Source organism: Simochromis diagramma, unplaced genomic scaffold, assembly GCF_900408965.1.
Source record: "Simochromis diagramma unplaced genomic scaffold, fSimDia1.1 OVJJ01000451.1, whole genome shotgun sequence".
Lineage (NCBI taxonomy): Eukaryota > Metazoa > Chordata > Actinopteri > Cichliformes > Cichlidae > Simochromis > Simochromis diagramma.
Genome location: NW_024387276.1, coordinates 156505 through 300683, shown reverse-complemented (window position 1 = coordinate 300683; position 144179 = coordinate 156505). Strand labels below are relative to the sequence as shown.

The 144179-nt window shown below is 41.9% G+C and overlaps 2 protein-coding genes, 1 long non-coding RNA gene, 1 other non-coding gene and 1 pseudogene across 5 annotated transcripts; 3 read left to right on the top strand and 2 right to left on the bottom strand.

The window, feature by feature from the left end:
- Positions 1-32705: 32705 nt before the first annotated feature.
- Positions 32706-54826, top strand: LOC120715674. Of its 2 annotated transcripts, XR_005691709.1 has the most exons (4): positions 32725-33492; positions 33665-34470; positions 48387-48392; positions 54817-54826. It is a non-coding gene; the product is annotated as an uncharacterized LOC120715674 (long non-coding RNA). The 2 variants fall into 2 exon arrangements; XR_005691708.1 differs by lacking the exons at positions 48387-48392; positions 54817-54826 and having other exon boundaries at positions 32706-33492; positions 33665-35156.
- On the bottom strand, positions 54096-55580 carry LOC120715673 (40S ribosomal protein S20). The gene is made up of 4 exons (XM_040002760.1): positions 55445-55580; positions 54703-54802; positions 54448-54521; positions 54096-54319 (listed from the first exon to the last, which is right to left on the bottom strand). Exons 1-4 carry the CDS (start codon positions 55445-55447, stop codon positions 54137-54139), a joined length of 360 nt encoding a protein of 119 aa, XP_039858694.1. The 5' UTR covers positions 55448-55580; the 3' UTR covers positions 54096-54136.
- Positions 54592-54657, bottom strand: LOC120715683. The gene has a single exon (XR_005691718.1). It is a non-coding gene; the product is annotated as a small nucleolar RNA U54 (small nucleolar RNA).
- A 1691-nt stretch (positions 55581-57271) lies between the features above and the next one.
- Positions 57272-66297, top strand: LOC120715659 (annotated as a pseudogene).
- An 11650-nt stretch (positions 66298-77947) lies between these two features.
- On the top strand, positions 77948-139082 carry LOC120715658. The gene is made up of 9 exons (XM_040002745.1): positions 77948-78403; positions 78885-78977; positions 80891-81072; positions 124037-124155; positions 128993-129082; positions 132060-132204; positions 133104-133237; positions 134510-134718; positions 136916-139082. The coding sequence occupies exons 2-9, from the start codon at positions 78916-78918 to the stop codon at positions 138057-138059; spliced, it is 2085 nt and encodes a 694-aa protein (XP_039858679.1). The 5' UTR covers positions 77948-78403; positions 78885-78915; the 3' UTR covers positions 138060-139082.
- Positions 139083-144179: the final 5097 nt, after the last annotated feature.

Sequence of the window (144179 nt, the reverse complement as noted above, 5' to 3'; positions counted from 1 at the left end):
CAACAAATTTGAAACTGCAACATTGACTTAATTGAGGTCTCTGGGGAAAACCTGATCAAAAAACTTGATCATCTGAATGCTTTGGCAATAATTTTGCACCAGATGACCTTTTTGATGAAAAACCTCTTTATATATCCAGGCTCCAGTAATACATTACAATGGTGCCAAGGACAGCAGAGTTGTGGCTGGTTCTTTCTTTCATCTGACCAATAGTGCTAAAATTGAAAACATTTTCTCTCAGAGTGATGTTGAAAAAATGGTTTGAGCATTTGTTACTTTGAAGTTGACTTTGACTGTAGTCATTATTTTCTAAATGCTCCCACAGAAGTTTTCAATTGCTCCAAATTACTGTGGTGAGATTACAGAGACAGAGGCAATGAAAGAGAGATCATATTCTCCTATAATATCTTCTATTAAGTGGTTTCCTTTTAAATTCAGAGTTTAATTAAAATAATTTTCTCACAAAATCCTGAATGATCAGACCATAAAGAAAGCATAATAACATATTCACTTTTAGAGTGCAAGGTTACTTGTGGTTCTTAGTGTTCCCAAGAAGAGATTTAGGTAATTAAACTTGAAACAATAGTTCTATTAAGTCAAATGGATGTCCCTGAATTTGGAAATAAGAAAAACAATAAAACAATCCTTGTATGCAGTATTCACAGATGGATTTTTTTTTTTGCCTGTCTACAGTCTATCAGGCTGTCTGATCACAGAGGAAGGCTGTAGGTCGCTGGCCTCAGCTCTGAGCTCAAACCCCTCCCATCTGAGAGAGCTGGACCTGAGCTACAACCATCCAGGGGGCTGGACTGAAAGATCCACGCTGGAGACTGGACACTCTCAGGTAGGGGAATCATGTCTGATAGAGGAGGAAGAGCTGTAAACTTTAAATAATTTAATTCTTTAATCTGTGTTTGTTTCATGCAGATGTTACATTAACACACACACACACACACACACACACACACACACAGAGGAAACCTATATCTATTACACCAAGTGTTTCTTCTTCTTTCACCTCTTTTCACTCTCTGCAGCTAATCATGAGGTGTTATTAAGCTCTTGGTTTCTTCCAATGTGTTTCTTTTCATCCATCTTCCTCTCCTCACCCTAACTGGTTGTGGCAACCCTTTTTTTGGATCTGCCAGAGGTTTCTTCAAAGCAAGTTTTTTTTTTTCGTTTTTTTTTTTTTTTTTTGGCTGTACCGTTTGGTAATTTAGCAATCAGAATTATTGTCTGATGGCCAAAAGGATGCTATTTTTTCAAGTGGATCATTATGGTTTGCCATATTGGTCCACTTGATTGGTCTTTATTATAAATTAAATTAAATTAAATTTCATTACAAACTGGACATATATGACTGAGGGATAGGAGAGGGAGAAAGAAAGGGAGAGAAAGAAAAACAGAGGTAAAGATGGACAGTGAGAAAAGACAAGAAATCCAGTGGATATCCTGTTGAAAGTGGAAAAAAAGAAAACAAGTAAAAAGAGAATACCACAGTAGGGGTAGGAATACCACACCAACAACCTCAATAAGTCTAAGTAACTGTAAATAATAAATATCGAATGTTAGTGTGCAGCACACAAGACTGACAGTGCACAATATGCTTTGAGGTAGCAGCCAAGGTAGATAGTTTGTGTCTGTGAACATCCATGTGTACACCTGTGTGCATGAGCGCACTTGTATTCAAAAGGTTTCTCAATGTAACAATCTACTAGAGAGTGTGGGGAGCCATAGCCCTGCCCTGCATGCCTGTTTCAGGGTATGAAGCAGGCATGCAGGAGATCCAGTTCCCTGACATCCAGAGGCCCCCCAGAGCACGAGAGCCCAAGAAGGACCATTGGAGGGGCAACCATGCCACCAAAAGAGCTGAGGAGCACCGGACACTAAGTACCACAAACACACCAATGGCTAAGTAAATCAGCCACCAGCAGGTGGCTGCCAGAAAGCAGAAGGTGTCAGCGCAGCCCCTACCGAAAACCCTCAATATGTTAGGAGGTGGGCACCAGCGCCAAAGGTGGAGTGGAGTACAAAGACCATCCTCTGGATGCCCTATAGCATGCTCACTCCCAAGGCCCTATATGTATATGTTATGAGGCCCCAAATGGGGGCCCAGCCCTTTAGTAAACTTTTCAAATGCAGGTTTGACAGCAGAAATGAGAGAGATCTGTGATGTCTGGGGCATTCCTCAACTCTCCTAACGGCCTGCAAGCAAAAAAGTCATATAAATGCTGATAATTTATTTCTGAGTAATTTTTCATGTACATAAACATGTATGTTAATAAAAGTGCCTGTGTGAGATTTGGGACACAGCTTTGACTAAGAACTTTCTTTTTGTTCATACTTTATGGCTTTAAAAAAATATCGAGATATATATCGTATATCGCCATCCAGCTAAAGAATATCGAGATATGAATTTTAGGCCATATCGCCCAGCCCTACTCTGAGCCCTTCTTGAATGACTCTTCACCATGACAGACTGGAACAGCGGCCGCTGCAGCCTTCCGTCTATCTATCGTTTCCCTCTTTGCTAACTTGCGAACAAAACCCTCCTCAACATGGGGCAGCAACTCATCCCTGATTCAGAGTGGGCTCTCCACCATTTTCTGGCTGAGGACTAGGGATGGGTATCGTTTAGGTTTTATCCGATACCGGTGCCAAACCGGTACTTTTGAAACGGTGCCGGTGCTTAAACGGTGCTCAAACCGGTGCTTAAAGAATGGAGAACATAAACTTTGTCCACAAACCTCTCATGTTCAGCTGTTTTTTTGTAAAAAGATAACAATGTTAGCCTTTTCTGCAGCTATGGGGCATATATGGTATCACTCTTGGCTGGAAGCAGTGCTTAAACAATGGAAAAAACACAAACTTTGTCCAAAAACCTCTCATGTTTAACTGTTTTCTACTTTTTCTTTGGTCATTTTAGCCTTTTTGGCCAGGGTGAAGGGAGCATCTGCCATCAAACAAGAAGACAGCCGCATGCAGCTATGATGATGTTTGCTAGTTCACCTTACATGCATTAATGTAATAACGTCGTTAGCCTACTCAACGTAAATTATACACGAACAACATTAAGCTACTCGCCCAGAGAAGAACGGCTGCTGCTGCATCATCATCCGTCATCATTTCTGCTACACTGGCAGGGCTAGGGGCCAGGACTCTACTCTTCGGGTTTTTGGGGGATGTTGCTAACTCCGGGTCCGATAACAGGCACCACACCCGCAGTAGATGTGCACGGCTCTTGCAGCAAGCTATCAAATACGGCGCATTTCTCGGCTTTTAAAAAAAAAAAACGCTATGCGTCGCCAGCTGTTTCATCGGATTTGAGGTGTTACTTCCTTTGACAGTATCACAGTATCACCTTAAAGCACTTGTTGCAGGCTGCTGAGTTTGCATATTTTGCTGTGAAGTACAGCCAGACTTTTGACCGCTTCGCCTTGGGCATTTTTAATCTGTAGCTCTGCTCTAAAAGAATATACGTACCTGGACCCACCTACTATCCTCCGAAACGTAAAATGATTGGCTAGCATTCAAAGTGTATGACATCTCAGGAAAAAAAAGCACCGAAATAAAGCACCGAAATGTGCGCTGCTTTTCGGTCTGGTTACTACCGTTTATGTCAGAACCGGTGCCATCATGGCACCGGATACTGGTACCCATCCCTACTGAGGACCATGGCTAAAGATTTAGAAGTGGTGATTCTTATTTCTGCCACTCCACTCAGCTGTGATTTACTCCAGTGAGAGCTGGTGGCTCCACTATCTAATGGCTGTCCAAGCCCGACAGCTTCATGGTGATCACAGAGAGGGACATGCAATGTCCCGCTTGAGAGGCCCCAACCACGACCCGACACACAATAATGTCATGAAAGGATATTTTTAAAAGGGCTATGCAACATGCCCAATAACTTTTCATTCTGATGATCTACAGAGTCATTTGAGAACAAAACAAATTTCACCGCTCAAAAACTTCACTATCTATAGTGCAGATAGTGTGGATCCTCTAAACTAAGTTTGTGGGATACGATCTTTAAAGAAATGAAGATCAAACTGTCGTTGTTTGTATTTGCTTACACAGCATGTCTTGAAGAATTAGCTGGAGTCATCAGCAACAGCAGAGAGCAGTCATATCTCAAGTCTAATAACAACAGACAGGAAAAGATTAATAAAGAAACAACTTCCCCAAACCAAAACACAAATGAAACAATAAGAAAAACAGGTTGAGCTAAAGTATATTTAAAGTTCATCCTGATTAATATAAATGTCACTGATAGTTAATATATTGGAAATCCAAAATACATACTACTCAGCTGATGTCTTTCTGTCCAACAGTTCCTTTTCTAGACTTGCAGGAGTTTGATGTAATCTGGGGAGTGATGGTCCAAGCCCCAAAGACAGTAAGAAGCAAGCAGAGGAACAAAGCATTAAAATAAATACAGGGGTTACAGTTTATGTTATAAAAATTCATATGGATTGAAAACAAGCCCTGCTCCTAATGGCTGCACCTTCCAAAAACGCTTAGTCTGGGCTTTTATCTAGTAGTTGTTGACTTTTCTTTTTCAAACAATCAACAGAAAATTTCACTGAGAGATATTTGTGTATAAGGTTTTTAAAGCTGTGGTGTTAATTTTTAAGTAACATGAGCCGAGGGGCAGCTGCAACGCTAGGCTAACACTTGCTAACTAGCAAGTTAATAAACCTGGTGCTAAACTTAGAGAAGGCACAAAAACAATTTGAATGAGTGTAAACATTTACTCACCAAATCAGTGTAAAGAATTGCAACAATGACAACAATAATCCCTTGAGCTGAAGCTTCTCCAGCTGAACCCAGGTTTGCTCAACATATTCTTGGAAAAAAAAAACCTAAGTGCCATGAATATGTGGACTGACAGGAAGAAAGTGACATGTCATTTTCAAACCATATCATTTTGTCCTTCTGCGCTGAGAAGCAAAATTTCCAGCTTACTATATTTTTCCTAAGTTAAGACAACTTAAATAAACTGGGTTGATCTGCTTTTTGAATTTAAAGTACTGGCAACATACTGAAATGCGGTCAGCTACTTAGCGCTTAGTGCTGTTTGCGTTAATCTCATTAAAATGACGTTAACGCCATAACCACATTAACTCTCTGTTGGCTCATTAATGCGCCAGCGCCGTGCAGCCCCAAGCACGGGCGATCTTCATTAACTCGCTAACAGAGATTTGCTGCGTTAATACGGTTATGGCATTACTTTAATTTTAATGAGATTAACGCTGACAGCACTACTTCATAGTGATTCTAATATAAAAAAAATGAACAGGTAGAAAAGTTTTTTTGAGTCTAACAGAGCTAAAGTTCTGTTAGCAGAACTTGTCCTGGATGTAGTGTGTATTTCATCATCACACTTGTGTCCTTTTGTGCGATTAAAAATAAAAGTAATATTTATACCTTGACTATAAACCATTGCAACAAGAAAAACTGATTGTAGCACAGTTTGGTTGAAGACAAATGCATTTTTTTTAAATAATCACCCTGCGTCAAAACAACAAGCATTCAGTACAGTGACATATTACACAGTAAATTACAGATTCCCAATGTGTGCCTTTTCTTGTTTTGTATATATTTCTCCAGTTTGGTGTTTATGCCTGCTGTCTACTATTAATAGTACTTGGAGGACTTGAAGCGAGCTCACCCATGATTTTGTTTTACATGTACAATCTCAATAAAGACACCAAAGACAGGGAGGTGTCCTTTTCAGCTAAACAATAATGAAGGTCACTGTTTGAATCAGTCATATTTCTTTCAATACATTGATGTGCTGACAGGTCCAGGATCAGTCCAAATCATCGGCAGTTTGATCCACCTATGGACTGAAGTGCATTTGTGAAAATGCTGAACTGTTCTTTTATCAGTGTCTAACAGTATGTGTATGAAAGCGATGTAATGTCCATGTGTGCATGCTGAAAGAGACTGTGCTGGTCTGACCCCCCTCCTCCTTTCAGGGTGGAGCCTGCTGGAGTCCAGTGGTTGAGACCAGGTCTGAGGAAGTGTAAGTGTGTTTTTAATGTGATTCATGAAAACAAAACAGCACACATTCATCTTCAAACTGTCACATCACTCATTCACATCTCTGATGTCAGGAGGCATCAAAGTGTCAATCAGTGAACAGATGATGGATCAATAACTGCAGCTGGATTGTGTTTGTTCTCTCCACCAGATTCCTGTCAACCCACAATTGACACAAACACAGTACACGGAAACCTCAAACTGTCTGACAACAACAGGAAGGTGACATGTGTGATGGAGGTTCAGTCGTATCCTGATCATCCACACAGATTTGATGTTCATCAGCTGCTGTGTAGAGATGGTCTGACTGATCGCGGTTACTGGGAGGTGGAGTGGAAAGGAGAGGTTTGGATGACAGTGAGTTACAGAAGAATAAGAAGGAAAGGAGTCAGCAATGACTGTTTGTTTGGAGAGAATGATCATTCCTGGAGGTTGTACTGCACTAATGATGGTCCTATTTATGTTTGTCACGATACCAAATTCGTATCCACCACCACCACCTCCTCCTCCTCCGTCTCTAACAGAATTGCAGTGTACGTGGACTTTCCTGCTGGCACTCTGTCCTTCTACAGAGTCTCCTCTGACACTCTGATCCATCTCCACACCTTCAACACCACATTCACTGAACCTCTTTATCCTGGATTAAAAGTCTTTATGGGTGCCTCAGTGTGTCTGTGCTGAGTTGAGTGTAAAGAGTGTCCTCCTGTTAGAGAAACACTGACTGTTGAACAGATAGTTCAGTCTGTACATGTCTGTCTCTTTCACTCAGAAACATGTTTTCAGATTCATGGATTCAGTTGATGTTTTAAACTGTTCTAAATGATTTCTTGTAAATTTCTTCCTCTTCAGTCATTTAAAGATGGAAGATACTCCTTTCCACGCCCCGGGAGGGGCTCAGAGTAGAGCAGCTGCTGCTCCACATCGAAAGGAGCCAGCTGAGGTGGTTCGGGCATCTGGCAAGGATGCCCCCTGGGCGCCTCCTGGGCGAGGTGTTCCAGGCATGTCCCACCGGGAGGAGGCCTCGGGGCAGACCCAGGACACGCTGGAGAGATTATATCTCTCGGCTGGCCTGGGAACGCCTTGGTATTCCCCCGGACAAGCTGGAGGAGGTGGCTGGGGAGAGGGAGGTCTGGACCTCTTTGCTTAGGCTGCTACCCCCGCGACCCGACCTCGGATAAGCGGATGAAGATGGATGGATGGATGGAAGATACTATTATTCCAGGATCCATATGTTTTTTTTCTGCCTTGGTTTTTGGTTAGTTGTGTTTTTCTGAAGCTCAGTTCACAACCAGCTCCTCTGCATTTTCATTAAAATGAATCCAAATGTTTGATTTCTCTTTCTTAATGGGGTTTTTCCAAAGTCTCCACATGCTCTTACTGTTTCGCTCATTGTTGGAATCTCATAATTTGAAAATGTTTTGTATAAGCTGAAAATATTGGCTCAATAATTTTAAATGCAGTTATAACCAGAATATCATTGTTTTGAGGGATCATAATGCATATGGCTTATCTAATAAACAGCAAAGGCTTCAATCCTGATTTGAAAGTAGTCTTGTGTTTTTCCAATGTTGAACAAGAACATGGTCCAGGATGTTGGTACCAGCTTGGTTATCAAACACATGAAATATGTAAATATGTGTGTATCGCACTGCATATGTTGTGTATCACTTTAGTTTGTATGAAATATGAAAACTATCACAAAGTGTCCTGGTGAAGAATATGCTAGAATTTGAGGATGGATATTTTTTTTTTTTAGAAGCTGTTTCATTCATATGATTTTAAAAAGTGCTGCATCAAAAACAGAGAAAGTGAAGACAGATGTGTTTGTGTGCTCAAAGGAAAATCACAGCAAAAAGCCTTGTGATGGAATTAGGCATTTTCTGTTCTGAAGCCGTCTAGTGGTTGTTTTGTGTATATTATTATTCCAGATCTAGCCAGGGGCCGTTTCACCTGTGTTAATCTGTTGCCATCACAAGTTGTAAGTAATATTGTTTGTTATCATTGAAACAGGTTCGAATCAAATTTGAATGGGTATATAACCTAAGCTAATTAAAGTTGATTTATGCAGGAAATATGGCTGAATATGAAACTTGATCCTGTTATTCATGGGTACGCGTCACTGTGACATGATAGGCTTCATGCTTCTGCTGGTGGCTGTGCAGCACTCATTTAACAAAGTAGAACACACAAAGATTTAGCTAAAGATGCTGAGCTGGAATATGTGGCTGTAGAAATACAGATCACTGAGGAAGTTTGCACCAGAATAAACTAATATAGTTCTTGTAAAAGGTCCCAACTTCAATCTTTGGAAAGTCTGGAAGATAAAGGAAATGAGAAAACAAGAAGATGTGGAGACTTTATTGCTCACAGCTCACTCCCGGGAGGAAAAAAATGTGTTTCAGAAAATACTATTTCTACCTTATGATTACAGACATGAAACTGTTTCAGCTTCTCAAAAATTCATTTTGGCATAGTTTTCTTCCAGCCTTGGAAAAAACCCCTCAGAGATTGGATGTGTTTGGTTGACTTGAAGCTTTCTGTGAGTTGGTGTCATCAGGTTTGTTCGACACACTGTCAAACAAAACTGGAAGCTTCTGTGACTTTGTCTTTACCAGTGATGGGAATAACGGCGTTACAAGTAACAGCGTTACTAACACTTTTTTCAGTAACAACGTAATCTAACTAATTACTATTTCTATCGTTACAACAGCGTTACTGTTACTAACAAGAAAATGCGGTCCCAGATAGCAGGTATGGCCCAGATCTGGCCCACACAATGTGCTTACACATGGCCAACATACCGCAGAGAATGATGGTCCTCTGGTGGCCCAGACCTGGTTTGCCAGAGGTGGCCCACACATGGGCCAGCACAAGGCCAGTTGCAGACACACTGGTGGTCCTGTGCTGGCCTATGTGTGGATTACCTCTGGCAAACCTGATCTGGGCCAGCAAAGGGCCGTCATTCTTTGTGGTATGTGTAAGTGGTGTGTAGCCACGGGCCAGTTGCAGACACACTGCTGGCCCTGTGCTGACCCAGAACAGTTTCAGCTCTGGCCCCAGATGTCAGTCTAATATGTACCTTAATCAAGCCATATAATAACAACATGTGCCGGAACATAATATTGCAAAAGTAAGATGACAAAACTCTGTGGAGACAGTGAATGGAGTGATTGTTGTGTAGCACTTTTCTACTCTCCCAGATTACTCAAAGTGCTCTGTACAACATGTCCAGTGTTGGGGAGTAACGGAATACATGTACCGCCGTTACGTATTTAAAATACAAAATATGAGTAACTGTATTCCGTTACAGTTACAGTTTAAAAAGGTGGTAATTAGAATACAGTTACTTTGTTGAAATAAATGAGTTATGTAACCCCTGGTCAGCTTCTCTTTCCAGCGCTGTGTGAATAAAACTCTCTGGACTCGAAGTGGGTAGAGCTCAGGCGTGATTTATTCCCCTGCAATAACATGGGACATGAATAACCATGGGTTTCAGCAACAGGATTCCGCCCAAACACAGCGAAAGCTTCATTGCTACTAACGATAGGCTTAGGGGGTAGCCCGTTTACCAGTAGCAGACTTCCGCTGCGGATTTTCAAAATAAAAGTTCCAAAATAAACCCATGGTTGCGATCCCAAGTTTAACAGGAATTTAACAACAACAAAACCATATCCATTCTTTTACATCGTTACATACACCCCCCTTAAATTCTGTTAAACTCCAAGCCAGTTCAAGGGAGTATCAAGGGCCAGAAACAAAAGAAACTATGAACAGCAGGTGCTTCGGGGTGAAATCGATACACTAATATTAATCGTCGTCGATACAGAATCCTTTCATATAAAAGTGTCGAGACATTGGGTGGTACCAAACCCAATACCTTCAACAGACTAGAGAAGATGCCATCTACACCTCCTTAACATCACATATAAGAGCACCCGAAATAATACTCCAAATCACATCCTGGACCACACAAAAAAAATAAGTCGAAAGATACATGAAACCAAGTCAATTCCCTCAGAGCTAAAACATACTAGTCAGAAATGCAAAAACTGACCCTGAAACAGAAGAACTTTCCTCAACTTTCTGCGCTGCCATCTCACAAATCAGTCTCTTGGGAGGCCTAACACTTCTCCCATACCTAGTGATAGCTAGCCCATCCATGCCTGCCTGAATACTCTGAGGCTGTGTGCAAATAGCAAGATCTAAGTCAACGTCAGCCATGGGAACTACAGGAGCCACGGTAACAGGTTCAGAGCCTTGACGGAGAGCAGCATCACTGATCACGGGAGCAGGCAAGGGGAATTCACTAATGGAGTTTTCAAACACTTCAGCATTAACTTCAGGGGGTGGGTCCTCCATTGCGATAGAGCCACTGCTGGGGTCCACAACGCAGAGAGAATGGTGTCCCACGTCGAGGGAACCTTCAACTTCCACCGGCTCATCATCAGCGAGACCCTGTATCTCTGGCGTTTTCAGCAGCCAGTCCAGTGTCCTGTCATGATGATCCATCTGTGTTGACCTCACAGATCCTTGGTCATCTCCACTGTTCGGGTTCCCTCCATCCAAGTCAGCAAGGGAGGCCAGACTCCCTTCCACACCTAAGCCCAGGAAGTTAACAGGGAGAAGGAGGTTCCTGTGTACAACTCTTTCCTTGCCTGTGTGGCTCTCTCTTATCCTGTACACATTGATCCCAGACCTAACTGACACAACATCATAAGGCGTGGGATCCCACTTGTCGGCTAACTTTCTTTTTCCCCTTTCACCACGATTGGCCAACAACACTATCACCTACAGCCAGAGGTGAGCCTTTGACTTTGCGGTTGTAGAGTCTGGCATGGCGTGCTTGCTCGTGAAAAGCGTGGTTCTGGGCAATCTGTGAGGCATCAAACAGGTCTTTCCGCAACCGTGAGACAAACTCATGGTGGCTGATCACATCATCATTTTGCAGCACATGTTGGAACATCATGTCAACAGGGAGAGTCCTCAGCATATTCCCAAGTGTCCTGTTGAACCGTTCAGTGACCCCATTGCCCATAGGATGATATGGCGTAGTATGCGATTTCTGCACACCTGCCATCTCTAAGAGGTCCTTCAACAGTCTGCTCTCAAAGTTTGATCCCTGATCCGAATGAATCCTCTTGGGAAAGCCATAAACACAAAAGAAATCATCCCACAACCTGCGTGCGACATGTTTTGCAGACTGGTTTCGGCAGGGGAAGGCATGTGCCATCTTGGAGAAATGATCGGTTACGACCAGGACATCCACTTTCTTATTATCGCTGAGCTCAGCAGTCCAAAAGTCTATGCACACTAGCTCCATCGGCTCTGACGTCTGGATGTTCTCTAGTGGTGCACAGGCATGAGGTTCAGGTGTTTTTCCAACCACACATCTCTCACACTGTCGAACATGGTTGGTTATGTCTCTCTCCATCCCGACCCAGAAAAACCTCTCACGGGCAAGGGAAAGTGTCCGTGCCTGGCCCTGATGGCCTGCATTATCATGAAGGCTGAGGATGACTTGAACCTTCAGGCTATCAGGAACAACAAACTGAAAAATCTTCTTACTCAAGCGGTGATGCCTTATCACCCTGTACAGGATGCCGTTCTGTACTTTAAGCTTCTTCCACTGCCTGAGAAGTCCACCAACACCACCTGGTTCTGAAGCTGCTTCTCGCCTCGTAGCCTTCCTTTTTCTTCGCACATAGAAAAGGACTCTGTTTATTGCCTGATCTTGCTGCTGAAGGCTCGAGAGCTGGCTTTGGGGAAGAGGAACGACCGGGTCCACCTCAGGGAGCTGTGATAAAGGTGGGTTGACATTGGTCAAACCATGGTCACACTGCGCACTCAGCACAGCTGACACCTCATCAGCATCGATCGAACCCCTCTCGCTCTGAAGGTCGCACTCAGAAACAGAGTCTGGTGAGTCTGGCTCTGTGTCTTGAACAATGTGGCAATTGTTAGTCAGCCGAAAAGCATCCTGCACAGTACCTCTCACAACCCCGTTGACCTCATCTAGCAGGGCAACATAAGGTTCTTTCAGCAAACGATGACCAATACATGACTCGACAAATGGTTCACGGCTCAAAGCATCAGCAACTGTATTTCTAACCCCTGGCACATACTTTAGATCAAAATCATATGCCGCGAGCTTCGCCACCCATCTCTGCTCACAAGCATCTAAACATGGCTTTGTCAAGATGTAGGACAAGGGGTTATTGTCTGTCCAAGCCGTGAAGTGCCTTCCTTTCAGCCAGTGGCTGAACTTGTCACACACGGCCCATTTAAGCGCCAAGAACTCTAGTCTGTGCGCTGGGTAGTTCATCTGAGACCGTGACAATGTCTTGCTGGCAAAGGCAACAGGTCGAGCCACTGTCTCGCCAGGAGAAACCTGTGAGAGTACTGCCCCGATGCCATCAAAGGAGGCATCAACCGCCAGGATGAAAGGCTCACTAAAGTTGGGATGAGCCAGGGTGACAACATTAGCTAGTTCCATCTTGAGCGTTTGAAATGATGTGCGACATGCTGATGTCCAGTCACTTGGTGTCAGAGATGGTTTGGCAGAGGGTTGCTTCCTGAGCTTCTTTCCTTTCCTCTCATGGGGAATTGCCCGTCGTCCCGAAAGTAACCTGAACAAGGGCTTGGCCTTCGCAGAATAATCAGGGATTAAATGTTGGTAATAGAGGATCATTCCTAAGAAGGACCGGATCTTCTTCTGGGAGGGAGTCACACCATCGCTCTCCATAAGCTGTTCTTCCCTGATGTTGGTAATGGTGTTAACCTTGTCCGGATCAGTTCTCACACCATCCGCACAAATGACATGTCCAAGAAATCTAACTGACCTCTTAAGAAGATGGCATTTCTTAGGGGCCAGCTTAAGGTTGTGACTCCTCAACCGAGAGAAGACCATCTCAAGACGCTGAAGGGCAGTTGCCTCGTCAGGCGCAAACACCATCAAGTCGTCCAAGTAACAAAGCAAGCTGCTGAAATTCTCGTCACCAAAGATCGACATCATCATTCTCATGAATGTCGCCGGACTGTTCGACAGGCCCTGAGGCATCCGGTTGTACTCATGGAGACCAAAGGGCGAGGAGAATGCTGTGTATTTCTTATGAGGCTCGTAGAGAGGCACATTGTAAAATCCAGAGGTCAAATCCATTGTTGAAAAGAGAACATTTCCACTGAGAGCAGCCAGGGCGTCGGCTTGGTGTGGCAGCGGGTGCGCGTCTTTAACAGTCTTTGCATTGAGCCATCTGAAATCAGTGCAAATGCGCAGGCTGCCATCCTTCTTCCACACCAAGACCAGCGGCGATGCATACTCACTGTTCGACTTCCGGATTATGTCCCTTTCTTCCATCTCATTCAGAGCAGTTCTTAGCTTCTCATACTGACTCGGCGGTACTCTGCGATAAGGCAAACGAAAAGGCTTCTCATCCACAAGGTGTATTTTGTGGACAAAATCGGTAGCTTCTCCACAGTCCATTTTATCCTTAGAAAAGATAGACTCATACTTTTCCACAAGCTGCAGAAGCTGATCTTTCCATCTGTCAGACACCTCACAACTGTCTAAGTCCAAGTCTTGTAGTCCTAGTCTGTGCAAGAGTTCCTTCCTTTGTTCAACAGACCTTATGGGAACAGAACCCTGTTCAAAAGAGTGGCTGTTAGACATGATCTTTTCAGGGGGAGACAGCTCTTCAACTGCGACACAGGGGTAGACATCAGCGATTTTACAGTTCTTCCTCAGAATCACACGCTTGTTGCTGGGGTTAATCACCTTGAGAGGAACCCATTTGTCACCCCACAATGATGAGACGGAGCGGCCAATCAGGATATCTCTGGGTCTACACCGTGACTGTGTAGGCTCAACAATAACAGTGCAGCCTGCTGATAGAGGTGAAGAGGGAGGTAATTTACCCCACACAAGGTGTTCCTGAAGGGGTTCCAGCGTAACACGCTGTCTCAACTTCACTGTGCCAATCTTATCAGGCACCGCCCCTCCTCACCAACGCTCAACATTGGAAAGCATGGATAAAAACTGTCTACAGTCATCATTGGTGACATCACCTGAAATAGATACAAGCCTCCAATACTCATCCGTATTCTTCATTACATGAATCAACGACTTAATAGCGTTACTGCCAATAATCATGTCGTCACTTTGGCCTGGAATAACCAGCGTGGGGATGAGCAGCTTGAAACCATAAAGAGTCACTTCCAAATCACAAACTGCTTTAGGTTGGAACTGGTGGCCCCCAGCACCAACAACAACAATGTCATTAGCTGGTTCGAGCTTCAGATCAGGGCAGGACTGTAAAAGCCGCGTAGCAGTAGCCTCACTAATAGAGCACGACATAGAGCCACTGTCGATCATGGCTCTCAGTGAAACTCCGCCCACAGTCCCCACAGTCGTATAAAACAAACTGTCAGATTTCTTAATTCTTTGCGTCATTTGGAAGACAACTGTCGTACCAGGTGGCGAAGTGGAGCACAGAGATTCATACATGGATCCCAGGTCATCGCTGTCGCAAGCGGGAGAGTCACTCAGATGATCCACACTTTCCTCCCTCAAATGTGGATCAACTAGTTTTCCGACCGTCGAGGGGCAGAAGACGACGAGGATCCAGGACAGGCACGCCTGGTGTGGTCAGGTGAGTGGCACAGAAAACAGAGTTTGTGATCTCGGCAGTGCATGAAAGCTGTGTGAGACATATCATGACAGACGGAGCAGGGCTTATCATGTAGGCCCTCAATCCTGGAACGTCTGGAGTTAGGCCGCGTGGTCAAACCAGGCTGAAAGGATCTTTGCAGAAGAACCTTCTCAAGCATGCCTATGAGCCGCTCCAAAGTAGCTGAATCTGTCGACTGTGGCTGAATGTGCTTCTCTGTTGGCTGGACAGGCAACGCTGTTGATATCTGCTGCGCATTCACTGCAACTCTCTCGGCCGTCGTGCTGCTTGAGTTCAACGTTCCTCCAGAGTGGGACTCACACAGGATTTCCTGGACCTCATTGGCTGTCCATTTATCAATTGTCTTTGATCTAAAGATCATGGCAAGCTCAGGGGAGGGACAGTTTTTGATGAACATTCGGGTGACCTCAGTGCTGGGGCTACCCAATGCCTGTCCTCGTTCCTTCAGGCGCTCAACAGCAAGATCAACAGCACGGTGCAGCCTAAGCCAATAATCGAATGCACTTTCGCCTTTCTCTGGGAGAGTGGTGTAGAAGTCTGCCAGTGGAAGAGGTGAGCACTGAGCAGAGTCAAAGTGTCTCCTCAGGATTCCAAAAATAGCCTCAGGATCACGTGTGACATCTACGACACTGTTTCTAATGCCAACCTGGACCACATCCTTAGCCTTGCCTCTCAAATGAACAAGAATCTCCTCAGCCTGTTCTTCGGGTCTCAGACTCCCCAGCTTTATAAAGGCTCTCATCAGATCCTCCCACTCTCTCACAGAAATGAGATCAGAACCATCCCCTCTGAAGCATGGTGGGTCCTTAAGCTTCCTGTGGGACACAAACTGCACCGGCGCAGCATCAACAGCAGATGTAGATGACACAGCATGGAAAGGTGTGGCCGTAGGTGCAGGTAAGGGGGTACTAGCAGACGGGCTGAGCTGGGTTAAGATACTCTGCGCTACTCTCTGACCAACCAGTTGGATCACATCCCCCATCTGACTCACAATCTCCGTGGCAATAGTATCTGGGTTAGGAGAAGGTGAACTGTTGTTCTGAGACGTGTGTGACACATGGCTAGGGGGAGGGACAACAACCCCTTCACTGGACTGGGGCCCTGGGATCCCCTGACTATCCCCCCTAACAAAACCACGCCCACTAACAGGAGTGTCATAACGCAAACGCAAAGGGGAACATAACAACCCCCTACCCCTACCAACAACATTAGGAGTACTCGATCCCTCCTCTGTGATGTCCATCACAACAACTAGAATAAAACAAAAATGCTATATATGCTCCTTTTTAAAAAAAAATGTGTCAGAAAGAACAACAATGAATCACAAACATGCAGCGCTGAAACTGGCCCACGTTGCTGAGAGGAGTCCACTGTCCAAACACTCGATTGACGGCTCACGGCACCAATGTAACCCCTGGTCAGCTTCTCTTTCCAGCGCTGTGTGAATAAAACTCTCTGGACTCGAAGTGGGTAGAGCTCAGGCGTGATTTATTCCCCTGCAATAACATGGGACATGAATAACCATGGGTTTCAGCAACAGGATTCCGCCCAAACACAGCGAAAGCTTCATTGCTACTAACGATAGGCTTAGGGGGTAGCCCGTTTACCAGTAGCAGACTTCCGCTGCGGATTTTCAAAATAAAAGTTCCAAAATAAACCCATGGTTGCGATCCCAAGTTTAACAGGAATTTAACAACAACAAAACCATATCCATTCTTTTACATCGTTACAGTTACACTGCGGTATTTTCCTGTTTCATATTGTCACAGGTCAGGACTGTTTGGGTTTTGTTTGTCCTGTTGTTCCAGGCGGCAGCGTTACGGTTGCCATGGTTACAGGCGACGCGCTCTCTCTGCGACTGTGTTTCCTGCATGAGAGAGCGCCTTTTTGTTGTTGCTGTTGTGCTAAGCTAATAGGCAGAATGCTACAGGCATAGCCCCAAAGAATGTAGCCTCATGGGCAGTGTAGTCCGTGCTGCAGGGAGAATGGACTGCTATACCAGTTATGTTTCTGTGGGCGAGGGAGGGAGAAAAAGGAGAGTGGAAAAGTACGAGTTGTCACCGAGCAGAAACGGGAGCTGGAAGCATGTAAATATCAAATCAAATCAAATCAAATCACTTTTATTGTCACATCACATGAGCAGGCACACTGGCACAGCACATGCGAGTGAAATTCTTGTGTGCGAGCCCCACAAGCAACAGAGATGTGCAAACACAACAACACAAACGAGCAAAATACAAGAATGGCCGACCTGAAACTAATAAATATATGTACAATATATAATAGTGTATGCATTTCTGGATGTGTATACTAAATATTTTCCTACGTGTGTGTGTGTGTGTGTGTGTGTATACACATTTTAACAAATTAAATAGTAAAAAAAATAATAATAATAATAATAATAATAAAATATATAAAATATACAGAGTTGAATATGTGCAAAACAAGTGGCATTTATATACAGTGTGGAGTGCATAATGTTAAAGTTCCAGTAGTGAAGCTGAGGTGTCTATGACGTGTTCAGCAGTCTGATGGCCTGATGGAAGAAGCTGTCTCTCAGTCTGCTGGTACGGGACCGGATGCTGCAGAACCTCCTTCCTGATGGAAGTAGTCTGAACAGTTTATAGCTGGGGTGACTGGAGTCCTTGATGATCCTCCCCGCTTTCCTCAGGCAGCGCTTCCTGTAGATGTCTTGGAGGGAGGGAAGCTCACCTCCAATTATCCGTTCAGAGCACCGCACTACTCGCTGGAGAGCTTTGCAGTTGTAGGCGGTGCTGTTGCCATACCAGGTGGTGATGCATCCAGTGAGGATGCTCTCAATGGCACAGTGATAGAAGGTCCTGAGGATGCGGGGGCTCATGCGGAATCTTTTCAGTCTCCTGAGAAAGAAGAGGCGCTGCTGCGCCTTCTTCACTGTTTTGTTTGTGTGTACTGACCACGTAAGATCCTCAGCCAGATGTACTCCAAGGAACCGGAAGCTGCTCACTCTCTCCACAGCAGCGCCGTTGATGGTGATGGGGGTGTGTACTTCTCTGCACCTCCGGAAGTCCACTATCAACTCCTTTGTCTTTGCGACGTTGAGGGTGAGATGGTTGTCTTGACACCAGTGGGTCAGGGCGCTGACCTCCTCCCTGTAAGCCGTCTCATCACCGTTGGTGATAAGACCTACCACTGTAGTGTCGTCCGCAAACTTCACAATGATGTTGGAGCTGTTAGTGGCTGTGCAGTCGTAGGTGTAGAGTGAGTACAGGAGAGGGCTCAGTACACACCCCTGTGGAGCACCAGTGTTCAGTGTGATGGGGGATGAGGTGATGCTGCCCAGTCTGACCACCTGGCGTCTGTCAGACAGGAAGCTAAGGATCCAGCTGCAGAGGGAGCTGCTCAGTCCTAGATCCTGCAGTTTCCTGTCCAGCTTCGAGGGAACGATGGTATTGAATGCTGAGCTGTAATCTACAAACAGCATCCTCACATACGTGTCTCTCTTCTCCAGGTGTGACAGGGCAGTGTGTAGTGTCAGGGCTATGGCATCATCAGTGGACCTGTTGTGGCGGTATGCAAACTGTAGAGGGTCCAGTAAGTCGGGTAGTGCAGAGCAGATGAAGTCCCTGACCAGCTTCTCGAAGCATTTGCTTACGATGGGGGTCAGGGCTACAGGTCGCCAGTCGTTCAATGAGGAGATGGTGGAGGATTTGGGTACAGGGACGATGGTGGCCATTTTGAAGCAGGCTGGGACTACAGACAGAGAGAGGGAAAGGTTGAAGATGTGCGTGAACACTCCAGCCAGCTGAGCCGCGCATGACCTGAGGACGCGGCCGGGAATCCCGTCCGGACCAGTAGCTTTGCGTGCGTTCACCTTCCTGAAGCACTTCCTCCTCAGACACAGTGTGCGCACTGACGTCATCCGCGGTGCGCACACTGTCCGGTCTCATGGTGTTCGCTGCGTCGAATCTAGCGTAGAATACGTTTAGATCCTCGCACAGAGAGGCCGTGGTCTGCGGTGTGCTGGTTTTCCCTCTAAAGTCTGTGATCGTGTTTAGTCCCTGCCACATACTCCGAGGGTTGTCAAACTGTTGCTCCACCCTGTCCCTGTACTCACGTTTGGCTGCTTTGATCGTCTTCCGGAGTTGGTAATGTGCGTGTTTGTAGTCCGATGTGTTCGCGTAGGCAAAGGCGGTGTTCCGTGCCGCGCGAACATCTCCGTTAATCCAGGGTTTTTGATTTGGGAAGGATTTAACTGTTCTGGATGGGACGACATCTTCCACGCATTTCCTGATAAATCCACAGACTGAGTCTGTGTATTCATCAATGTCTCTGGCGGCCACGTGAAACATTTCCCAGTCCGCATGATCAAAACAGTCCCGCAGCGCAGACTCCGATTGGTCCGTCCAACAGTGCACCGCCCTCCGGGTTGGAGCTTCCTGTTTCAGCTTCTGCCTGTAGGTGGGCAGGAGCAGGATGGAGCGGTGATCTGATTGGCCGAATGGGGCGCGGGGGAGGGCTTTGTACGCATCCCGGAAAGAGGTGTAACAGTGGTCGAGTAGCCGGTTTCCACGTGTGTTGAAAAGGATGTGTTGATGGAGTTTTGGTGAGACTTTCTTCAGGTTTCCCTTATTAAAGTCTCCGGCTGTGATAAACACCGCCTCTGGGTGTGCGGTTTCCTCGCTGCTGATCGCGCTGTACAGTTCCCTGAGTGCACGGTCAGTGTCGGCTTGTGGGGGAATGTAAACAGCCGTAATAATCACTGCTGTAAATTCCCTCGGTAGCCAGAATGGCCGGCACTTAATCATCAGGTACTCCAGGTCCGGTGAGCAGAAGGATTTGACCGGGTGCACGTTCGCATAATCACACCAGCTGTTGTTGATCATGAAACACACACCACCGCCTCTGCTTTTCCCAGTAAGATCCTGTGACCTGTCCGCGCGGTGCACAGAGAACCCCGGCAGTTGTATTGCGGAGTCCGGTACTTTGTCCGATAGCCAGGTTTCTGTGAGGCAGATCACGCAGCAGTCCCGCATCTCTCGCTGGAATGAGATCCGTGCCCGAAGCTCGCACAGCTTGTTCTCCAGAGACTGCATATTAGCCAGTAATAAACTGGGTAACGGTGGTCTGTAAGTGTGCCGTCTCAGTCGAACCAGAACGCCAGATCTTCTCCCTCTGCGTCGGCGTTTGCGGCCTCCAGGGCCAGAGAACAAAGGCGTCTCAGGTGAGATGAATGAAATATAATAATAACCACTGCAGTCAAGAAGAGTGCCTGACGAGCCCAGTTGTAGGTAAGCTATTAAGACTCGACTGTACACCATGTTCAGCCACACACCCATAATTTGCTTCATTGCGGTTAATTTCACACCTCAAACATTTAGTAAACAACTCTTTTACGCTACGTCCACACCTGCACTGTCATGAGGTGGCCCTGGACATTCTTCAAGGAGAAGACAACACTTTTTATGGGATACTCCTACCCACACTGGAGACATTGATATTTAAGACCCTGGAGTTGAGCAGTGGCCTGCAAATTCTTGAAAATCTTCCAGAGGCAGTTGTCACAGTAAGAACTTGTGTTTTTAACCAATTACCCAACAATTACATTTTATACCTATGGGTGGACACAGGAAAGGAAGGACAAGGCCAAGGCAAGTCTGCTGGGAGAGTGCCAGAAAATTGTCCTTAACAAAGACCAGCGAGCAGGTACCAGGACGCCAACATGCCAGTTTAGCACGGACTCAGCCACAGAGGATGACTTTTTTTCCTTTGAAGATTAATTCAAGTCATAGATTATTTCAAATCAGGATCACGTGGAATGGACTCTCTGAATAGATTCACACTGATAAAGAATATTTCACTCAGATACAATGCAGCTACTCCATCCAGTGCCCCAGTAGAAAGACTGTTTAGCCTTGGAAAGCTAATCTTTTCTCCAAAGAGGAACAGACTCTGATGAGAAATTTGAGAAGCTCCTTGTTTTGAGATACAACCACTGGTTTAATGGCTAGGTTGAATGGATGTGAGAGGTTTGTGGATGTTGCGAATAAGAATTCTTCATGTGTTTAAAAAAAGCTGAAAATGGTTTTATTTGTGTACGTTTAATGTGTTAGACTTGTACACAGTTAAACATATATGGATCAAATAATATTGAATTCTGGATATGGATTGGTAAGCAATAAAAATTTGAAATAAGGGGGTAGGAACAGGAAAAGTATAAACTTCATCCTGCTCCTTTTCGAGCACACACATTCTGGAGACATAGATATATACATGAAAACTTGATGATTTTTAAGTATTGTGTTTTTTCCTCATCATTTCAATTATATTAGCATGTTCGAAAAAAAAATTCTATCTACCTACTAGGGGTGCAACAATACTCGTATCGGTATTGAACCGTTGAATACAGTGCTTTCGGTTCGGTACGCACATGTATCGAACAATACAAAATTTTTAATTTATTTTATCAACTTTTCTTTTGACGATGCTGTCTGTGTTGAGAGCTCAGTGGATCTGCGTTCGACTACTCCGCCTAGGCCGCACTGTCGAGCGCAGATCCACTGAGCACAGAGCAAGCTAGTCACAGAAGTTAAGCTCGTTGCAACATGGCAGCTGCCTCAACGCTAGCCGAAATTGAACCTCCCCCACCCTCATTCAGATCTGGCGTTTGGTACTATTTTGGTTTTCATGTGAAGCATGACCCTGATGGTAAGCGCGCCATGGACAAAAGTAAAACAGTATGTCGGATGTGCCACGCAATGCTCAATTACATTGGTGGGAACTAGTGCGTTAGTGCAGTTAGCTCATTAACGTGTTGACGCCCAAGCCTTCCAAACTAGCAAACACACGGAAAGAAGAAATATGAAAACTGTTTCTGCTAGAAGTGGACGGGATGAGCACCCTTGGCCTCATATACAAAGAATGTTTCACTTAAAAGCAACCGATATAGAAAGATATATATAAATCTTATAAAGTTTGTATCTGTCTTGTGTGAAACAAGACTAGAAACAGATATAAGATCTCTAGAATTATATAAATGAAACTTTAACTGTTTTGGATACTTACTAAAACAATATATGAAAGTGGCCACTTTCATGAGTAAATCATATAAGCCTTATATGATTCACTATATGAAGCAGGCCACATCTGATGCAAGTCTTTTATAAGTTTTTTTTTCTATTTCTTTTCCATATGGGAATACAAAAGAACAGCTAAATAACGCAGTGTCTTCAGTGTGAGCCAAAACAAACCAACATTTCAGCGTGAAGAAAACTCAACTCATCTAACCTGAGGAAACACGTTGCTGTAAGTTCACTCTAAATTCCTTTTTAGCTGTGGTTTGGTCGATGTCAGTCTTATGTTACAGCAGCTGTGTTGAGCTCGATTCCTCGAGGGTCAACTTTTTGATTCCCTAGTCCAACACACATGAATTAAATGGCTGAATTGCTACATCAGCATCCAGTCAAGTACTGTAGTATTGCTAATGACCTAATAATTTTATTCTGGAGTGTTGGGGTGAGGACATGTCTTGGGCCTTGTCCACCTCTCCATGTCCGTCACATGACTGCAGGGATATGGAGGCGGGTTTCCTCATGCCCTGAGTTTGATCAAACTAGAATCACATCATATTTTGTCAAGTGTCCGCCAAAGCACTGAAGAGAAGGATGGTATAATCCAAAAAAAAAAAAAAAAATTAAAATAGATAAGATGAAAACATTATAGAAAACATTGTGACACATCAATATATGTTTGTAAAAATATATGTGTAGATGCAAATATGCACATACATATACAAAAGTGTACACAATCACACACACTAGCACAAATATGTGACCATAAAATAAGTGTATACGTGTACATCATCCAATGAGACAAAAAACTAGAATAGCTAAAACAGAATAAAAGTGGTGTCAGAGAGATCCGAAAGCCTTGGAAAATAGGTAGGGAATCAGATTTGATTTTAAGATTTCCAAGGAGGAAGAAGATTTTATAAAAGATGAAAGACTGTTCCAGAGTCTCATGGCAGCAATGGAGAAAGCCCTGTCACCTCTAGATTTGCAATGGTAGGCATATTGTAGCAGATAGTTAAAAGGGGAATCACAGTTTCTTCATTTATTCACACAACAGGTTAAACCATGTTAGCCAGCATGCCACAGGGCCACAAATTACAGCCCAGTGCCAGAAAAGTAGCTGTGATTACCTGCCTGGCACTGTGCACACCGTTGGCATCTTGAGAAGGCAGATACTTGAATGCAGTGACCAGCCAAACAGTAGTACATGCAGAGGGCAGCAAAGGCTCGCGTTAGGCTGGTGAGTCAGGCGTGGAGTGGACTCTATGTTTAGACTATAATGACACTCCTGGAACATCAGCATCTGTTCTCTGGGAAGCAGGGAAAGCTGTGATGAGAGGTCAAATAATTTCTTTCTCATCACAGAAAAAGAAAGAGGAAAACAATTCAGGAACTAGAAAAAAACCCCCACATCAAATCCTTAGAAGAAGCCTACGCAAAACAAAACAAGAATTAAATGAAATTATTGATAAACCTCTGATGGAGATGAGACGGAACCAGCAGGTGCAGACACCTCTGGCGGGGACGAGACAGAACCGGCAGGCACGGAGACCTCTGGCACAGACTAAGCTGGTTGTCCTTACCTTGGAGCTGCAAGCTGAGCCGATAAATGAACTGCAGGCTGCGCTAAGGGCTGCTGAGCAGGGGGCCGAGCTGAGCAGGGGGCCGGGCTGAGCAGGGGGCCGAGCTGAGGGCGGCTGAGCAGGGGGCCGAGCTGATAACTGGGCAGCTGACTGAGCTATAAGATGAGTGAGAGCAGTCTCAGGAAAAGCAATCTTAATGACAGCCGCTGTCCTCACTTGCTGCACAAAAAAAATAGGCCCAGAATAAATAGTCACAAAGTCTGAAGAAACAGAAAAAGTATACTTTTCACTCACTACAGCTGGCTGTTTTAACACTCCAAAGGATGCTGGGCAGTGCATCCTTTGCCGAGCTGGATAGGTAAGCGGTAGCAGCGGGGGTGAAGATGAAGCTCATTTAGAAAGAAAGCCTGTGTGAGTGGGTAAAGCGAGTCCAGTCTACCGCTAGTGATGGCCCTCTTGAAGCTGAAGCTCCTGTGTGTGTGTCAAAAAAAAATCAACACACTGCTTCAGAAGCACTGTGTCGAAGCTTGATTCATTTGGCCAGAGTCACGTGATCAGTGACGTCCGAAGCTTCATTTAGAACCTAACTGCTTCGGTATCTGATTCAATGGTTTATAAGGAAATGAATCATTTGCGGGATTGGTGGAGCGTTTTGATGGTGACAGATAGCAAACCACTGATCATTCCACTGAGAGATTTGGAGCCAGCGAGGAATAGAGGGGGTTCTGTTTTGTGGGAGAATTTTGAGTAGATTTTTGTCAATCGGGTGGGTTTTGCAGCTTTGTGTTCTGGCCGTTTGCTTTTGTTTTGTGCGTGTTTATTATATCTGAAAATGGGAAAAAAGTAAAATGTCAAAAATCTGCTTCCATAATATAAATATCATTAAATAACTTTAGAAAAACTTCCACTTGACTCTTTACATGTGATGTTGTAAAAATATATATTTTATTGTTTAATTAATCTGAAAATGTTAGTCTGCCAAATGTGCAGCAATTGAATTTATTTATTCTCTTTATCTGATAGTTTGTGGGGCCCAGGTAGACTGTATAACTGCATCTCTACCAGTTTCTCTGCACTCCAGCCTCTTCTGTGCCATGTGAAGGGATTTTCCTTAAGGCAAGAGAAATTATCTCCACGAAGAGGAACAGGTTCGGCCAACGCACACTAGAACAAATTTTCTTCTTAAATAAAAATGAAAAAGGGCAACTTTAAATGCATCATGTTTTTAATTTGCAAGTTCATAAGCATTTTCCCTTTCCATTTCACAATCAATTCTACCCACAGGTCAAAAATGTGTCTGGGAAAATTTCCCTAATGTATTATTTATAAATATACCCGTCTAGCGGTTAATTGCATAAGTGCATGGAGGCAGGACCTCACAGCAGAAGCATACTCCATAATGTGTTGTACATTATTATATGTAATGTGGTATTTTTCAATTATTGTATTTACCAACATCAAGAAGTCACAAGCAAAGAAAGACCAAACCATGGTGCATGTTTAAACAAGGAGAGTTTACTGGTCAAAATTTATTAAACAAATAAACCACATTTTTTTTAACCACCAAAAAAAAAAAAAAAAAGAAAATACATGTTCAAAGCAACACAACTGCAGCCCAATATCAGACAGAATTCCACTCTGTAGAGTGCGCAATCTTAATGAAGCAGTTGGTTTTATTTTGTGGATTCAAGCTGCTCTTCATATTTTTGGCCACCAGATGTCACCAGAGAGGACTGTGTTGAAAAGCTTCGAGTAATGAACAGTTTTTCAATACAAGCTTTAGTGCTTCCGAAAGCTTCATTTGGCCATCACTAGCTTTTACCAGTTTATCCCCTAGCCATACCACACAGTAGCCCTATCCTTCAGGCCAGGTAAAAAAACGAAGAAGCAAAAAACAGAAACAAAAAACAAAAAAAATCATTGCAAATACAACAGGACAAAACAATATAAAACAAACACACAAATAACTTAAAAAAAAAAAAGACAAAAAAAAAAGGGGGGGGGGGGGGGGAGATTTACTGAGTAATGCTGGAAGTCAGGTTCTCAACCTGAAGGCTGAAAAAGTATTTCAGGAATTGCCCCCACGCCTTGTAAAAGAGATTAATGAGGTAGACCACAGAGAAGAGAATTACAGTAATCTAAAACAGATGTGACAAGATCATTGACAAGTATGGTGGTACTGTTTGGAGTGAGTTAAGGACGAAGGCGGTTAATATTACGGAGATGAAAATAGGAAGAGCGAGTGATATTATTTATATGTGCTGTGAAGGAAAGTGCTATCGAGGATGTCACCAAGACTCTTAACCTGGGGGGAGGTTTTGACAACAGAGTTATCAATGGATAATGAAAGACTTCTGGTTGGGACTTTGGTCAGTTTTGATTTGGTACCTATCAGAATGAATTCTGTTACTTACTGCCATTAAGTTAAAGAAAGTTGTGAGAAAACCAGACCTTAATTTCACCTGAACAGTCAGAAATTGAAGTGGGTGGGAGAGTCGCCGTGGGTTTGGAGGCTATGTAGAGCTGGGTGTTATCTGCGTAGCAGTGAAACTGGATGTTGGCTTCCTGAAAATATTACCTAGGGGTAGGAGATAAATGATAAAAAGCAAAGGACTCGGGACAGAGCCTTGGGGTACATTGGAATTAATCTCCGTTACATTACTTATATAATTAGAATAAATTGAGTTTTGGCTTCGGTTCCTCCCAAAGAACAAACTACCAACCACAAATTTAACAACGTAGTGTACGCTTTACAGTGTAGTAAGGAATGCTCAGACCTCTACATTAGAGAGACCAAACAGCCACTTCACAAGCGCATGGCACAACATAGGAGAGCCACCTCCATGGGACAAGACTCTGTGGTCCATCTGCATCTAAAGGACAAAGGTCACTCTTTCGAGAATGCCAATGTCCACATTTTGGACAGTGAGGACAGATAGTTTGAAAGAGGAGTCAAAGAAGCCATCTGTGTCTACTGTGAATGACCATTTTTGAACAGAGGCAGTGGTTTACGACACCAACTGTCTACCATCCAGAATCCAGTTTTGAGATCCTTCACAGACGCCTTAACACCCACTCACATCCTGGGCTATTCGACCTCAGGAAATCACATGATGGGGTGGGGCTAGGTTTCACAATGCGTTCACTCAAAACGTTGGCTGATTGTGACCCACACCCATTTTCACACCTTGGCCTGATTAGATAGAGGATCAATAGGGGGTCCATAACCCTCATGACCCCATAGGGCTAAAAAATCTGGGACTCTCCACCAATTGCTCTTAGAACTGAAGAAGTGTCTTGAAGAAACTTAAAGAAGTCCAGATGCTTTTCTTTCCAAGCTCCTTAGACTAAGAACTTTCACAGACAATCATATTCTTTAGAACACCAACTTATATTTGCTTTCTTAAAACAATTTTTCCTGCATTTGCACTGTAACAGACCTCAAGTTAGACAATCTAGCTGCATTATTACAATATCTTTTTAAACTTCCGGTTGCGCCGTAAGATGGCTGCATCAACGAGAGCTCTGAGTCATCTCAGCAACACTTTTATTATTTATTTCGTACTACTTGCTATTTCTGTGTGCACAGCGCAATCATATTCTCTGTATGACAGACAAACACTTTGGAGTTATGTTCGTCAGCCAGTTTGGACTTTACACCAGGTTTCAACATCGTGGATGCTCTGCTGCCTGGGATCTTTTGTCTACCTTTGTCTATTCGACACCGAGGGAAGACAAAGAGGTGGAAAAGTCCCGGAGTTTTGAGCTGAACCTGACAGAAACAACAAACCAGCTCTGCCCAACATCCTACTTGCGAATGTTCAGTCTCTCGATGAGCTGCGTGTACATTTAAACATCTAAAAGACATCAGGAACTGCTGTGTTTTGGCATTCACAGAGACATGGCTGAGGTCCAGCATCCCCGACTGCGCCGTCATGTTGAATGGGTTCACTGTTTACTGGGGAGACTGAACACAGGACTCAGGCAAGAAAAGGGGAGGAGGTCTGTGCTTTGTGGCTAACTCTTTGTGGGCTAGAGATGTGAATATCTTAAAAACATACTGCTCTCAGACCCTCGAGCTGCTGACCATCAAAGTTAGACCTTTTTAGCTCCCGAGTGAGTTCAGTAAAGCTACGGCTATGGACGAACTGTATGATGTCATTATTGAACTTGAGAACAAAAATCCTGAAGCTGCCTTTATTGTGCTGGGAGACTTCAACAGAGCCAACATGAAGAAAGTTCTCCCTAAATACTACCAACACATCTTCTTCCCTACAAGAGGTGATCAAACAATGGATCATTGCTACACTCCATTCAAGGACTGCTACAAACCCCTCCCTTGCCCAGCTTTTGGCAAGGCAGAACATTGTTCCATACTGCTGCTGCCTGCATACACAAAGGCTTAAACAGGAAAAAAAAAAAACTGTCTCTAGAGACATCTACAAATGGGACAATGAGGCTGAGGAGGTTTTACAGGACTGCTTTGAGACATCTGACTGGCAGATATATGAGGATGCAGCAAATGGCAACATCAATGAACTCACAGACTCTGTCATTGGATATATTGGAAAATACATTGGGAAATGACGATATCATCACTAAAACCCCCGTCTGCAAATATCCAAATCAGAAACTCTGGGTAAATAAAGACATTCATGCTAAGTTCAAGGTGTGAACCTACGAAAGTTAAAAAAAAAGGGCCAGAAAGGACTACAGGGACAAAGTAAAGTCTAGTTACCACAGCTTTGAAGCCAGGCGATTGTGGAATGGACTGCGCTGCATTGCTGACTACAAGAAGGAAAACACAGGCAGCGTTCACCCCACTGCATCTCGTGTAGACGAGATTTTATGCTCGTTTTGATGCAGACAACAAAGATCAGATCCTCTACCCTCAAGAAGACAGTGAGGCTGTAACTCAAAAGATATGAGATGGTCTTTCAAAAAGGTCAGTCCTCACAAAGCTCCTGGACCAGATGGCATCCCAGGCCGGGTTCTCAGAGCGTGCGATGACCAGTTTGCAGGGGTGTTCACCGATATCTTCAACCTCTCCCTGAGGCAGTCAGTGGTCCCCACATCTCTCAAAACATCCACCATCATTTCTGTACCAAAGAAATCAGTGGTCTCCTGTCTGAATAACTACCGTACTGTTGCACTCACATCCGTCATCATGAAGTGTCTTGAGCGGCTGGTCAAAGGTCACATCTGCTCCTCGCTTGACCTTGAGCTAGAAACACCCATCTGCAGATGGATTCTGAACTTCTGGAGACAGTAATGTGGAAAGTGATGAAGGGTCTGATGCAGAGCCTCAAATTGGGAGAAAGCATGTCACCTCGCACTGTAACACAATCTCATCAAGTGCAAATATGATGACAATTATATTTTGCTTGGGTTCACATGTATAAACTGGTGGATTTTCCCTGCCACAATGTGATAATTGTGCAAAGTTATCGTCTCACATCTCAATGAAACCTTAACTATTGGGCAGACATTTTTCCCCATTTGAAAAATAAACCAAGAGAAGCAGCTACTTCAGCACGTACGCCACATTGAATTTTACGCAATACAACTGTATTAGCTCACGGATGTGTCTGGCCTGGCGCATTTCCTCGTATATGTGGAGATGTATATGAGCGCCACATTCATGAAGGAACTATCAAGGACATACTTTTCTGTAAACCACTGGAAGAAAGGACAACTGCAGTAGATATTTTTCAAAAGCTGGACACATTCATGAACACACATGGACTCATGTGGGACAGATGTGTTGGCATCTGCACTGATGGCACACGGACCATGACTGGGAGACATGGAGGTGTGGTTTTGTGTGGGCAAGCAATTGCACCAGATGGCTCTTGGGTACACTGCAGCATCTACCGAGAGGATCTTCCTGCAAAGGGAATACCTGTCAGCCTGAAACATGTTTATGTGCCTGACTTATCTGTGTGATATATTTTCTCTTTCATGTTCAAGATAAAATTGAGGCCATGATAAAGAAGTTAAACCTCTGGAAGAACTGCATAGACACACCCATTTACCACCGTGCCTACTTTGTTATCAGCATCTGACCAGGAGAGCCTGACTGAGATCACCACAGACAGAGCTCTAAAAGTTGAATATGCTCAAAAAACCCTGGTGGATTTCTGGATAGGACTGCACACTGAACAGTCTGCATTGGCTAAGCACTCTGTCAAGACTCTGATGCCTTTCACCACCACTGATGGTTTTCTGCTTTACCAAACAGGAAAACAAGATACACAGCAAGACTTTGTATGGAAAACAAATTAGGACTAAGCCTTTCCTAAAATGAGCCAAACATTGAAGAGCTGTGTGCCTCTGCCCAAGCACATCCATCACATTAAATAAAGTTTTGTTTAATGAAAGTTCACATCTGGTCTTTATGTTCTCAAGAAAATGGTTCATTCTAATAGATCTTTTGATACACTTCTAGTATTAAGTAGTAGCATTTGTGATTAAAATTGTGTCATTACTAAAATATAGTAATACATTTATTTGGTTGTGAGAAATAATCGACTGTGCAGTATTTCTTTTTATGCATCCACTCCTTGTGACATGTCTCAGGGGCTACGTGGCTGGAAAAGGTTTAGGAACCACTGCTCTAAACTAAGTTTGTGGGATAAGATCTTTCAAAAATGCAGACCAAACTGCAGTTGTTTGTATTCACTTACACAGCATGTCTGTACAATTTACTGGAGTCATCAAAAACAGCAGACAGCAGTCATATCTCAAGTCTAATAACAGAAGACGGGAAGCTGTTTTGATCCTTAATGACTGTGTCAGTCGTTATAACTTACAACACACAAGGTCAATGTAGACCTCATACTAGCAAATTAGACTAGCACCTACAGGGAGTGCAGAATTATTAGGCAAGTTGTATTTTTGAAGAATAATTTTATTATTGAACAACAACCATGTTCTCAATGAACCCAAAAAACTCATTAATATCAAAGCTGAATGTTTTTGGAAGTAGTTTTTAGTTTGTTTTTAGTTTTAGCTATTTTAGGGGGATATCTGTGTGTGCAGGTGACTATTACTGTGCAGAATTATTAGGCAACTTAACAAGAAACAAATATATACCCATTTCAATTATTTATTTTTACCAGTGAAACCAATATAACATCTCCACATTCACAAATATACATTTCTGACATTCAAAAACAAAACAAAAACAAATCAGCGACCAATATAGCCACCTTTCTTTGCAAGGACACTCAAAAGCATGCCATCCATGGATTCTGTCAGTGTTTTGATCTGTTCACCATCAACATTGTGTGCAGCAGCAACCACAGCCTCCCAGACACTGTTCAGAGAGGTGTACTGTTTTCCCTCCTTGTAAATCTCACATTTGATGATGGACCACAGGTTCTCAATGGGGTTCAGATCAGGTGAACAAGGAGGCCATGTCATTAGTTTTTCTTCTTTTATACCCTTTCTTGCCAGCCACGCTGTGGAGTACTTGGACGCGTGTGATGGAGCATTGTCCTGCATGAAAATCATGTTTTTCTTGAAGGATGCAGACTTCTTCCTGTACCACTGCTTGAAGAAGGTGTCTTCCAGAAACTGGCAGTAGGACTGGGAGTTGAGCTTGACTCCATCCTCAACCCGAAAAGGCCCCACAAGCTCATCTTTGATGATACCAGCCCAAACCAGTACTCCACCTCCACCTTGCTGGCGTCTGAGTCGGACTGGAGCTCTCTGCCCTTTACCAATCCAGCCACGGGCCCATCCATCTGGCCCATCAAGACTCACTCTCATTTCATCAGTCCATAAAACCTTAGAAAAACCAGTCTTGAGATATTTCTTGGCCCAGTCTTGACGTTTCAGCTTGTGTGTCTTGTTCAGTGGTGGTCGTCTTTCAGCCTTTCTTACCTTGGCCATGTCTCTGAGTATTGCACACCTTGTGCTTTTGGGCACTCCAGTGATGTTGCAGCTCTGAAATATGGCCAAACTGGTGGCAAGTGGCATCTTGGCAGCTGCACGCTTGACTTTTCTCAGTTCATGGGCAGTTATTTTGCGCCTTGGTTTTTCCACACGCTTCTTGCGACCCTGTTGACTATTTTGAATGAAACGCTTGATTGTTCGATGATCACGCTTCAGAGGCTTTGCAATTTTGAGACTGCTGCATCCCTCTGCAAGATATCTCACTATTTTTGACTTTTCTGAGCCTGTCAAGTCCGTCTTTTGACCCATTTTGCCAAAGGAAAGGAAGTTGCCTAATAATTATGCACACCTGATATAGGGTGTTGATGTTATTAGACCACACCCCTTCTCATTACAGAGATGCACATCACCTAATATGCTTAATTGGTAGTAGGCTTTCGAGCCTATACAGCTTGGAGTAAGACAACATGCATGAAGAGGATGATGTGGACAAAATACTCATTTGCCTAATAATTCTGCACTCCCTGTATAGTACAAATAACACCATCTATTACTGTGTCTGAATGTGTGGTATTGGCACTGCCAGTTTAGGCCTAAAGAGATATGAGTTTTAAAAAAAGACCACCTAATTTAAATGTATACATTACATGCTTGTTAAAAGCTAACTTCCATAAGCACAATAACCAGATGAAACATATGGCAGTGTTTATATGTAACATAGGCAACCTTAAAATCTTTCTTATGATTCAACTGTGGGATTTAACTTAATTCTTTAGAAGGACAGGCTAAATTACTTTATTTTCAACTTTAAGGCCAACCTAGATTTTAACTATTTAACAGGCCACTAATCTAGTTTATGGCTTTGCGCTTTCACAACCAAACATGTATCTAAACACATTGTTTTAATAAAAAAAATACTATTGATATTATTATTATTACTGTTATTTAACATGTAATTAAACAGAAATGTTCATTAAATATAAAAGCAGTTTGCTTATGTTGTTAAAGAAAGGCTAGATTTGACATTAAGAAATGCTACAGATGTTCAAAAGCAACAAAAAAAAGCCTTAAAAGAAATACGGGGTTTAAGAATATGTAACATTATAAAGGTTCATAAGGGTGAAGCTTTTCCAGGTTTGCTCATCATATTTCAGAAACAAAAACCCTGTGCACCATGAATATGCGGACTGATCTATGCCAGAGAGGAGGAAAGCAGTGACATGGAATTTTCAAACCATATTCAAACCGAGAAGCAAAATTTCCATCTTACTTAGTTTTTCTAATTTAAGACAACTCAAATAAACTGGATTGATCGACTTTTTGGATGAAAAGTACTGGTAACCTACTTAAACTGAGTTCTAATAACAAGTTGATAAAAACTGAGTTCAGTCTACTTAACAGAAAATTTAAAGATGCTGACACACACAGACGCAGCGGCTCACTGCTCCTCACATTCGGTGCTTTGCTTTTTTACTTTTTCCATGTGTATATGTGTGGGTGTATGCGTTTTCTATTACTATACATCAAGTGGAGTCCACTTACAGTCGACCTTTTGAGTTTACACTGTGCAAGGAACATTATGTCGGACTATCACCACTTCCATGGCATTCCAGAGGACATACTAAGAACTCCAGGGTCTCCATGGTTGGTTCTTCCCAGCGGTAAGCCAAAGAGGAAACATAAACAAAGGAGGCAAAAGCGTGGCTGCACTAGCAAAGCTAAAGAAACAACCATTTAAGCCACAGCTTCCGAGTATCTTCCTCTTCAACGTCAGGTCCATAACCAACAAAAATGACAAACTGAGATTACAAACTGCAGTCAACAAGTATGTACAGGACAGCAGCATTGTACTACTCACAGAGACTTGGCTGCTGCCATCAATTCCGGTATTTACCAATACCTTATCCGTAGATTAATTCCAAACAGCTCTCATGTTTCCTCATTTTTCCAATCTCCTAACATGGGGACGTGTTGGGTGCCCAGAAACCTAACATATTGACAATTTTTCACCTAGAATAAAATGTTATGCTTCGGGAGGGAGAACCTGTTGGGACTGAAGTGTATTTGTGAAACTGTTGGACTGTTCCATTATCAGTGTCTAACATTATGTGTATGACAGCGATGTAATGTCCATGTGTGCATGCTGAAAGAGACTGTGCTGGTCTGACTCCCCTCCTCCTTTCAGGGTGGAGCCTGCTGGAGTCCAGTGGTTGAGACCAGGTCTGAGGAAGTGTAAGTGTGTTTTTAATGTGATCCATGAAAACAAAGCAGCACACATTCAACCATCTTCAAACTGTCACATCACTCATTCACATCTCTGATGTCAGGAGGCATCAAAGTGTCAATCAGTGAACAGATGATGGATCAATAACTGCAGCTGGATTGTGTTTGTTCTCTCCACCAGATTCCTGTCAACCCACAATTGACACAAACACAGTACACAGAAACCTCAAACTGTCTGACAACAACAGGAAGGTGACATGTGTGCATGAGGTTCAGTCGTATCCTGATCATGAAGACAGATTTGATGTTCATCAGCTGCTGTGTAGAGATGGTCTGACTGGTCGTTGTTACTGGGAGGTCGAGTGGAAAGGAGAGGTTTGGATGACAGTGAGTTACAGAAGAATAAAAAGGAAAGGAGTCAGCAATGACTGTTTGTTTGGAGAGAATGATCATTCCTGGAGGTTGTATTGCTCTGATGCTGGTCCTATTTATGTTTGTCACGATACCAAATTCATATCCACCACCACCTCCTCCGTCTCTAACAGAGTAGCAGTGTACGTGGACTTTCCTGCTGGCACTCTGTCCTTCTACAGAGTCTCCTCTGACACTCTGATCCACCTCCACACCTTCAACACCACATTCACTGAACCTCTTTATCCTGGATTAAAAGTCTTTATGGGTGCCTCAGTGTGTCTGTGCTGAGTTGAGTGTAAAGAGTGTCCTCCTGTTAGAGAAACACTGACTGTTGAACAGATAGTTCAGTCTGTACATGTCTGTCTCTTTCACTCAGAAACACGTTTTCAGATTCATGGATTCAGTTGATGTTTTAAACTGTTGATTGATGATGTGACTGATTCCTTGTAAATTTCTTCATCTTCAGGCCTGAAGCTCAGTTCACAACCAGCTCCTCTGCATTTTCATCAAGCCTGAGCTCATTAAAATGCATCCAAATGTTTGATTTCTCTTTCTTAATGGGATTTTTCCAAAGTCTCCACATGCTCTTACTGTTTCACTCATTGTTGGAAGCTAATAATTTGAAAATGTTTCAGCCATATAAGCTGAAAATATTGGCTCAATAGTTTTAAATGCAGTTATAACCAGAATATCATTGTTTTGAGGGATCATAATGCATATGGCTTATCTAATAAACAGCAAAGGCTTCAATCCTGATTTGAAAGTAGTCTTGTGTTTTTCCAATGTTGAACAAGAACATGGTGCAGGATGTTGGTACCAGCTTGGTTATCAAACACATGAAATATGTAAATATGTGTGTATCGCACTGCATATGTTGTGTATCACTTTAGTTTGTATGAAATATGAAAACTATCACAAAGAGTCCTGGTGAAATATCTGCTGAAATTTCTGACAGACATTCGATTTATTGCTTTTTTGTTTTTAACTTTGATAAAATGCTGCATGAAAAACAAAGAGGAAGTGATGACAGATGTGTTTATGTCCACAAAGCAGAATGAGCTCTGTTGCTGACAATAAGTGATGTACAAACAGCGTGAGCATTTCTGAGGCCTTGGAAAGAAAAGAGAAGCACAATCACTGATTGTGAGCTCACCAACACACAAATTTACACTTCGTTTGTCTTCACAGAGAAAAACACACTTCTTGCTGCTGATGTTTCACAATAAAAGCCACGATAAGAAACAGAAAAGCTGTAAAAACATTTGATTGAATTGGGGGAAATGTCTGAATCTATCTAGTATTAAACTAAGAGTGTATAACTTGTATAAAGAGTATTTAGTGAATGTGAGGTTTCCATGGTAATGAAGCACCTTCATCACAGTGAAAACACACAGTTATAGCTGAAGTTACGTGGCTGAGCGTCCAATCCTGCTTCACTGACAGGCTTCTGGACTGTTTCAGAGAAACTATCAGGATCACTGCCCTCCAGTGGTCACTGTCAGTGACCACTACTCTTCACATACAATAATACTGGCATTAGGACACATTCACTGCAGTGTTTCAGCACTAATGTTCATTAGTGTGATAATGATGCTTTATATGTGAACACAGATATTATTAAACTGATAGAATCACTGACACGGTCAGCAGAAATTTACTGACTGATGACATGTTACTGCCCTCAGGTGGTCACAGTGAGGAACTGCATGATATTAAACCAGTGGCAGGTGGTGTCCTTAATGAAGAGCATTTCTAACCAATATATATATTACAACAAAGAGCAATAAAAATCATTAATAACACTGGCTTCAATGAAGCTTCTGACTCACTCTTAATCAAATTAAAAACCTTCAATTTTATGAGCTGCTCGAGCTTCAAACAGTCCAAATTATGTAGAGAGCAAGATGATATCCACGAGGCCAAATATTCCGAATGAGTTTCAGGTCTAATAAAAACATGACACACTGAGAGGAAACTCCATGTTCAATAACGCAGCTGTAAGAACCAATAGTAAAATCACAGCATTACACTGCTGCTTGTGCGTGGACTTCTCTCAGGCCCTCCCCATGCTGTCTCCTTCCAGTCCATCCCTGAACCTGCAGGACCCACTCAGGGGAACCTTTGGATGACGGAGCCAGGTCACATGACTGAGAAGATGAATCAGGTGTTGTAGAAGATGAAGAAACAGGTTGGAAAAACTATGCTGCTCATTCTTTGAGCCTGAGATCACACATGTTGTGTTATTCACGTTGTGTAGTAGACTCAGAAACACAAGACCAACATCACCACAGATTACGTTTTTCCAATGTGCCTCTTCCACAGTGTTCCCTGAAGACACTATTGTGGGGACTCTACAATAGAACAAGGCAGACATCCTTCCTCTGATGAAGGCTTCTGAGTCCTGCGAGGTTTACAGCACAGAGTTTGGATTCAATGGCAGCCTTACCATAGTCAGCTATGTCAACAAGAAAGGAGTGGCTGCTGTAGAGGTGGCCCATGGTGCTGTGGTACAAGTTTACATTGCCACACTACACCTTTTCAACTGCTCAGCACCTTGAATTCAAGAATGGCCATTTTTACATCAGCAGTGCATGATGGCTCTTTCTTACTGAGCTCTCAAAGGAGCTCGTAGCAACACATTTGAGAAATCGGCTGGAAGGTCATCCCCAACTGTAAACCCCGATCGCTGAAGCAATGGGAAGGTGTGCGGTGACAAAAGACACAACTCAGCCAGAGGAAAAAAGCAGCCTGGACAAAGCACAAAGAAGAAGATTGATTTCAGTTTGAAGTAATGAAGATGGTAAAGTCAGCAGTGGGTGTGCAAAATGCAATGTAGCTATGTGGAGGGATTAAAGCCAGAAACAGGAAGTCTGTCACAACTCTATATGGTGAGGAGACAAGGCAAGAAAACACACACACACACACACACACACACACACACACACACACACACACACACACACACACACACACACACACACACACACAATGGATGTTGATATTGTTTTACTGCCATTGTGTATTTTTGAAAATTGGAAAGGGAAAAAAATGTTTTAAAAATGTGAGAAAAAATGACAAATATTTGACAGCTGAAATCGTTCTTGGACCAAATTATATGGCTGTTTGGTTTCTCCCATGTATAGGTCTGAGCACTCCTCGCTGTACTGCACACCAAACACTATATTGTTTAGTTTGTGTTTGGGAGTTTTGTTGTTGGGATCAAGTAGTTTGTGTCCGAGTGTGTGGCTGGGTCTGAAGTGGACCGGGAGGTCGTGTTTGAAGAAAATTCTGATTAATACCTGGGACTCTCCACCATTGGGTTTTAAAACTGAAGAAGCTTCTCAGAAGGGGGTTTGAAACATCTTCAAGGAACTTAAAGAAGTCCAGTCTCTTTTCTTTCCAAGCTCCTTAGCCTACCATGACCTGGATGACTGAGAACCTCCACAGACAAAGACTTATGGGGTAACAGGTTCAACAGTTTCTATGTGGCCCCTGAAATCCTGCCTCTCTGTCACCTGAAACCGTTTCATTCTCACCTGTGTCTCCGAAGCCTTTTTCAAACAGTTCTCGCAATCACCTTTACCTTCCATTGCTGGCTAATCCCTAACCTCTCATTTCTTTGTGTTTCCATATGTTGTCCAGCTGTTCTCCCTGTTAAGCCTCTCAGGCTCAAATTAAGTTTTTGTTGCTAATGCACAAAAGAATAAGTGCAGTGGTACTTCTGAGTAAAAAAAAACTCATAAAATATGTATGTGGGGTAATCAGGTTGTTAGCTTTTAACTGTTGCAAATCTGCAACGCCTGCCTTGAGAGGGTTAAAACTTTCAATCAGATTTTTCTTCTTTTGGACCAAGGAAACTTTCAGCCTGTCAGATCACATGTCTTCAAGAAGGAAACCTGTGAATGCTGCAGCATTTCTGCTCAAATATTTACAGGACGTTACAGCTCACCTTGCTCAGCAGCTCACCTGAAGGATAGTGCACCCTCTGCTGGTTGCTGCTCATGTTATTACTCCATGTTTTCTTCCCCTGATGCTCTTTGTTAGTCTGTAAGTAGTTGATGGTACAAATAAACCCTTTTCAAACCTTTTTCTTTCCATTCAGATAATTTAGACAGTTCTGATGACAGTCTTCAGTGGACTCAGCCTCTCGTGTCGTCCAGCAGAGGATCAGATAGCAAATGAATGATGTCCAAACTGTCTTGCAAGTAAGAGCCAACTGAATGATCTGTATGTGTTTTCTTAGCACACAACTTGGATGCACAATCTGTCAATTTTTTAACAGAGTGAGGGATTTTCAACACACGAAAGACACTGGATTTCTTTGGAGTTTTTAATGTTGAAATGCCGCCCCTACTGTCTGCCACGGGAGTTCTCAGCTACGAGCTATTTTTTATTTTATTTATTTTTTTGCCGATGCCCGTGATGCCGCCCCCCACCACTATGCCGCCCCGGGCAACCGCCCGTGTCGCCCGTATCAAAAAACGCTACTGCATATACAAATACAAAAGTGACAAATGGAAACATATTTACAATCCAAAGTCAGACTAACGGTTTTCAGTAGCACAGTCTTTTATTTACAGTCTGCTTCTCCTGGTGGTAAACCTCTATCACATGTTTGGAATATACATTAGGCCTATATAGCTGCTGGTTCCAGCTTAAGCAATATTTTAAAAATACTATATTCTTCATTGATTTGAGCTGTGGGGTTTGCTATACACTGGCAGAAAATTGTAGAGTAAATGGTGAAAACAAAGAAACCAAATCACAAGATCCTTGAATTCCATCTTTTCTATTAACAGAAACTCCAACAAATTTGTGGCCAATTGATGATGTTTAGGATATGAAAAGTCCAGTCCAGCAGGTGGCGGTAATGCGCCTTAAAGCTTTAACCGCCAAAAAATACAAGAGCAGAAGAAGAAGAAGCCGAGTTCCCGCTTTATGGCGTTTTTCTCTCAGATTATTATCAAGACTGATTTAAAGGTAAGCACCGAGCTAATGTTAATCCGAGTTTAGTTAATCTTGAGTTTAGCTCCTGAATGAGTCTTTCTGTTGCTCTCCTCGGTGTCTGTTCTCAAGTTTTTGTGAACCAGTTGAAAAAAAATCTGACTAAATTAAATCAAGCTGCTATAAACTAGTTCACAGAAAGATATCAGCAAAAAATTTGTGAAACAGAGAAGAAAATAATTTTATTAGAAGAAAGCTTTTATATGAGCTCATTGTAATCAGAGTTTCTGTTATTTTATTAGTCTGTTATTAAGGCTACTTAGCATCTCTGTGGCACCTGCACAGTTTATGAATGCAGCTTGCTAACCAAGCTAGCTAGCGCCACCGTTCATCCATATAAGGTCACTTCCGGCTCCAAAAGTCCCAACATGTTGTCAAAGGAGCTTGCAAAGAAAAGCGTCTGGACTTCTTTAAGTTGCTTGAAGTTTTTCTGATACACCGGCTACATAGGGGATGACAATGTTATTGCGTCTGTCTTTCTTATCCTCCCTCGCTGGTGTCTGATCTTCTTTTCTGTGCCTCTTTGCTGACCAGATAGGATAATCTTCCACGGCACACCTGATCATTTCTCACGGCACACGTATATGCCGCGGCACAGTGGTTGGGAAACACTGTACCCATTGATTGTTCTGTTTTCGTTCTTTGCCAGGGCCTTTTTCAAAGAGAAATTGACTATGTGCACGAGACAATGCTAACTTCCTGGTTTGAGACCGGATGTGGGGTTGTGCATTTCCGGTAGCTTTACTTTGCTGTCAATCGCTACTGCGAAGATATACTCCAAAATCATGTCCAAAACTCGAAAACGGAAAGATTGCGTTAAGTTACAAAGAGCAGAAGGTGGGAACACTCACCGCTGTTGTGTCATAAAAAAATCTAATGATCAATTTTGACGTTTAAAGCGTTTAGATCGATCAGTTGTTTACATCACTCAACACAAGCAGAACTGCATTGCTGCAGCAGAAGACACATCGTCCACATTCAGAAGCACATCTCTGTATAGTGACTGGTCTTATGATTTAAACAGGCAAATGTTCAGCATTCAAACTACAGGTGAAGAATAGTCAAACCAGATGTTTCCCCCGTTATGTCGATATCAGCTAGTCAAGTACACACCTACACAGCATGTTAACAAACCGTGAAAAAAGCCACACAAAAAATGAATGATTGCTGGTAAGGGTTTCTATACATTAGTATTTACGAAGGGTATGTTGTGACTTACCTTAAAAATTACAGCGGTCCCTCGCTATAACGCGGTTCACCTTTCACCTCGCTGTTTCACGGATTTTTTAGTGCAAGTTTGCATGCTTTTTTTTTTACGTCACATTGTGTCCTGCGTCCTGATCGCTGCAGACGATCTCCTCCGTGACGTCTCTCCTGTACAGTACAGAATCGCTGCATCGATCGCTAGCAGTGTGACTCTGAAGTGCAGTACTGTATGTCCACGATGTCCACCAAACGTTTTGCACCGTCAAAAAATAAAATTGGCTACTTGATTTCACCTATTGCTGGTTATTTTTAGAACATAACACCCGCAATAAACGAGGGACAGCTGAGAAATATAACATTTGAATCCCTTTTCTCTTTTGCTCTGAGGCGCAGGGGAAAAATATCGACAAGTCGATGAACATCATTTACAGATATATTGGGTAAATGCCCAAGACATCTATAGAAATGTAAATCGCCACTTGATTCATTCATTTGTTTAACTTGTTTTGGACCGTAAACAAGGCGCGAATAGGACACCGGAAACAAAGCTCCCCACAGGAGTTTCCGCACCGGAAGTAGCGTATGCTAACGTGCACATAGTCAATTGCTCTCCTGGTACTGGTGTGCCATACTGCTTGGTATCGGTGCTCAAAACTTTTGTGTTTGTTTCAAACAAGTTGTCCACCCAAGGAAGCTAAAATTTGTTCTGTGTGTTCTCAGATGAACATATGAGACACTTTGACTCTTCAGTGCAGTGTGGAGCCTAAAAAAGTTCTGTTTTCTGTCCCAGCTGATCAGCAGGAGGAGAAAAGTCTGACGGAGCAGCAGAGGAAATTTCAGCTACTTGGACTCAGCTCAGCAATTGCAGAGAAAACAATGAGCTCAACACAGAAGGTGACAGATACTAGTGTTAAGAAATACTCCGTTAAAAGCTGAAGTACTGATACATATTTTATGCTAAACTAAGAGAACCTTGTGCAATATTAATGTAATGTAGAAATAATGTATACAATGCCTACATCTTATACGGTGACGTTGCCTCTAAACATCAAAATGAGCAGGAAGATGTTAAAGTGGGATTCAGCAGGATTCAACCCTAAAATCAGCTGTAGTGGCTCAGTGTGGGGAAAAGGGTCACAGCTCACAATCATTTCTATTGAGAGCTCCAGTAGATTTTTTTAATGTACAGGCTGTGATCAGCTGACCTGCTGCTCTCTGTGAATTCAACCAGATGTCAGCAGATGTTTCACGAGTTGTCCTGGCTGATTTCCTTTCTCTACACTGACAGTACACTGTCTTTATATTATACACTAAACTGTTGGTATGTGGGTGGAGCTCAGTGAATGAATGTCAGCATCATGAGCTTAAGTTTAAGTTAATCTCTGCTACACTTGATGTAATCTAACTCTGCCATGAGCACCACAGTCACTGTGCACCAGTCACACACTGTTCTTTACTTTAAATCCATCACATCACAGTAAACTTGCCTGCTTATCCTGCACTAACCTGCAGAGGATTTTACTGCAGTCTTTAAATCACATTGTGAGACAAACTACACACAAACAGTTTGTGTGTTTACTGATGTTTGTTGGGCTGATAGAATCGCTGCATTTGAAATTACCTGCCACAACATTTATTACTATTCTGAGTGTTAGCATTAATATTTGTGTACAAGTAGGAGGGATGGGCATGATTTTAGAGTGTTTGAACAATGATTAATTATCTTTAACACCAGGTTGGATGTAATGTGTACTACTACCAGTAGGTGGGGATAGGGGACCTTTAAGGTGTTTGGTGCCACACTCCACCTTCAGGTTTAAAACTAGCAGGGCTCGCAAAATCGCTAGCCCGACGTCCCGGGGCTAGCGATTTTTCCAGTCGGGCTACCAAAATCTCTCTCTGCCCTGCCCGTCGGGCTATCATAGGAAGGAAAAATATATGTCAATGCTTTTACATTCTTTTGGAAATGTAGCTGGGTAATTATGTCTTTGGCATCGGTGAGCCACTGTCAATATGTGACATATTGAAATCGCATTTGAATGAATGGAAATCGCGTTTGAATGAATGGAAATTTGCGCTTGTTTTTTGCTTTTACTTTGCAATCGCGCGAACTGTGTATAGAGAGCGACAGTACTGATTGGTGAGTGATGATAATTTGCGCACCAATTCCTCTGACATCGTCTTATCAATCGTTAGCTTACTATGCAAACATGACAAGTGAAATCTCCCGCAGCAAGTTTAACCATGTCAGAGGTTGATCGCGCAGAGAATCGCTGAGCTTATGTGAGTGCGTGTGTAAAAGCAGCAGGATATATGTTTTAGTCCTGCTGAGCCAAATAAGACAGGTCAGGGTGAAGAAGTGACAGCAAAAGAAAAGCTTACCACAAAACGGAAAAGTTATGACAAATCAGACTATAAGGCAAAAAGAAAGTGCAGCTTTATGGTTTCATGGACAAAATAATTTCTGTGGCTGCAATATGACAAGCGAAATAACCAGGGCTGCACATAAGTGGTCCGCAGGTGCACATTCGCTGTCAAAATAAAAAGCGCACACAAGATAAGAAGTTGCAACGCGTGTTTGCGTACATACGATTTTCTGGAGGAGGACAGACATTTGTTTAGAACTCTTAAAGATGTTGAAGAAGCTCCTTTAAGCAATTACTTTGGTGTTCCTCCACCTCCAAAGAAATGTCAGAAGGAGTCCAAACCACAAAAGAAGCACGTATTCTCGGAAAAATGGTTGCAGGAGGTGAGCTGGCTTCAAACAAATGATGAACGCACAGAGATTTGGTGCGGAATGTGCCGTGAAAATCCCACTCTAGCGGACAAAAACAGTGCTTTTTATATGGACGCAAACGCGCTGTAAACATACACGGCAGACCCAGTGGCATTTTGATGCTTTTTATTAAAGCTTTGACGGTTGCTGTCCACAATACTCACAGAGCTGCAGCTCTGCCGCTGCCCGCTCAACACTATCACAACAATACAACCACAGGACCCAGTACAATATTTAATTCGGCGGGGCGTGATTGCGGATGCCGTGCAGGTGCGTCCGCCTCCTCTGCACGGCACCGCAGGCCACGCCCCGCCACACGCGCGTTGCAACTTCATATCTGGTGCGCGTCTTTTATTTTGACAGCGAATGCGCACATGCGGACCACTTATGTGCACCTGTATAAATAACATAATGTTCTGCCGGGTGTGTTGTTGGTTTTCCCTCGATTTCTGAGTCGACAAGCGCCTTTGTTACTGGGACCAGTAATTTTAAGAAAGGCCCCCATTAGAACCCATGAGAAATGCAAGAAATGCATTATTGCTCAGTCTGCCATATCTTTCCCAGAAAAAACACCAATTGCAAATAACATACTAAAAATAAACCTGAAAAATCTGTTTAGAACAGCGTACTATGTTGCAAAGAGTGAACTACCACTGGCAAAATTTAGCAGTCTTTGCAAACTTCAAAAAGCAAATGTCCCAGATCTTGGTTCCACTTGCCTCTTACCTGTGACTTCAGTGGAAATTTTGAATTCAGGATCTGACACAGACTGATTCATGTTCTACACAGTTCTTACAATTTCATAGAAATTTCTGTTCAATTAGAACCAAGTATTTGAGTTGATGATTGTAATTTTTATACAATGTTGTAATTTGTGTTTCATGTTTTGTTTGTTTTGAGTCCCTGCCCAAAGGGCTACCAGGGATTTTGAAATTTTGTGAGCCCTGACTAGTGTTAATGGAGGGAGTTTGAAGCTTCAGTTTGTTCAATGACTGCATTTCACTCACTGCCTCTGTTTGTATCTCTGTCACTGCAGGACCAACATGGACCGAGAAGTCAGCGCTCTCAGGAGGCCGACAAACCTCACAGAAGAAAGAGAGAGAAAAAAAACACCTGTGACGAGTGTGGGAAGGATTTTACCTGGAAGTTTAAACTAAAACAACATCAGCTCATCCACACTGGAGAGAGACCGTTCAGCTGTGACTTGTGTGGAAAGTCGTTTTCCTGGAAGAAAGCCCTGAAAACACACCAAGTCGTCCACAGTGGAGTTAAAGCTTACAGCTGTGATCAGTGTGGCAGAGCTTTTGCTCACAGTAGCAACTTACAGAGACATCTAGTTACCCACTCTGGAATTAAGGCATACAGCTGTGACATCTGTGGAAAAACTTTCAGCCAGCTAGGGTACCGAAATATACACCTACGCATTCACTCCGGAGAAGATGTGTACTGGTGTGATCAGTGTGGCAAATACTTTACAAGAGACGCACAGTTACAGCGCCACATGTTTACCCACACTGAGGAGAGACCTTATCAATGTGACCTGTGTGAGAAGACTTTTAAAACTCCACAGTACCTGAGACAACACCAACAGATCCACACCAGAAAGAGACTCTACAAGTGCAGTTACTGTGAGGTTTGTATTTTTATTTTTATCTTGTAAGTTCAGTCTGACTGTTTGGAACAAGTCTGCTCATTAAATTGTGTTAGCATGTTAGCACTTCTACTGCACCGAAGAGTAGCTCTGAGCCATTATTCAGGTTTTCATTTCATTTAAGTGTAAGTCAGGTGTTACTGTAATATTAAATAAGTATTGCTGTAGTATTATGGTGGTAGTATTGTAGTTATTGTAGCCCAGTAAACTGAGTGTGTTAATCGAAACAGTAAAATGTAATTGGACGTCTGCAGAGATGCGAGTCAGGCGACTTTCAGGATAAAAGTGTTGAAGGACTGACTTACACTGTCTTTGTGTCTTTGTTTAGAAGCAGAGCGACACAGATGGATCCACTTCTCAACCCTGTCATCGCTGTGGTGGTGGGAAAGACTTTCGTTGTGACATCTGTGGAAAAACTTTCAGTCTGCAAGCCGGCCTAAAAATACATCAACGTAAACACACTGGAGACAAACTGAAATACTGCAAAGAATGTGGGAGAAGCTTCCCCACATCAAGTGACTTAAAACGACATGAACTCTTTCACAGTGGGGTCAAAAAGCACCTCTGTGATCAGTGTGGGTCATCCTTCACCACTGCAGGTGACCTTAAAACACACAAACGAGTCCACACAGGAGAGAAACCATACAAGTGCAGACACTGTGACAAAAGCTTCTCACGTTCAAGTAATCTTAACGAGCATGAACGTACACACATGGAAGGAAACTACAGCTGTGAGCAGTGTGACAAGAGCTTCAGTAATCTCAGTTCATACTCTGCACACAAACGATCCCACGTTACTAATAAACTGTTTCACTGTTACCAATGTGCCAAAACATTCACTTCATTATCTGCTCTGTGCAAACATCAGCGCGATCACGCAGGGCTGAAATCGTTCCCATCACAGGACGACAGCGAATCTGAAGAGAGAGAAACATCCTCTTCTGGTTTCAGAGTCCAACTTAAAACCCTGGAGATCAGGCTCCACAGAGTTGAGGTCGGCTCTCCTTAAAGTTCTAATGAGGCTATTAATCAAAATGTTCCTATAGTTCCATTTTAATCTTTATAAATTGTTCTTCTGTTTGTGTTCAGTTTTTACCTTTTTTTTCAGTGGTTGGAGTTAAAATCAGTTTCCTGTTCTCAAGTTTTTATTGAATGTATTTTTATTAAAGTTCTTAAATGAAGTTAAAAAATGTTAAATAAAGAATTGTTTGAACGACAAAGATTTTGAGCCATGATGTCATTTCCTGTATTTCAGAGTAAAGACTGAAGTGACAAATGGAAACATGTTTACAGTCATGGAATAAACACTGATGGGTCGTCTGTAGGAAGTACTATTGCTGACCTGACAGACTCGACCTTGTTTACAAAGAAAGAAAGGAACTGATGACATGTGTCAGCAGAGGCTTTCAGGGTTGTTTAGAGTAGAGCTGATAGTCTTAAAGAACACGGCGATTATGACAATTTAACACAATGACCTGAGAAACATTCTTTTAACATTTCAAAAGAAACCTGCAATTTGTCTTTCTTCCACTTTCACTCTGCTCTCCTACACTGACGCCTGACTGCTCGGGTGGATTCATTTAACCAGGGCTGTGGAATATGTTTCGGGCGCCTTGTTTTTAATGGGTTCACAGTGTTCATGGTCTGAGTACAGGTTTCCTGGAACTGCAAAAGCAGCTCATCTGGGGTGGGCCTAATAAGTAATCTCAGGGTCGGTAAAGATGTGGAGGAGAAGAGAGCAGCGGCGGGGTGGAGCGCGAGCTTTAAACTCATGCACAAGAGAAACAGGTTTGTGATGAGAGAACACTGAATCCCACATTTCCAAATATAAAACAGATAAACCATATGACATATATAACACCAGGTCAAGAGTGACTGATGAACACTGAGAAAACCTCCAACCATCAAATCAATTTGAGCTTAAACAGAAACACATGAAAGGTAATCTTGTTTTTTTATATTAATCACCAGAGGTTGTTGCATAACAGGAGAGAATGGAGCCAGCTAAGAAGAGGAGGATGTCCTCCCCTGTGTGGGAACATTTTGATCTTATATCTCCCAACAAGGTATGTAAATTTCTACAGAAGATGTATTTTCATAATACTGATGGTGCAATACAATTTATGTTAAGCGGCTTTACTTTTGTACAAGGTGAAGTGTTTAGGCAAGGCAAGGCAAATTTATTTGTATAGCACAATTCAACAACAAGGTGATTCAAAGTGCTTTACAGAGACATTAGAAACAAAAACAAATAAAAAGCATGATTTAAAATTGATTAAAACAAGCAAACAAACAAACTAACTAAACACACACATTTCACACCTGTTCGCGCGATCTGAACCCTTATCGTAAGGGGAGCTACCAGTCCTTCTGTGGACGAGCTACTTTCTATTTTAAAATCCCTGAATTTAAAATACTCTCTAGACCCAGTCTAGACCCAGCTGGGGAGCTACCCAGAGCTCTAAACCCACTTAACAAACAAACAAACAAACAAACAAACAAAACAGTATATAAAATCAAAACAGATAAAATCAGAACAGTAGATAAAATCAGTAGTTAATGTAAGTTTTGAAATTTAAGCTTAACTAATTAACAAACAAACAAAACAGTATATAAAATCAAAGCAGATAAAATCAGAACAGTAGATAAAATCAGTAGTTAGTGTAAGTTTTGAAATTTAAGCTTAAAATTGTGGATTTGGTGCTTTATTCAAATGCAGCTGAGAACAGGTGAGTCTTCAACCTGGATTTAAATAAACTGAGTGTTTCAGCTGATCTGAGGCTTTCTGGGAGTTTGTTCCAGATATAAGGAGCATAAAAGCTGAATGCAGCTTCTCCGTGTCTGGTTCTGACTCTGGGAACTGATAAAAAAACGGATCCAGATGACCTGAGGGATCTGGATGGTTCATACTGGGTCAGGAGGTCACTGATGTATTTTGGTCCTAAACCATTCAGAGCTTTATAGGCCAGCATCAGAACTTTAAAGTCTATCCTCTGACGGACAGGCAGCCAGTGTAAAGACCTCAGAGCTGGACTGATGTGGTCCACTTTTTTGGTCTTAGTGAGGACTCGAGCAGCAGAGTTCTGAATGAGCTGTAGTTGTCTGACTGATTTTTTAGGTAGACCTGTAAAGATGCTGTTACAGTAGTCAAGCCTACTAAAAATGAATGCATGGACTAGTTTTTCCAGGTCCTGTTGAGACATCAGATCTTTTATCCTTGAAATATTCTTGAGGTGATAGTAAGCTGATTTTGTTATTGTCTTAATGTGTTTTTCTAAGTTTAGGTCTGCATCCATCACTACACCCAAATTTCTCGCCTGGGCATCCTCTGCACGTGCTCGTAAATAATCAGAAGAGCCTATTCAGCGACAGGTTGCTTCTCTCAAAGTCAAGAACCAACAGGCTTAAAAACTCCTTTGTCCCACACACCATCAAACTGTTTAACTCCTCGTTGGAGGGGAGACGGAGGGGAAACAGGAGGACAAAGGAGAGTGGGAACAACTGAGCTGTAGTGCCTTTTCACTGTGCAATATTTGCAATATTTTTTTATATTTGACCTTTTTTGTAGGGCAAATAATATTGACACCAGTCATTTTGAGTTTTTCTGAAATGATTCTGTTGTTGTCTACAAAATATTTAAAAAATGAAGCTATAGGGAAATCCTCTGGTTAAAAATCCTGTTCTAAAAAAGCACTTGGGACAATTGTGGTGGAGACAGCTTTTGTTATAATATCAATAATATTTATATGAATATGGGATACTGTTAGATGTTTGCATAGACTTTTTTGGAATATGGAGACACTCCTGGCATTATATGAGCAAAGTGAAACTCATTTTTTAGGGTTGGTGGAGATGAGTGTGAAGATCCAAACAATCGCTGTCAGTGATGGAGAAGCTTTGATGAAAACATTTGGTAAAAAGTTCACCAGGATGAAGGAAATGAAATTCTCAAACTTTCCTTAGGAGGACCCCAACACGCCTGCTTAAAGAAAGTAAGTGTGCCGATGTGGATGCTTGCAGCGACTGCTGTATAGAGGCCATCCTGCTACACATGAAACATATCAGAGTCATAATTGTTAGTTTAGTCACGTGTTTGTTTATTATCTTTATTGTTTTATCTGGGACTGTTTGCAAACATCTCAGAGAGAGGAGACACCAGCATCTGAACAGAGACTCAAACCAGCAACCTGCAGCTCCCTGCTTGGCTGCTCCAGTTTTCTCCTCTCTCATGTTGCCCACCAGTGATTTCTAGCTGCCCACCCACACAGCAGGCTAGAATATGCGCTGAGCCTCAGCACCCAATACTTGGACATGTTTTCTTTATTAAATAATGAACCAGACCCCAAAAAGTAAACAGCTGTTATTGCTAGGCAACGGGAGCAGCATTTGGTGATGCAGCACCTGACATTCCTGACCATGTGGGCGGAGCATGCATGGCATTTTGTAGAACTGTGCAACACAAGCACTTAGTTACAGCATGTTTCATTGTATCCAGACACAGCTAGAGACACATCTACAGCAGCATCTCTGTGCAGGACAGACGACGGTTGAAGAAAAAAACACATCGAAAACTTCACTTCTCTACAAAACGTTGGTTCCTTTGTTTAAAAGGCCAAAATGAATCAAGGGAGATCGAGAAGAGGATTGGTGAGTGCGTCACCATACAGTACAGAACAGTCTGAGCTGATTAACCTACGAGAAGAATTTCAAATAATACAGGCTGAAAATGTCAAATTAAAAGAAGAGGCAGAAAAATCAAGAGAAGAAGCTAAAAATTCAAAGTTTGAAACCGAAGTAGTATTGAAGGAATTACTGCATGTGGGTCTAAAACTTAAAGGAGAGAAGATGGGAAAACAACAAGCAGAAAATGAGAATGAAAACATGAAGAAAGAACTGTTGGAAGCTCAAAAAGCATTGCAGGAAGAGAAAACCACAGCACAAGAAGCTAAAAATAAATATCAAACTGCAAAGAAGGAGGCAGAAAATGTGATGCAGGAATTACAGGAGGTGCAGGAAGCTTTTGAAGGGGAGAAAAGGAAAATTCAGTTGGCAACACAAGAAGCTGAAAATGTAACGGCTGAAGCTGAAATACTCAGGAAGGAATTACTGCATGTAAAGCAACAACTTGAAGAGGAGAAAAAACGTAAACATGAGGCAGAAAATGAGATTGAAAATATGAAGAAAGAATTGTTGGAAGCTCAAAAAGTGTTGGAGGAAGAGAAAATTAAAATACAGGAAGCAAAGAAAGAAATGGAAGATACAAAGAGTCACAATGAAAACATGAAGAAGGAACTGATGAAAGTGCAAGAAGAACTTGCAGAAGAGAAAATTGAGTTGAAGGTATTCAAGAAAGAAACGACAGCCTCTGAGGTGACCAAGAAAGGCTGCAAAGATGCACTTAAAGAAATACAAAAGCACAAAAAGGAAGCTAAAGAGCTCCTGAAACAGAAAGTCAAACTGGCCAAACAGCAGCTGAAAGAAACATTTAAAGACGCCGAGGAGCAGCTAAACAAAACCTTAAAAGAGCTGAAGGCAAAAGAAAAAGAAAAGAAAGCCGAGGACAGGAGTGGATTCTGGAGCAGACTGCTGAGAAAAAACTGACCCAGCAGCATCAAGTTTAAGGAGATCAATAGTTTCTTCCTCCTTCCCCCTCTCTCAACCTTTCTTTCACAAAAATCCCCCCAAACTTGACTTGGGACGTTTGTTTGTTTTTTAAAAACTATTCTGAATACATGTACTGAAATACACAAATAAAATTGCCATAACTTGAACTCATGTTGCCGGCTTCTTTTCTTGTGTGTCTGTGGATGTAAAACAGTAACACACTTTCTGCTCTGTGTGTTTTTAATTGTAAATAAATGCAATATATCTTCATTTTAAAAACTTCTGCTCTAAATCTTTTTTTAGCAAAATGCTTTTTTTGCCCCTTCCTGATTTCTTATGTTTGAACATGTTTGTTACATTTACATGTTTCCGATTTCAAGTGTTAACACAGATGGTCAGAGACAGAGGTCTGGACAGCTCTTTCCCTTTATTTGTATTTATTCAGGTTATTTTTATACTCAAAAATCCATCCACAAGCTTCAACGCGTCCAGAACTCTGCTGCCCATATCATCACCAGGACCCCTTCTATCCACCACATTACTCCTGTTCTGCAGCAGCTTCATGGTTTCCCGGTCAAATATCGTATCAATTTTAAAATACTCTTGTACACATTTAAGGCTATTCATCATCTCTCCCCTCCATATCTTTCTGATCTGGTTAAGATCACCGCCCCATCTCGTTGTCTCAGATCTACTTCTTCCCTTTCACTCTCCGTCCCCTCCCCCCATCTTGCCACCATGGGGAGCAGGGCCTTCAGCTGCTCTGCTCCTTGAATCTGGAATTCCCGACCTCCTGATTTAAGAAATATCTCTTCCTTCTCTCTCTTTAAGGCCCAACTCAAAACTCACTTGTTCAAAATAGCTTATCCCACATAACCTCTCCACTCTGCTCTTTTAAATTAGTTTATGTCTTATGCTTTTACGATTGTGTAAACTGCTTGTTTTTATGTTGCTTTTTATTCTAATGTGTACAGTGACCTTGAGTGTTTTGAAAGGCGCTTTCAAATAAAATGTATTATTATTATCTTTGAAATATCTCAGTGTGACACTGATACTGTACATGAGTGTGGTAGGTTTTGAAAACAGCATCAGCAGAGTACACAGCAAAGGGGAAAGGAACAATTGTTCCTTTCAAATTTTATACAAAACATCCAATCCTGGATCATATCCATATCCACTTAGGATCGAGTGATCCAAATACACCACATTGTGACAATAACCACGGCATAGCAGCTGATGAGCAGCAGATAGATACTGCTCATGGCACCACTGGTGCAACTAGACTTGCAGTCAAGACCGCCTAAACCAAGACCAAGACCAGAGGGTATCGAGACCAAGACAAGACCAAGAACAAGTCGAGACAACATCGAGACGAGACAGAGACAGAGACAGACAAAAAAGTCTTTAAACTGCAGCCAGATGCTGCTTCGTTTACGGGTGTCAGGCATATTTATGTGTTTTTGCTTCAGCACAGCCCTCTTCACTTGACTTGACGCACTTGACTGTCACGTCTCTCACCCTCTCTGTTTTTCACACAATGATATTATCCTATATCCTCGCATGTGATTGGCCACAATATGGAGGGATTGGAGCACAGCTGAGGCACTGTGTGAGAGCTGAGCAGCGAAAGAAAATAAAGCGAGGGTAGAAATGACTGATAGATTAATAGGCTCTGTTTTGAGTTTTGTTCAAAAAAAGAATGACTTCATATAGGAAAAAATAAATATCACATATGCAGGACACCTTAAACTGTATCAAGACACGAGGACTAAACCCCAATTCAAACAGACCCAGAACTGATCGGGAATCAAAACAGGACTACAAGAGTTCAAAATCAGGACTACTGAGGACTTAACCAAAACAGAACCAGAATCAGAACTAGATGATAGTAGCACTAAAAATCATCATAGACCTGCACTACACTTATTTTTTAATTCTACCAAAGTCCACTATTTAGATTCAGAGAAGTTTATATAATTATTCAGCCTTGTTGTGCAAACAAGCCTGCAAAACTTAATAAATATAGAATTTGAAAAGTAACAAATGGTATCTAAGAAGTTACTCTAGGTACTAGATACACGTTCTGATGGGTTTTGGCAAACAACCATTTGACTAACATGTGTCTCACCTGCTCTTGTTCCATCTCTGTTCTGTCCTCTCTCTCCCTCTCTGCTCCTCTCTCTCCCTCTCTGCTCCTCTCTCTCCCTCTTTGTGCTGACAATCAAGCCAAACACCAACATCATCAAATACACAGTTGAAACCAGACATTTACACACTCTTCAGATAAAAACACAAAAACGTTTTTAATTGTAACATCGAATCAGACTAAATGTTTATTTTTTTTTAGATTAATAAATATAAAAACACATTTGTTAAATTTAAGAGTAAATTGTCTGTATTTCTTAATTGCAAATGGCACCAAATTGTATTCATAATTGAGCCACACTCATGGAGCTCCACAATTCTTTTCCTGGTGTTTTGGTTGACATGTCTTGATTTTCCCATGTCAAAGAAACAGGCTCTGTGTTTTGCCTTATATGCATCCACAGCTGTGCCACCAGTTTACTCACATGGACTCTACTAACCTATCAGAAGCTTCTTCAGCTCAGAATGGAATCGTCTGGAGTTTTCTTATTAATTAACAATAAACTTAGTGTGTATGTACTCCTAAATTTGATGAAAGTGATTAAAATAGACAGCTCCCTCTTTTTATTCTGACATTTAACTAATTCAAAAGATATTTCAACATTTATTTATCTAAAACAAAACAAGTTTACTCTAAATTGATGTTTAACAGTAAAAAAATGTTTCTATGTTTTCTCTCTAAAGTTTATGTAAACATCTGGTTTCAACTGTGAATATACTGCTGTGAATTGAAATTCCTCGTTTTGCATAGAAATATACTGAACAACATACAAAGCATAATATATAAAATAACATGTACCTGAGTTTTTTCTTTGAAAGAAGCTCCTTGTGTTCATTGTTGTGTTCATCAGTACATATCTGAAACCGATTTAGAGAGTTTGTTTAGCCGTGGAGGGTAGCAACTGAAAATATGAAATAAACCCATGTAAGCTAAGACTCTCTAAAAAGAAAGCATTGTTGTTGTTCGGCTTTTCATTTCGCCATTTGTTGATTCACTCGAAGAGTAAGTAACGTAATATGGGTCAAGTGATCATTTTGATATCAATCTTTTGTGAAACACTGTCATATTTACATTATTAGAACAGTGCCAATGATTTGCTTTGGTACCTGGTCAAACTTAAGCTCTCCTGTCTGCAGCAAACTTGCAGGGAGCAGCTTCTCCCCCCTCGCTCACATGCGCAAGCGTTGTGCTCAGTCTACTAGTGCCTGAGCTCGGATCATACCAAAATTAAAGGGAATTTAGTACTGTGTGCTATGTGCTTGGAATATTGTGTTTAGTTTTTGTTTTATACAGTTGTCAGTCAGGCATCTTACTATGAAACAAATTACACTCCAAAAGACCCCGGGCTTCTGAAAAAAATGACCCGGGCTTAAGCCCAGTAAGCCACCCGCCCCCCCATGGTTGACTCCAAATCTCCCGAACACTTTGTCGATCTGAGAAAGCAAGACCGAGACCACGTAAAAGTGAGGACCGGTCTCGAGACATCCAACTCTGGTTTACAGTTTTCATGTCACTAGCCCCCTTAGTTCAAGGTTTCCCTAATAATCCTTCAACTGACAAATGTTTACACTTATTTTAACTTAGTAAAACCTTTGGCACTTTCTTTCCTTTAAGACCTATTAATAAAAGGCAAATTATTGCTTTTGAAAACTACAGCCATTCAGTGAGCGTCTAAGACTGCTTTTTCAGGTTCCTTTATTTGTACCTGTAGGTAGATTTTGCTTAAGTTTACAATTAACATCTAGACATTCATCGCAAACTTGGCCCTTTTGAGGTTTCCCACCATCACAAACCCAAACACCACCACGTCATAGTTTCCTCATTCATTGCTTTATTGAAAAATCTGGGTCATTTATGCATCAGCGATAGTGACTTCGACCTCTACACCAGGTTCGATGCTGATGGAGGTGATCTGCTTGACAATTTCAGATGGGCTGTGCAGATCAATCAGGCGCTTATGGATCCTCATCTGGAAGCGATCCCAGGTTTTGGACCCTTCACCACAGGGAGTCTTTCTGGTGGTGATGCGCAGAGTCTGGAGGGAGGAAGAGAAATGCATTTTACTTTAATAAAATGATCAAGCATTCAGGATACGCAATCAAGAAAAAGCAATTTATTCTAATCTGGTGTTAGATAAGAGTTCTGAGCCATGGGCTTCAGTACCTTGGTTGGCATGCGGACAGGTCCCTTCACCTTCAGGTTCTTTTCCTTAGCCCCACGGATCAGGTCTGCGCAGACTGCAGAGCAGAAATGCACAAAACTTGAAAACATGGCCAGTCATCACTTTGCCTTGATTCGCTTTCCAAGCCGTGGCTCAGAATAGCGTATACATAAATCAGGGTTTATCAGTCAAATTTTTGTCCTCATCGCTCAGGTCAGGTTAAACTCACAACATTAACTAAATCTGAGCTTAATTACCCTTCTCCAGAGATTTGACGTTGCGGCTGGTGAGGGTGATGCGGATGCGGTGGATGGCAACCTCAGTGTCAACTGGTGCCTTGCCGGTGTCCTTAAAAGCCTGGATGTGAGGAGGAAAAAGCAGTTACTCAGACCCATCTTTGATATTGCAGGACGATGTGAAAAAAAAAAAAAAAGGTCCACAGAATATTACACAGCATGGCTTACAATTAAACTAAGCCTCCCCCCCCCCCAAAAAAAAACAAACAAAAAAAAGGGGGGAGATCTCAAGAACACGGGCAGCGAACTAGTTTAGGTTTGATTCCTTTTACACTGATTCGGAAGCCCGGGCAAAAGCACCTGAACGCAGCGGCAGAGAACTATAATTTGGGACACTCCGATGAATAACGACACCCAAATGATTTACTTTCAGCAACAACCGGCCCCCACAAAACGCGCGAGTCAAGAGGAAGCTTGAACTTTATATAAGCGAGTCTTCTGCCTCGCTTAGAAATGCGCCGAAACGTTAACTGTGCATTTAACATCCACAGCCGCATGAATCTACAGCTTTCTAACGTTAGTAAAACTATCTACAGTCCGTTTGGACGGTGTTTATGAAGGGGCTGCGAGCGCCATTAGCTGTCGGCATTAGCAGCGACACTCCGTAAAACTCTTGAGTTCAAATTACTCTACAAATTATCAAGCAATTAGCAAAAACCAGCTGCATACAAGTTGTTGGTTGACATAATCAAACAGCACATACCATTGTGAATATTCCTGACCGACTTATTCGGAAAAAAATTCAAGCGAACAGCGGTGAGCCAGGAAAGCACGCCACCAACGTGGTTAGCTCTCGGTGAAAAGACCGAGCACAGGCCAGTTTCCTCATATGTACTGCTCATCCGGGAGTCTTCTACTTCTTCGTTGGTGTTTCAAGCAGCTCCGTAACTAATAGCGACATCTATTAACGTGACTTTGAAATTGCAGTGTGATCACGTATGTGCGTTTTAGACAAGACTGCAACTGTTACTTTTACTATTATTCCAGTAATAGTGATTTGTACAAACTGATAATGCCACAAATTTGTTACAGTAGTCATTGTGTTGTTACTCGTAATCTATGGCAAATTCTTCATTCCAAAATGTGCATTTAGAAGCAAGAATCAAAATCAGAATATTTTTTAATCCCAGAGGAAATTAAAAGGTTAAAGCAAGTTAAAGTATCAATATTAAATAATACAATATTTTACAAAATAGTTCTAATGATATAAATGGTTTAATTACACAAATTTCCGCAAAATATATCCCACAAAATTGAAATATAAAGTTGACACTGAGAAGCCCCTATCGTCATATTAAACAAAATAAACTGTTATTCCAACCCCCAGGGCACACAGTAAATAAATCCTAACCTCCAGTAAACATGAAGCAAGAATTTTGAGTAAAATGTAAATGAAATATATGAAATCAAAGATTTATTTATTTAAGTTAGCAATCATCACGGAAAATATACTTGGTATAAACTAAATATATGCCAATCATGTAAATTTCATTTGACCAGATTCCATTAATTCTAACGTTTTACAATGTACAAATTGTATATGTAATTTAATTAGATAAATTTAAAATCATTTCCTTTTTGTTTTTGTGTTTTTGTTTGTTTGCTTGCTCTTACGGTACTGGCTGTGAAAACAAGCTATGAAAACAAATCGAATCCTGCAACAAACAAATTTTTTTTCATTAAGATATTGCTTGTTTTTTCTACTGAGAGAAAAAAAATCTCCCAGATTTTTAAAAATATTTTTTCAAATATATTTATTTATTTAAAGTAAACCTTATTTCAAAGTTCACATTAAAACTATATTTGTGTATATTGTGCAAATAATAATGCTCACTGTAAATACTGCTATTTGGTGTCTGTGGTTTGTAAAATAAAATTTAAAAAAGGAATAAAGTGAATTGTTGCATTTTTCCACCACTGGAGGGCAGTGGAAACACGTTTTTCGCACATCTGATCAGCTGCGCGTTGGCAGGACATAAATAACAATAACAATCATGACAACATTAAAAATAAACCAGAAACCTCGTGTTTTTAGCACTGTTAACCTCTGTATATCTACAACAACTAAATAACCTCTAAGTATGTAACGCAGAAACCTCAGACAACAACAGCAAACAGAGACATAAAAACCAGAGAACACTTCCGGTAAAAAAAAACGTTTCAGAATAATACAATCATTGTTTGTAACAATTATGTTGAGGCGAACAAAAAGTTCAGAAAGATGGTGATAGCTGAGTGAATAATATCAATATCAATACTATTCTGTGGAACACTGCCCTTTTGATATTTACATTTTTAAATTGTAAGATGTGTCATTTGCTTTGTGTCACAAATATATTAAGGTTTGTGACACTGTATATTTTAAAATATTATCTTGGCTAGTAATGTATCGGACACTAGTCATATACGAATGTGGAGTGAGGATATACAAACACAATGTAATGAAATATACTACGCAGCCGAGCTATAAGTGGGTTTGACCAAAGTACCCTAAAAGCTGATCGTACCTGAGTATGCTTTTGTTTTGAAAAGCAGAAGTTGCGCCGTGTAGCCACTAACTTCACCGTGGTCAGATTCCTAAACAAGTAACGGAACCGGGCATCGCCGGCTGATGGCCACAAAGTTGTTTTGTGAAGAACATTAGACTAAATGTAGAGACTGGAGAGGAGCTCCTTGGCGTATTGTTTGAAAGGAAGAACATTAACAACAAATCTGAACTTCATTTTGCTGTGCGTCATGATTTCCAAACACAGGCCGCCGCCAAGTGACAGAGGAGAACTTTTTCACGGTTAGCGTCGATAAAACAACTGGAAACTGAATGGAGACGAAACAGCGCGGCGAATAAAGACATGAATTTCGGGGTCCCCGTGAATTCGCGGCTACTTCTACGTGCCTGCGATGAGGGGGACTATGAAACGGCCCGGAGCATCCTGGAGCCCGGAGCCCCGAAGGAGTCCGGGCGGCAGAGCAGGCTGCGGTCAGAAGCGGGTTCGGAGTGTGACGCTGCGGACATGTTGTCTCTGGTACCTGTGGACTGCACCGACGAAGAGGGAAACACCGGCCTGCAGTTCGCCTCGGCCAGCGGACACGAGAACCTGGTCCGGTTCTTGCTGAGAAAGGGGGCCTCAGTGGACAGTCGCAACAACTACGGCTGGACCCCACTGATGCAGGCTGCGAGGTGGGGCAGCTTGCTGGAGCTCATGTAACTCATGTAGCTCATGTAAGAGGGTGGCACCATACTCCTTCTAAAAATGTGCCGTTTTTATTTGCCACCGTGTGTTGTTAATCATAAAGTAATTAATATGGAAGGGCAGGAATCTTCCGATGCCCCTCCCCAATTCGTCGCATAAAAACACACATTTTAGTGACATGAGAGGGAGCAGATTGTGTTTAGTCTTGTTTCCTTTAATATCACAGGCCGATCGGGGGTTTAACATTTGCGGAACTTAGTGGAGTTTCGTGGGTAACACTTTATAATACAGCCAGCGACAATTCCACTGTAGTTAAATTGTATTTAAATAATTTTACTTGAAATTCAAATGCAATTATATTTTACCAACAGTTAATTACAAGAAGGCACATTATAATAACGGGGTAACAAGTCAGGTTTTTACAGGAAACAAAGATATCATCAAAATTTGCAGGCCAGTGAGAATTTATAATGATGGAGCCAAGCCTAGCTAAATTGATCTTAAAAGAAACAAAACCTTAATTTATGCCCTTATGTGCAGGCCATATTATAAAGTAATACCATTGTTATCTAGAGATTTCAATGAGCCTTCAACCTTATTTATAGAGAAAATTCAAGTGCTTTGTAGCAAATTACTGTTCACTTTTATCCATTTTCTTTTTCTAATTTTGAACATACCTGTAGTTTTCTACACAGTCCTTGCTTAAAGTGCACTGGCATCTCTTTTGGAGCCTGTGATAGCTGGCTTAAAAAGAGCATCCTAATTCACCTAGAACAACTTCTACATGCAAAGTTCTTCCTCTGTCCTATTTCTCCTCCCAGGTTTGGCCACTTGACTGTCGCCCACATTCTTTTGGAGAACGGGGCAGAGATTAATGGGCGCAACAGGCTTGGAGCAAGCGTCCTGACCATGGCGGCTCGTGGGGGACACACTCATGTAGTCAAGCTGCTTCTGGAGAGCGGTGCGTACGTGGATGACTTTGATCACCTGGCTGTTGCCGCAGAGGCGGTCTCCAATGGCAACAATAACAACAGCTGCAGGTTTTTTCTCTTTTTCAAGTAAATTTGTAGCCCAGTGTGATATCTAACTAACATCCTCCACTGTTTTGTGTTTTGTTTTTTTTTTCACAGCGGAGCCAGTTTTGGACCCGGTGAAGGTTGTCTGGGAGGAGGAGGTGGCAGAGAATTCATGGACATCACAGCGTTGATGGTGGCGTCTCAGCACGGTCATGAGGCCGTTGTGTGCCTACTGCTGGAGTGGGGCTCTGATGTAAACTTCTCTCAGAAGACCACTGGATGGGGACCGCTGATGCTGTCCACTCTAAGTGGGAAGGTAGGGTTTAAAACATTGACAGTTGGATGGATAAAAAAAGATATATATATTTAGCACATTGTGGGTATGTTGGTGGCATTTATTAATGGGTTTTTATAAATTGTTTAAAATGGACCTGGGCTAATTTTCTGTAGGACCTGGTGATTAAAGCTGTGTGTGTGTGTTTTGCAAAGGTGGCTGTGGCTCAGCAGCTGGTGGAACGTGGAGCTGACCCAGACCGAATCAACGTTCTGTCCAAGACAGCCTTTGAACTGGCCATGCAGCTGAAACAGAGAGACATCAAGGCTTATTTGGACTCCATCACTACTGTCAGACCACAGACAGGTACGGCCTTCCCTCAGTTACTCATTCAGACTTTGCTGTCTTGGCCTGATGATAAAGTACAGTAGTGCCATCGCATATTATACACGCCCTTGTAAAAGAACAGTTAAAAACTCATCTTTTTAAACTTGCTTTTGGTTGATTTTTGTTCTTATGTTTTAGCTTGAAGCACTTTGTGATTTTATCTTGAAAGGTGTTATATAAATAAAAATTTACTTACTTACATCTTCCAGTCTGAAAAACTTTAGAAGCAAACTGAAGGAGCTGAGCGGCTGAGCCTGCACACACATTGTTACATGTTTCCTAAAAAGAACAAATACTGGCTGTCCTGTCTTCCTTCCCTCACCCCTTAGCGGTCGCAGCATGACTGCCCCTCCTGGTTCTGTTGAAGGTTTCTTCCTGTTAGAAGGGAGTTTTTTCCTCTCCACCGTTGCCAAGTGGTTTTCATAGTGGGTCATCTGATTGTTGGGGTTTATTATTATTATTAATACTAAAATTAAATCAGCCAAAGCAGACACAAATAACATGGATAACATCAGTATAGAACTTCAACTTCACATGTATCTTCAATGCGTATAGAACATAAAAAGAACATATAAAGGAAACAGTGGTTTCCACAGTAGGCCTTGTGTTAATACACTTCACTGTATAGTATAATGAAGGAGTCAGTTGAATGTTTTTGATTATCAGAGAATAGCAGAGTGACGTAATAGTGCAAAAAGTGTTTGCAAAAAGACAAAATAAAGTAAATACTCAACTTTTTAGTGTTTTCTGAGAGTGTGTGGTGCTTTGAAAGCTTTTGAATTTTATTGTCGACAAGAGAATCCATACCCCACTCCCGACCCCCTGCAGGTTGAGAATGCACTTCAGTTAACATTAACGTGAGAGGGGCCAGAGGAGCTCAGCCTCTTTGTTTCATGGCTCTTCTCACAGGTAGTTCAGGTTTTTAGCTCAAATTACCAACGTAGCCACACGCAGTGTATATTTCAAAGGTTTTAATTGCAGCATGCAAACAAGGAAAAGTGTGAAAAGACAAATCAGGCAGATTTGTTAGCGAAACCTACAAGTTTTAGTTTCTAACGATGTACAAGTTCTGGTGAGGTTCTCATTACTCTTATCTGAAGTTCAGGAGTGGGCCCACCTTTCAGACATCGCTGGTTTACTGCTGCAAATGCCCACCTGCCCTATGCAACTGTTTGTGGGAACTGAGAGGGATTTATCAGGATTCGAAGCCACTGCCTTCCCCAAACCACAGCGTCAGCCTCTGGCTTAGCTCTTTGCTTCTCATTAACGTGTCATCTTCATTAGCAGTACATTCTGGTAAATCACATTTGGAGCTTTAGTTCTTGCTAGTGAATGCGTCTTTCACCGCTCTACTTTTCTGCCTTTTTTCTTTTTTTTCTAAGCAGTCTCGCACATAAATTATAGTTGATGTGATTTATGTGTGTGTTGAACTCTGTAGTATGTAACAGTTGTGTACTTAACACCCCAGCCCCGCCCCCCACGCTGCCTGATTTTTGCTGAGCTATGTGGAGTCTGGCCAAGCGGGGCTGTGTTTTTTCCAGATCTCTTTCCTCTTCTCATTCTCACTTGTTTCTTCGCAGATGATGAGAGAAGAAGGCCAGATGTGCTCAGCGCTCTGAAATTAGGTAAGCTGAATCGAACAGATAAACCTGGAGGAAAAGTTTTTGGGAAACGAATGACTTTACATGCCTCTACACATCTGTAAATATGTTTTCTTCTCAGGAAATTCACAGCTGGTCAAAGAAATCCTGGAGGAGGATCCTGCTCAGGTGAATTTGTCCAATCAGGAGGGAGCAACACCTCTCATGATGGCAGCAGTAAGCGGCCAGTTAGAGGTGGTTCAGCTGATGGTGGAGAAGAATGCCGACATAGATAAACAAGATGGTGTCCATGGGTGGACCGCTTTAATGCAGGCCACCTACCACGGGTGAGGAGAAGCTGCTGGTTTGTTTCAACCAGAAAATTGCTTTTTTATTAGAATGATTTAGATCAATTTGAGGTTAAGAAGTTTGGCTCAGGTGTTAAACACTGTTGTTGCTGTCCTGCTGATTTTGAATGTAAATTAGAACAGGTTTCTACTACAGAGTGACAAAAAGTCAATACCATATTTAATATCAGGATGTCTGACTTGCAAAGTCATACACAGAGCAAGTATCATTTCTTACACTGTCTTTTGTTTTCTCCTCCGCCCTCCATTCAGCAATAAAGACATTGTCAAGTACTTGTTGAATCAAGGTGCTGATGTCAACCTCCGAGCTAAGAATGGATACACAGCGTTTGATTTGGTTATGCTGCTCAATGATCCAGGTAGTTCTTCCTGTCATTGCTCCGTCTAATAACACTTTGGGAAAACCTCAGCTAAAGATTATAATTCATTCATAATCAGCTAAAAAAACAAACCAACCAAAAGGCATCCACCATTTGTGAAATCCCTTATTTAAACCTTTTAAATAAAGTAGTGTACTTAAGATGAGGATACAGGACACACGTAGTGATTTCATAATATCAACCAATCAAAATTTAGAAGCGTGAATTGGAATAAAAGAATTGAATCTTTTTTCAGCTATATTTGCTTTTAGAAAAGCTCATCCCTGGACTTTGGTTTTAGCAGTAAGTGATGAGGTTGTTTTTTGAAGTATTAACTGTGTGAAACGAGCTGTTTGAATGTGATGGGTGTTTATCAGTTTGTCTAATCAAACAATTCATCTATTAATAGAGAAAATAATCAGTAGAATAATCTATGATAACGATCATGAAACAGGTCGACTTAAATCCCTCGCGTTTTGCAAGTTATTAACTGCATATACTCATAATTGTTTCCCTGTGTTTTCTGTCAGACACTGAGCTGGTGCGTCTGTTAGCATCCGTGTGCATGCAGGTAGACAAAGATAAGTCGAAACACCGCGCCAGAACTTTAATGACGCGCTTCCAAGAGTCGACAGTCCCTCAACAATGTCCCCGTGCCGCCCGATGACAAAGGAGGCCTTAAGGTAAAAATGTAATTTGCAAAGTGCTTTCTATCAAGGATATCATAATAGTTTTGGTTATAACGCTCCTTTGTTTCCACCCTCTTCCAGTCCTGGTGGAGTAGGATGTCGAACCGCTTCCGTCGGCTCAAGTTAACTCACACTCTCAGGCATGGCCTTTCAGCCAATCGCCTGGCTCCATTTCCAGACGATGCCGAGAGTTCACTGGATGCCACGATGAAGGCGAACAGGAAGCCCGCTGCTGTTTCCAACGGGGCGGTGGCACCTACTCCTGCTGTAACAGGGAATGACATGAGCACCGCCTGGGCAGTGAAGACCAAAGATGGTGGTGAGTCTTTTTCCTTAAAACCATGAATGACATCACAATGTCCATGAGATGTTTAGGGTAAATGTAGCTGAGCATATGTCCAGCTTTATGTGAGCAAAGTAATGTATAAAATGTGATGTATTCTCCTTTCAGCAGGTCACTGCAGAGCATCCTCAGAGAAAGACGACCTTTCTAATAACCACGATGGTAGGAGCACTATCCTGGATTAGGGTTCTTTTAGTTTTAAGACGTGTTTGTGACTCTTAGTATGTGTCTGTCTAATTTAGTTGAGAAAGCGGTGCCCCCTTGACTCGGCTGCCAAATGACAAGCTGAAAGCAGTGATTCCTCCCTTCTTGCCACCCTCCAACTTTGAGCCGTGGAACTCGGACCGCTCACGCGTCCTCAGGGAGGGCAAGAGCGAAGTGCCCCGCCTGCCCATGCCACCACAGAGGAAGCTGAACAGCAGTGGAAACTCAGATATTGTGAGTCCTTTTGGGTGTTAGACAGAGAGGGTTTTAGTTCAGGTCAGAGAAGGCGAAATTTGTCCTTATGCCGCTCCTTCTCTCTCCTTTATGGGACAGACATCCATCAGCCGTGTGGTCAGCAGGTCCATTAAGTTTCCCAGTATCCCCAAGGGACCATCTTCATCCTCTCCTTCCAACTCTGGTCACTATCACTCCCCCCACTCCTCTGGAGGCTCAAATGGAGTGGCGGGACTCACCGGGACTCCCACAACCGTTCAGGTTCGCAAGTAAAAACATTAAAAGCAAAAAGTGATTGCATGACACAGGGCTGCAAAACACATCGCAATCTTGCTTTCTCCTTACACCAGGGGGCAGTGCAGACAGCGTGCTCTCCCAGATAGCAGCCCAACGGAAAAGAGCAGCCGGCCTTATAGAGGTAAAGAGCCAACCTCCGGAAAAACAGCACAACCAGACGCCGAGTCAAGCCCACTACCACCACCAGTTTCAGCACCTGGTTTGCCCCTGCCTGACATCAGCCTTCCTGACATTCACACCCATCCCAGCCTTGTTGCCTCAGACATCCATTCCAGAAAGGTCTCAACTTTCTTTCACAGGTTTTCTTTGACAGTAACTCTTAATGTCTTGTAAGCTGTGTAAAAACAGCCAGAGCTGAACAAATACCACCGTCCACCCTCACTGTCCTCCTTTGTAGAAAATGGAGTTGAAAAAGAGACTTCAGTCTGGGAATTCCTCGACTTCCAAGAGCACATCGCCCACTCTCACACCGTCTCCTTCCCAACACCCAAGATTCCCCCGTGCCAGGAGACTCTCTGTCCTCAGCCTCTTCTCATCCACGCTCCAAGAGCAGCGGAGGATCCAGCAGCGGAACCATCACAGATGAAGGTGTCGGTGCATTTTATTCAGCATTAACCCAAATCATCATCATGCATGGATTGTGTTCTTTTATGTACACCATGTGCTTTGATGTAAAATAAGTATGAGTGGTATCAGTTTCCCTTATAGTTTTTTTTACTTTTTCAGATGAGCTGTCCAGTATTTTGAAGAAACTGTCCCTTGAGAAATACCAGCCTATATTTGAGGAACAAGAGGTACTCCGTCTTTTCTTTCTTAGCCTTCTAACCATACATTTTCACTCTTAAAGCCCAAAAATGCATCTCTTTTCTTTTCTTTTCTTTTCTTTTCTTGTCTTTTAGGTGGATATGGAAGCATTCCTGACTTTAACCGATGGAGACCTGAAGGAGCTGGGCATCAAAACAGACGGACCCCGACAACAGATCTTGGCTGCCATATCAGAGCTCAATGCTGGAAAGGTACGTTCGGTTTAGCGTGGTTATGCATTTCAAAGTTGCTTCCAGCAATCTATTTTGTGCTGTATCTTTATAATGTATATCCTAACATTATGTCTTAATAATAAACTGCCTGAGCCACAAGAGACATATAGAGGGAATGTAACATATATAGTGTTACAGTGGATTCATACCAGATATGGCTGCTTTTAAAGAACATTTACAGCATCTTTCTGTAATCTGTTCCTAATGCATAATGATCACTGTTGTCTGTCATCAGGGTAGAGAGAGGCAGATCCTTCAAGAGACCATCCATAACTTCCAGTCTTCTTTTGGTAGTAGTGCCAGTAACCCAGGCAACCAGGACAATCACGCTGTAAGTAGTGAAAACAAGTTTGGGGGCCTGTTGAAAGACTTCATAAAGACAACATCTTGATCTGTTTTATCCGTCTACCTGCTGTCATTCTTTAGCTCCAACAAGCTGGATGAGACACCAGGTTCGTTCCTCTAGCAAAAGGTAACCCCATCGACTTGATGCACACGTGGAAGAAAACCAAAGGTACTTAGAGTAAGAGTAAAGTGCTGCTGACACCCTGCCAAGATGCGAATGACATGGAGACTTGGCGTGTTCTTGACCAGTAGAGATCTCAGTGCAAGAGGACCATGCGTCAAAAAGACCAATCAGGTTGTAATAAACTGCCTGTGTCGGACCCTCCTGGACCAAAGTGTCTCTGTCATGGATTATAAAGCAGGGGTTCAGTGTATGGGTTTGGTGCCCTGCTGCTTTGAACAAGCACATGATGTTACCACGGTATGAGGCTTTCATGGTACAGTGATGTCAGGAAAGTGCGTTACGCAGATGTTAAAGTCAGGTACAAGGAACCTTAAAGGTAATAAAAGAGATTTTTTTTTTATTTCTTTGGTTGACCAAAGGCTTTATTGAAAGTAAAAAATATTTTTAAATGCTAAAGAAGTTATAAGTAAAACTAATCTTCTTTAGAAATAAATAGATAAAATAAATAATAGTTTGTGTGTGTGGCTGAAGCTGACGAGTCTGGCAGATAGTTCAGTAAGAAAGAAGATCCTCTGTCGTGCTGCTTCTTTCAGTAGTGTGGATGAGTAAACAGTGTGATCACTGTCAATTTTCATACATTGTATACCGTGAAAAACAGGAACCCCACTGCCACCTTAGCTGCAAAATATACTTTGAATAATGCAGCAGCTAACAGCAGCTGGGTAACGCAGGGAGTCGGGATAGTGAAAGACAAGAATGTTACACACAGCAGAGTGAGCGCGAGCCATGAGAGATATTTATTTTATCTCGACGAATGTGAGAAATGCAGCAGATGTATTGTAAAAGCGGCAGGTGAAGTCGAGAGGAAAGAACTAGCTGTTAGCTAGTAAGACTGTGACTGAGATTTATAGGCTGTGCTACAACTGAGAAGGTGCACCGATGAGGAGAGCCGATGGAGAAGGGAAAGTGAACTATTTTTAGTCAGCCAGTCCCCGGGACTGCTTTATACTAGTTTATGTGTTGAATTTTTAAACCACTAATGTACACAGATGACTTTATTAAAGACTGTGCTGTCATGAATAAATAAAACATTACGATGATGTAACAACATGTTCTTTTTCTTTCTTTTTCTGTTTAATACTTTATTGGATTGTGATGAGAAAACTTTGGCAAAAACATTTTGGGAACATTTTATGAGGAGTATAAATTTAGTTTAAAAGAAGCAACAGTTGAGCAACAGTTTCCACTCAGCTCACTCCGTTCATCCCTCTGGCCCCGCCGTGAAACACGGAGAGACAGACGGACTGCTATATCATTCCTAAATATCAGGTATTCTTGTTCCAAGTCTTAATCCAAATGATGGCCTGTGGTACTGTTCGGGATTGGTCAGTTAATGTGAAATGACGCTGATGCAATATCCTGTTTAGTTCATGTTCCAAGTCTGGGAAACATAAATTAGAGGATGAATCACTAAACAAACTGAATGCAACTGGGTGTCCATAATTAAATGCAACAAAATGAAGTAAACACAGAATACAAAGTGCATTCAGCGGGGCCTTGGTTTTATAGCTGGAAACCAGGTTTAAGGTCTAACTTTGCTTGTTTAAGAACTTCATATGAAAACAAATGATGTAAAAACAGTCTCCCATCCACAAGATGGCAGCGATGTGCAGTTGATGCAATAAATTATACTCGGTATAATAGCATGTAATGTTGTTCTGCACTGATTTAGGTGTGTGATCGTGTCTTCTGCTTTTTAAATGAGATGCATTAAAGTAAAATTTAATCCGATCAATGGTCATAAAAAGTGGCCAAGAAGCCAAGTCGGTACCTGAGTCAAAAAAATGAAACTTTCAGGATTGATTTAAATCTATAAAAGTACTAATGTAAATAATAACTTCTTTTTCACAGGCACATTGTATCCAAAATGACAAAATATAAAAATTACAGAAGAAAATATGCTATTGTAAGAAATAAGTGGGCACATAGATGACGTCATCTGAACACAAGTCTGCTAAAAAGATTTTTTTTTAAAACACAGCTTAACAAAACAAAGTAATTCACCAAACTGATCCACTTAATAAGAGTACTGAAACTTTATACTAGTAAAGGAAATGGTTTAGATGCAACTTGGGGAAAACTACCGAGAAGATAACTAAAGTTAATAAAAAGGCACCTCGCTTCCCATGCTGTCACCAGAGACGGTTCAGTGAAGGCAAATAGAGAAGAAATGGTCAGTGTATCACATGAGGTTCCCCAGCAGCTTGAGCCTATAGCAGTATTAAAGGTTAAAAGCAATTTAATTAAAGCAAGTAAAGGTGCTTCGGGAAACCTGGTCAAGCCCTAACTATTAGTATTATCAAAAAAGGAAAGATTTAAGTCATCTTAAAAGTAGAAAGGAAGTCTGTCTCCTGAATTACTTTTAAATACTACAAGTCAGCCTCCAGCCTGAGAGTGCTGTGCTCTATTAGGTTAATAACAATGAGGCCTATAAAAAACGATGGGGCCCAATTATTCAAAACATTGTCTGTGAGGAGAAAAAATGTAAATTAAATTCTGTATTTATGAGGGAGCCAAAGAAAGAAGTTAATATGGGAGAATATGCTCTTTCTTTGTATGTCTTCAGGCATGCTCAAACACCCAGGTGAGCTTGATTCTGTTCATCTGGACGTAGCGTTTTTAATGGGAAAAATGTGACTCATCCAAGTGACTTCTTCGGTCTCAGCTGACTACAGGTTTCGCCAACCTTATAAACAGTACATTTGCACAGTGACTGAAACTAGCACCACTGACGAACAGGGATGTGAGGTCAGTTTCTTGATCATTAATATGGAAGTTGTAATAACCATTTATCAAGAACAACTGATTGATGACCACTGATCAATTACCATTCACAGAGAATCAGGGAGTGGCTGCAATCACAGCATTGTAGGATGATGAAAGATGGACCCTTAGGCCCCCTCCTCGATTCAGAGATGGTCTTCCTCTTTTCACATAAATGGCCTCCTTGACTCCCCACTCAAACCAGCGTTCCTCCCTGTCCAGGATGTGTACATCCTCATCACTGAAGAGTGCCCACTGGCCTGTAGGTTTAAATAGACTGCAGAGTCCTGGCCTGACGATGTATCTTGTCTGTGTTGTGCCATCTGGTTGTTTGGTTTCCCTGATGTATAAATCATGGCAATCCTCCTGGCACATGGTGGGGGACCCAATCCTTGGGGTGGACCAATTTTTGACGCAGTATATTTTGGGGTTTAAAAAATACACTGCGTCAAACACGGTGACATGGTGTTTAGAAAAAATGCAACTGTTCCGAAACTCCTGACACATACGGGATCACTACAGGTTTTCTTTTAGGCAGCAGTTGTCCTTCTCTTCTGGATCGGCTGGAGCTTTCTTTAAGTGCCTTCCCAGTTTTGACAAATGTTCAGGTGAGATAATCACATTTACTCAGCGCCTTCTTGATGTGATGTTCCTCTGCTTCCCTGGCTGCTGTATCTGTAGGGATGGTGTTCAATCTGTCTTGTAGCATCCTGATGACACCCTGTTTGTGCTCCAGTGGATGATGAGAGACATCGGATCTGTATGCGTTGGTTACGGTACACATCAACTGTTCACTGTCCCCCATTACTGCTGGAAATCTCAGTCTAAGAATGGTAACCTGCCACTTTTCATATCCTCCCTGGTGAATTTGATGTGTTGGTCTAATGAGTTAATGTGATCAGTGAACTATGGTACATCCTGAGATTTGATTTTCACCCAGGTGTCATCCACATACCTGAACCAATGACTTGGTGATGTTCCAAGGTAGAATAACAGAGCCCTTTTTTTCCACTTCTTCCATGTATACGTTAGCCACAATGGGTTAACCTAGGGAACCCACGGCACACCCATGTTTCTGCCTGTAGTACCGAACCTTGTATGTGAAAAATGTGGAATAATATGATTTCTCCTCCATGCTGTTCGATGCTGGGGGCTTTGCAATGCTGAGACAGGCTAAAGCTTTCTCCGCAGATCCTCTGTTTCCACATCTGCAATGTTGTGCTATGATGAGTTCCACTAGCGGGATATGTCTCGACATCACAGCAAATTTCAACCCTTTTGCAAGGATGTTTTTCACTGTTTGGGTAAGTTGTCTGTCAGACAAATTTTTCACCCACTTGTCCCACTTGTGTGGAATCCGTTCCTCTTCTGGCCACTGATGACACTGTACATATTTTGCTGATGTTTCCAATGCAAAACAAGTAGGTCAAAGTTCTTTTTTTGCCTGGTCTTAGAATTTTCAAGCTGTCCTCGATGAGCCTTCTCAGTGAATTCAAACACCTTTTGAAGAGTATTCTCATCTAGAATCTCCTCTTTTGATTTTAGCACATCAATGGTAAAATTTGTTTGTTTCACCCATTCAATGAGCATCTGGCTCTGTGCCTCCTGGAGGATTTTTGTTGCTCAGAGGCCCTAAATTGACCTCACGGCCCATTGTTCATCAGTCGAGCTAGTTTCAGTCATTATGCAAGTGTATTGTTTGTAAGGTTGGGGAAACATGCAGTCAGCTGAGACTGAAGAAGTCACTTGGATCAGTGACAGAACGTTTCCCCCACTGAAAACGCTACGTTCAAATGAACAGAATCAACTTTTGGGATAGAAGTAATAATGCATGAACTAGCTTTTAGCATCACTCTGAGAAAGGATGTTTCTAATCTCAGCAGTACTGCCAGATGAAAGAAAGCAGTCATACATATTCGTTTAATGTGCACATTGAAAGATATATCTTGGGGAAAAGAACCTCCAAGATTGGAGTGCCATCTCAGTAAGTATCTGGTTCAAAATCCATGGTTTCAAGATTTTTAGGGCTGAGTCCATTAACCTCAGTTTTACTTGAATTTAGAAGCAGGAAATTACAGGTCATCCAGGTCTTTATGTCTTCAAGAAATGCCAATAGTTTAACTATTTTTTTGTGTCATCTGGCTTCAACTAGGTATAGTCATCAATGCAATGAAAATCTATGCATTATTTTCTAATAATGTTGCCTAAGGGAAGCTGGATATATAATGCAAAAAATAGTGGTACCAGCATAGAGCCCTGTGGAACTCCATGGCTAACTTTCATTTATGACGAGCACTTCATATTTACATGCATAAGCTGGCATCTGTCTGAATGCAATGTTGAATCATATTTGGTATTAAAATTAAAAGCTTGTTATTTAAAACTAAAAGTTGGAATGATGCACAAGAGTGAAACTTTAAATCTGGAAGTCTGATTGATATGATTGCATGCAGTAGATAAATGTTACCAAATTGTTATAACAATTGTGTGGTTATGGATATGCAACTATAACTACCCCATGTTCATACTGACAAAAACTGGTCTCTGTTGCCATTGCTTCAACAATCAAACATAATAAGATGCAAAGCCAGATATTTTTGTGATATGAAACTGCTGTGAGCATGTGAGAATGATCAGTGGAAAGATGTGTTAAAACGACGAGCATTTCAAACCACATTCCCTGAGGTTCAGCAACACAGACGATCCTCAAACATGACCAAATAGCAACGCACTGGCATTGTGGAAATCATTATTGATGACCTGGATATAGACTGGCCCGACAGGCAGGCGACAAGGTTCCTGCAGAGTTTAATGAAAAGCATCACTCAGTAGAGGAAAGCAGTCCTCTCCAGGACTGTGGCAGATTGAGTGCGCAGTCATGTGTGAGCTGTAAGAAACTGGTGGGGAGAGAAGTACATTTGGAATATATTAACATCGCTGTGGCATGCGGGCAGCAAATGGAGTGACTCATTCAATTTCCTCCCAATTGTTTTCACTCACATAAGGTTTCAATTGGATTGAATAACATTTAATAATATTGTTTGTAGCTGTCAATACAGTAGTCATGCAGTAGTGATAAACGACAGACATAGATCTAATAATGTTGCTTAAATGATTAACACAACAGAAATCTTTTATTATTTGATAGAAAATAAATTAGAAACTGAGTTTTAAATCTTTATATCTTACTATTCTGGCTATCTTAGCCAGGTTTTAGCATAGTGTCTGTTTTAAATCCTAGATTTAAAAGAAGATCCTCAGTCGAGATCGGTTTCAGTTAAGTGGCAGTTTTCTGATTTCTGTTCCCTGCGCTTTGCTTTAGAAGGCCTCATGTGAAAAAGAAAGTTTTCACAGCACTGTGCTATACTTTGGAAAACTAAATCCTGCCCTTTTGTTTTTTTGTTTTGTTTTCTGTTCTCATGCTATCCTCCCATAGGACCCCAGCATGAGTAGAGGTCTCTTTTTCCCCCTCCTCGACTTGCCTATTGTTTTGTACATTTCAGTGTTTTTCCATAATGCTACCGTCTCCAACCTGTCTCCCCTGCTGTCTTCGCTGCAGGGCAACTTACATGTGACAAATAAAGGCTTTATTGACTCTTGTAGTTTGAAGTAGTTTGAAGAACCACCTTTAGCAGCAATAACATGAAGTAATTGTTTTCTGTATGACTTTATCAGTATCTCACATTATTGTGGAGGAATTTTGGCCCACTATTTGTTACAATATGCTTCAGTTAATTTAGGTTTGCAGGATTTGTAAGCTCCCATCACAGCATTTCAGTCATTTTGAGGTAGGGACTTTGACTGGCTCATTGCAAAACCTTCATTTGTTTCTTTTTTAAGCATTCTGGGTTAGATTCAGTGCTGTGCTTGGGATCATTGTCTGGTGCAAAATGCAAGTTGGGCCAAGCTTTAGCTGTCAACAGACAGTCTCAGATTTGACTCTAGAATATTTTGGTATACCAAAGAATTCATGGTTGACCCCTCACATGCAAAGTACCCACATCCAAGTTGGTGTGAGATGTTTGTGCTAATATTTCGTGCTCGGTTTTCTTCAAATGTGGCCAATCATCTTCAGAATCAGAATCAGAATCAGAATCAGAATGGGTTTTATTGCCAAATGTTGAGCAGGTTTACAACATTAGGAAATTGCTGCGGTGCTTCAGTGCAAACATACTGTCATAAATTGCGCTTAAATAGACATGAAAAAATAAAAGTAAGAATAAGAATTAAAAGTGCTACGTAGAAAGATATATACATGAGTGCAGGTGGTGATCAGTGCCAAAACATGGAATGATGCAGTGAACACAGCGTAGGGTCTTCACTTCACTTCTTCACTTTGGTCTCACCTGTACAAAGGTTTGTGTTCTAGAAGTCTTTGTAGTTTGTTTAGATGCAAAGTTGCATCTAAACATGTTATTTTTAGAGAGAAAAGGCTTTCTGCTGTTAACACTTGCTAACATGCCATACTAGTTCAGTTTTTTTCTAATAGTGCTGTAACTGTAACATTTAACACACTAACTGAGGCCTGCAGTCTGAGACCAAACTTTTGCGGTTGTTTGCAATTTTTCTGAGCATTGCATGATCTGACCTTTTGGCAAATTGGCATGTATGTCCACACTTGGAAAGATTATGGCATCGTGTTAGCATACAGCTGAATACTGCCAAAACTTCTGCTTTTATAGTGGTTCTCACACTAGCAGCACCTGTTTGCTACTAACCATTCGAATTCCTGTGAAAGCAGTTAGGGGGTACTTATTTTTTCCACAGCATTGCACAAAATGCTGTGGACACTTTTTTTTCACATAACTGTACTCTTTTGTGTATTCCCCTTAAACAGAGATGCCGAGGACAAACAAAGACAGAGTCAAAAAATGTGTTGCAAAATCTTGACAAGTAACTTGCTTTCGATTGATTACCAAGGATCATCTCAAAAACATCTTAAGAAACGTCTCTAAGCTGCCCCAACTGTTTCTCAGAGCTTTAGAAAAAGGCGACTCAAATGATAAACTAAGACTTAAAAATCCTTCCACCTCTTACCCATCCCATAACCCATAAAGGACATACATATTTTTTAAAGCTAAAGTCCTAAACTTAATGACTTATGATCTTATGATGGTTCTGTGTGTGTGTGTGTGTGTGTGTGTGTGTGTGTGTGTGTGTGTGTGTGTGTGTGTGTGTGTGTGTGTGTGTGTGTGTGTGTGCATCTGTTAGTGAGAGAGATTTGGTATTGCAAGTGACCTAGCCTCAGTCAGTGGTGACACAGTTTGCTTAATATGACAGGCATAATAGAATTTTCCCAGCGTTTGGATGTCTTCCCAAAAAGCTTTGTTCCTTTACCATGAAATTTACTTTGTGGCCATCGGCCTCTGGCTGTACAAGCCAGTGCGGTTTTCAGAAGCGCATCACCTAAGGCAATGCATCTTTACTGTGTGTGTGTGTGTGTCCTCATGTGCATCTTTTGATTCCTCTGTTGTGTTATATATTGCAATGATTGCAGGTTTAAAGCTTCTGGAGCTTTCTCTACTTAACAGTCTCTGTTTTTTAATTAGCTCACTTGCCCACTGAAGACCTGTCAGTTTGTTTAGAAAAACTGCAGTACATCCAAAAAGCAGCGTCCATAAATATCATAGCCTTGTGTATTGTTGTGCAAACGATGTGCAAGTAAACAGTTGCTGCTTGAGTTCACATTTGTGCTCCACTGTCAACATTTATCACTGCAAAACTGACTCATTTGCTTGCAGGGTTTCCCAGCATCTTGGGTGTTACACAACACCACGGCCCTCTCTGTCGGCCTCTCCGTGCCCTTTTTTTTTCGTGCACTTCACTCAGATAGAAGCAGAACCGCAGCTGTGGGATGGAGCAGATTACAGAGGGATTGATGGGAGCAGAAAAAGGAGTCAACCTCCATCTAACCCTTGCTTTGGCTATAAAATGACCTCTGGAAAAAAACCCAAACAAATCCAAACATCAACAAAAGATTATCCCCATCAGAGTTCCAATACACAGTTTTCCCTCTCAAACCAATTGACACAGATCTCAATACAGGGAGAGACAGAAACGTGACAGCAACGCACGAGTTTGAAGATGTATTCACAGGCTGATTTTTTATTTTGTTGTTGTGTGTGTAACCAGCAGCATGATGTCTGTCCTGATGCTGAGCTGCACCATAATGCATGTTACTGTGAGCTGGAATTTGATAAGGAAATGAATGCAATATTGATTTTAGTACACAAAAGCATGTGTTTGGAACATCTTCAAATGGTCACCAGGGCTTGATACCAACCCCTCACATATTTTCAGTGGATAAGTTTTGTGGTTGTACGTTGTCAGAGCGCTTTTTTCTGCGTCATCGTCTTTTTCAATCTGTGTCTTTTGCATTTTATTGTCAGATTTTGTCCCAGATTTGTGATCCATGGTTTTATAAGTTCAAAGGTGATCTGTTCATTGTCTCCAAATAAACACGAGTCTGTTCAAATGTGGTATTAAACACTTCAGGGTCAGTGTGTGATTCTTGCAGCTTTTCTGCACATCTAGAAAAAAAAAAAGAAAATGAGTAGATGAAACCTCGCTATTGTTCTTGTGCGCGTGCATGCTCACTTTTGTGCCTGGGCAGTATTTCCCACAGGTCCTAACTTCTCAACCTCTTGAGCTGATCTTTTGGTTGTCATGGCTTATACTCAGACTCCACAAATCCTGACAACACAATTGTGCTTTTCAGCTGCACTTGTCAGGCCATGAACTCTGCTAGTACTCTGTGGTTCAAGGCTCCACTGCAAGTGGAGTCAGCACCTCTGTTGACATCACTTTTTATAGGGATTGGGTAAAATGATGTCCGGGATGAAGCTTTGTGCTTGAAACATTGCACAACAAATAAAATCCTAATGTGCACGCTATCCGGTGTGCCGATCAATCTGCTGGATAAAATGTGTGTTTTTTTAAGTTGTGCTTTTTGTTATTCCTAACAATGAGCACTCATGTAGCACATAATGTACAACGAGCCTTGTCTAAATGACAGTGACAGTGAGGGGAAATGAGTGTATGTTTGGTACTTTCCGATATCGACCTTCCCATCAATTATACATGTCCATTAGAATCAGACTTGTCATGTCACAGCTCCCCATGTCTCCTGAAATCCCACACTGATGTCAACAGAGACATCTTAATCAATGAAAGCCACACTATTGCACCTGGCAGATGGCTTTTAGTAAGTCCTATTTGGCTTGCCAGTCATTCTGAAAACTATTTAGCCACATACACATGCACTTCTTAATGTATGCACACAATAGCTTGCTCGCAGAGGCGTGCACCCACGCACACAGTAAACAGTTGCGTGCAAAGGTCTGCCCCAGCAGCGCTGCCAGAGCTCTAAGCCTGGGCTAATCTGGAAGGCAGCTTGGATAGTGGTGCCAGCGGATTTGCATTGATATCAAAGCTCCCTGTAGCTTTAATGGTAGCCACCGACAATGTTTACAGAACCTTAAGATCTCTTTAGATCCCCAACTACAACTGTCACAACAAATAAAACGCCTCCCCTGATGGACACTTTCATACAACAGCACGCTAAACAAGCATTTGCTCTGTCTGTCGTGCAGTCTGACTCTATGTGTACTTTGAATTATAGCAGATAAAGACATAGCAACAAAGTGTGTCAATACGCCGTTTGGCAACCAGTTGTCACCTGAATAGCTTAAATGCAGCTTAGCATTGAGTCTCCAAGTGTCTTGAACTCTACCAGAAGGATGGGGGAGCAGTTTTTTTATCAGATATTCCCTAAGTGGGTGTTTTGATGATGGTGTTGAAGAGGGCAGGGAGTCCACAGTCTCCTACAGGTGTTCATCTGGGTTGAGAAACATCATTTTCATAGTGATCAAACCATTCAGTGAGCCCTCATGTCTTTGCCCTTTATGGTTCATTATAGGATAAGAAAAAAGGGTAACTGTGTCTCCTTTACTGTAGGATACAAGGGTTGTTTTTCTTTTTAACTTTTGTTACCCATCTCATATATTCCACAGCAATCTGGAGACTAGGAAAACGACTGACAAATGTATCTTGTCATGTCAGCCCTCAAGCCCGAGGCCACCACTGTCCTTGGTTGCTGTTTTACACACTGCATACATTAGTTGTGACATTACCGAGGACCAGTGGTGATTAAACAGTGATTTACTCTGCTCTCATCCTGTTGCCAAAATGCTCACTGGGCTGCTGTACGCTGTCAGACGGCTTCATTAGCTCAGATTAAAGCTTTAGTTAGACAAACATTACTCAAAGCCTTTCAGAAGTAATCCTATTGGGTGACATAAACCCTGGTAGGTTGGGCCACACCACATCATCACATCTTGTCTATGTGGCTCCAGAGTATCTTGATATGTTTATAATGCAGTTAATATATTTCTGTTTAAATGCCACGTGTCCCTTTTCTTTTTTTTCTCTCTTCTTATTGCTAAATTGAGTTTTCCAATGGGAGCTGTCCCATCAACACTGGAGGAAAGTGACTTCACATAATGTCTGGGGTATGTGGCACATCACAGCTGAAGGTTTTTCCCTTGCACTATGTCATCTTTCTTAAAAGAACTGTGTTGTGGTGGAATTTGGCTTGCATGGTTTACTACACACTAATACACAGTGAGCTACTGTGCTTTTCAGTTTGCTGTGCATGCTTTGTACACTAGGGTGCGGCAGAGTAGACCATCTACGTGTGTGTGTTTAGCGAGTGTGATGCGTTTCAGTGACAACAGATTGAGGCAGTATACTTATTAGGGTACAGTTTCACAAACAACGATTAATCAGTGAATACATTACTACATTCATCAAGTACGTTTAAAACATGTTCATTGCGATATTTGACAGGACATCGTCAGTAATGCAAAATATGATCGAGAGGGGGATTCTGCAGCAACAAATCCTTGCAAACTCTGCTTTGCTGCCTCGTTTTGTAAGCATTGTGCGGGTAGTGATAGTTTTATAGCCCACAAATAATATAGCTCAAATGAAAAATATGATTTTCTTTATTTTTAAGGACGATTCGTTCAAGCAAAAATAAAACCTGGAAACCACCTTTCACTGTAAGCCTTGCTTTCTTATGTATTTCTTTTTAACTTAAAAATAAACAATAATTATATCCAATTGACATATAAACGCGGATCATAAATCCGACAGGTTGTCCAGATTTAAGCGTTTCCGGTTTAAAACAAAGACCACATTTACTCGAAATTTTCCATTAGTTAAAACAGACTGAATATGAATCAACGATCTTGCTTAAAATCCTCTCACTAGTTTCGGCTTTAATTCCAGAGATTGTACAAGCGAAATCCAGCGGATCAGTCGTTACTTTTATTTTGACAACGCATTCGCCTAATTTCCGGCGTAAGCATGGCGTCTGTCGGTCTGTACAAAACTTGACGCAGCGGCCAAACCGGTCCCGCAGAGCCCGTTTCTGGAAGCTGCATCCGCTAATTTAGTAAGAAAAGGCTTAGTCCAGTCCAGCGCACATTACACTTGAATATTTTGGGGTTTCTTTGCAAAATGTGTACGTCTCCTTTAGCCCTTAGCTAAATCCCTCCGATCTGCGAGCGCCCTGACCCACCATCAGCCTCGGTTTTAAGGGGCAGATTTGTGCCTCCTCTGCCCTTCGCGTGCGACCCCTCCCCTCTCTACTACTCTCAGGCCGGGTTGGGCTAATGGTGCATTTGGGTACTCTTCGTAAATTTGCGAATATATCACGAGTTTCGAATAACTGTGCTAAAAACCACATACATTTAAACAAATATAGCACCACCACAATGTAGACATTAGCTTTTATCTCTAGTGATTTTATGAAACCGAACAGAAGCTCTGTTCTGCAGAATACAGAAAAAATTCCTATCGATACGTTACTTTTCATGCTCCTTTCAAGTCTTGAAAGTAGCCCGCATGTATAACTAAAAAATGAATAATATTCAGCTATTATTCATCCATAATTATTTACTCAATTACGAAAAAAACCGCCATGTTAAAATACATAAACAAAACAAGTTGTTTGCCAAATTCAGACAGGGCCTGAATGCAACATAAGCCTAGTGTGTGTGCGCTCGCGCCGTGTTTGTGAGGCAGAGAGTTGCGTGCGAAGAGCTCGACATGTCATTCAGAGGAATCCGCCACCTGAAACGCGAGGAAGTGAAGGCGACTCAATTGGGTATAAAGCATCAGCCAACATCTGCCCCGAGCAGTGCAAAGCTGATGAAAACATCAGCTCGGAGCTCATACAGGACCACTCAGATTTATTTGATTTCCCCTGGATTTATCGCTGGGAGTCGGTGCACCCTGGGAGACGCATCTCTTTTCAGCACTTAAAGTGAATGTGACTCCACAGCCAACACTATACTGGAATTAACAGAAAGCCGCACATATCTCAGGTCAGTGCTCGCATTTGTGGCGCTTTTTTGTCATTTTAAATTTCCAGTTTCTTTATTTAATTTTCTTCTGATTTTAAGCATTCAGCATGTCTTCTGCAGTTTTGCATACAGGCTATCCAAGTTGCACCGGCGTGCTCTACTTATTTATTTTACTTTTTTTGTATTTTATTATTGTTTAATTTGTTTTATTCATTTAGATGTTTGCTATTTTTTTATATCACTATCGAGTAATAATAAAACTATTAAACCTATTTTGCAATTTCCCTAATATTTTTTTCTTTAAAGCACTTTAGGCTGTTTTAAGTGGATTGTTGTATTTACTTTTAGGGATGCTGGAATTTCCTGCGTATTTATTCCAAACTGAGGACTTTTCAGTGACATATAACTGCGAGTGTGTATATATTTGAATGCACTCTCCCTTCCAGCGTGGGTCAGGGTACTTTCTCCAGCCTCACGTAAAGTTATTCTGTGTCCTCCGCAGCGCACCTGTTACCTCCACGGAGCGCGAGATCATGATCCCTCCTGGAGACTGCATGTATGCGGGCAGAAAGAGGAGGAAGCCCATCCAGAAACAGTTAAGGAGCGCTCTTCAGTATTTATTTTTTATGTGTTCACATCTGTTCAGTCATTGTTTCCTGAGGCTGCACACTTTTGTTGGTTCAAAATAAACTTCTTCTCTCTGCCCTGTGATTCTAGGTTATAATGAATGACAGGAAGTAATTGAGGTTCTAGCATGAAGGTGTGAAAATTATAGCACAAGTTGGTATGGGTTTTAATAGAAGACTTCACATCTATCACAACTTTCATTTAACACTGCTGTCAGCAGATCTGGTGCAGACCCTGCTTTAAAGTTAATTAATTAGAATTTGACTGCCCTCTGTGAGCTGTCCAAAGTTTCCTACAGACTTGTTTCCAAATATGCACAAATGGGGCTGATTGATCAATGATTAAAATTAATTGAATTTTTTCAGGTTCTTTTTTTTTAACCCTTGCATGTCCTTTTCAAAATAGTTTTAATGCAGTCACAGGAGTCATGGTATCATTCGTTCACTGTTTTAAATGTCCACGGCTTTTAATGCCAGGATACTTTTTGTTGGACAGTTATGTCAGCTGATGTCAGCAGTGGCTGGCAAGTTGTATAAGATTTTGAAGAGGGAAGTGGTAATTTAACGAGGCCGGTAGCGTTTTTGACAGTGCTGCTAATACAAGGGGGAAATCTTTGCCACGTCAAACCGAGCCTGCTAATTCTGCCATTAGAGTCTTGAGGATTTAGAGTTATAGTTAAAGGGAAGTTTTAATTATTATTTAATACTGAATTTGTGCAACTCAAAGTTTGTGTAAGTAACAGGCGATTTAAACTGTAGTCTAGACCACACCGTGACATTTAAACATATTTCTTTATGCACTTTTTCACTGGCAACAAGTGGAAAATATATTCGACCGTTAATGTAAACGTCTCGGCGCGGCGTGAGCTGAAAAGTTTAAACTCTCAGCTGTGGAAATCAGAGCTGACCGTTGCGTATGTGGATCGTGTTAAGGTCAGCTGGTAAAGCCGTGGTACACCATAATAACGTTCACAAATAACTAGGAGAGTTTTATGCTCTCAGGGAAAGATCGTGCCGTCTGTGCGGTACCTCTAATATCACATCTCTTTAATGCAAAGCTACAAAGCTACAGAAACGCTTGATATCAGAAAAATGCCCAAATCGCTTCCTTTTATCTGGTGGTGAATGCACACATCTTTTTTTTTCTTCTTTTTTTTAAAGGGAAGCAGAGATGATTGATGTGCATGCTGTGTTGTTGAAGGCTGAGTCAAAAGGAACTATGGTTTTAAAGAAAAACGGACTCGTACACTGTGTGGTTTATCTGGTCATGTGTCTGTCCTTGGTTTGCAAGTTGCCATGCTTGCCATACGTAAACAAGGCAAAACACCATCCTATTGTTTGTGTCATCAAAATGAGGAACAGCTATTTAGCAAAAAAAAAAACAATAGGTATCTATTTCAAAAAAGTCCTCAAACAGTGAGTCAGTAATCACTTTACTGTAACCTCAGAGAGTCTGACACTGTGTTGATATGAGTGTGTTTTGGCGTTTTTGCGGTATAGCGTGTTAAAAACTGGCTTGTTGCCACACTTCATACTTCATATATTACTGATACAATCAACAAGTGTGTGTGCGCGCTCTGTAAAAAAGGCCTGCATCATGTCGTTTCCACCGTCTTTGCTTTCACCAGTAGCGTAGCTCCAACAAGTGAAGTTAAACAAACTTAATCCTCTTCTTTGTGCTGCTGCTGTCGCTTTTGGGGAGTGTTGCTCAGTGTATTCAAATATGCTTAAAAAAAAGCCACATTACACACGCACGCACACACACACACACACACACACACACACACACACACACACACACACACACACACACACACACACACAGTCCGATGTCCTCTCAGACCTGGGATCTGTCTTTACTTTATATCCGTCTCATCATCAGGAAGCCATCCTCTGCCAATGAGAAAACCAACCCATCCAAGCGGCACCGGGACAGGCTGAATGCTGAACTGGACCGCCTGGCCAGCCTGCTGCCATTCCCCCCAGATGTCATCTCCAAGCTGGACAAGCTGTCAGTGCTCCGTCTTGCTGTTTCCTACCTCCGCGTCAAGAGTTTCTTCCAAGGTAAAGGAGGTACAAAAGGCGGCATTGTTGCAGTAGTGGTTTAGGTATTTTGCTTATGTGGAAGTGTGTGGCTTTGAGTTAGCTGGAAGCTCCTGAGTGGATGTGGGTCAGTCCAATAAATAGCTTTACATTTTGTTTTTTGTTTTGTTTTGTTTTTTTTGCATATGAACATAGAGGCCTCTGTTGTCCACTTCTGATTCAGTTACCTGGACATTATTGGAGCGAAGCGCAGGGTTGTGACCTATTCACTTTTACTATGCAAACACAGAAATAGTGGTAACAGAACTATAGGTAGTAATGTCTTCCTTTCAGCAGATGGAAAGAATGCATAGTGTTTTGCAACACTTTGACATGTAAATTGTAATTTCAAAGGTTTTAAATGTCAGAATACTGAGCTAAAAAAAAGTGTGTTGGAACCTGTGCACTCTTTCTGTCGGCCTCAGGAGTGAGATTCCCCAAGGCTCCGTAGCAAAAACGTAGATAAGAAGATCTGTGCATGTTGCCATTACACTTCAGATTACAGTGATTTACGATGTGAAAATGCTTTCTAGATACGAGGAACCGCAAATAACTATTATGACCTTTATCTCTTTTAAACGCATGTAATTAGAAGGCATTTTGAGTTTTCCCACCCTCCCACTGTCAACTGAATGCCTCCCGTCCTCTCCTCGTGTTCCTCCACGATTTGCTTCAAATATTTATGCGCTGCTTTAGAAAGTATTTTGTTGCCAGTGGCCTTGGCAGCTGCCTTATCAACACAGCGGCTACTGGCACAGCTGGATGTGACAGGCCTAGAAACAAGAGGCACTTTTTTATTATTACAAAAAACGAGCACTCTTGCAAGGAGAAAAAGCATTAGTAGGATAAAAGGGAAAGGCAGGGCAGTGAAGAAGAAGCAGCAGCGGAGCTCCCGTGAGGTTCACTACCTAGCCTGCCCTCGGGGCTGAAAGAAAATTCTCACTGAAAGCTCTCTTCGAGGAGACGGCAGATGAATTTGTGAGGCTCTGGTGTCCTCAAAGTTTTGCAGCTAGTCTTTAACCTTCTCCTCCTCCTCCTGATCCTCCTCTGACGCTTAACCTCGATCATTTGTTGCCTTATTCAGCTTAGCCACCACACAAAGTTGGCAGGCAGGTGCTGAATGGAGTTATTAAAGGGGCATTTCCCAGATCAGGGCTCACGCAGAGATAAAGACCACAACCACCGCTTTAACGAAGAGTGATGCCGAGGACTGTCGATGCCATCTGAGAGCTGCAAAGGGAAGGAGACGGTTCAGTTCAGTCATGTGTGGAGGCTGGTGCAAGTGTTGAAAGGTGTGCAGAAGCCGTTGGCTTGAGTGGCAACGCTGCTGGGTGAAAACTACCCTCACAGTGGGAGTTTTCTTGAATATATCTGTGCAGGGTTTTTTTAAGCATTACAAAAAAGGTAAATGTGGAAAAGATCATTTAAGATCCTTTATTCTGAACTCTTTGAAGATGTGTTCAGGCCAAAGCTTCTGTCTGTTTTGCCCCACCTCTGCTGGGTGCCTTGTTATCAGTGGCAGTTGTGACCGGCTTATCTGTCTTTTGATGCTCCGGTAATGAGATTAATTAGTGCGATTTGAGTCGGTATACATGTGGAATCTCTTGCCCTCCTTCATTTGATAAACTCGTTTGGGCTTTCCACTGATATTTACACATGGAGTGTTGATCAGAGCTTTTCCAGATAAATCTGGAGATGAACAAGTAAGTTTCCACATCCTCCCTGTGGTTTTCAGCGACCGTCATATTTGTCTGTGTCTTTTTTTCTTTCTTCATTTCAAAAGTGAGTCATTGAGACGAAAACACATTATGAAAGCATGAAACCAGCAACCTTAAGTTTCATTTGTTCTTATAACCACTTTTTCTGGGGGAAGCACAGACTTTTTAAGGTGCAGTTACTCTGTATTTCCACCGGAGGGACTGTGTGAAGCTGCTACTGAGCTGAGCTATGGCTGATATCCTTTTCAGTTTGTTCAGATACAGCAGTGGGTGGGAAATTTGACTACAGTTATACCATTTATCTTTGTAAAAGCATACATTTATCAACTTGATCTGAGACTATTCAGGTATGTCATGCAAGGTGTGCTGAAAGGTGCAGACAGGCAGGAGGAGAGGGAAACCGTGCAGCAGCAGGTGTTCTGGAAGCTCCCTGAGATTCTATGCTGGTTGTCTTTGTTGCGTGACAACTCGAAGGTGGAGCTCATTGAACAGTGTGTGGCCACGTAGTTCATGCAAATATACCCTAAGGGTGTGTGTGTGTGAGAATAAAAAGCTCGCCTGAATCATCATATTCCACTGGGATCAGAACTTCACTAGAAATTTAGATGATTTGTTTAAAGGCCCATGACTGAGATCACTACATGCACTATTTCATATGCATCTATAATAGAGGAAAAACTAGCAAATAAATAAATAAATAAAGAGTGAAAGTATTTTGCATACATAAACAATTTCTATACTTTTTTTTTCTTTGTCTGCTTGTAGACAGATGCATGGCACAGGAACGTTTTCACAAGCGGGCCTAACAACCAAATGTTTTTACAGATAAGAAAATAAGGGACACTGTTAGAAATGTAACTTTAGAGTTGAAGCTACTGTCTAATGGAAACCACCACTGTGCAAGCATTTGCCCTTTAAAAATTATTTTTTTTAAGCAGGTTTGTTTTGTTGGTACTTTTACTGATTTATTTTACTCTCTTTGTGACCCCTTGTCTGTGAAAGGCACATTGTAAGTAAATATTACTTAATTGATTATTATAAACTTATAAAATGTACCCGTCTTCTGACATCCATGTGAAAACTGAAAACTGGTGGCCTAGTTTCATTTTCTTTGTTAAAGTTGAGTTCTGCTGCCACATTTTTCCCCGAGTCGAGACGGGACGCGGCAAAAAGTCATATTCTCCTCTTTCCATAAACCATTACTCTAGCAGTAAAGTTTGCCGAGCTAGTGAAAATGGCCCCAGAGGGGCAAAGCTCTCCTTTAAAAATAACAAAAATAATAAGAATAAATAAATTTAAAAAAAGGAAAGAAAGTCATCAGTTTGTAGCCTACAGCTGCGTGGAACTCTTTGTCCCATGTTTTTCATTTAAATTTGATTAAAGGCCAGAGTAGGCTTTTTTTCCTGCCTTTTTAGGCAGATGTCCAATCAGGTAGGTCCGCATGAACGTATGTGAGAGCTGACAGTCAGCAGTTGTAATTCTGCTCTTTTCTATGTTAGGTCTCTGCCCTAGCTGTAATTGCTGAGCTTGTTAAATATTTACCCTTAGGATTAACTATCTCTCCTCATTTGTCTTTCTGGCCCGATTGCCTGTATTTCTCCTCCGGTGCATGTGTTTTACCCTGTTTGTGTGATTGTGTTTCTCATTATTTTAAAGTAGAATATTCTTGTTCTTTTTTTTAAAATTTTAATAAGGTTGCTGCATTTTTTTCAGGGATTAGGTAATTAAAGGCAACTCTTAAAGGGAACATTCCCTTTTTGAGATGCTGGCAGGGGGTCGTATTTTTCTATATCAATGACATTAAAGGGATCCTGATAAAATAAAGCTGGATGAGGAGTCATCGCTTTGATTAATGGTGTTCAATAACTTTTCTTTTTCCTTTATTACTCTTCACCCCCACTTTCCTCTGAGAAGATATGAATTGGATCTGCCTTTAATGAGAGTGGAAAGTCAACAGAGCTAGAGATAATAATAAACTGGGCAGCATCTTCTTTGCTAATGCACATGCTGCCTCTCTAATAACTAGAGTTGAATGCGTTGCACTGTTATGGGTTTTATATCGGTTAATGTAATTCATAACAATGCACTAATACTAGCTGTTGGTACGACTTATATTTTAAAAATGTCAGGGATCATTATGCTCTGTTTGTGGTCTTTGTTTGCTTATAATGTGGTCACACGTTTGCAAGTTGGAGTGCAGCTTGTGGTTGAAATACTGTTGCAGCCACGTTCCACATCAGCGTGTCTCCGATCGAGCGGAACATTTTCAAACGTGAACTGTGTGAAGAAAAAAACTGGAGTTTCAGTTGGTCCTGAAACTTCTCTTGGTGTTTTGTGCCTGCGAACAAGGCTCTAAGACCACCACACTTTCCCAGTAACCAACAATAGACACCTGACTGTATCAGGAAGCGTTCTCCTAACCAGAGAACATGGCATTGAATAAATATGATCTTAAACCTTTTGCTACTGAACCTCTGTAAATAAACAGTTAATTATGCCACACTCGTTTCCTGCGTGCTATTATTTGCAGCCTTTTTCTGTACTCAGATCTACCACGTAGACTATCAAACCTATATTAAATCTGTATGGATAATGCAGATATGTTAGTTAGTTAGACAGTTCTTCTGTGGTGTGAACAGGACAAAAATGAACTTTTTGGGGCCAATATGTACTTTCGATGCAGCAGGGAAGTTGTTTGCACTTTAAAATATAATCACCGAATGATATCCAGTGTGCTTATAGGATTTGTGTGTGTGTTGTTTTGTTTTTAAATCCATCTGCAATCCTGCCAAGGACATATTGCTTCATGCCTTCGTGCCTCATGCCGGCAATCAACTTTATGAAAAACAACTAAAACTATCACAAAGTTTGGTAGAACAACAGTTAGTTTAATAGTTTTTCTGCATCTTTCTTGGTACTTAAAGGAGTTACAACTACAAAATCTTTTTTTTAATCGAAAACATGATAAATACTGAATATAGATAGAGTCAGCAGAGTTAGAATGGATCCTTCTCTTTAATTCTAGAAATAAAAAAGCCTCTACACACAGTTCTCAGCAACCTGTAAAGCTAAATCATCTGATCTGAAAACTTAGCACTGTCTAGGAGTGCATGTCATAACACTCCTTAATGTTACCACCAAAAACAGATTTCAGTCCAAATATAAATACCTGTGGTGTAAATGTATCCACACTGCATTGAAGTATATTTAGAAATCTGTGTGCGTGTGTGTTTCTGGAAGTCCTTAATTAAAACCCAACCGTCCCTCATAGCTGTCGTCCGGTCGGGGTGTTGACAGCGTATGAGAACATACCCAGACAATGTAACGAGAGACTTCAGTGCAAGTCTACCAGTTTACGCCAAGTTGGGATGTGCCCACCATCCCGCTGGTATACTGAATTTTGTTTACCAGCCATCAATGCGCAGATCTGCTAATAGCAGACAGGTTTATATATGCGTGTTGTCTAACTCTAAATGCTGGCTGAGCTATAATAAAAGAGGAAGAGAAAAAAAGACCACAGAACCCACAGACTCACGCCAGGCGCACACCATTTGTGACGTCAACCAGCAGACAGGAGACAGTTTTGTAACTCGCCGTGCAAATGAGGAAGGATGGAACAGCACAAAACAATCAGGTTCTTATTAGATCACCTCCTAATTTTAGAGAATTTCACGGACGTAAGCCCGGTCTTCATTGCTAATTGGGTTAATCCTTTTTATGTCAAGTCTGTATCAAATCCGGGTAATAAAAGTGCGGACCATTTGATTTCCCAAAGAGGGAAGTGCTGCTGCGTGATAGCCGTTTGTGAATGGAGTCTTTGCCCATGGGTGAAAATGTGTATCAGGTCACATTACAGATGGACTTTGCGTTTACTAAACTCTGAGTGACCCCACACTCTTTCCTTCCTTAATACTTTGCAACCCAAAGGCAGACAAGATGGCGAGGCAGAGTCCGAGACAAATCGGTGATCTGAGCAGACTGCAAATGAACTGAAAAGGTTTAGCAACAGAAAGGTCAGCATGTGGTCAGTTTACTGCGGTTTAGGAAACAAAAAGCTTTCTCCAAAAACATTTCCGGTGAATCATAGACGGCGTTCACAGCTGTTCCCATTTTTAAACCAGGCTATTAGAAAGTATCAACAGCTTGTTCAATTTGTATTTGACCCATTTAGTCCAGCGCAGTACAGATCTATGGGTCTGTAGATGTTAGCATCCTAGACTCAACACACATATTTGTGCCTTAATCTGTCTATCCTGTCTAGACTATTCCTGTTTTTTAATTTCAAAAATGTTGCGGGCTTGGCAGCTACAAACCTAAAGATTTGTGTAATCATACAGAAAATATTTTTGAAAAGCCCCAGCAACTGTAACCTGTAATTGCGATGGAACATCTCTTAATAAACAAGGTTAACTGAGAACAGCTTAGGAACATAAGCGAGTATAAAAAGACATTACAGACAGGCTCAGTGTTTCAGAAGTAAAGGTGGGCTGGCGTTTTCACCCCTGTGGTGCTCAGATAGACTGATGTTTTTTTACATAAGATTGCAAAGAATTTGAAGATTTCATTATCGGTGGTACGTAATATCATTAAAAGATTCAGAGAGGCTAAATAAATCTCTGTACACAAGGGAGAAGGCCGAGAACCAATATTGAATGAAGTGATCCTTGGACGAGCATTAAAAACCGACACTTTTCTAATGTGGCAATCCCAGCACGAGCCTGGGAACAGTTCTGAAAACTAACAGTGTTTTTATAAATTCAAGTTAAAAGCATGTAGAAACAAAGAAAAGCCACTGTCTCGTCTGAGCCCAAGCTCAGTAACTTGCACCTTTGCGAAGCCTTCATCAATGCTAAACGATATATATAAAAGTCTGGAGTAATATATGCAGGTTTCTTTTTCATGGAAGGCTTTGCTTATTTTAGCAAAACAATGCCAAACCACATTTTGTAGATACTACAACATCAGAATGTCACCCACATAAAAGATGTAAAAAGAAAAAAAGAAAAAAGAAACAGCGGTTTTACTAGAGGCCTCAAATAGTTTGCTCTCAGCAGTAAGTCCCCTCAGGACGTGTAGAAAGTGCTGAATAGTAAAAAACCATCTCATCTGCTAGTCATTTCTTTCAGTTTTTATTTACATTTTTACACACCATCCCAACTTTTTGGAAATGTTTTTATTTGTTTGGTTTAAAAAAAAGAAGAAGAAGATATTCCTGTCACTGAAACGCTGGTGTCTGTTAATGATTCAGCTGCTGGGCATTGTTATAAATTATACCTGTGAAATGTCAACATGAAGATGTTGAACACGTTAGCTTGAGGGCATATACACTGACTGGTTTTGCTGCTCAGCTCGATATTCATCTTGTATTTATCTATAGTTTTTGTGTGTGTGCGCGCGTGTGTTTTAAATAAACACTTCACTAGCTGGAACGGCGGGTCCTGTATAGTCAGAGAACCAAAAAACGTGTATGGAGGTGTGGTCGCGCTCCTAAAATTCAAATAAATTATCTCCAATTAAACCCTCTATTAAACCCCTTTTATTTATTAATTCATTTATTTTGACTCTTGACTTCTTGAGTAGCTAAAGCAAGTCTTACGAGCTGATTTAAGATGCCATGTTTGCGTATATTTAAATGTTTAAGTGCATCAGAAGCAATAAAATGTTAGCGTGGACGTTAACATGAATCTGCCGTTCGTGCCAGTTAAATGTCACATGTCGCAACAAGCCTTAAGACGGATACAGACTGACTGCTCTGCTGATGTCAGCTGCATGAAATCTCCAGTTCATGCCGAGCTGCTGGATTCCAAGACTTTCTAAAAGTAGGAGCAAAAGTAGGAGAGTGAGAGGTGATGTTGTGAACGCCATGTTTCTGAAAGTGGACAAAAGCTTCCTTTGAGCGTTCGTGACACGCAGTAACCAGAGCTCAAGCCAGCAGCTTCCATTCTCACGATTATTTTTTCTGGACAATTCATTAAAGCGTTTCATGCAGCTTGTCATCGTTTTCCGATCAGCACACATCAGTGCATCCTCAGTAGAGCTACTTGTGTGTATTGATTACGAGCATCTATGGAGATAATGGGTCAAAACATCAGTGTGTGCTGTTGAATCCGACAAAATTTGCTCTTGTGCAAGATTATCATCTTCAAATGAGGGTACACATCCACCAGAGCCCCCACCCCTTCTTTTCTACCCATCCCTGTCTTTTTTCTTTGCCTAACATTTCTTTCTTTTTATCTCTGTCTTCTCCTCTTTCCCCCTTTGTTGTGTTCTGCCCTCCTGTAATTTTCTCTGACCTCTTTGGAAGAAATTCACCTCTCGTCTCCATTTTTGCTTCATGAGGAGTGCGTGATCGAGCTAAATGCCAGTGGTCAGGCTTTTTTCTTCTTCCTCTTTCCTTTGCATGCGATGTCTGTATACAAAGGTAGATGTATGGCCCCTTAATACATTTCCGGTGTAAATGTTAAGGTGTTCTCACTGTTATGACTAACCTAAAGCCTGTGCTCATGTTCTTATCATTCTTTCCATTTATTTTGGCATGCAAAAATCCAGCTGATTTGATGGGGAAAGGGTTTGACAGAAGGATTTATACACAGTATAGTGACAAAGATACTTCTACTGACAGTCTTTGTTTTTTAATGTGAGCACTTTTCCCCATGTAACTTTCCCTAGCACCCAATGGTAGAAAACTTGTAAATCAAAAAATCTAATCCAAGATAATGAATTGCCCTGACTGACTGTTAGTGTTATTTACTGTTTACTTTAAAACATAAGAGATTACAGGGTGTCCGCTCCAACTTAAACTAGTCTGTTATTGTCCCAATCTTTGGACTAATTTTAACATTTTTTGCCATTAAACTCACCATTAAAATCACACTAATCAAATAGTTTTAGGTGGGATAAGCACCTTAAGTGGGTGATACCATTTTTATTGCATAATCCAGGCAAGTTGTAAAAGAAAAATTGCCCTGGATGCGTGCATATTTTTAGCTTTGAGTAGTTTTATGGCTAACATAGAGGTATTGTCTGCCCATTGAGTCTGTGTTCAGCAGCACATTAGTTGCATGTCAGCTCTCTCTCCCACCCTCGTGCATGTGTTTCCCCCCCTTTGCAGTAATCAGCCACACAATAGCTGTTAAGTAGTGCGACTGGCCAGCCATGCTAATCCCTTGTATATGTCAAAAACCATGAATGGAAATGTCGCCGTACGCATTCAGCATCCTCACAGTTAACTCATTAGTTGCTCGAATCTAAAGCATGACACTGGCTTTGTCTCTGCTTGGCCTCTTGTGCCATAGACACTGAACTCACTTGAGTGGAGTTGGAGTCTGTAGGCCTGGGGGGCCCCCCAAGAGTCCCCTGGGATCACTGAAGGCCATAAGTGAATTGCTCAAATCAATGCAGAATAGGAGCCCCGTTAGACGCCAACTGTAACAGCTAGTGGAGACCATTCAGCAATGGGAGGTGTAAGAGTGTGTGTGTGTGTGTGCGTGCCTGCATGCTGACTGACGGGTAGAGTGTGTGTTTCAGTTTGAGTGAGTGTGAATAGACAGTCAGGGCTCATGCAGAGGGAGCAGCAGCCTTTGTTGGCCCAACACTATTGTTTGAAGCTGTCTTGTGTAATCACTGTCACAACTACCGCTTAGTGCGATACGCAGCCTGAGCGAGGGTGGAGGGGGGCGGGTGGGCAAGGAGGGAGGCAGCAAGCAACCCAAAGCCCCTGGAGATTAAGATGATAATAATATTATGGGAGCACTTTAAGGAAGCAGCGCAGCTACAAACACGCTGACATAGCCCAGCTGGTGTTTTACATTGTTTACAATATTATTGCATGCCATTAGAAATGTTAACATGCTACTCTGAAGTCAATGGTATTTAAAGATTGCTGGTTGTGCAGTGAATCTACAGTAACGGTATGGTAACGCTGTTGGCAGACTTATTTCTCATTATAAAGCGTTTTTTTCTTTGGGTTTGCACTGTGCCGTTTATTTATTTATTGTTACAAGCATGCATTTCCTGCAATGCTTTACCGCAGCTACAACCTTTTACCCTTTTTCATTTTTGGATTAGATTAAATATTTTTCAAATGCCAATTTATGCTAATTCTTTCACAAAACAAACAAATAGACAATGTTGATGTCCCTGCAAACATGGAATATGGCTTACAGGTTTACTACTTCCTAAAGCCACATGTTGAAAGCCCATTTGATGACTCATTAAGCTTTTTTTGTTTATTTGTTTTTTTTTTTGTGGCATGCGAGCATTTCAACAGAACGGCTTCCTGTAAAAGTCTTGCATGTGTTTATTGTGGAATTACCGGATTTCAGAAACTAAATCCATTTTGCAACACTGCTGGTAGGGAACTAAGAAAAAAATAAAGAATTTAAATATATATATATATATTAAGGCAGGAATCAAAGCATCCTGCTTTCATGGACTGACCACAGGGAGTGCCTGATGGCAAACTGAGAGACTCTTTACAGTTGCTAGTGAATGAGTGGTCAATGTTATACCAAGAAAACCTGGTAATAAATATCAAAATAACACAATTAAGGTCAAATTCAACAAACACACATGTAGTCCACAGATGCGCCTAAATGCATCGTCATTACAGACTCCTGAACCTGGTAACGCTCTACAAGCACCAGAAGCAATGCGTTGAGGATTAAATGCAAAGGAGCCAAAGCATATGCTCGTCATAAGCAATATTAGTGATAACGATCGTGTTGGTTCTTAAAAGAAGGCCACTGGCATGGCACGACTACCACGTGTGCGACATGTCGTCAGGCTGTGTCTATGCTCTGGTCTCCCGAGCATACTGTACATCAGACCGTTTGTTTTGTCTGTCACCTCCATTTATCTTAATTGAAGCATGCTTCAGTGTGCAACAATGCCCAGACCCGGTCCCTGCTGTTGTTCCCTAATGTAAATCGATATGTTTCCATGCGGTTGGAAAGATCACTAACCAAAGGTGGCATCTGACCCGATACAGCTCGATACGCTAACTACCGTCAGCCAGATGAGGTCCCCTTTCATCAGCATGTGATATGGGAAAAACAGCAGCCTGAGTAAAAATAGAAAAATAGTTCCTTAGATCATGTCATATAAAGTTAGGGTTATTTGGAGAAGCTTTCAGAGGGGGGAAGATTTTTTTTCAGAATTACATAGTGTGTTGCAGATTCAACCATACAAATTGAAATAATACTAAGCGAAAACATCTTCCTATAAAAGGCATATATTCCAGTGAGAAAGGGCATAGTAAGAGCTAATTAAAGAGGACAAGAGAATGTGATGCAAGAGGGTGTTTAAAAGGGTTTGTGTGTGTGTTTTTTTTTATTGGCTGGCAGGCCGTTGCTGCACTCTGCGCACCCAGAGCAGACTGAACTCTGAGTGAACTCCTGCTCTCTGCCGAATTATGATCGAATGAGTGAGCCTGACAAAATATTTTTAGTTTGGAGATAGACGCAAGCAGAGGGTACAGCGAGAGGGAACGAGGGTAATGGTAGGGCGCTTTATCTCTCACAGACACAAACACACACGTATGCGCACATGCATTCACTTGTACACGGCCAAAGCAAAAGAAAGACGAAGGGAAGCTGAACATCAGTTAACAGCTGCAGAATCGTCTGTGACTTGACAGCGTCCAGGCGCATTGTTAAAGGGGGAAGGCTCTGCAGGGGCAAATGTCTCACCAAGGCAGCCAGGTATTCAGTCAGTCAGGGAGATGAAAGTCTGTGTGTGTGTGTGTGTGTGTGTGTGTGTGTGTGTGTGTGTGTGTGTGTGTGTGTGTGTGTGTGTGTGGGAGGGAAGAAGCAACTGAGTGAGAGAGAGAGAGAGAGAGGCAGTTGCGTGACTTGTGCTTGGCTCAGCCCTCAAGCCCTCCGGGTGTTATTTGTTAGCCAGGAGAAAGGAAGGTATATCTTAAGTGTTCTACAGTAAACAGAGCTGTGACGGGGGCCCTAATGCTTACCGGGATTTATTTGGGATGTGCACATTTGTGTGCATGTGTGCGCAAACAAGACTATCAGCAGGGCAGGGAGTTTCATCTCGCATCCCCAGAGTGTTAACTGGACTTGACACGACATCGTAACGTTATTCAGAAGAGCTAAAGTGGGGATTATAATGTAGCACGACCGCACATTTAACACAGACTTTACAAAATCTTTAGCGAGATGCTGTTAACGCAGGAAACTCAAACAAGTGTTTGCTTTATTTGTAACTGGGTTCACAGTAGTTAATTCCTCTGCAGAGCTTGAAACCAGGGCAGTTTTCCTGTTAAGGAAGCTGCTGGACGCACTGGGCCCCACTGGAGGTTTTCACTAACATCACTAGCAAACCAAAGGCCCACTGTGGGGGTTCATGGTGAAAGCTGTCTGGGGCTTTCTGGGCATTCTGAACTTTCCAGTGTCAACTGAAAATAAAGAAGAGAAAAGGAGAAAAGCATAAAAGATGTAATAACTGAATAATGAAGGGGAAGGATGCTATTTTTAACAGCTGCGTTGCAGTTTTATCTTGAGGGGAGTTGCTTTGGTTCACTCTGGTCTTTACACTATTTGATTTTTAAGGCAGGAATTTGAACTATTTCTTTAAGAAGGAGTCTACAAATACATGCCTGTGAATAAAAATATAAAAGCTACTCTTTTTCCCATCACTTAATGATTCTTTAACACACATTTTTTTTAAAGCCTGTCAGTGTTAATGCTATATTAAAGGAGATTTAAATATTTTTAGTGAGGAGCTGGTACTCTCTTTAGTGTTTCATCTCCACTCCTTTCATCTCTTCAAAGTACGCTTCAGCTTCAGCTGACGCGTTGAATCCTTGCGGGTGTCAGATCTCTGCTACCAAAAACAAGCCTCCTTCAGCTTTTCTGAAGGTTTTTTTCACAAACTTCCTTTGTTTTTTACTACAGCTGCTTTCATTGTTTGCACTCTGGCCAGCTTCAGCTGACGCCGTCTTTTCACCTACGCGCTTGATACGACATACGTGTTTTCCTTCACTTTATACGACGTCCGTGTCAGTTTCTCTCCTTAAGCTAACATTTCAGCTCCTTTCAGTGATTAAAATCTAACTTTGTACTCAGCCTTGTAGTGCACATTTACTTCACAGCATCACTCGCACTTTAACTGAACCTTTCTCAGTATTTGTCTCTTGAGCGCCACTTTCCATTCAAGCTTCTGCAGTATTGAAATATTTGAGCAAGGAGCAAAACTGGGCTTTTCTACTTAAATAGGATCTTTTTATGTAATAAATACTTGGGCACGGCTGTTTCCCGTCACCATGGTTCGTGACCTTAGTAGAAGTGGAGCCACAGGCAGCGAGGCTCTGGACCTTCCAGGGATAAGTGCAGGACTGATCTCATGACTTATTATTCATCAGGCACGGCGGCATGAGCTCTTAAAGACGGTACATGACAGTGAGCAAAGAGATCAAGTCAAATCAGGTGCATGAGCTCATCATGTATACCGCAGCAATGTAGGCGATTTACGCTGTGAAACTTGCGCACGGCGAATAGTTTCAACAGCATGAAAAAAAAAGAAGAGGAAGGAGAAAAAGAGCGAAAATGACAAAGTGATGGTGAAGAGAAGCGTTGGACTGTTTCTGTCCCTGAGGATTGTTTAAATTGGCATGTTGTGGAGAGAGCACTGTTAGAGTGGATTTAAACAGCTGCTGGCTTCACCCACAGCAACACACACACACAGACTGACACAGACACACACTCTCACACTGGGGCCCTCCCCTGCTCTAAGTTTGCGTGCGGAGCTGGGAAATTATCCATGCTAATGTGCCAGGGTTTGTTTTCATCATCAAATTGCAAACGTTTTAAATATGCATCACACACACAACACACATAAAACCTCCCCCCACACACAAATGTGGTCACATTTATCTAGCCGGAGCCCCGACGCTGTCTGATCTGTGTTTTCATACACTGTCATCTGTCAAATATAGAGCTGGAAGTGGCTTCCACTCATGTTTATTTTTCATACACCACTCCCATAATTTTTCAATCATATTTGATTTCTTACACAGGATTCTTTCGACTATAACGGAGCTCAGTGCTTTTCTTGGCTCCGTGTCTAAATTAATGCATGCAATGTGGAATCACAATTAGTGTGAGCGCTGGAAGATTAATGGGAAAAGTGAGTGGTGTGTTGGCATGTTTGTGTACTGTTAAAGCCACAATGCAGAGACTTCCCCTTTCAGATTCTCTGTTTGATGACTCTGCTTTATGAAACACATGCATATGTTTATGATATACTATAGAAAAACTTAATACAAGATAAAGAGACAAGAAGAAAGACATCATCACCTCTGTTTGCTTTACAGCACCTAACACTCAAGAAGGCAAAATTTTGACAAATTAATGTGACTTAAAAAAAAGCCATTCTGATGTTTAACCCACTTTCTTGCTGTCAAAAGTCAGCCTGGCCCAGCACAGATTCTGACACCCAGAAGATGTTGATATGACAGCCCGCACCGAGGCTGAAAGCCCGAGTAAATATAGCACAAAAATCAAAGCTGAGTCACATCCACTCGTCGTCCGTAGCTGTCTGATACAAGTTCAGAGAAGCTCTTTTCACATACTTTTACTGTGGCAAACCAAAATATTGTAAAAAGTTTGGTTTTGCTTGGGGATAAAGTTAAATTTTGCTACCACTTAGAAATGATTGCCTCTCAAATCTTTACTGAGAAGCTGTGTTATATATAATCTTGGCTCAACGATATAGACAGCCCACTTAAGGATGAAGGGATGTGAAATGCTTTTTTTTGTGGCTAGGGTTGGTTAAGGTTATCGCTTTAAAAACAGCCAAATTATCACAGCAGAACTTTTTCATGTGTTTTTCCATTACACCCTACCAAATTATCCCTGTTTACCTTTAAAAACAGGGATGACTTTCTCCCCCCACCTCCGCTGAAAACCACATGGCCATGATGCCCAATGTTCTGCTCATTCTTTTGCTCATTGAAATAAATGCTGTAAATGCAGTTTGGCCACGGGACAGGGGGAGAAAAGGGGATTGTCATAGCGATAATTCAGTTTCCATCTCTAGAGGGAGTGATAACAAAAAAACATCTTATTTGAAATTGAAGCGGGGATTCGTCCAAATCCTACCATGAGTAATATGAGGATAAACAACAGATCACTGGAGACTCCTTCCTTGTGACTCATGAGCAACAAGTTCTCAGAAAGAAGAGAGAGAAGGAAACAGTCTTCAGGGAGGAGGGGGGGTTGGGTGGTGTGGTGGTGGTGGTGGTGGTGGTGGTGGGGGGGGGGGGGGGGGGGGGCACCATAATAACATCATTGTGGACGTTTGAAGTCGCATCGGGCCTGTTTCCCACATACAGTAAGTACAGGCTGTCTACATGTCTACTGGTCTCTCGCCACTCAAAGGCCACATTCATGGAGGCACTGCCGCCCTCACAGAGGGCAATTGGATCCACCAGATACCCTTCCCTTCTCACGCAATGTTGTGTAAACCCGGGGAAAATGACCTCAATATGTCCTAAACGAATTAAGGATGAAGATGCCGCGCCTGCTCACATGTCTTAGGCATGATAATGTGGTGATAGTTTTATAAATACCCGCTCTCATGCGCACACGCACACATAGATGCGCGCACACACACAAACATGCAGCAACAGCGAATACTGATTGTGTCTGTCAGTGTGTCGCACTTGAGTTGAAGCTGCTGTCGGATCTTTGAGCGGCTAACAGATCGCCCTTACCATCTGTTCATATGGGAATCTGTTGTCTTTCATGTTTGATCTTATCCAGATACACCGGACAGGTTTGCCTAGGAGACCAATTTGAATTACTGGCATGCAGATTAACCTGAGATAAACACTGATTATTTTATACAGGGATAGAAAAAAATGTAACCAAAACCATGTGTTACACCTAAAATTTCACTTTCACTGTTTCATTTCTTAATTTATAATTGTGTGTAGTTATATCCTAGACATGCGGGCAGGTGTTTTTTTTTGTTTTTGTCTTTGTTTTTACTCACGCTGAGCTTGTTAATCTCCCATTTAATCCTTCCTCTATTGTGGTGCCACCACACCTTGGCCTGGAGGCCTGGACAACCTCAGCCTGACTGCCTGCTGGTGTGGATTCAGCCTGCCTCTCTCGCACTTTTTCCCAGTAACTGAAGCTGCACACGCTTTCTTTTTTTTTCCTTACTTGACTCCGTCACCTCTCCTGTTGCCCTGCACTTCTTCCCGCTTCCCAGTAAAGAGGAAAAATAGACAGAAGTCAGAATTATTTCATAGCTGCATAACCGGATGCGTCTTACAAATAGGTCAACGCGTCACGCAAGACCCAGCGCCATGAGTGGTGTTCAAGAGAGGTCAGTGGGGGGTTGGAAACATATGAAAGGAGGTTTAAAATAAAAGGCGGAAAGGAGGGAAATTGTCGTGCATAATTCATTGGGCCATCGCAACACCAATTCTCTGTTCATCCATCACTGGACCACCATCTTTATTAAAATGTCAGATGGGTTAATTCATGTAGAAACAGGCTTGACCTAATTGGCAGACGTTACTGATGAGGTTGGCGCTGCTGTGGTAGACAATTAACTATGATTCAGAATTTCCAGAAAAATGACCTTAATCATTTGCTGAAAGTTTGCATCTGGTTGACTCTTCTGTTTATCCACTAACTCAACTCTTTTTTTGGTAACAGTTCTTCATGGAGTTGTTTTGGAGCTGCATCCTCTCCGATTGGACTGACTTTTCATAACTGTTATATATTGGAACAACCTAGACACGAGAAATGTCCCACTTTTTACAGTACGATATGCTTTGCCGTCACTCTGTAGTAGTTGGTAAAAGTAGCTAGAACAGAAGATTACTGAGATTAGAGTCTGTCTGTACAGCTAATAGATTTTCTTGTAACACCTCCCATGTTTTTAGTCAGCAGCTGGATGGATAGCAGAGACAAAACACCTGCCAAAAGCCTTCAGGCTTGAGCCTTTACTTTTTGGCAAGCCTCCCCTCCCTGCTACTTCAAGTCTTTCCCCTTCTCATGCAACCTCTCCTGGCCAAATTCTCTGTCAATTTCCAGGCCATATTGAGACTGTATGGTGGCCTCCACTCCCTCACTGGTGATGTCATAACAAAAAACACAAACTGAGATTTGATGAGCTGGAAAATCTCATTCCAGCTTGTATAGAATTATTGTCCAGTCTGCATAGAGTATGTGTCAAAATGTCAGCTTTGATTATACAACTACAGCGCAGGTAATAATATTTGAACTCAACAAAGTTTGTGTGTGTTTACGCATGTCTATGCATTTACACTGCTGGGTGCGTGCTTATATGCGACAAATGGACGTTGCTGAGATCTTTAGGCAAATCTAAGACGATTGACCCGGTCCTAGCTTAGTAGGGCATGGCAGGGCTGTTGGGATTTGGATTTGGCACTCTGAATCTCTGTGTATGGGCTTGTGCTAAATACCTTCTGTTGTAGTATAGTTTGTGTGTAGTTTGGTTTCTATTTTATCCTCTGAAATACAGGAAAAAAACTGCAACAGATTAAATATTTTAAATGATTTTATATAAGCTAAGACCTGCCAGTTTTTAGTAAAGCAACCCAAATGTACTCTTAAGATAAAGAATGCAGTTACATAGTTTTTAAAAAATGAACGTAGCCATTTATGGCTAACCTTTTCACTTAATGCTAATGTTAATGGATTTGACCTGCTCTCCCGAGTCACCATTATTTAAAACTTAAAGTTATAGTGCTGTCTGGTTAATTTCTGAAGTAAATTCATTCAAAACTTCAAACTTCAAAGTTTACATCATTTTTATAGTTCTCACTGTAAAGGTAGTTTCCTTGAAACAAAAAGCCAACAAGTAACAATATTTTCGACTAGCTAGCAAGCTAATATTAGCTAGCTAAGACATTTAGCAGAATAGATTAAGTGGCTGCATATTGTCCAGTTCGGCAGAGATATATAAAGCTTAGCAATGGAATATGAAAAAAATGACCTGAAGAAGTATTTTAGGAACTATTAAAAGTAATGAAATTTGTATATGAGTACTGAAATGCTGAGTATCTTAAAAACATTTTTAGAATAATGCATTATTTTCTAAGCAAAGTGTTTTTCTACCTACTTAGACCTTGAAGAAATTAATTAGCTTGACTACTCATCACATTACCTTTGCATTACACTATTTACATGGCCTGAGGTGAATTTTCACTTAATTACCAGCTAAGAACATAAACCTGCAGCTACACACTCGCATCCTAAACAGGACAGACGGAGATCTTTCTATTCTATATTCTGTTTACGTCTGAGCACAAAGAAAACAGGAAAGAGGAATTCACAGAAATTTATTGCATTATTGTGACCGCAGCTATTCTTTGTTAGAAATATAGGCCACGATGCCACAAGAGCAGCTGCTCATCAGTGCTTTTGTTACCTGTTGAAAATCAAGCTTTGACTTATTGGGTGTGGTCAACGCGTGCTCAGCTTTCAAGTCACTTCACTTCCGAGGTTCTCTGCTAGATTTGCGTTGCCATGTTGCCCTTGCAGATTTGTAAGTCGAAAGAGCTTTGTACGGATTTTGAAAGCATTTTAGAAGACCAGCAGTAATAATGACTTCTTTGTTTCTCTTTCATGCTGTCTGCTCAGAAGCACTAGCACTCACTTTCTCTGTGCACACTTTCCCCTCTGGCTCCCTGTCATTCCCAGTTACTCTGTATTCCTCCTTGGGCTATCCTGGTAGTACAGAGGTGATGAGAGGATGGAGAGGTGTTGGGAACAGGAGCGAGACAGAGACAGGAGCAGGACAAACACAGATTGGCAAACGTAAATACGTCCTGATCAAGACAGGACAGTGTGCAATTCTGTTTTCTGGCATCTGAAAGAATACAGTTCTTTCTGTGTGTGGTCATAATCAAGTTGGAAGTACACAGAAAGAGTTCACAGAGTAAGACTGAAAACTCATTCTGGTTTTGCTTCAGTGATCTTAACATGTAAATATAAAACTTTCACCTGCTCTAGCAGCCTGCAGCACTGATTCAAATGAGGTTTGAGGTTAAAAGGTAAAGGCAAAAATAGTGTGTCTTAAGTGTGCTCTAACCACACGAAGAGATCCTTTTTTAGCACAATATTACGTAACTTGTATATCACTGTGTGAATAATCCACTGAATACGTGTTTTGCGTGCATGAAAATCTTTTTTTGTCTTCTCTTTTTTTGTTTCCATTTCATTCTAAAGAAAGCATAAAGTTGTTGGCACCGATTGCAATCAGAGGTTTATTAGGGAAACCGGCTTTTGACTAGTGTTACGTTTCCACGCTGCATCCACAGGTTGTGTGTGTGTTGCCAGCGAGCGCAGGAATGCTTTGAGCGCGCACAGAGCCAAAAATAGACATGCTGATCCTTTAAAAGCAGAGCCCGTAACATGTTGTGGCTACAGGGAGCGAGATGCACACTGTCTCTTTAAGACAGGGCTCTTTGTGTAGCATAGTGTAGTATTTGCTGTGATAGTGTGAGTATGCGTGCATAGACTCTGTGTGTGTGTGTGTGTGTGTGTGTGAGAGAGAGAGAATGTAAAGCTGACTGAGCAGGCGAAGGGGTTGCGTGACTACTGCAGACGAGGCTGCGACCTCAGAAAAGTGGTTATGAAAACGATCTGTCGAAGCAAGCAGAGAGAGAGAGAGAGGGAGTAGGAGTGAGCGAGTGAATGAAAAACGGAGGGAGTCAGTAAAGAGGGCAGAGAGAGAGAGAATAAGCGAGCAGGGCTGCAGAAATTAGTTAATTTGGACCCTGCACTATCACCGAGTGGCACTGAGGGCTGCCCCACATGCACATATTTATGGTATGGAATGCATATGCACATGCAGCAAACACACACTGTGCTGTGCTTATAGCGCTTAGAGCCAGGGGGTGATGCCACTAAAACCCAGTTCACACATGGGAGCAGATAGCATGCACGGACAGAAGCAATAGAAAATACACCGAGATTTAAAAAGAAAGCCAGAAAGATAAAGGAATGGGAGTATTTTGTCACTGAGACTGAGGGAAATAAGCAGGAGGGAGGTGGGGAGAGAAAGTCAGGTATCATATTCCTACTGTGGCATTGGTATGCTCTGAACATCCAGGAGAGATTCCTGAGGCTGACCAGATGGAAACAATCAGAGACCGACAGAGGACTGTAAGGACTACAGTATATACTGTCCAATTAAGATGGCTCAATTTGCATCCATTCTTTTTTCCCGTGCATTTATTGTAATGTTGGAATTTAGAAAATGTCGATTCAGTGTCTGTTTCTAGCGTGTTGACATTTTGAAGTTTTGGAAACTCTCTGTTTTCTTAATCACTTAAGAGTTGCGGTGGGGGCTGGAGCAGCCATCAACATGTGAATATAAATTTTCCTGAAATAAAAATAAAGTGATGTAATGTCCCTGTTTGTTGAAATCTTTCCACAATCTGACTGTGTTAGGATCAGCGAGTGTTTGGGCTCATTCCTTGGCGAGCAGCAGAGCGGTAAACCTGGAACCGTGTAATCAAAGAAACATGTAAGCTTTTAATTTTCTTTGTCGCAGGAGACGTTTGCTGACCAAGCTTTAACCAAAACAAGTAGACGTAAATGTTCCTCCGAATGTTTGTGCATCTGTAAGAAGTCTTTGGCTTCCTTCATTACCCTCATAAATGTTTTAGAAAGTAAACAAAAAAAAATCAAGGCATGGATAGTTTGTCAAATGTTTCTTTTAGTAGAAGGTTAAATATCACCAGGAGCATACACAGATGTGGCAAAAGATGGGAAGAAAAACAAGAGCGGGCAAAATATATCGGTGTTTGGTGCAGATAGCGTGTGAACAGTAATGCTCGCCTTCAAAGAGCACATTGTATCCGAGTATGAGTCGCTCAACAGGGACAGCAGCATGACGGAGGGAGGGAGGGCATACCAGGACAAGGGGCTGAGAGAGACGGAGAACGAGGGGCGAGGAGGAGGCTGAATGAGTCTGAGTCATGACAATTGTGATCTTTGTTTTGTACGAGGTTGCCAACTCTCACGCTTTTGGCTCAGTCCCATCAGACCATGCAGGTCTTACATCAAGGAAAGTGTAATTATAAAAACAAAGGTGAGCTGTGGAAAAACACTTGAGAGATTTTTTTCGTGCCACTTCAACGTCGGTGTATTAGTGATTGTGGTTTTATATTTTTTAGTAAAAAAAAACTAAAGCTGTGGGAAAAAAATCCTAGAATCAAGTGTAGAAAATACCCTTTATTAATGAGGAAGGAGTCAGTGAACTGAATATCCCACTGCTTAAATTATTACATTTTTATTGTTATCATACCTTTCATCAAAGGGCAGGCTTATGTATTTTATCGATGTGGTTAAATTGCCTGCAAATAACAAGCAATAGCAGGATTAATTGAAAGTAGGAGAAAGTAATACCTTCCTTAAAAATACTTAAACATTGGTGCTCATAGATGGTGGGGATTGAAAGCTCATTCCTACAAAATGTGTTAGTCACGGGGAGCAAAGGGTCAAAGGGTCATCTGATGTAGCGATACAGAGTTTGGAATTTGTCTTTGGTTGGCTCATGCAGTTTCACACACGTGCACATTGATAGGTCGAGAAGAATTCAGGCAGGTTTTCTTCTGCATATTAACATCACTCTTCTGCTTAGAGACATGAAAGAAGGGTGGATGAGAGCGCCTCAGCCTTTTCAATTATAAATGCTTTAGAGTTCAGCTGCAGTTTCTGCAGCGCTTTATACATGTTTTAAAATCTCAAATCTGCTATAAAGACCAACTGTCTGAAGTCTGTGATGTTTCTATGGCTCTATCAGGGAAATCTTTAAATGACTTCTGCTGTAACTGGAACTGCTCTCAAACTAACATGAAGTTTATCTCCACTCATAGCATCAGCCATTTTCCACATGAGTGAAGAACCGTGTGTGTGTGTGTGTGTGTGTGTGTGTGTGTGTGTGTGTGTGTGTGTGTGTGTGATATGCTTTCCCTGCTGGTGCAGCATGACTGTTTTACCCTCCTCTTCAGGGTCAATATTTACAGTTCATCTTCTTCTACAAAATCACTCTGTCACAGCGCTTTACCATCTCTCTCTCTCTCTGTGCATCCATCCCTCCCCCCCCCTCTCTCCCCCTTCTGCCTGTCACATTTGCTGTATGTCTCAATGGCTGAGCGTGATCAAGGCCAATTATAGCTTGTTTTGAGCGTGCGGGGCATCTTGTGGAAGCAATAGATTACTGGCAACTCACTCGTGCCGCTCCATCCCTCCCTCCATATGCGTCCCCTGTCCTCTATCTCTCTCTCTCTCCCCCGTTCCTCTTGCATGTACAGCATGTAGTAATTCTTCACACAGCTCCTGCATGCAGCTGGAACGTGGCTAAATGCAAATTCACTGGCGTGCGGTTTGTTTTGTACGTACTGTAGGGGCATTCCTCTGTTGTCCCAGGGCTTACAAGACGATATTCAGTACTTCGCTTACTCTTTGCTCAAGGTGATTCCCCAGCTTTGTGTCTTTAAAAACATTAAGTAGATTACCAGACCTGGGATAGGTCCAAAGTAAAACAGTGCAGCTTGTAACTTTTAACTCTCACAGAAGAAAAATAATAAAGCCTTTCCTTCTGCACATATAGCAGAAATGATGATATTAGCTAAAACAGTTGTTATATTTTCCTTACTGTTTCAACTGCTCACTCACTACATTTAACTGTATTGGTACCATTTGTGCTTTGAGGCTCATCTGCTCTCATGGATGCTTTGTGTTTTGCAGCAGGCTACAATGTGGATGTATTTTAATCAAATTATAATTTGTCTTCTTCTGAATTTGTTGAAGCTCTCTACAGCCTTTCCAAGTATTCTTTTAAACAGCAGCAGCAGTCCCTCGTGGAAGGAAAAAAAAGAGAAGGAAAATATGTTGTTTTTGGGGTTTTTTAAACATAGTATATTTTTTTTGTTCAAATGTGAAACTTTTTAAGCAGAATGACTGCTAAAATTAATCAAGGCTGAAGGAAGGGAGGAATCTGGCTTCTTGTTTATCCCCCAAAATGACTCATACTTGCCTTGCATTTTTGTGATCCAGTGATACAGATCTATCAGCGTTACAGCGCATAGATCTCCAGAACTCAGTGCAGATGCTGAGGGGAAAAAAAAACTCCTACTTTCTATTGTTGTATGTCCGTTTCAGTAAAAGCGTTGGTGAGGTGGGAGGTAGGAAGGAGGTGTCGACACACACCAACACAATGGTATGGTTTCCCTATGCTTCTCCACAGGATGCTGTCTAGATCCACACACAGACAAACTCAGAACAATGGATCGACACATGGTGCTTTCATTTTATTTACTGCTGCTGACTCTTCTTCTGTTTAAAAAAAAAAAACAGATGTCATTTATAGTCTCACATCACCTGCTGCACCAGCTTTCAAGCTTGTCTATAAAGACAAAACAAATAAGGAATGTTAGATTTTTCTAAGATTATTGTCAGTATAGAAAGAAATGCTGATCTTGGTGTTTAAAATACTGGCGAATGTGAGCTGTATTGGTGTATAATTACAAAGCAGAAAAAAAGGAAAAAGACAACCCTCTGTCTGGCTTCCTTCCACCCTGATGTGTTAGCTATTACATGAAAATGACCCAACATACAGACCTCAAAGAAGCAGCCACATGTTTCCTATCAGTCATTAAGTACACACTCCAGTTCTGTTCAGCCGCCTCCCATCATCAGGGATCATCACCTCATCATCAGGATTGGTTCCAGTTCATTTTGTTGCATTGTCACTTTCTGTTCCCTCTGCTGTCTAGTCCAACTTGTTAACGGATTCCTCCTGTTATTCAGTGACTCCAGGAGTAAGACGTTGTGTATCCCTGCTCCAGTGTTCAGTCTATTTAAGGTCTTGACGTATGTCAGGAAAAACTCAGTGGCATGTTGCTGAGGTAATAATATTTGACCGCTTTCCCTCTAAAATGCGCATGTAGTCTTTTGGGAAGAGTAAGAGGGAGCAGGTAGATGGATGCGGTAGGACTCTACAGTGAATAAAATGACCTCTCTCCCATTGCATGCCATGGTTTGTTTTCACTACAGGCCACATGTTTGAACATTGCATAACTTCTGAGATGTGGTTTGAAGTCGTGGATTATTTTGGGTATAGAGGTGTGTGTGCTTTGACAGACACCTTACTGAAAACTTTAGCCTACTTCTTCTAATCAAGATAACCTTTTGAATTTAAAGATCCTACATCCTAATGCATGTAGTTCTTAGAAATGCTGAATACACCATTTAAAATGACTGATTACTGAGTGGTTGATGTAGGAAAAAGTAATTTTCCAGGCATTCACGTGCTTAATCTCTTTTACTGCCCGCATTCATTCCACAGATGGCTGGTTGTCTCTCGTTGTCCTAACGGTGGGAGTTTTAGCCCAATTAAAGGCTAATTAAAGGCCCAGCCCATTAAAACAAGGAAGTCTTTGTAGTGCTGTTTGCACAGGTGGTGTGCATCACTGTGTTGTAATAGTGTCAGGTTAACACATCAAGGCTGCACACATGGACACACATTCGTGCTTGTGCAGGATATACGCTTTCAATAGCATCATTTTCTTAATCGTATTAATTTCCAGGCAGAGGCTGACTTATGGTGTCTGTTTAACAAATCAATCAAAGAGATTGAAGCCTCAGCAACACTTGTGGTATGAAGAGCAGCTTCATTACTTGACCAACGTGTTTCGCTTTGTGGTCTTCAGATCAGTTAAACCTTAATTTCAGACTTTTGTTGAGGAAAAACAACTCGAAATACGACCAAGTTTTAACAATATTTTTTAGATATACCTCCACCAGAACGTGGTATATAAATTTTTTGATGACATGGGCTTCTTATGTCAACTAGTCAGCTATTTTACTGCTATTCAGCTGTTGCAGTCACATGACCAACGACTACATAACGAGAATTTGTCCCCCACTTTGAACATGTGACGATGTATGGTCAAATGACTAAGGTTGCTGTCACGCAGACCTAGAGACCTGTCGATGACTTTCTGCCAAACTCGAGGGAGAAATTTGCATTCTCCGACTGGTTGGTGGGTTCCTGCAGTCGCTAGGTTAAATTGGTCACAAAGAGGTAAGCAGTGCTGCAACAAAATAGTTTCTTGCAATTGCTTTGGCCACCAGCAGATTACCACAGTAACCCATAGTTTGCATGTGAGATGCCAACTCGTCTGTAAAAGTTCACCAGCTACTCTTTGAGCGACAGTGTGATGCACACCAGAAACTGAGAATGTCTGCCTTCAAAGTAAATGTTACACCTTTGAAATCTATTAGCTGCAGTGCTGAGGCACAACTTTTACTTTGAAGGTAAATTATTTCCGGTTTTGTTGCAGTTTTTCAAATTGCTTCTTGTCTCATAGCTAGTGAGTGCATGCAAACAATCCGCCGTCTTCTGTGCAAACTACAGGACCATAGATCTTCTAGCGACCAAAGGAGTCACATTTTTTGGTGTAGAACCCTCTTTGCAGCCAGTTTTGCCAGCAACAACTCAACAACTGGTTGGGGAATACATTTTCCCTAGAAACAGAGGTTGCCAGACGATCACCCACCAATCTGTTTGACATAGCCCTAACTGAACCTCATAAACATTAAACTTAATAAAATAAAATATAAGAATGTCTAATTTAACAAGTGGAAAACAGTATTTCAAAGCTTCCAAAATAGTTGCCATGTTTGTCGAGATCTCATATTATCTCGTTACTGTCTAGCAAGTGCTCGATATAGATCATCAATTATACAGTGAGTTCCTCTCAATGTGAGGTGCTTGTGTCCAGAACACAGAACAACTAATCGTCCTGCAAGTCGTAGAGTTGCTGGTGGTTTCTCTGCAGCACAGTTTGTAAAGATTTCTTCACAGTGCTGGTCACCTTGATGCCAGCGGATCCCCAGTTTGGAAATTACAGCCGTACTCATCGGCCACATAAATGCACGGGAGCATTTGTACTAACAACTCACAGTCCACTGGGATTCATATTTCAGCACTTTCCAATTTGAAATCCAATTTCTCCAGTAAATGTTTCAATACTCAAAGCAAGAAGCAGCCTTTGTTTATCTGGACGTCTGCAGTATGCCACTCGAAATCAAAAGCCTTCACTGAAAATAGTCTGGAGGTGGAGAACCAACCATTTCTCAGCAATGACATGTTTTGGTGTAGTCGACCATAATAGGCTGCACTCTCACCCTCAAACACACAACCACCACTAAAACACGACCTCACACGCATAGAAACAGTTCAAACAAGTTTTTCTTGTCAGTCCTCTGATCTGTTGTGGACTGACCACCCACACTGCAACCAGAGCTTCCTCTACATGTGAGACTCATCAGCTTTACTGTTCTTTAACCCATGAAACCGCATTAGTCTTCAGGTGTTTCTGCCGTGGCTAAATCATAAGCACATTGAAGATCAGCTCAGTGATATTCTTTGCAAAGGATCGTTGCTCTCATTTTTATAAGATAAGTATCATTCTGTTTCCACAAGTGTTGTCGAGACCGTACGGGGGGGGATATGCACTGATGCGCACTGATCCACTGATGAGGTTAACCAGATGCAGACTGTAATAGAGATAAAAGGTCTCATTTGGTCACGGAAGGACCAGCTTGGGGATGACAGGTGAATAAATGGATGAAGTCCATTAACCCTCCCCACGGCACCAGCTCAAGCCTTACACCTAACTGTTACGCTGGTCCGTGTTACCGTTCCTCCTGAGTAGGTATGTGTGTTCGCAGTTTGCGTGGGGAGGCGTGGTTTCGCTTGGTAGTCCCGCCTTGCCGCACGCAATGCCTGGGAATCCGTGCTGGTTGAGGATTTACTGAAAATGCTTTAGGGAATCCCAGCCCTTTCCCTCTCACATAGACACATACATATTCATATGCACAAAAACACACACTCACACACACACTCTGCTGACGTAGTTGACACCGATCAGGTATTCATGAGGATGGCACTCCTACACACGCACATTTCGCTTAGTTACAAAACAAAATAAATAGATACAGCGCCGCACAGACTCTCCCCAGATCCCACGAGGATGCGAGGTGTCTTTCCAAACAATGATCAGATAAGATCAGTCTCACACACACACACACACACACACACACACACACACACACACACACACTCTTCACCTGGAGCTAGCCATCAGAAGCAACATTTTTCTGCCTCTTTTCTTCCTTCCGTTGTTGGCGTATCTTTCTTTTTATTTCAAGAGCACTGAAGCTGATGTTGCTGTGTGATCATGTGCCAAATTAAAAGTAACAAAAGTAGTACACAGAAAATGCCTTTAGCATAACAGTTTACGTTCCAGTTGGCAGATTATCAATCAGCTTCTCTGGCTCTGGGTCAAGAAAATGGGAACTGGAGATACAGAAAGGCCGCCATGGCTTCTTTAACTGTAGCTGTGTTTTAATCCAGCCGTCTTCTAAGTACATGTTTGACATGTGAGGGAAAGGACCTTTAAAAGAATTAGCTACAGCAATTGTGGTTTCTGTTTTTAAAGTTTCTATTTCAAAAAGAAGTTCAAGAGCAGAGAAAATGTTTACAATAACTGGATTTTGGAAAGCAGTGTGCACGATTCTTGTCTTGATGCAGTGTTTTAGTGGTCTTACTTTAAAGAGGGGATGTATCAGTAAATATTTCTGCTGATTAGAAAATAAAATCAGCTCTGATTCTCAGACTAATTTCCTGAAAATGGCCTAAACAAGGCGGTTCCAGTTTCATAAATTTATTTTACATAATCTGTCCCTCCGTGCTGTCTTGACCTTTCGCTGCCTCGGTGATTCACTGCCGATGATCAAAGGTGAGTTTCTCTGTTGTGGCACAGTGACACTAAATGTTTGGACAGGGAGAAGCTGTGAGCATCGAGCACAGAGAGGAGGAGACAGAGGCAGGAAGGGAGAGGTGATGTCAGACGCTGAAGTGTTGAAACCGAGGGAGAGGTGTCACCGCATCCTCATCCTGCGTTTGCTGGGAGCTTTTGAGAATCTCTGACTTGTAGAACTTAGACGTATTTTACACGTGCATCAGAAAAAATTAAAATTGAGCATTCACATCCACACGTGATGGTTGGATGCTGTAGATCAGTTTCCACAGCTGCTGACAGATGCTGTGGAAATGGTGTTTGGCATCTAGTTGGTAGCTACATAATAAATCAAAATAATTTGAGGGGTGCTGTGTATAGTTTTGTTTTCTTTTTTTTCTTTCTTTTTTTTTAAGGATAACTACACAGTTGATGTCAAACTATGCTTCATATGTTAGCCATCTGGTTGCGCGTGAACCTAAGCCAGGCTGGATTGGGTTTAATGCAGACCCCGGGCCCGCTCCTCTAAGACCCACTAAGTATCACAATGAAACTTGAAGCATGTTTGAGACACATCTGGAGCTCTCTCTGACTCTCCTTCACAGTACGGCGGAGCCACAGAGGATTTCTCCTTCCTTCTAACACACACACTTTTTCATGTTTTATTGTCCGATGGGAAAAAGACTTTGAATCTCATTCTCTGTTCTTTTTTATGATAGTTCCCATCCTGGATTCTCTTTATCTTTCCCTCCCTCTCTTTTTTTATCTTGCAAAGGAATTCCATTCTTTTATTATTACCCTCCTCCCGTGTCTTTCTTAGCTTGGAATGTGAGTTGGTGCTGGTGTCGCAGCACTATATTCAGCCACCCTTTAGGGTAAATTCAGTTGTTCTTCCGCAAACAAGACAGTCATGAGGATTAGCCCACAGACTGTCAGGAAGCTTTCTTTTATCAGTTTTAAAAGTACATGTACTTAAACAGGAAACAGCGTCCGGTTTTACGTATACTTCACAAAACGTTAATGGTTTTCTTCCAGCGTGAGAGAAAGTGAACTTTCCATTTATTTAAAGGCTCCATCATTATGTGCATCATTCTTCCGGCTCCCAGTGATAGACGTCAAACGGCACCGTGCAGTGTAAAATTTGGTCTGAAACTCGATGTGTCTGTGCTTGGATGGACAGATTATAGCAGGCTATTTAAAGATGAGAGGCCACAGTGGAAACAAAGAGTGAATGACAAGACCACACACTGATCTGAGAATAGACTTCTACAGAGCTCTCTCTCCCAGTCTATTTGTGCGAAAGATTTCATATAGATCGCTATGGTGCTCCTGTGTGCGTTTGTGCAAACTCAAGCACGCATGGGTGTGATTTGTCACTGATAATTCGGAGCAGGATGCTGAAACTTCTGCTATCTCGAGATGTCTTTCTCCAGAGACTGTGATATCATCAGTCTTATTTAAATATCACTACTGTGAACACATTGAAAAGCCCTCCGTCTAAAGTTACTTGCCAGGTGTCCGCTTGGCTCGGCCTAACTACTGCAGACAGATACAAAGGTTTTTTTCCAGCCCTAAATGGGCTCGCGGTGGCGCGAATAATCACTGGTGTCGGTGAGGAAATTGATTGGCTGACCACAGAGCTCCTCCCGCCCACAGTGTGGACTCTTCTCTTCTCTTCTCTTCTCTTCTCTTCTCTTCTCTTCTCTTCTCTTCAGTCACAGCGATGAATAACTATAACCTGTGATGGCACTGAAAGGGAGCCTAGGGGTGGGGGCGATGGGTGGGTTCTCATCCTCCCTCTCTCCTCCATCCCTTTTGACATGGAAAGCGTGTAAACTTGGCAGGGCCAAATTTGTTGATTGCGGGCTACTGATGTGACCCATCTGGGGTTGAAACATTGCATTAGGTCTTCGCACGCTATTCCTCGCCACTCCCTCGACTCAGCAGTTCCCCCCCCCCCCCCCCCCACTCTTCTGTCACATGAGAAACAGTTGCGGCACTGTTGTTGGGTGAGGAGGATGTGGGTGTTTGGTGTGTTTATTTTGTGTGTGTGTGTGTGTGTGCGCGTGTGTCTGGGTTTAACGGGAGACTTGCCTACCGAATGGACAGTGGTTCAAACCCAGCAGCAGCAGCTGTGCGCTGAAGTGTCTTCGAGCAAGACCATATCCCCAAACGGCTAAAAATGTAACACACTTGCTCGAAGTGTGTTGACGTGCGAGTAGGTGTGTGTGCATTATTAAGTGTAAGTGCATCTGCATATTTTCTCTGACACTGATTTCGATCCCAGGACACTGAAAAACCTGACCGATTTAAAAATGACACATAATTTAAGGAAGATTAAAGCACCGAGCTGACATAGGGAGTTGCTACATCAAATATTCACAATGAGATGAATAAAAGAGCAGAAAACGCAGTAAATCTTTGTTCAGCAGAGAGGAGATGAGGATCTGCATTGGCTTGCGTGAGCCGCTCGCAGTGACGGCCGTGTTTTTGAGCTGCTAATACTTTCCCTAATCAGAAATGCTCCTCTTATTGTGGAGACATCCTGAAGCTATTGCACAGGAATTTCTGTGGTCCTGCTCATAAATCAGCTGAAAAGTCAAGCAGAAAACACAGGAGGACTGGCCTGCAGTGTGACGCTCAGTCCAGCACAGCATGGCCCTGCATGGAATACTCTGGAAACACATGTTCGTCACTTTCACCATGTTTGATGTGTCTTGCTGCATTTTCTCTGATGTAGATTGCATACGTGCTTTCATATATGCAGAGTTAACTTCAAGCAACAAGCTAAAAAAAACAAAATCTGGAGCCTAACAAGTGATTTCCAAGGTTTAAAATGATTTTAGTCAAGTTTACATAGAAGCTGTCAATGGACAAAGCAGCTGCTTCAGTTTCTGGGTCAGGGTTTCAAACCACAACACTTCAGCCTGTTTTTAAGGAGAACTTTATCTAATGAATGCTGCCATGTCACATCTGACGCAGCACAGCAGTTAGATTTGATTAGATAAAACTCTGATGATGTCTGTGAGGAAACAGGGTTGCAACATCAGAGAGTAAAGGTGATAAGAAGAACAGAGAAGAAACTTGGAGTTTGCTGTCTGCGAGCAGAGCGTTTGTAGATGAGATTTAAAGCACCGTGAGGTGAATGCTATAAAATTAGAAATGGCTTGAAAGCAGCCAGATCTGCAGCCTTAGATGGGCAGATTGTGGGCGTGGGTCTGGCAGTGTTACCCGCAGGTCTCAGCTGCAGGACACCACCAAAGGGCCGATGTGGAAGTTTATATGTTGCCGAACCTAAAAGGCGGTTTTAATGACACGGGTGTAATGTGAGGTTCATTAGTGCAGAGGCGATAATTGCAAGGATTGTTTAAGGAGTGTGCCACACATCAGGTCCCGATGTTCAGCATTTCAGCAAGGATTCCCGGCAAGTTTTTAGCCTTTCTCCAAAATTCTCTGACTTCTTCCAAATATAAAACCTCCAAAAGTCACTTCAGGACTCTGTACCCGACCATTGTTGGTTTAAAAAAGAAAAAGAGTTTGACAGATGCATGTTTGTTTGATTACATTTCAATCTGCAGCTTGAAAACAAATATCAGATGCACATGATCTCATCTCGCATTTTCATTCAAAGGATGTCTTTATAAGTAACATAAATCTCAACAAACTGAATTATGTAATGAATGGATCTTGCCTACTATTCCCATAAATCAAATTAGCTAGCAATATTTTCTCTGAAAAGTTTTTCCACATTTATTTTGCCTCAGATTTACAGAGTTGCTCTTTATCATGTGCAGATTTCTTTATAGGGCAGGAGCACAAAAGCATGATTTAGGATCCAGATAAATCTATAGCTTAGCCCGAGCCTAGGTCAAATTTTAACCAAGGTGATCATTGTGCAATAATAACTCATTAAAAAGAATTATCCCCAATATCTGTTTGTACTTTCTTGCCTTTCAGCATCAGTTTAAATGCAATATTTCCATTTGTGTTAGCCAAAATCAAAGATGACGTACATTAGCACACAAGATTGATATCCCAGTTTTAAGTTCCAGTCAAACACACTTAAGACTTAATATATTTTGCACATTGAAGGCAGTGAAATATGCAGTTTCTCTGTGTGTGTGTGTGACTCTGGGCCGCAGAGGCTTTTGGGTCAGTGGATAGAGACACTGGATTCTGTCTGCTGACCCTGCTGTGCCCTACTGTACTCTGCTTGGCTGTCTAAAACAATCCCTCTTTCTCCCTGATTCAGATACGCACACAAGCATGCACACAAGCATGCACACACGCACGCGCGTGCGCTCGTCACCGCTTCCGACCTTGCTTCCGTGAGAAGCAGGCTCTTATTTTAGTGGACAAGGAGGATTTTACCACATGGTGATGAGATCATTACCAGGCTAAAACATACATACACAAACAACTGCTGTGTCATATGCACGAACACTTGCGAAAAAAATGAATCCTGGCCTGTAATGACTCACAAAGCCACACACACGCAAGGTCATTGTGCTGTAATTTTTTTTAAAGACTCATTTGCTTACTGCTTAAAGTAGCTCTAGTCCTCGCTGTGGCAAGAGCTAAAAAGCTGTGTTACACAGGTGCCCTCAGCCCAGTGGCTTCAGCCCTGTGATCGAGTTCACAGGCACTTGGAGTATCTGCTTTTTCTGTTTTTAAACCTGCTAAGCTTGTTCAGGTCATCAGCACAATAAAATGTTTTATATGTTGGCAGGAGGCTTGTTTTACTGTAACTACAGCTTTGCTTTCTACACGCAGGAATTCAGTGCAGCTACCCATGCATTTTTTTGTCTTGTTCAGTTAATGTCTAGTAAACAGTTGAGACTTCCTGAGCTGCAGGTCTTATGTTGAAATGGAGTGGGGGTTTCTTCTTCTTTTTATTAGAAAGGACGCTCTTTCATAAGGTGCCTGCTCTCCCCAAAGAAAGTCTCCTACAGTTACTATATGCTCATATAGTCATGCCATATGCAAGTGTTATCTTGCTAAATGCTAAGATAGCAGTAGTGACATCCCTATGATATCATCATGGGTCATTTCCCCAGACTTGACAAAGACCTGCTGTCATGCAACTGTTTTCACAAGACTCACATTAAAGGGTAAGGTGGAGCAGGTGGAGTGCCCCTTAAAATAAAAAGGTATGTCCTCCAACTTTTTGGTGTGCTGCCTTCTAGCACACCAACCTTCACACAGGTTGGTGTGCTGCATTTTGCAGCTTTGCACATTCAGTCACAAAAATAGTCTTCCTATTTAGAGCAACAGCCTGTTTAGAGAGGCCAGACAAGTCCGTGTTTGTTTACACCCTGCAAATCTCATCAGTTGATCGGGAATTCAACATAACACACACAAACATATATAAACTCGTATTAGCACACTAACACCAGATGCCAGGAAACGAAGTGGTGACTAGGTGGCATCTGCAGCGAGTCCTGCCATCCGTGACTTGCCCCCGACTTTACCTCTTTCAGCAAGCTTGCGTGATCCCACCATCACTCCCCTTTAAGCCCTCCTCATCTCACTACCCGACTCCATATCCTACAGTCTCTCTCTCACACACACACACAGTAGCATATTGCCTGCTGGGCGACGACACAGGGGGAATACGTCCTCCCTCGCTGTGCCAAATGAAGTGATAGGAGCAAACACTTATAAAGAGGCTTGGATTGGAGTGTAGTTGTGACGTGCAAGGGGGCATGGATGGGAAAATGTGAAGTGTACAGTCACGATATGTCCAGACGTGACAGCAGCTATCATATTTCCACCTGCCCTTCCCCTGAAGGATTATAACTACAGCAACTTCCCAGTTTTCTATAATAAAAAAAAAGCTCATTCTTCACATGGTGGACACAAAAAATTCTCTCAAAACAAGCTTTATAAAAGTCATCCCAAAGGGCTCTTTGGGATATTTTGCCACTTGAGCTTTTCTAAAAGAGCAAGTTGTTACATGTGGAGGCAGTTTAAAATGAATAGATGCTTGCCATCGTCTTATTGGAGAACAGCCATGTAGAAACATTTTGCCTCATTTGGAGTCCACCACTATTATCTTAACAATAGTGAGGTAGACGCCAAATTTAAACAGTTGTAGTATTTTCTTTTGTCTTACCACTCCAGTCAACCTCATTGTGAATTTGAGGTTTTTTATGTCAAAGCAGTCAAAATGTCTTAAGGGTGTTTCTATGAACACCCAGTGTTTTCTTGCCGCCCTAGCCTAATGGGATGAGGTGTTGGATAATCAGATTCCTGTTGGGTTAGAGTGTCACTGGCCAAATGGGTTTGTGATATTTTTAGTGAGGAAAACAAAACAAAAAAAAAGGAGATGAGTGTTAAAATGTTGGTAATGGGTGATGCAAACGAGTGTCAAATCAGGTTAAAACCGCTTCATTCACTCGCTGAAATGTTGTTTTCTTTAAAACTACAAAGGATGACATGGTCTGAAATATTTCTTTCAATTTAAATTTTATTGGATAGAGTTTTACGATAATAGAGTGGTAAAGATAAAGTGAACCGATGCCAAAATAAATACTTTATGGAGCCATTGCTCTTGATTACCCGCTTCACAGATTGATCACACTGGCACAGCGGACATGTAACACCTGTGGTAGCATCTAGTGATTGACAGGTTAATGGCTTTCATGCATTAAGGATGATCACCATCATGGGTCACTTGATCCTCCTCAACCCTTGGCTCATTAACCATCTCACACCCATTTAATTACACATTGATGATATGCTGCCAGCACACCACACAGCCATCAGATGGTAGATAAAATAAAGAGTTCAGAAATGTATACACACGTGATTGTTGCTAATGCTAATCTTGTATGAAATGCAATATTTCAAAACAGCAGACGTAGTAAAATGAGTGAAAACAATGAATGAAAGAAAAGCAGTGATGTTATAAAAAGGATGTCAGCGGCGTCACTGCGTTCAGACGAATATTCAAAAAGCGGAAGAAAGTGTGGTGCAACTGGAGTCATGTGCGTAAAAAGCGATCTCAGTGGGGAGTAGATTTTTGCAAAAGAGTATGAAAAGTGATGCTTTGTAATAAAGGACTGGTATTTCTCTAGTCCTCGCCATGAGCAAACAGATCATCTTGAAGCACAGTCATTAGGGGAAGAGCACTGGGTGTGGCTGGTAACTGTAACTAACTACTGGTGCTACTCCGTTAGGTGCAGGGTAACCACTCGGACGACACCAGCTTAAACAAGAAATTCCTACCAGGGTAAAACCCTTTAGGAGTAGAGACCTCTTGTACTTCTCTTTCCACTCCCTTCTTTTTAACATTTAGCAGCGTTACATGCTATGGCAGCGCTACCATTGTCTGATCTTGAACTTTTTAAAACGTACAGCTTTGAGCCACTTTCTGCGTTCACCAAACTCACTCTCTTCCCTGCTAACAACCGTCTCCTTCAGTAAAATTTAAGCAACACGTATTTTCTGAAGCTGTGAAACAGTCTTCCCACCACAAGTCAGTGGTTAGCATTTGTTTAGCATTGCGTGCTACAGCGGCATTAGTGTAGTTTCCCTCCCATATGGATTGAGCCTCAGGGACCATCTGCCCATTATTACTTGCCTCAATGGGCCGAAACGGCACCATAATCTTTTTAACAGATTACCCTTTCGTTATGAAGAGGTTTTACACATGAAAAAAATAAAATCTAATTGGATCACTGAAGGAATCAAGGTTTTTAAAAAGGTGTGGTTCTTTTTCCAGAAACCTGCTTAACTCCCTGTTTATGGAGACTGAAGTGAGGAGCGCTTTTGGCTCTTAAACAAGGAGGAGAATACCAGAGTGATAATCTTGGGCTTGTTGTGGTTCTTTCACTCCCTCTCATTTTAAGTAAGAATGACATTAATTGGCACACCAAACAAGAAACCACCATTTTATTTAAAGTGGCAGCGCACATGATGCTGCAGACTCTTACCTCTGATCTGCTTTCTGTCTTCCTCTTGCCTTCCTCTCTTCTCATTCAGAATTCAGAGAAACCAAAATTTAGGGATATAAGACAAAGAAATATTCCCCAAGTTTGTCTCAATTATTTCTTTCTTCAGTAAGAATAAGGATGAATGAGTGAGAAACACTTTATAGTTGCTTACTTTATACATTGTAAGCTTGATTTTGCACCAAGGCCTCATCTCTTCTTTCTCTTCCTCTTCATTATCTCTCCCTTTTCACTGTATTCTTAAAACAACACATTCACCTCGTGGCACGTCTGTTTGCTGAGTTTTCTGTTTGTTTAGAAAAAGAGGATAAGTTTTCATTACAAATTTACCCACAGTTAAACGTAAAGTCAGCAATTTGGACTTTACAGCAGCTCGCACATAAACGTTAGAGTTTAAAGGACACTGTATGGCAACTTCAAGCTCTTGAATCTCAGACTGCTCATGAAAACGGAGATTGTGCGAGTATAAAAAATAGGAGGCCTGTGCTTTATTGTGGCCAGGTGGTGTTCCTGAATGCAACTTTTATTAACCACAAGCTCCTTGAGAGAGCAGCGGGCCACAACCATCCTCATCAAAACAGGAATCCAAGGAACAGCTATTTATAGGGTATCCATGCAAAACGCATACTGTATATGCGTGCAAGAGCTGATGCCTCCTACAGTAGTGCAGCAGATCTGAGATGTGGGATGTTGCACTCATTTCAGTGCATGCATTAGAAATGTATTCACTCTTGTTACTTCATTTTACAGTTGGCTAACTGGAAAGCAGACTGTATGGCAGAAATCGAACTAAGTAAAAATAAAAAGGCAGAAAAAGTACTCTGCAAAGAAGTGCGTCACCAAGGCTAAATTGTGTCTGGACACTGAGGTGCCTGAAAGGAAATATATTATGTCATGATTTGACCGTGCATGTCCACGGAGGTTTGACATAAACAGGGAAGCAAAGGAAGCAAACTGAAGGGAAAAGACAATACGCCTTATAGTGAGGTTTCCCCTCCTAAATCCACTTGTACTGTATGTGTTTGTTTGTGTACATGCAGTGCTCACACACATGTTGTCATTCTGCCTCTTGGCAGTTTTATTGCTGGAATATACTGTGTGACTCACGAGGGAGTTTATATCCTGAGTTCAACCCCGTGGAGCTTTACCGAGGGCCAGGGTCGACGTTTGGCTGGTGGAACATCGCCGGCCCCGGGAGGAAAACTACAGCGTCTTGTTGTCTTCAATTAGAAGACACACTGTTGCATTCATTTGGGTACAGTCAAATAAAAAGCTTTCCTGCATAACTGGCTCATCTCACGCGACACATGCCTGAATGCAGCGTGCGCGTGTGCGTGCGAGGAGAGAGAGCACGTCGTTTCGTGCCGAAGCACATTCTCCTTGGGCCTGCGTCCATTTGCATTCTGTTAGCTTTTCTAATTGTCTGTATAAATATTGCACCACATTGAGCTGATGTTGCGGTTCATTTTCCTAGGGCTTGATGAGCCAAATTTAGGAGTGTTTAGACAGCCCTTTCACTGGCTACGCTTGTGCGTCGCTCATTTCAGCGGATTCATCAGAAAAGCAATTTTCCCAGCAGACAAACATCGTGCTCACATATAAAGCATGTGCGCCACAATCAGTCATGTCCTCTATTTATAGAAGCAATTAGATGACTTTCAAATTATGATCGCTATAATAGTTCTCCAGTGTGTGTGTGTGTGTTTGCAAGGAAAAGGTGCGTGGCGCCAGTTTTATGGTGCACCATGCAGACAGAGCCACATACAGTAGCGGTAGTGAAGAAGTTACCATGCAAGTATGTTTTGCCCAAAGGCTCATGTGTGGAGACGTATTACTCCTGTAGAGTGTGGCGACTGCTTGCCAACCAAAACAGAGAAGTGGAAACAATTGAGTTTACATCTTGTCCTCTTCTGTGTGATCCCATTTGCTCTGTCATAATATCACTTCCCTTCTGCTTCAGTATCTAGGCGCACAACCAAGGCCTTTGTTTATGTTCTATTCAGGAATCAGGGTTCTGTTTTTTTCCTGCTTCAGAGATAGGCTTCCCCCTAGCTGCTCAAACTACAGTACACGTGCATGCTCCCCCAGGAAAATAAAAATTACTCGCTCGCATTATAATCTCCTCTGAAAGGTAAATATTTCTGAGTCCTGTGCTGCCTCCAACAAAAGTGCTGTTTGTAGTTGTTGTTTTGTTAGCAGACAAAGAAAGTCGCTCTAAATCTCTCCATCCATTTAAATGTAATCTTACATAGCAGGTCACAGGGGAACCAAAACATTCATCTAAAACAATATCGGTGAGCTTACGAAGCTCATATTTAAAGTTAATATTGTTACGTGGGATGATTGAGTCAGTGTGCTGTATGTTTCCTCATCTGCTGGAGTTAAAAGCAGTGGAAAAGTCTGCTTCTGTTTGTCTTTAGAACAGCAGGGAAATGCCCCAAAACGTTTCTAGCTGTAAATCCTTTTTTGTGTTTTTTTTTTTTATTGCAAAAACAAGAAGAAGAAAAAAGTTCAAATTTGGACGAGGCGAGATCCGGACATTTGATCTCTGGCATAATGAAGTATTAGCTTCCATTACAGAGGAGGCTTAACCTTTTTGCAGAGCGCCATTGAGCGCTTGCCAGCAGTCATCAATATTTAACAGCTGTTGCTATTATGAAATTCTTTATGGGCTAATGTGGCTCGTCGGCTTGCACGCAAGGCCTTGGCTGTCCGCCAGCAGTCTGTCAGGAGGAAGGGGGGGGAGATTGACAGACGGCTCGCTCGCGTGACAACCAGCCCTTGATCAGCCAGCTCCTCTCTCTCTCTCTCTCTCGCGCTGCCTCTCTCTCTGTTAGTATTGCTCTCTCTGCTGTGGATTTCCTGTGCCGGCAGTGAGAGAGAGAGAGAGAGAGAGAGAGAAGAGTGCTAAGGGAAGGGGGCGGGAATAGGCAAAGGAGGTGGCAGTGAGCCAACCCAGCCTCCACACACACATATGAAAACACACACACACATAGTTTTCTCTACTCACGCAAGCCTTGTGGGAGGGGAAGAACTGCTGTGCTGTACTGCGCTCCCATGTTCATGTCTGGAGCTCTTCTTGGCACAGCCGTGGATCAGCTGCCAAAAGATGGCACCCCTGCTACTCCAATGAGGGGCGCACAGAGATGAATGGGTGTAGGTGTCCCTGCCATTCACCAGAAATGAGATTTTATCTGATAGATGAGATGTTAATCTGAAATTACCTTTCAGTGATGTTTGCTGGGGGTTTCTTGGTTTTCTTTTTTTCATTCATTATAAATAATGAATAAATATTTTTAGTATCTCTCGTTTAATACTTTGCTAGGTGCAGTGATTTTGTGAAATGTGCAAAAATACTGGCTATAAAGTCAATATTTGGTACGACCACATTTATTCTTCAACACAATCTGAACCCTCTTAGCTTTCTTGTAATTTTTTTTAATGTAAAGTAGTCTTCAGGAATAGTTCTCCAGGCTTCTTCTTCTTTGGACCTTGACTGCTTTTTGTTCTGTTCTCTATCAAGATGATCCCACACTGCTTCAATAATGTTGAGCTCCAGGCTTTTGGGAGGCCTTGTGCGTGATAGTGTTTCACTGTGTGTTTTTCTATCCTGGTATGCTTTTGCTGCATTGATGGTGTGTTTCGGATCATTGTCATACTGAAAAATGAAACTGTTGCAGATCACATGCTCTCCAGATGGCGTGGCACAGTGGTCTCAAAAGATCTCAAACACCTGTGGCTGAAATGCAGGCCCAAATCATGACAGCACCTCTGCCGTGCTTTGCAGATGGCTGAAAAAACTCACTGTTGTACATCTCTCCCGACTTCCTGCGTATATATTGATGACAGTTTGAAACAGAGATTTAAACCACGAATTCATCACTCCCATCAGATCTGTTGCTACTGGTGTTCAGTCCAGCTATTGTGTATTCTCCCTGTTTTCTGTCATTAAGAATGGCTTCTTGACATCCGCCCCTCCACTGAAACCCTTTTTAATGAGGCTTCAGTAACCGGTTGAAGGGCCAGATACACATCTTACGTCTTGTGTCAGATCTTTGCTGGATTTTTATAGACTCTCAGATACTGTTCATCTGCTGTAGATAGTTAGTCAAGCTAATTTTAACAGTTGTGTATATTGTTACCTACAACAGTTTTAACGTAACGCTAAAATTGATTGGACCAACTTCTACTAACATTTACTTTAAATGTAACATAGTGAAAAACTACAGAAACAGCAGCTATAACCACCTTATTGACTCAGCTTGGAGCAGGATGCCTGCTGGTTTCGTGTCTATGAGCCGTGTAAAAACACTTACTCGCTCCTCACTGCGCATTGCTCTGTTTAGGAACATGATGTTAAAAGTAGACCAACCCTTGTGCATGACTTGAAGCAATTCATAAATTTGCATAGTCATAAAAACTCTTCTGCAGCATTAATTTTAAGAATAATGTCGTGACATCTTTGATTCAGCATTTGGCATCAATTTGTATCTATTTTTTTTTTGTCTTTTATCCCCATTATTTAAAAAAAAAAGCATGTCAAGCCCTCAGAAACGTTACACCCCTCTGCTGAAACAACTGTCTCTCCCTGTCTTTTCTTCTTATTGGATGCAGCCTCTTCTTTTATCTCTTTTCTGTTTTCTCTTTCTTTTTGTTCTTTCTTTTTTTCTTTTGTTTTGTTTTTTTAAGGTGTTCTTGGTGGTGTTACAGGAGGAAGTGGCTTTAGAGGAGAAGCAGTTGAAAACAGACAAACAAACCGAGCCTGTGCTCTACACATCCGTCTGCTACAGTGCCAAACCTCACCTCACCCCCTAGAGGCCGTTTAAGTTAATACCTGCTCCACACAGGGCTCTGCTCTGCTTACAGGCGGCATCCAGCAGGTTGTTCAAAGTTTTGTGAAAGTCCTTTGGCTCCCTCTGAATTATAATGTTATTTTATTACGACAAATCAACGCATCTAATATCACTATAAGCTCCTCTCGTCAGTCATCCCAGAAGTTCTGTTTGGTGATTGAAGTGCTGAGACAATTGTGCCTTAGACTGTGAAAATGAAGTCATGCTGTGTTATGCTCGGTGTTTGGCGGGTGGTCCTGAGATTCTCAGTGAAAGTGGAAAGACAGACAGTGCTGACTAAAAAGGAGCTAAACACTTTCAGCCTCACCCTTTGGCACCATCTACATCCCGCTACTTGTCACTTTTTACTTAACACCCTGTCCTCACGCGGAGCACATAAACGCCTCACCATTACCTACTCTGTTTTCCTTTTTCGACCAGAGAGGGAGAAAATAGAGGCAAAGAAAAGCAAACCCGAAGACATGACCGGCGATGAATAAAGCCCGTATTGTTGGCAGAGGAAGTGCCGGTGCCGATAATTAATCATCCCGTATGTTTGTCTTTCCTGACGCTGCATCCTCTCCAAAAAGCTGCCGTAAGAGAGAAAACAAAAAAATGCACCAGGCGTTGAAGGAGGAAAATAAAGACGGTTATTAGATTCATTTCCCTGGTTCCCACTGGTTGGATGATGTTGCGGTGATTGGACAGAATGGGTTTTGTGTGTGTTCGCGTGTCTGTGACTGAGTCTGTTTGTTTGCATGCATTTGCACCTGCAGAGGTGATGACAAAATACTTAACATTATTACTGGCTTTTTTAAAATGTAGCTGTCTGTCAAAGCTCTTGCGCTTGCACACGTTAGGGCATTTATTTCCTCGTACAGCTTGAATAAACCTACTTTTCCAACTGGGGGAATGAATTTTTGCACGTGAAAGAAATTCATCCTGACAAACTGTACGGGCGCAGAAAAAAAGGGTTTGCAAGCTTCAGTGTGGATTCAAGAGAACGCCAACTGTTCCAACAAAATCAGTGAAATCAGTCGTCGATGGACTGAAACAAAGGCGGGGTGGAGAGAGGAGGAGGGCAGTTGAAGGAGTGCGAATGGGGTGGAGGGGGGAGGATGGAAGCTGTAATGAGGTTACTCAGTGGAGGTGGGAGCTATATGAAGCATCAGTAGATGTATAGATTTATATGCTCTCAGTGTGTGTGTGTGTGTGTGTGCATGTGGCAAGGTTTTTCTGCGCAGTGTACCAGGGGCACAGAGAAAAGTTGTCGTACCATAGGCACGAGGAGTGTGTGTGTGCGTGTGTGTGTGTGCATGTGGCGTGACTAATCCGTGCCTGCTACAATGAATGATGGAGTGAAGGGCCGGTCACTCGGAGTGAGCTGCATGCTCCCTGACAGCACGCCTGTGAGAGAAACACGCAAACATGCCTTCGACACGCAATGCATACGTCACCACGTGTGCACATGTGACGAATCGACATGCCACAGTCATGTAAGCTAATTGCATGGGCTTAAGCATGCAGGTGGCATATTTCACCTTTGAAGACCCAGGTTAAAACTGTGCTTAGTTACGAGACAGTGTAGCGAGAGATTTGAATGGCCGCTCATTACATTGTCGGCCTGTAGGAGCCCTCTTTGTGATCCACAGAGAGGCCAGAGGTCAGGCTTAGTTAGTCACTGGAACCAGAAGGCTTTTACTTATTCGTCAACGACACTTTCGTGCACAAAGAACTTTGTCATATTGTGCCTCTATGTTATAACATGTGAAATAGTACAAAATGTAATTGTGTTATTCTCGTGATGTAGTACAAATCAGCTTTAATGTATAAAACTGCACAACTGCAACTGCGTAAGTCAACTTAAAAAAAACTATGATGCTTTATTCAGGGGGTTGCTTAGACAAGATGTTCTTATTTTAGCAGCTGAGTGTATTTATTATTGTTGACTGAGAACCTGTTGCACAGTTCAGTAAAAGCAGAGAGCATGAGCATCCACAAGTGAATGCTCTATGTCTGGTTAACCACTTCCCATTCAAATGTCGCTAAAGCATTCAATTTTTTTTGGCCTGGCTTTCTGTAGCCCAGTGAGATTTGCATGTGCATGTGGCTGTATCGTGTGTAAGAAATCCTCTAAAGTCATGAAATCTTCCAGTGTTTTGTCTTGTTAGACCAGCCAACCACGCAGAGTAATACCTGGCATTAGTGCAGCGCCTAAGAAAGGGAGACCGATACAGTTAATGTGTCGGCCACATGTCTGAGTGCCGGTCGTGTTCTCTTGCTGCCATATCAGAGAAAACAGAATTATTATTGTTATTAAAGTCAACTGTTTCCTGTTTTGACACAGGCCTTGTTATATGCTCTGTATTCTGAATGTGCATTGAATTAGGTTAAGAATTCAGACCTTCAACAGCACATATGAGCGCATAACCCTATAAGGATACATTTAAATCAGTGCTGTATCCAGCGTGTGTGATCTTCTCGTTTTGTTTGGGGATGTTCTTTCCACCTCTTCTGTTCTCATTTTTAACATTCTCAAACCGACCGGTGGCTTTTGGATTATTGTGTTAAACAAAAGCGAGTCCTTCGTGCCAACCTGTTTACCTATTTTCTTTTTTTTTTTTACAGCGAGCCAAGACAAGACCAGCAGGAAGCACATCATGAGCACAGCATCCTCTAACCCTGAACCCAGGAAAGAGAGCCTTCCACTGGGCACAGGCGTGAATGAAAGCAGCCTCCTCCTGGAAGTAAGAAACCACATGGGTGTTGTCTGTATGTGTGGCGATCATGTGGAACATTTAACATGCTACATCTGTAAATACAGCACCAAAGCAGTTGTATTAATATCAACTGTTACCACACTATGTGCCATATTTTACCCTTTGGTTGGCACTTACTTTCCTGCCATGTTCTGGTTTGCATACATTTGCTTCTGAATTAGTGATTGGGAATTTGGGACACGGGGGGATTTTGTTTGCATGTGTGTGTGTGTGCGCGCCCTTTGCCCTTTGGTCCTGCCTTCTTTGCAGGGCTGTGCTGTCTCACATATGGGTGAGACAGGAGTGTCAGAGCTGATGAATTAGGTGGGGACTCTCACATGTTGGCGGCTTGAGCATCCAAGGGAAGTGTGCTTCTGTGTGTGGTCGGACCTCCGGCCGAAAGCACGAGAAAGCGAGAAGTAGAGAGCGAGAAGGCGTCAAGCCTGTCGACATTTATCAGAGAACATAGGAGGTCTGTTCAGCACTCACTTGACCCGAGACCTTTAATCAGGTTTTTAACAGCACGTTTTACGAGGGCATTTATTTCGCGTGGAGTAACAAACAGCATGTGACAAGCCGTTTGTGTGACTCGTTTAAACGCACGTAGCCATACGCTACATGGGAATTGCTCGGGCATTAGGTCGTCATTGCCTCCACGCAATATTCCCATGGCTCTCGGTCAAGCAGTAAATTATGACAGAGATTATCGCACAAAAACTACACGGATCTTCATTCGGAGTGCAGAAGCGATCCACTGATGCTTCTGTTAACATGTCAGGCTTCTCAGTAGGACAGGAAACAAAAGGTTAGATTGACCGTAGTGATGTGCTGCCTCCTGTTGCGTGACTCAACCTGCAGCGGGGCCTCATAGCAAACTGCACATTACTTATGGTGACGAGATCCCAAGAGAGGGAAGAGACGGATATTTGAGTGTGCGTGTGTCTGGGGGAGATTGCATGTCTTTGTCTGTACGCATATCTGTTTGTACATGTTTTATCTGTTTGCATATGAACTGTGTTTGCAAATGTCTGAAAGCAATTCTTTGGAGATTGATGCAGATCGAATGTGCTGGAAGTTGCAGGATTTATTGCATAAATTGAATTCACATGATGACGATGTTGTGCCGTGTTGTGCCGCAGCAGTGTTTTTGGACATTTAAACATATTTCCATCCATGTTTTTTTTTTTCATATTTAATTATCAACACTTACCAAGGCTAATAGACGAAAATGTGTTGTAATGGCTGTTTAGACTCAAAAGAGGTTCAAAGGGGAAGCAAAGATACTAACAAAGTCTTTAATATTTTACATTTCCCGCATTAAAAGGCAACTCTTTATATCATTTTAACACATTTCAGTCAGAAGTAACGCAGTGGACTGATGGACAGACCACTTCTTTTAGTCTTTTAATGAAAAATGTTTGGCATGTGTGACTCTGGTTTGAGTGGCTTATCAAAAGTTTTCTAACTATCAGTCAATACAACACGATCCTATATTACTGCAACCCTATTGCGTGTATCACCACGGTTGCTGCGACCTCCGCTCATTTCTCACTGTCGACACAAGACAGCAGGAAAACTAAAGAAACTCCTTTGAAACATTGATACAAGGCAATAACGCCATGCCCGCCACCAACATCCTTCTCCCGCCCCAATCGCCCTACAGCTCCCCTGCTGCTTCCAAGTCCAGCGAACATATATTTTATTTTGGGCTCTGCGTGCAAAGGGCCTCTTAAGATTTGTAAGTCAAAGCTTTTAGTCTCCCAGGGCCAGTTATGAGAGCTGGGGGCGTTGCGGTTGCAGATATGTGGTGGAGCAGGCCAGCAGCAGGTGCCTGTTTCCATTACCTAAAGGCTTTAGTATGCAAGGAACTGAGGGGAATGTGAATGGAGAAACACACAAAAACAGCATGCAGCAGTGCAGCCAATATCATAACAGTATTTCTGTTTCTGGAACTTTTTTTGTTGCCTGTTTACAACAACGGAAGAACAGGCAGTGTTTAGATGTATTTAGCTGATTCATATAAAGTGTTTGGTTTTATTTATATAAAACCAAAGACTAATTGTTATTTTGAGTAATAGAGTTCTGATGTTCCTTCCAGCTCTTTAACTGGAAATGTAGTAAATAAGCTGCTCTATTCCAGCATAAATGACGGATGTTCTCTTGAAGTTTTGCACATGTAAAAAACAAATGCATTGTATTTATCTGTAATAAATACACTTTTTGCTTGTGCATACTCTTTCAGGTCACAGGTCTGGGGCCTATTTGTTCCAGAAGAATAAAAATGTCAAAGTCCTTTTGTAAAGAATTTGGGTTGCAGAAATTTACTGGCATTTCACTGACTTGGAAGAGGAGTGGGGAAAGGTGAATGGGCTAAATAAATCTAAATGAACCTTACATGTAAATGTCGACCTTTTTATGGCCTTGTACGACCTCATAAAGTCAACCTAGCTTTCCAGCATGCTTAGGATGTTTTCATGAGTTTTTGGACACATGATCCAAAGACCTTCAAGTGATCCATGCTTGAGACCTTTATAGCTACATGTGAAATAGTCGTGAAAAAGCAATCTGTTTGTTCAAGTTCATGGTCATGCATTGCCATATTTTTCTGTGACAGTCAGCGTGACATTGAAACTATTATTGCTAAGAAATGAGAGCTTTCAGCTGTTGTATTTTAACCCAGAACAGGATCTTTTTTTAAACCTAACCGCAGCTTTACAGCCTAAACGTAACCAACTCGTTTTTATATCCTCACCCTCAACAAGTCGTTTTTAATGATAATCAATAAAATATTGTTTCATATTAACGTGCTGCTAAGCATTTTCTATAATATAAATAATGTCACTCCATGACTCAAACTGAGGTCAAATGATCACTCCAACGCCAACCCCGTCTGTGACACCCTTTCAAATAGCGGAAAATATTCACTTTGTGTACACGGACATGAATCAGGACATCTGAGGCCAGACAGGTGAAAAAATGTCTTCAGGGATACGAAGATAAGGGTGGGTAATTATGTCCAGAAACCCGAATAAGTACATTAGATGTTGTGACTATCTGATGAACTGCCGCGACACTGCGTTGGCGGTGTTGGATTTAGACATAAATATATCACATCTGGCACTGACATGTTGTTCCCAGATGTTTATTGAAGTACTAAATACATTACATAGCTACATTAAATATTAATCCACTAATGTTGATTGATCGCTACCCTCCAGAGGGCTCCAAAAATGCTGGTCTGAGTAACAAAGACCTTTAATTTGTACAAATGTTGCACAGTAAATGCTGAGTGAGGACCAGTATCAGAGGAAAGATGCTATATCAGTGTGCTTTATGTCCAACTAATCTGCATCTGTTTTGAATGCTGGAATAAGTTGTGCATCTATGTGTGTTTGTGTGTTTGTGTGTACCCCCCGACATTTGAACATGTGCCAGTTAAACTTGTCAAACATCATCTGCATCTATGCCACAGAGGACTTGACCCATCTTCCAGTCTCCACTGCTGCCGTCATGCTTTCATATACTGTTTTCAGATGTCATCATGTCAGTGTCTCAATATTTTTGTCTCAGAGGCTTTGCTTTGCTGCAGCTTGGCTTCTACGCCGATAGGTTTTAGGGCTACAAATTGCTCTGCTCACAGAGAGGTCACAGAGAGGAGTTTATGGGACAGGTAAGGACAGGGCGCGTACAGTGAGCATTCGCCTCTCGCTAAGGCAATCAGATCACTGCTGGGTGTAAGTGACAGAGAGAGACGTGGAAGGAGTGGGCACTGGGGTGAAGTGAGGGGCAGCTGGGCTTTCTACCTTATAAAGTACACAGAAACACACAGAAACACACACACACCAGGAAAGACCTGCATAGTCTCGCAGTAAAATAGAGGTGACAGACTCTGGCAGCAGCAGTCACGCAAGTCAAGTAGCCTTGCAGTTGTCACGCTATCACAGCTGTGCGCACACTGCACACTGGAAGGCCTCTTTCCCGTCTCCTTCCTGTGCTTTTCTCCTTCATGTGCTGCCTTTTTTAAATATATCTCTCGCACTCTTTCTTTTCCTCTCCATCTGTCCGTCTCTCCTCATTTAACAGATACCATTTGTGTATTTATTCAACATTTTCTTTCTCTGTATCCTCCGCTGGCCAAACACGTTATCCCCCCCTCCCTAGCTTTGTGTGGATGGGTGTGTGAGCAAAGAGGGAAAGTGGGAAGAAGTGTGCTTGTGTCTGGAGTTTCTCTGCTTTTAATCAGTGTGTTTGCTACGACAAATCAAAGCAGCTATACCAGTCAAACAGACTTAATTATCAGAGTTTCAAGCTTATGAAAAGCGTAACTTTAAAGGAGCGCAAATAGGCGCGTAAGTCATCTGCGAGCTAACTGCTTTAAAAAATACAGTTTTAACCAGAGAATATGAGGAAAAAAAATCTTTCACAAGCAATATTTTGCATTATAAATCACTAAGTTTTATTTGGCTCGCTCTGTAACACAACCATCTGTCTTTCATTCCCTCACTTGTGTTGTAATTTTCTATCTTTTGTTCCATTTTTACAGTTTTTCTGCTGTTCTGAGAATTATGGAAAGAAGTTGAATGTTACATTTTTAAAGGTTTTACAAGCACCAAATTCTTTTTTTTAAGGGCGTAGTAATAACTTCAACCACGGTTAAGTCACAAATTAGAACATCTGACTATATTGCATCTATATTCTTACACCTGTATTACGCTTTTCACAGACAGAATAGAGAAGTCATGTGTGTGTTTGTTGCATTTGAGTTTATTTGCTGCACGAGCTGCCCTGACTCTCTTTCTGTGTGTGTTTGTGTGTGTGTGTGTAGTCTCTGACAGGCTTTGCCTTGGTGGTGAGCAGTGACGGGATGGTTTTTTACGCTTCCTCGACCATTGTGGACTATCTGGGATTTCATCAGGTGAGTTGAACTTCTCCCTTGTGTTTTCACACGAATACAGTGAAAACATTGTATAATCTATGTTTAATATGTATAAACGAAATGGACGCTGTACATATGATTATCCATAGATAAGCTGATAAGCCTTGACTGTTCTGTAGATGGGGGAATCAGTGTCCCAAAACTCCAACAGATCAGTAGGAAATGTGCTCTTTGAGCCAGAATATACGAAATATAAAAATGAGGTATGGGTTGCCTTTTTTTGTACTTCAGCTGGTCACATGGCCTCGTAATCTGTGATGGTAGCATCCATAAAAGTGTTTTAGCACACAAACCCTCTTAAGGTTACGAATCTGCAAATCTCATAGGACCTCATTGCTGTCATTATTCAACAAGGTCACAATTGCCGTTTTTAGTACGCTCCATTCTTCTGTTGCCATCCCATCCAGTTTAGGATCCGGAGTAAACTGCCTTTCTTTTAATTCTGACTTCCTGCTGCCTGATAACTCTTTCAGAGGGCAAAGTAAACCCACAAGGTTACACCTAAGGGGACCACAGAAGGGTGAAGACCTCTGTTTCACCCTGAGATACACTCTGCGGGCGTCTGTTATGTGTGTGCGGGCACTGATAAGTCACCGACGGTTTAACTCTTTTCCTTTCCAGTGGCTATACCCAGCCAGTCATTAATTATGAATGAAGTCAACATGGGCTCGCCTGTCCCTCGATGCTGAAATCATCGCTCTCCTTCAAAGCCATAAATAAAGTGCTTTTCACTGTTAAAATTCCTCCTGTTGCCCTCATGCCTTCTCTTTCTCACACACACATACACACACATCACGATAGACATTCTTCTGCAGCGCTCCCACTTGGCTTACAAGCAGACAGGGGCAGCCATGAAATTGACATGAAACCCAAAGTGGTCTGAGACGCCCTGCCACAGTATGTGCATAGGTGTGTGTGTGTCTACAGATTGGCACGGAACCACCAGCCAAAGGAAATTAAAACTCCAAGGGGCATTTGCGTATGCACGTGTGTCTTAGCAGCTCAGTCAACGCTTTTTAATTTGTAACGTCTGCTTTTTGTTCCCATAAATTTCCACTCAAATGATCAGATTTTGCTAGCTAAGGTTTCACTTTGTGCCAGCTTCATTGTCACGTGATCAGCAAAAGACCCGAGCGAAAAGTTAATGTCAATAATTTTGCAGGAATCAAACCAAAGTAATGGACAAAAAAAATCCGTTTTGAGCTGATGATTGCACAGAACCTGAATATGGCCTTGGCTGAATTTCACAGCAAACCATCCCAGCGTTGAGTCGAGTTGCTGCCATCCAGTTGTTGCCTTTCATAAACACATGTGACCAGCACAGTTAAAAACAAAAAAAATGAACATTCATTCAATATGCAACAGGTGCTCGAAGAATTAGCAAAAATCGTATCCATGTTAGGAAGGACCGGGACCATTTTGCGACATGTTAGCTGCTGATTAAATATTAAAGAGATGTAAATTTACCAGCTCACACTAGTAGAATCACAACTGGCCCTTTGTGTGCTCAGATCTCGGCAGTGACTGTATGTAAGACACTTGGCAGCGGATCAAGCGAATCAAGCCACCGCAGTACGTTAAATTGCGTACATGCAAAACAGTTATTTTAAAGAAAGAAAAAGAAAAGGAATTACCACGCAAAAGGTTTGGCTGTGAGCCATAGCACTGCAGCATGCAAAGAATTTGGTGTGATAAACTAATGTATCATCAGCATTAGCTCAAGGTTGAGCTCAGAATTCAAATCAGGTGTTCTTTGTAGTCAGTGATGGCCATATTTAGAAGTGAAAAGCAAAATGCAGGTGACTTTGAGCACAGAGAAGATGAATAGGAGTGAACGGGTAGTTGACAGCTTTTCTGCATTTTTCTACATTAAAAATATGGCTTTTTAAATACTCACAGATCCGCGTGTTGTATTTTCAGACTGTCATGAAAACATTCTTTTATACTTTCCCACATGTTCAGCTCTTGCAAAGGAGCTGTTAGTTGTTTTTAAGCCACATGCTTTGCCTCTCAGGCTTTGACAGCATGTAACATAATTTTGAGCCCACAGCTGTATTCAGAAAGACACTTATCCATAATATACCACAGGAAATAAAGAAGAAAAGACATGGCTTTGCTAAGTAGCACCACAAGAAAGCGCCACAGAAGAGCAGAAAACCTCCACTGGCCTTTGATCCAATTTGTTACAGGGGCAGTTAGCCTTTGAAGGTCACTGAAAATATCACTTATTCTCTTTTTCCTCCCCCTCTTCTTTTCCTCTCTGAGTTTTTTTACAAGAAACATAAACAATAGTCACTCGATCCTTCTGTCTGCCTGACTGCCGGTAGGGAACCCAACCACAGGACGAAGCGCTCGCCGAAGACAGTGGGAACAGATTGTGTTTGCAGAGGCAGGCGATCAAAAAGCCTCGCGTGCCACCAGTGTGGAAATTATGGAGCGAGGGCAGGGAGGAGGGGGAGAGGGAAGAGGAGAAGGTTGAACATTTTAGTGAGGAATCTGTCATGGAATGACAGAAAACACAGCTATTGCTGGAAAAGAGAGGGAGGAATGACGAGAGCGGGCTGGAACCCTACTTACTGTGTGTTTGTGTGGATGTGGAGAGAAAGCTGGGCTGGACTGCCGTTCGGGAGCTGGTGTCACGCGATGTTTGACAAACACAGCTGCCCTCACTGGCCCCGCAGCTGCCCTTAAGACTGTTACTGTACTGGGGCAATTCTCCTGCCTTTGTGCATGTGTATGTAACTGTGCGAGTGCTCTGGTTGTCTGACTTTCATCGACTTTGTATGTATAGCGTTGACCTCCCCAGGAATGGTGGGGCAGAATTAGCCCTGAGAGCGGCGAACAGCTGTCAGCTACAAGAATGGAAGCAAAACTCGGTCGTCCAAAGTCATAAACCGGATGTAAAACTAAAAATTAAAACTGATTAACCAAACCAATCCGAATCTCCTCCCCACAGACTGACGTGATGCACCAGAATGTGTTTGACTACATCCACATAGACGACCGTCAGGAATTCAGACGCCAGCTCCACTGGGCCATGTGTCCTCCACAGCACCAAGGGACGGTGGCACACCAGGATAACCAGCTAGCTGCAGGAACTGGTGGGTAGCTCACTATGAATTTAGTATGGGAACATGTAAAACTTATTATCGAACAATGCAATAGGTTTGAGGTGATGAGGTCAGCTGCTGAGATTTCTATTCCTGGATCTGTATGATGTTGATGAGAGGAACCGTCTATTCTATCAATCTCAATTCAATTCAGTTCAAATTTATTGATATAGTGCCAAATTGAGGCAATGACCCTACAAATATAGAGGGAAAACCCCAACAATCAGTAGACGACCCCCCGTGGCAAAAGTGGGAAGGAAAAACTCCCTTTCAACAGGAAGAAACCTCCAGCAGAAACAAGCTCAGGGAGTGTCGGCCATCTGCCGCGACCGGTTAGGGGTGAGGGGAGAAAGACAGGTCAAAGACGAGCTGTGGAAGTAAGCCAGATGTTAATAATAACTAATAACTAAATGCAGTGAGGCATATAAACACATAGTTAGTGAGAAAGGGGACTGAAGAAGAAACACTCAGTGCATCATGGGAAGCTCACCAGGAGCCTATTGCAGCGTAACCGAGGGAGGAGTCGGAGTCACCTGATCCAGCCCTAACTATATGCTTTATCAAAAAAGGAAAGTTTTAAGCCTGATCTTAAGGGTGTCTGTCTCACATTACACTCGTTATTAACAGTTTTAATGATTCATTAATTAAAATTGATACAGTGCTGACAGGTAAATGCTTTAAACAGCAGTGTATTATTCATAAAAGCAGGTAAGTAATAAAAATACAAAAAAGAAGTCTGTCCCAGTCATTTGCTAACTATAAATATTGTTGTCATTTAAAAAGTCATCATATTTATACATATGTATCTTGTTTTCTCCTGTATTATTACACAAATTGCAGTACAAATTGTATTACTCATACCGTCTCCATATTTCTTTACTAAATTACAGGTGAAGACTTTGTAGTGAGCAGCCTGTTCCATTCTCCAGAGGCAGGGGAAATCCCTCCCGAGCTCTCCTGCTTTCTCAACAGATGTTTCATAGCCAGAGTCCGATGCCTTTTGGACAGCACCTCTGGATTCTTGGTGAGTAATTGAACCAACTCAAACTCCCAAAAAAAACCCCAACAACGTTACTTCAGTTTTCAGTTCATTAAAGTTTACGCAAAATATAAAAACTGAGCAGGGGTTGCCCACTCACTGGAAGAAGACCCAGGGCTATAAAAAGTGTTATAACCCCTTGGTACCGCAAGACTTCACATATAATTGTAGTATGTGCAGTTATTTATAGGTGTATTGACAGAATTATAAGGTAATTGGGTGCATGGCCACAGTGGCAGAGAATGAGCGTGGTTCATCCCTCATGGCTGTGACTAGAGTGGTTTGGAGACCAGCAGTGGAAAAGCTGAAGGCCCTGATGACAGAGCAACGAGAATATGGGTTTGGACTGTTTCATCAGGGTCAGTCAAGTTTACTGTCACCAAGTCCTCTCTGGTTGCACTGAAGCTGGCCGCACAACTGAAATTTTAGATGGCAATTTTCTACATATACTGTAGATGCTGGTAGCCAAGTAGTGAGGAAATACTGGTTGGAGGCTTTCCTCATCAGTCAACATAATTACAGTTAGGACACAACAATTTGTAATGTAACGCACAGTGCTCAATCTGCTCACAAATAATCTGGCAAGAAAGTCTCGGTTTCATAACATTTGGACCACTTACGAGTGTTTTCAGACACAGTAGCAGCCTTATTTCATGGACAGGAAAGTCAGTCAGTTCCTTCACAGTGTTAGCCAAAAATTAAATGTCCACCAGTGTTGGCTAATAAAAGTTAGCTGACAGGTTTAATCAAGATGTTGAACACTGCACACAACATCTAATTAAACTTGGTTAAACTGGACTTGAGGGGAGGATTACCAGGTTTAAGTTAGCTAACATTAACAAGCTTGGCTAGCTAAATGTTTAGACCACACGCGTGCATGCCACAGACACAGATGCATCCTGATTTGAGCCAAGAAGCTTACGAATAAAATACTAGAATTTAGCTTTATTGGATGGAGTGTCGGCACAACTGACTTTATAGGAACCGATACTATTTGTTTGAAAGTGGCACTAACAGTGCAGATATGCTAGAGAGGTTCAGTTCAGTGACTCAGATTAAAAGAGGAGAAACCTAGCAGAAGCCTAGCCAACAATATGAAACCTCTTTGCCACTGATTGGTCATAAAAATGGTCGCTATAATAGTCGATACCTTTAAGCCTTTGTAAAAGGGCAGAAAAATAAAGCCTAGATGTTTGTGTAATTGTATTATATATTAATCAAGGCCTTTGGATGGGTCCTTTCTTTCTTCTGTTCCAGACGATGCAGTTCCAAGGTCGGTTGAAGTTCCTCCATGGGCAGAAAAAGAAGTCAGCCTCTGGTGCTCCAGTGGCCCCACAGCTGGCTTTGTTCTGCATAGCTGTTCCCCTCCTGCTCCCCTCCATCACGGAGATGAAAATGAAGAACATGTTAATGCGGGGAAAGAATAAAGGAGCAGTAGGAGGAATCATCTCCGGACTGGAGCAAGGGTAAGAAGGAATAAACTCTCACACATGAGCAGCATCTTTACAGCTTTAACTAAGTTAGGAGAGATGATGCATATTGACACTGTGTCACAGTTTTGGACACTGATTGCTTTAATAGGGGTACTATGTAGTAACTAAAGGTGAAGTGTTTTAACAGTCTTAACACTGAGGTTTGATGCATTTTGGCATCTCGTTATAGCCTCTAGAGAACGACACTGATTGGCTTTATGGGAGCTCTGAGTAAAGGTCAACATTTGAGAGTCCATAGGTCACAGCAGCTCACAGTTCATAAGGGATGACGTGTTTATTTTGTTATTATACACTTTACATGTCCTAAGATTACCTCTTGCCTCGGTTGTGGTCCACATCGCACGGGCACAGGAAACATAATTATTTGGAGTTACTGTGAGAAAATCCATTTGCTCCAGCCCTCATGTGTCATTTATTGATTTTTTGAGGTTTGTCTTTTTTTCACAGATACCAACTTATTGCCCAGCAACAGTTTTATGAACACACAAGCATTTACACTGAGACCCAGTTACCAACACAAACATAAGCCCTCTCCTCACCCAGTAGGATCTGATACCAAACCAAACAAGCGCTGGACGCCTTACCTGTGGCCAATTAGGAACAAATACGCGTCTCAGCTTGGATAAGGCCCTCTGTGATTCATGCATCATTAACAACTTTAGGGAGTCAGAGAGGCCAAGACTTGGGATGTAGTCAGTAAAGCAGAGCTCCTCCACCCCCCCACCCCCCCCCCCTTCCTGCTGTTCAGGCTTCTTTCGTCCTTCACACATCATCCAGGGCAACATGGTGAATAATGTAATGATAAACCGGTTAACTTGACAGCAGATTGGATTGGTTAAACCATTCTTAGGGTTAAGGTTCAGAATTAAGTGTATAGTATGTACAGTACATGTAGCGCCTGGGTCTGCTGCCATATAGAGAGACGTAAATATGACTTGGATTAAACTTACAGTCAGATTCCCGAAAGCCTGCTGACTTTATTGTTGCACAACGATCTCCGGTTCTGCTCTAAATTCTGAGTATATGTAGACTTTTTTAAAACTAGGAAACACAGTGAAACTGCGTCAGGCTATTATAACAAAAAATAGAAAGCAATACTTCTCTTTTTGGTCATTTCGTGTCACTAGTCGGCAGATGTCACTGAAAACATGTCCCTTAGTTAATTTCTTTGCGAGCCTGTTATAGTGAAATTGTAGCTACTGCTAGAACAATCTAAGAGCTAAGAAAAGACTCATTTTACACATATGATGCTACAGAATATACTCACTCACAGCTTGGTTGTATTAAAGACCTTCAGCTGTGCTGTGCTCAGGTTGAGAGATATTTGAAAGATAGGAAAAATGCAGAAACGTATTTGGAAGCAGACAAACAAAAAGAAACATTTGCCTTTAGAATTCCTGAATAATCACTCACAGAACCGCAAATTAAACCCTGTTATTACCACTGTAGCCATGCACTGTAATTGGGTTTCCATATAAAAACTGAAAAGATGAAGAGGGGAAAAAAACATATTTTGATTATTGTTTTTGTGGGGGGGGGCACAAAGAAAGCCACAGAAACAAGTCAAACAAGTACGGGAAAAACTGGAAAAGGCATTTAACGTATGAATGCTGATTAATCAGAATGCTGTAATAGTTATAAATATAATTGAGCTCTTTTATCTTTTTCGATCAATCGCTTACTCAGCGTTCAACAAGATCAATTTCAAACTTAAAATCATAAGAAAATACAGTTTGAAAAGACTTTCATGCAGTTACTGAACACATTCGGGTTCAGCTACTGCACTGTGTAAACATGAAGATATATTGCATTGTGCTGCCTATAAACTAGGAGACCGGGCCATCATTGATCTTTGGGGTTCTGGATGTTGACTCTGTTCTCAATTTTCAGATGAGACACATCCCGGAAAAGATGAGTCACTTTTGGAAAGATCCTCTCGTGAACTAAATTGAACCAAACTTAGAATTTTTATGCTTTGAGTCATTCGGCAGAAAAGAAACAAAAACATTGAGTATGCAGTGGTTGCCATATGGATACACGGGTAGAGAATGGCTCTTCGTGGACTTTGTTGAAAAACAGTAAAACTTTGTAAGTTTTGTGTCTTTGTTTTGTGACTAATGATCTATTTTTTTCCTTCTCTTTCCACTTTCCACTCTTTCCCCCTGCACAGTGAGCGTGGAGAACACCTCCGGAGACACTCCTTCAATGGAGGAATGGGTGATGCTGCAGATTCTCTCCGGCTCTCCTGTCCCACTCCTGGTGCAACCCAGCGAGGTCACCACACTCCGTGGACCCCACTCTCCAAAGACAACCTCAAGTTCCGCCCGGACGGTTACTATAACCAGGAGGAGCCCCTAAACTACTGCAAGTCCTCCGTGGGTCCCCATAAAGGTCTGAGCCCAGGCGTGGGTGGCGGCTGGCCTCCGCGACAGAACTCAGGACCCGTCAGGGCAGGCCAGGGCGTCGGCTACATCCCCTCTAACCGCATGAACAAGACCGGCCAGTACGGGAAGCCGTACCGTCTCTCGCCCAGCTGTCACAGCGGCAGAGGTGGTGAGGTGTTTGTCTCCAAACTGTACGGCAACGTCCAGATTCCCACAGACCCAGACGCCTACTGCGTGGACCTGGTGAAGAGCGAGAATGGCTACGGAGAATGCTTCGACGGTCACCTGATGCCCGAGATGCCCCCCATAAAGATCGAGCACGACTCTGATTCGGAGAACGGCTGCGACGCGTACGGCCGACCCTGGACGTGCCGCGACCAAGTGCCCGTTGACCGTCGCTATGGTAACGGCCTATATGACCACACCGTTGGCCTGCAGCTGAAATCCGAAGCTGATTATTACGATCCACAGTTTTCGCCCTGCCAGCGGGGGAAGACTGGGATCAGCCCGCCGTACAACAACGGTAACTATCAGAACTATGCAGTGAACAACGGGAACGCCAACGCACGCCTGTTAAAGTGCGACAAAGACCTGGGCAGTAACAATGACTCCAGTCAGTTTAGTCCTCAGAGATTCCCACACTCAGACTCTCTATGCAGCAGCCAATCCGTCAACCTCATGGACTCGCACGTCTACTCACAGGATCCACACAAGGCCTACATGCAGTCTGACTACAACAAGCATGGCACCTATGAGTTCAAAGGTCACAGCCTGATCCATTCGATCAAGCGGGAGCCCATGGACTCGCCGCCGTGGCCTGAGAGCGGCCATGACATGAACCAGTCCATAATGGCCGGCTCCAGGAACGTTATGCCATGCGTGATGAGCACAGGACACCACAAGTCCAGTCCATATATTTACATGCCGTGAAAGTGACACGTCAACACATCTGCAGATACTTACCCTCTCCACAAACACACACACACATACATATTCTGTACACGCAAAGAAATCAGTGTGCATTAAAGTACTTTGTCTTATCGTTTTCATACACCAGCATTATAAGAGAAGAATTATTTTTTAAGGGATTCCCAGGATGTCACATACTTCTTCTGTTTGACGAAGAAGCTCAGGTTCTAGTGTTGTGACAATCAAAGTTAATACGAATCCAGTTTATGCATAGATTCGTTTGTTTGTAAGGATTAAACTTTGTAGCTGGTTCCAAGCACTTTTAGATTTAGCGACGACAAGACTTTTGAAACACAGTTTTATTTTATTTTTTTTAATATGTTGTGGACACCTGACTTTTGTGGAAGAAAAAAAGATTTAGCTGTCGAGAAATGTTTTGGTTTTTTTAACCTTGCACACAGGGGACGACTTACGCCTACGCTGGTCTCAAGGGAGATGACGAGTGAGTATGAGAAAAACAGGTGATTTTTGCATGTTTTCATGCTTTTAAATTACTGCTAGGGCAGTTTAAAAAAACAAATAGGGTGAGCAAAGTTAAATTGGTGCCACAAGATAATACTTAAAGCACTGTAAAACACTTGTTCATTCATTCGAGGATATTTTAATGCATGAAAAATCTTCTTTGATCCTTCACGGGATGCCCGTTTGTTTTGTGTTCTGAATCGTCTAAAAGCGTAGCTTTCGATGCAGCATTGGAAAGTTTTAAAAACTGATCCTTGCTTGCTGCAGAACTGTTCAGAAAACTGGAGACCAATTAATACTGCATAGTGTAAAACATGTCAAACTATCAGTAGAGCCAAAGCTTTAAACTTTAAGCATATTTTTTTTGTATGTTGCAATCAGCCAGATTACATAGAAGCAAGCAGGGAAACAAACCTCCAACACAAGCCCTGTGGCGTGTGTCCTGCTGAAGTCTCCATGAGCAAGGCATTGATTGGTACCTTGTGAGTGTGCTGCTTTGCACTGGCTGCTGGGCTTCTTTGTGAAAAAGGATAACGGGAAGATGAAATTCAGAGTGCACAAGATCAAAGTTTAAGAAGGCTGGTAATTCAAAAGTGATACTAACTGAAATCATGATGTAACTGCTGTTTTTTTTAATCATCAAACAGTAAAATATTTTAATTAAAATCTTTCAAACGTCATAATTTTAGATCATAAAACTCCTGTCGCACCTTCTCTTGGAGGTAATATTGTACAGCATAGGTGAGTGTTCATGACAAGTTCTGCATTTCAGCTCATATACCCCCCCTCCGGGTTATGACACCTTTCACGTCGTCCTTTCAGCCCCGAAACATTGGACCTTGTGTTCACATCAGTATTTTTGCACTAGTGAATTTTTTAAAAAAGCACCAAATTAAATCAATGTCAGTCTCAGTTTTGTGAAGCTAAGTTGCACTACTGGGAATAGTTCAGTTGAAGTTCAGCCTATCCAGAAAGGTTTTGGAGTCGACACGCACAACTGTACATGGTGTCACTGTTTTGGATTTGTCTTTTTCTCTCTCTCTCTCTTTGTGTGTGTTCATTTCAATAAATGTTTGAGGATTTGTATTTATTGTAAGACGCAAATAATTTAAAAATTACAGTTTTGAAGGCTTTTTTGTTTCTGTTCTACTAACGTAAATAAATATGGCTTTCCCCCCTCCTCGCTATCTGTTTTGATAATTGTAAAAAAAAAGACTCATACTTATCTGATGGAGGAGGTAGCTGCAAGGTAGCGAACACAGTGTGTGTATGTATATACGTATATATATATATATATGTGTATATATATATATGTGTGTATATATATATATGTGTGTATATGTATGTATATATATATGTGTATATGTATATATATACACACATATATACATATACACATATACATATATATATAGATATGATATATCATATATATATAATATGTAATAGTTATATTATAATATTGTGTATATATATACGTATATACATATCTAATATGTGTATTATCTACACATATACACATATACATATATATATATATATATATACATATATGTGCAGTGTCTTCCAATGTTTCTAAGTGTTTTTGCAAATGGGAGTTATCTATTAAAAAATCTTTTCTTTATATGAAAAATCTGTTCCAGGTGGTCATTTTTTTTAGTTACTGCAAGAATAACATTAAATATCCTAGCTACACTCATCAGACCAACATCATCACAGAGCTAATGTGAAATCATGTACAGTGAGAGGTCATTTTACCAGACTTCATGATTTCCAGCTCTTTCTAGGATCATCAAAACACAAATTCTGCTGTTCAGTTAACATCCTTGTCTTTTTAGCAGCTTTTGAATTTTTCACGCACACCAAATATGGTTTCATCCTTCAGATTTGTCTCTCAATTAATAATAAATATTCAGCAGAACAGGATACAGAGTATCTCTAACCACATGCCCCGTATGATTAATGTGCTGCAAAGTTGGCACGACAACTTGCTTCACACGATCTGGGAAACTTCCCCATTTCTCACCACTGCCTGGGATGAGGGCTAGAGCCAGGGGAATGTTGGCGGTCACCAAAAGGTGGAGGGCAGAAAAAGAGGCAGTGGACATGAGGGGAAAGAGATGTAACCTAAAAGCTGTGGTTAGATCCCGACCCTGTGGGATTCCCAGAAGAGCTGGACTCCAGTCCATCCAGGCAGTTAATTGTATTTACTTGGCACATATGGTTTAAAGTACTCCCTGAACATTTATGCTCATCTACTAAAATTATCATAGGTATTCATTCAGCGTCGCTTCCTTTGAACGTGACTGTAGAAGTGCAGTATGTGGTATTTGGATTTTTTGCTTGTCCAAAAATCAGTCAGATTTAAAGAGTAAATAATAAGTGGCTTGAAGGCCAAAGTCAGAATTCAAGTGGTTGCAGATAATGGGACACAACAATTTAGCATCAGGAATGGAGGAAATCCACCAGACAAACAATTGCAGCACTGGAACTAAAAATGAAAGTAATATCAGAAATTACAGAAACTGATACTCCGGAAACAATTAGGCTATTTGGTAAACTGGCCCAAGTTGAACCTTTGGGTCCTGGGACACCGTGGGAACTTTCATGATACGTGCTTCATACTTAAAAGTAAATGTTAGTGTAGACTGTATATAAAAGATGGATGTAAACCACTATGATGGCTGATCACTCCACAATCTGAAGCATCAGTGATAGTATTTTAGAGGTTGTCCGTTAATTAATATTAATTATGAATTATCAAGACTTTTTTAAAATTATATTAGTATGTGCACTTGGCCAGTGGATAAATGTTTTTCTTGGATACTCTTGTTATTGTTTACAAGCTGGTTGCTGCCCAATAGTTTTTAGGATGAGGGGGAAAAAACTTTTCCAGATCAAGCAAACGTCAAAGATTGAGATTTTGTGCAACAAATACACATACTGGTAAGAAAGAACTAGTTTCTCCCACTGCCAACTACAGTATCGTAATTCCTCCCTCTAATCCCCCCCAGAAGCTTGTGTTTGTTTTACTGTGGGGAGAGTATAGCTTATAGGGAATTACGGGATACACGAGGATCAGCCAGCAGGATGATTTTGAGTGTGTACATACATTTGTGCATGTTTGTGTGCATGCTAGTACATCAAGTAAGCGCCACATAGTCACATCCTATGTTTGTCTGTAAAGCACAAGAAATCCTATTATGATTTCCACCATTATCCACTATGTATTTACAAAAATAAAGTCTAGAGGCCAGCATTCAGCTATACCACAGATCCAGAACACTGAATAATGGTTATTCAGTTTGTTTTGCTTCATTATTGGGTTTTTGGAGATAATAAAGATAAAAAAAAACAGGAAAAAAGTGACCGTAAAATGGTCATTTCAGACATGATTTAAAATAGAAAATCACAGAAAATGTCTGTAGCCTCACAACAATATGATAAAATGAACTGAGATGACCTGCTGAAGTTCAACCTGAGCATCAGAATATGGACCAAAGATGATTTTAGTGACTTTGAAGATGCTCTGCCTGGTTGTTGGTTGTTGTTGGGGCTGGTCTGAGTATTTCAGAAACTCCCGATGTGATGGATCCATGCTGCCTTGTATCAAGAGTTAAGGCTGCTGGTAATACACACCACATCCTACCTGAGCGCTGTGGCTGACCAGTATACCAATCTAATGATGGCTGCTTCCAGCAGGACAATGTCCACTGACTCAAAGCTCAGATCATATCAAACTGGTTTCTTGAGCATGTCAGTGAGTTCACTGTATCCAAATTGCCTCTACGGTCAAGAGATTTTAATCCGATAAAAGCACCTTTGGGATGTGGTGGAACAGGAGATTCACATCATAGATTTGCAGCCGACAAATATTTGAAGAATGTTTCCAGCAGCTTGTTGAATCTGTGCCATGAAGTATGAAGGCAGTCCTGGAGACAAAATAGTCTCCAACTCAGTGCTAGTAAGATGCATCTTATAAAGTGTCCAGTATTGGATGTTTTAGTGTATTTAGTAAATAACTAGACATTTTTACATAACTGTGAAAGTGTATAATTAGCAGTCTCCAGAACTAGTATTTCTACATTATAAACTACACTTCCCATAAATTCTTCTAAAGAATTGTATTTTGATACTGTCCCATTGAGCAATTACCATGTGTGTGTCAGTACTGATGTGTTTTACACGCACAGTTGTACAGAATGACTTTCTTCCTCTTGACTTACAAAAGGCAAATTAAGATCCTACTTCCCATTGGTGCTTCACACACAATGTGTTTATGTTTCTAGGAAACTGCATTTGCAACATGTTTTTCATACAAAAGTGCAGGGCCACCTGTGCTAGGTTGTTTTGACTGTGAGAAAATGAATGCGATTTTTATGTTTTTACTTAGCAGAACTATAGGAACTACAGTGTAGGAGAAAGTGTAAACGCTATTCACAACCCATTGTGATTCATAAATAGTGTGTATGCAGAGTGCCAATAGGTCAATAGCTTTGGCCCCAAAAAGCCTTGTTGGTGACATGGGCTAATGTTTTGGGACTTCCTGTTCAATCTGTTGTCCTTTAATTTTTAATCTTCTTCTTCTTTTTCTAAGAACCTCCTCAAATGGCATTGATGATCATACTCCTCCAAGATGCCTGTGCTCTCACAGCATTTCAAGCAACTGGTTTGATGTTTTCTTCATTCAGTCCTTTATTCCGTCACTGAAGGTTTTTGGTGTTCACAGTTGATGGATGACAGTCGGGGGTCACCTGTGACAGATGAGCATTTATGCTCTTCAAGACCATAATTATCCTCCTATCCATTCTCTTCCATTAATCCAACTGAGGGTCGCAGAAGGGCTGGAGCCTATCCCAGCTACCACAGGTCAAGAGGCAGGGTACACAATCTGAACTGGTCACCAGCCTGTCGCAAGGCTAACACATAGATACAGACAACCACTCACACCTATGAGCAATATCGAATCACCAGTTAATCCAACCCCACTAACTGCATGCCTTCGAATTGTGGGAGGACACTGGAGTACCTGGAAAGAACCCACATGGAGAACATGCAAACTACACACAGAGAGGCCCCAGACTGGATTCAAACCCAGGACAATCTTGCAGTGAGCTGACTGTGCTGCATAATAATGTTGAAAAAGTCTCAAGTGTCTTTCTCAAGATTGCTTTCCTGTAAATGCATGCTCCCTTTTGCTCTCCACTTTTACTGCATGTACGCAAAGCCTGCTTAAGCATATTACGTCAAAAGTACTGAGGAGGCTTTTACTGACAATACTATTACCACAAAACTCCAGGTAATCTTTGCAGATCATGCACGCACTGCATGTTAAGATATCCACTTGCACTCAGACTGTTGACACTAAATTGTAAACAGAATAATGGAAACAGCCTTAATTATATTGTTAGAAATACTCTGAACGATAAAGCATTCTGCTCTCGTCTCGCAGGGATCAAACTGCATAACAGGAATCACATTCAGACACAAAGTCCTCTTCATGACGAGTAACAAGTAACTCGTGACGCAGTGTTTGATACTGCTACAAGATTTCAGTGAGCCATTTGTCTCACTGTAGCTTCATATCAGATGCTGTGACAATGACAGGGAGGAGGAGCG

What these genes read in the sequence shown, in the direction of transcription:
- LOC120715673 (XM_040002760.1), bottom strand. An exon ending in CGTCAAATCTCTGGAGAAGG is followed by an intron (nt 54,522 to 54,702) that starts GTAATTAAGCTC and finishes TCTGCTCTGCAG; the next exon opens with TCTGCGCAGACCTGATCCGT. An exon ending in CTGTCCGCATGCCAACCAAG is followed by an intron (nt 54,320 to 54,447) that starts GTACTGAAGCCC and finishes TCCTCCCTCCAG; the next exon opens with ACTCTGCGCATCACCACCAG.
- LOC120715658 (XM_040002745.1), top strand. Translation starts at nt 78,916, where the DNA reads ATGATCCCTCCTGGAGACTGCATGTATGCGGGCAGAAAGAGGAGGAAG. An exon ending in CGTCAAGAGTTTCTTCCAAG is followed by an intron (nt 81,073 to 124,036) that starts GTAAAGGAGGTA and finishes TTTTTTTTACAG; the next exon opens with CGAGCCAAGACAAGACCAGC. An exon ending in AAAGCAGCCTCCTCCTGGAA is followed by an intron (nt 124,156 to 128,992) that starts GTAAGAAACCAC and finishes GTGTGTGTGTAG; the next exon opens with TCTCTGACAGGCTTTGCCTT.